Consider the following 120,425-nt stretch of genomic DNA (forward strand, 5'->3'; position numbering starts at 1 on the left):
TCAGGATTTATCAATTCAGCAAATAATAATTACGTTTCAAAATTCATCCTTCCAGGTTTGTCTTCATATGTACATTTTAACCATATGTCAATGGCATAATTAGCCTGTGATGATCTGTAGGACCGTGATCATTGTCCATTGTCATTGTAAATAAGACTGCGCAAGTGGCCATGAACTAAAGGGCGATTCCACCAACTCCATGGACCTTTTCTACACTAACAATCCAGAGAGAGGATCGGATGGTGTTTTACCAAAGATTTGTTATAACTAACCCAAGAAGACCACAGCCTGTCGTTTCCAATGGGAACAAATGAGTCGTAGTGGGCATAACAAGCAAGGAGGGGGCCAGAGCAAAGCACGAGCTAGCAAGATCCTATTGGTGTGTTCTAGCATGTATTTGCATATTTCCGTTAGGGAACTCCTACTCCGTGAAGTGGGCGTGTCGGCCAAAATCCTTTTCACTCAATCTTCTCCCACTGCCGGCCTCTGGGTTTCCTCTCATCACCATATGTGGTAGTAAGTGGAACCCCTAACCTGATTATTTACACTTACATATCCGGTGAAATATCTGGCTCATTGTTCTATCTGTGGTTTTGCTCACTTTTACACACTGTCAACACTACAAGCATGGTACAAGAGGGGAAAGTCCATATTTACATACGAAGGCTGTACTTCTTTCAAAAAGTAATTTATTTTAGAGCTGACCCAGACAGTAGAAAGGTTAAAAGCTGTATTCTGCCTTTGTTGAGATAAAAGTAAAGACGGAGAGTAGTCGAGTGTAGCCTCTTCCTCTCTGTTTTTATACATTTAACTAATCAGGGTGGCATCGGAAAGACTGCCTTAGTTCCTACCCTGTCACACATACTGTATGATCAGTAAATAAATACACATCAAATTCATTGCTTTGACAAGACTGWCATAGACTTCAGAGACGGAACTAAAATGTCCAATAAACATTAAACCTTTTATTATAAGCTACAGTTAACTTCTTCCTTGCAGTGGGCTGTATACCGATCGTAGATAAGATATCTATTGTTGACAGCCTTCCTTCGAAATTACGCTACACTATCCTACCTTTATCATCTTTACCTGCAGCTGAGTTWGTCGCCGGGCGCGGTGGCGTGTGCCTGTAATCCAAGTCACTGGGAGGCTGAGGTTGGTGGATCAAGTGAGCTGAGGAGCTCTGGGCTGCAGCATGCTATGTCAAACGGGTGTCCAGGCTAAGTTCGGTATCGACATGGTGATCCTGGGGGAGCCCGGTACCACCAGGTTGTCTAAGGAGGGGTGAACCGGCCCAGGTCGGAAACGAAGCAGGTCAAATCCCCCGTGCCGTCCAGTAGTGGGWTAGCGCCTGTGAGTAGATGCTGCAGTGCAGCCTTGGCAAGACAGCGAAACCTAATCTTTTTAATTAATTTAGTTGTATTTGTTAAAAAATAAGTAAATCGCGGTGGCAGCTGCTGCGATACAAATAATCGAGCATCCCACAAAAATAGTAAAAAAGAAAGCAGAAGAACAAATTTAACAGGCACTTTTCTCCTGAACATTTTGAATTACACTGACTCCTACTGGCTAAGGGAGTGATAGTACAGTATTTAGAACAGCTCGTCGAAAAGCAGGCTTTTTTTTAATTTTTTTTTAATTTATTTATTTTTTATTCAAAATACAGATCAACAATTTACATTCTTACATCATACAAAACAGAATGCAGGTATTAACAAGAAAATACTAAAACAAACTAAAAATATYAAAAATAAACAATTCTAGTGCAATTGGTAATCACTCTGAAAAAATCTTATTGTAATGATTTCGGGAAATGTTATTCTTGTTGTTACTCACTAGGGTTAATGTGTGTATGTGACAAATAAGATTTGATTTGATTTGTTTTAATAAAATAGTTAAATTCAATAAAAAAAAWGTGTAATTTTGGTATAGAATTTTGGAATTTTTGTTTCTGTATAAAGCATTTGGCAACAAGAATTTAAAAAATTCACAATCATTTCAATGGTCTTGTTATTATTGCAATAGTAACATATAATATCTTTCATGTCAAAAACATGGGTAGTGTTCATAATGGTAAATAAGTATTTTGCAAGGTTTTCCCAAAATTCGGACACAAATTTACATTCAAAGAACAAGTGAGACAGATTCTCATCTTCTTTTTCACAAAAAACGCAGATATCATCAATAGCCACTAAATTTGAATATCATGGATTTACATGGATATATCTTATGTAAAATTTTAAAGTGAACTTTCTTAACTTTGTTTGGTATATAATATTTGTAAGGCTTTTACCAGGAATAAGCATGTTCCAGAAAAATGTTCCTCTCGGTGTAAGTTGGTTTTGTGAATGAAGAATTTGTCTTATATATTAATTACAACAAGATTTCTCAAGTAAGCCCACACCTTCCAATCTGAGTTCTGGATAAACTTTGTGATCATTACCAAAGCTAAGATGAGTTTTCATTAGTGTAGTTAGACCACTGGGAACGGCTTTGATCACAGAAATAAACTCTCTGAAAGGTATTGGAAACTATTTCAATGTTATAGATTGTTCATATGTGAGAATGTTACCCTTGTTGTCAAAAACGTCAAGAACAAAGTCAATATTCCTCTCATGCCAGCTGGGGTAGAACAATGACTTATTCCTCACAGTTATGTCTGAATTATTCCACAAAAGAGCTTTATGTGGGGAAAAATTGTGCAGGAAACATATTTTCCAGGCCATTAAAGCTTGTTGGTGAAACCTAGCCATATATATAATTACATTTCAGTAAAAATTGAAGAGCTCCCAACTTATTAAACACATTATTTGGAATGAAATACCATATTGAATCAGTGTTAATCAAACATCTTTTCAACCAGTTGATCTTGAAAGTGTTATTTATGTCAACAAAATCCAACACTTCCAGACCGCCTTCTACTCTTTTGTTAGAAAGGACTGACTTTTTAAGTTTGTGAGACTTATTTTTCCAGATGAATTCAAGAAAGGTCTTATTGATCTCTTTACATGTAGCAGGATTTACACATAAAGATAATGAGGGGTACACAAAACYAGACAGTCCCTCTGCCTTGGACAGAAGTACTCTCCCAAGTATAGAAAGATCTCTTTGTAGCCAATTATTAAATATATTTTTGGTTTTCTTAATTTTAGGAGAGAAATTCAAATGTTGTCTGACTAAGTGTTTTTTTGACAGATGTATTCCTAAATATTTAACACAGTCCTTTACAGGATTATTTTCTATTTCTTTATCATCAGAGTCAAATAAACATAAGATTTCACATTTAGAAACATTCAGTTTTAATTCTGATGCAATAGAGAATGCAGTGATAGCATTAAGGCCATGGGCGACCTGGTCTTTGTCTCTTAAGAAAAGAGTAGTATCATCAGCCAGTTGGGAAATGTTGATTTCTTTGTTAAAAATGGTTAAGCCATACAAATMTGCATTATTCAGAATATCTAGAGATAGAAGTTCCACAACCAAAATGAATAAAATGGCGAAATTGGGCATCCCTGTCGTACACTTCTGTTGATACTGAATCTTTTGGAAGTATTAAGGTTTAGTAACACAGAACTATTTATGTCTTTGTAAAACATGCAAATTACTTTGATAAAACTTTCACCAAATCCAAAAAGTTTAAGAGACATAAAGAGAAATTCATGTTCGATTATGTCAAAGGCTTTACAGAAGTCCAAAAATAAGACAACCGCATCTGAGTCAATTCCATCTGAATAATCTATAAGGTCCAAGACTAAACAAATGTTAGAGTTTATGTGACGGCCCTTCATAAATCCTGTTTGAGTCTCATTTATAATGGTATCTTTTCCTTTCTTTAATCTTTTGGCATAAACAAGAGCAATCAATTTGTAATCAATATTTAATAAAGTAATTGGTCTCCAATTGTCAATGAGAGAAGGGTCTTTATCGGGCTTCGGAATCAATGCAATAAGGCCTTGTTTCATAGTGGAGACCATTTCCCCACTTTTAATGCAATCTTGAAACATATTAAAAATCGGGTCTTCTAGTAACTCCCAAAACTGTCTATAGAATTCAACTGACAGGCCATCAGGGCCAGGTGATTTCACTTTTTTCATTGAATTCAGAGCCTCTCTAATTTCTTCAATTGACACAGGTGAATCGCAAACTGAGTGGAAATCATCCTTAATTACAGGGACATAATTCTGAATGTGGCAAATGTAGCTTTCACAACCATCTTCCTGAAATTGTGAGTTGTAAAGGTTTTCATAAAAGGAATTGACAAATTATGATATTGTAATGGGATCTTTGCATAACACATCATACATTTTAAGTGCAGTTATAGATTTTATTTTGTAGTTTCTCTTTTCAAGTGCAAGAAAGTAACTAGTGTTTCTTTCCCCCTCTTCAATCCATTTTGCTCTTGACCTTACAAAGGTACCCTTTGCAAGATCCGTGTAAAGCTGTTCTACTCTTCAGACAGATTATCTTTCTTTAGAAAACTGTCACGCTTGCTCATCATCTCTTTTTCTCTAAGGTTCTTTAAGTGCATCAGCTCTTCGGCCCGTTTAATGGCTACCACTCTGACTTTTTATTTGAAAAATTKCCATCTACTTCCATGACCCAAGTCTTTTCTTGCAAAAATATCTTTAGCTAACGATTTGATGTGTTCAATGAGAGTAGTATATTTTAMWAGTGTGTTGTTTAATTTCCAATATCCTCGAGTACCTTTGGATTTTTTAGTAGCTTGTAAACTCAGGGAAATCAAGTGATGATCAGAAAAGGGAGCCAACTGATGATCTACATCTATAACAAATTGTAACAAAAAGGTGGAAATTAGGAATAAATATATTCTAGATTTACGTGGAAATTAGGAATAAATATATTCTAGATTTACGTGACATAGTTTTGTTGGTCCAGGTATAACCTTTCGCATCCTGATTGAAATAACGCCAGGCATCCTCAACACAGAGATCTTTGCATAAAGTAGTGATAATATTGCTATTTTGAGGGCTTTGACTTGTTCTAGGAGGAAAACGATCAGCAGATGCATCGGGTGTTTCATTAAAATCCCCTGAAATAATTAGAAAAGCCTCTGCTCGAAAAGCAGGCTTCTCTCAACAGGAAGGGGAGGCGTGACGACTAGATTTTGGAGGTTTAGCAACGCGAGACTACAGCTGACCACACAGCAACCAGCAGATATCAACTGCCGTTTCCAAAACTGAAATGCGGAAGTACCTGTTTTGTCTCTCAAGAAGTGCCGTAGAATTGGGTTGGCTGGTACATTTATTTTATGTACAAATAAGAAAACAAGGTAAAACGTTTAAATTAATCTTTAATAATGAATGTTTTGTCTTAGTGTTTTGATTATAGTGTAGATGTGCGACGTAGATTGACTGTTGAGAAGCTTTGTTTTGGCATAAGAAGCTAGCAAGATAGTAACTGCAATGTTAACAAACTCACCGGCTAACTAGTTAACGTTAAAATAGCCACAGTTTTCGATCCACTTTTTTTATTTATTTTTGTAGCTGCAATAGGAATTAAAAAATACCGTACAGTATGAAGATAGCCAGAAACTGCTTAGCCAATAGAAATCCCAGATCACGGTTGTAGGCGATGATTGCTAGCTGCTCATGCGCAGTTAAACGTCGTCGTGTCTAACGGTCGTCTCATGCCGAATTTCTAAGTGCAGGCTGTCAAATCGAAGGCACTCCTTCGATATAGTGTTTTTTTGATGAAAAGGAAAACTTGTCAGTTTGTCACATTCAGGAAGTTGGAGTAATGACATGTTCAAATACTTAAAACATTGTCTCGAATCTAGGTTGTTACTTTTAGATTTCGAGAAAATGACCAACTAAGGATTAAAAAAAAAAACTTCTCACATTGATTTCTCAACTCTCTAAACCCCGGCCTGGTCTGTTTGGTCTGTTTTGCAAGCGTTCCCGGAAGTCTCGCGATGTTGCGACTCTGTGTTTAGAAACTCTGTGGATTTGGTGTTGACCAGTAAGTAACACAACGGTAATCTATCATAACTGGTAACATAGCTATATTCTGTTTGGAGAAACAGTAGCTACTGTGCTGGTGGTGTTGGTAGCTTGCTATGCAGCCAACCAACATTATTGATGTTGCATTAGCTAAACATAGAGGCTGTGCTAGTTAGCCAGCTAACTAGTTAGCTTTCACAGATTATGCAAAGCTTGTTGTGATTCATAGTGAGTTTACGGACTGACAGCTCAGTTAAGTAATAGACATTGTATCCAGCACGCACTTTTGTTGAAATGTTGGTTGCTAGCTTCAACAAGTCATTCAACCAAAGAGGTGTATATAATCTATTTAGGTTTGACGACTTCATGAATGGAAAACACTGGAAACTGATGAAACCGAGATGATCATTCTCACCCCAACCCTAATAGGACATCTCACTTAAAAGCTCATTTTGGGGGTAAGTAATGGACAGTAAAGTACAATAAGTTTGTGTAAGGTTGAAAATTCCTCCTCAGTGTAATACATCGTTTGATTTATCCCAACAGATCTCTCAAGGCGTAATCCATGCTGTCAGATGAGCTTGACTCCAAACCTGAGGTAACAACACACTATTCACCTGCCAACATGAATGCATGGCTGTATTTATTTGGAGTKTTCCATTTGCACTTATAGATCCACCCTTAGCTACATAACAGTTTGATAGATTCTCTCTTCCTCACTTCCGCCTCTGCTTCTGCAGCTGCTGGTTCAGTTTGTCCAGAACGCATCCATACCTCTGGGGCAGGGTCTGGAGGACTCGGAGCCCAAACACATCTGCCTTCCCCTGCTCGCTCCCGCAGACAGCTCCCTGTGTACACAGCTGGGTCTGACAGGTCAGACAGATAGCATGAGATGGCTATTGAAGAGAATGACTGGAAATCATCATAGACAATCTACCATAAAAATACCTTGTGTTTTTCATATGATATATTCCCCCTTGGACTAAATCTCTCTATGAACCTGCTCTGTCATTGGTCCTCAGGCAACTAACCACTCCACTAATGTAATCTGTTACTTTATTCCTCAGAGGGTGGTCTCAGCCATGTGTCAGCAAGGTCTCCGTCCCGTTCAGAGTTTGGGGGRGCAGAGCGGAGCCCCATGGTGGTGCACCACCACCCCCGCAGCCCTCACATGCCCCCCAGCCCCCCTCCCATCCTCCATGACCTGCAACGGTCAGAGAGCACCTCCTATGTCCTACTGAACCTCGCCAAAGGTATGGAGACGCAGGCCCTAGGCATAGAAAAACCCCACTTCTATCACCATATTTCTATATAGACAGCCCCCCTTTCTTCCAGGGCATGCCTGCATGTGGTGCTGTAAGATGAACATGAGATGTTGATACTCTTTGAAGAGGTAGGGTTTCAGACATTTTTGGGTATGGGCATGGACTCTGCTGTCCTAGCATCATGGGGAAGCAGGTTCCACCATTAAGGTGTCAGGACAAAAAAGAGCTTTGACTGGGCTAAGTGGGAGCTGACCTAAGTACTTGGACAAATTTCACTTATAGTGTATTAAAGTAGACAAATGTAGTATTTGGTCCCATATTCATAATGCAATTATTAAATCAGGCTTGCYACTCTACACACTTGTTGGATGCATTTACAGCTTATTTTGGTTGTGTTTCAGATTATGTTTTGTTTTTTAGGAAGTGACTGGTGAATAATGTATAGTGTCATTTTGGAATCACTTTTATTATAGAACATGTTTGTGAACAATTCTACATAAATGTGGATGCTACTATGATTATGGGATAATCATGATGAATGATGTAGCCTAGAGGTTGAGAGTGTTGGGCCCGTAAGCAACAAGTCTCTGGTTTAAATCTGTAACTGGTTTAAATCTGTAAATATGTGACTTTCTCACTCATCATTATCTACTCACATAGAAAGAGAATCACTCCAGTCATCATTCACCATTCAGTTCCTATCGTTTCAAGTTTAAACGTTTATTCGCCATGTGCACAGGATACAACCGGTGTAAAACAGTACAGTGTGATTCTTCCCTCGATAGCCGTTTCCCAACAATGCAGTGATAGTAGTAATAATAWTATAGAAAATATAATCAAATGAAAAAACACCAGAAGTGCGATATAGGTTGAAGAAAKAAGAGAATACAAGTATTATACATAAAAAGTGACAGGTAGTAGGATATATACAGTTGAAGTCGGAAGTTTACAGACACCTTAGCCAAATACATTTAAACTCAGTTTTTCAACAATTCCTGACATTTAATCAGAGTAAAAATTCCCTGTCTTAGATCAGTTAGGATCACCACTTTATTTTAAGAATGAGAAATGTCAGAATAATAGTAGAGTGAATGATTTATTTCAGCTTTTCTTTCATCACATTCGCAGTTGGTCAGAAGTTTACATACACTCAATTAGTYTTTGGTAGCATTGCCTTTAAATTGGGTCAAACGTTTCGGGTAGCCTTCCACAAGCTTCCCACAATAAGCTGGGTGAATTTTGGCCCATTCCTCCTGACAGAGCTGGTGTACCTGAGTCAGGTTTGTAGGCCTCCTTGCTCGCACACGCTTTTTCAGTTCTGCCCACAAATTGTCTATGGGATTGAGGTCAGGGCTTTGTGATGGCCACTCCAATACCTTGACTTTGCTATCCTTAAGCTATAACTTTGGAAGTATGCTTGGGGTCATTGTCCATTTGGAAGACCCATTTGCGACCAAGCTTTAACTTCCTGACTGATGTTGCTTCAATATATCCACATAATTTTCCTACCTCATGACGCCATCGATTTTGTGAAATGCACCAGTCCCTCCTGCAGCAAAGCATCCCCACAACATGATGCTGCCACCCCCGTGCTTCACGGTTGGGATGGTGTTCTTTGGCTTGCAAGCTCCCCCTTTTTCCTCCAAACATAACAATGGTCATTATGACCAAACAGTTCTATTTTTGTTTCATCAGACCAGAGGACATTTCTCCAAAAAGTACGATGTTTGTCCCCATGTGCAGTTGCAAACCGTAGTCTGGCTTTTTATGGCGGTTTTGGAGCAGTGGCTTCTTCCTTGCTGAGCGGCCTTTCAGGTTATGTTGATATAGGACTCTTTTACTGTGGATATAGATACTTCTGTACCTGTTTCCTCCAGCATCTTCACAAGGTCCTTTGCTGTTGTTCTGGGATTGATTTGCACTTTTCACACCAAAGTACGTTCATCTCTAGGAGACAGAACGCATCTCCTTCCTGAGCAGTATGACGGCTGTGTGGTCCCATGGTGTTTATACTTGCYTACTATTGTTTGTACAGATGAACGTGGTACCTTCAGGGGTTTGGAAATTGCTCCCAAGGATGAACCAGACTTGTGGAGGTCTACAATAATTTTTCTGAGGTCTTGGCTGATTTCTTGAGATTTTTCCATGATGTTAAGCAAAGAGGCACTGAGTTTGAAGGTAGGCCTTGAAATACATCCACAGGTACACCTCCAATTGACTCAAATTATGTCAATTAGCCTATCAGAAGCTTCTAAAGCATTGACATAATTTTCTGGAATTTTACAAGCTGTTTAAAGGCACAGTCAACTTAGTGTATGTAAACTTCTGACCCACTGGAATTGTGATACAGTGAACTATAAGTGAAATAATCTGTCTGTAAACAATTGTTGTAAAAATAGCTTTTGTCATGCACGAAGTGGATGTCCTAACCGACTTGCCAAAACTATAGTTTGTTAACAAGACATTTGTGGAGTGGTTGAAAAACTAGTTTTAATGACTCCAACCTTAGTGTATGTAAACTTCTGACTTCAACTGTACATGTAAACASGGCTGAAAAGTGACTGGAAGCTGGAATATATAAACACTTATGGTAATATAGTAATGGTAATATATACATGTAAAYAAGAGTAATAGTGACCAGTAGCAGTATTTAGATAACCCAAAACGAACTGCAAATGCATCCAACGAATTTGTAGAGTCACAAGCTTGATGTAGTCATTGTGTGCTAGGAATATGGGACAAATGCTAAACTCATTCCAAAATCATGGCCATTAATATGGAGTTGGTCCCCCCCCTTTGCTTCCATAACATCCTCCATTCTTCTGGGAAGGCTTTCCGCTAGATGTTGGAACGTTGCTGCGGTTACCTGCTTCCATTTAGCCACAGGAGCATTAGTGAGGTCGGGCACTGATGTTGGGCGATTAGGCCTGGCTCGCAGTTGGAGTTCCAATTCATCCCTAATGTGGTTGAGGTCAGGGCTCTGTGCAGGSCAGTCAAGTTCTTCCAAACCGATCTCGACAAACCATTTCTGTATGGCCCTCGCTTTGACTGCATCAAATCTGAGAAAATAAACTTTCTAGCTAGARTGAGGCAGCATTTGCTGCGCTCCCTGAGCTTGTCTACAAAAACCAACGAGTCCATTCAGATTAAACAGCCTACCTGATGGTTGCTCATTGTAGCCTACTGCCTGCTTGTTCTCATTTAGCTAACTTTTAATTCCTTAATTTAAATTCCATTTTGCATTGCATCGCTCACTTTATTTACTGCACATGGATCCTCTTTGACTGTAGTGGCGCTTTGATAGGCTGACAAAAACAACTAGCTACACACATGAAGGCTACTGGTATGTGTTTTTTTTTAATTTATCGGGCACACGTCATAAAAACTACATTCAAAAGTTTGTTTTATTAAATTAAGAATTTCAAATGTCATGGTATATCCTTGTATGTAACAATGTCACATGGATATTTTAATTTAATWTAGARAATGCCTTTCATTGTTAAAATAGGCCTATACAACAAACAAAAAATAATTCACACAAGTAATCGAATACTAACGTCCGTTTGGGTATTAGAATAACCGTGGCCATCCCTAGTTTTGAAATGCTGTATTTAACAGTTATCTGTACTGTGGTGTGACAGCAGCTTTGAAATGTCATGCAAATGCACTGACAAGTGTTATTATCTCATCTCTGGATGCTCTGTCTTTGCCATGCTCTGTCTCTGTCTGGCAAATGATCACAATTATTCTCTTATGACCTTGTTTTGTTTACATTGTAGGACTTGAGATAACGGGACAAGGACACTTCATCATCCCCTGACAAACTCTCTCCCCCTCCACCTTCCCTCCCCTCATTTTTCTCTCCGCCCTCCCCTCCCTCCCTCTTCTCCCAGGTCTAGCAGCCTCCTCTGAGCCCTTAATCTTCTCAGCAGATGGTGCAGAGGAGGAGGAACAAGAGGTGATCTCGTCCGGGGACTGTGGCGTGGATGGCACTGCCCCSTGGTACCTGCGGGTACAGGAGCTGGCGCACGACAGCCTCATCGCAGCCACGCGGGCACAGCTGGCTAAAGATGCCAAGGCTAGCCAGGACGCTAGGGCTGGGAATGGCACCAACAGTAAGTCAGATCTGTGGAAGACATTTGACTTAGTTGTTGGAAACTACTCAAGATCCAGAAAAAGGAGGGTATAAGAGCAAGCATTGCGAGTGTGCCAAAAAGTTGCTGTAAGATTACAATGTAATTTTTTCCCTGACCATTTGGAACAGTGTACACAACATTCAGTAAATAAGTGGACCAGAGAGTCTGTTCTAACGAAAAACAAGATATTTAATGCCTTTACTACAGCAGACGAAAAACAGTTGCATGCCTTCGTGAATTGAAGTTTATTTTTTGTTTAGGCTAATTATTCAAAGCTCCCTTTGTTATTTAACTTTAAAACTAAAATGCTCGATTTGCTTTTCAAAGCATGAATGTCTCATATGCTGTGTGATGGCATGAATTAATAAATTATTGGTTGATACATTAGCCCATTAATTAAAATATACAGTAGGCCTAAGTAAGTTAGGGTATTAAGCCTAAATAGGACTTGTTCTTAGGCCTACAGCTCGAAGGTGGTTATACAAGGCTACTATACTAAGCCTACTAATGATAACGACATTACTTATTATAATGATGATCATAATAATAATTGTAAGAAGAAGAAGATCTAGAAAAAGGAGGGTATAGGAGCGAGATCTACTTGTATATCGTGTGTGACAAACAGGTGCTGTTAGATTACAATATTATTTTTCTGGTTTGGAACAGTGTAAACAACACTAAGTAGTAAGTAATATCCCAAAAAAATCTTAAACTTTTTTTTTCCTCCCCCAATTTCATGATATCCAATTGGTATTTTTTTAGTCTTGTCCRGTCGCTGCATCTCCCGTTGGACTCGGGAGAGGTGAAGGTCGAGAGCCATGCGTCCTCCGGGAACATGACCCCGCCAAGTCGCACTGCTTCTTGACACTGCCCGCTTAAACCGGAAGCCAGCCGCACCAATGTGTCGSAYGAAACGCCATATAGCTGGCGAACGAAGTCAGCGTGCATACGCCTGGCCGCCACAAGGAGTCACTAGAGCGCGATGGGACAAGGACATCCCAGCCGGCCAAACCCTCCCCTAACCCGGACGACGCTGGGCCAATTGTGCGCRGCCTCATGGGTCTCCCGGTCYCAGCCGGCTATGACACAGCCCAGGATCTAACCCTGATCTGTAGTGACGCCTCTAGCACTGCAATACAGTGCCTTAGACCGCTGTGCKACTCGGGAGGCCCCATACCAGTCTGTTCTAACAAAAKAAATGTGGCTTGGTGCTCAGTAGGTTATTAAAAAATCACTGAGGCAACTGAAGCCTGTYGWWKTATAMWWCRAATCAAAGGTTTGGACACACCTACTCATTCCAGGATTTTTCTTTATTTTTACTATTTTCTACATGGTAGAATAACACTGAAGACATCAACACTATGAAAGTAGTAACCAAAAAAGTGTTAAACAAATCAAAACATGTTTTATATATGAGATTCTTCAAAGTAGCCACCCTTTGATTTGATAACAGCTTTGCACACTCTTGGCATTGTTTTAACCAGCTTCATGAGGTAGTCACCTGGAATGCATTTCAATTAAGAGGTGTGCCTTGTTAATTTGTGGTATGTCTTTCCTTCTCAATGCATTTGAACCAATAGTTGTGTTGTGACTAGGTAGGGGTGGAATGCAGGCGATAGTGCTATTTCGTAAAAGACAAAGTCTATATTATGGCAAGAACGGCTCAAATAAGCAAAGGGAAATGACATGTCAGTCAATCCGGAAAATTTCAAGAACTTTCAAAGTTTCTTCAAGTGCAGTCGCAAAAAACATCAAGCGCTATGATGAAACWGSCTCTCATGAGGACCYCCACAGGAAAGGAAGACCCAGAGTTACCTCTGCTGCGGAGGATACGTTCGTTAGAGTTACCAGCCTCAGAAATTGCAGCCCAAATAAATGCTTCACATAGTTCAATTAACAGACATCTCAACGTCAACTGTTCAGAGGAGACTGCGTGAATCAGGCACTTCATGGTTGAATTTCTGCAAAGAAACCACCACTACTAAAGGACACCAATAAGAAGAAGATACTTGCTTGGGCAAAGAAATATAAGCAATGGATATTAGACCGGTTGAACAAATGAACAAATGATCTCCGCATGTGTGGTTCCCACCGTGAAGCATGGAGGTGTGATGGTGTGGGGGTGCTTTGCTGGTGATACTGTCAGTGATTTATTTAGAATTCAAGGCACACTTAACCAGCATGGCTACSACAGCATTCTGCAGCGATACGCAATCCCATCTGGTTGGCGCTTAGTGGGACTATCATGTGTTTTCAACAGGACAATGACCCAACACACCTCCAGGCTGTGTAAGGGCTATTTGACCAAGAAGGATGGAATGCTGCATCAGATGACTTGGCCTCCACAGTCACCTGACCTCAACCCAATTGAGACTGTTTGGGATGAGTTGGACCACAGAGTGAAGGAAAAGCAGCCAACAAGGGCTCAGCATATGTGGGAACTCCTTCAAAACTGTTGGAAAAGCATTCCAGGTGAAGTTGGTTGAGAGAATGCCAAGATTGTGCAAAGRTGTCATCCAGGCAAAGAGTGGCTGCTTTGAAGAATCTAAAATATAAAATGGAGTTGAAGTCGGAAGTTTACATACACCTTAGCCAAATACATTTAAACTCAGTTTTTCACAATTCCTGACATTTAATCCAAGTAAAAATTCCCTGTCTTATGTCAGTTAGGATCACTACTTTTTATTTTAAGAATGTGAAATGTCAGAATAATAGTAGAGAGAATGATTTATTTCAGCTTTTATTTCTTTCATCACATTCCTAGTGGGTCAGAAGTTTACATGCACTTAATTAGTATTTGGTAGCATTGCCTTTAAATTGTTTAACTTGGGTCAAACATTTCGGGTAGCCTTCCACAAGCTTCCCACAATAAGTTTTGGCCCATTCCTCCTGACAGAGCTGGTGTAACTTAGTCAGGTTTGTAAGCCTCCTTGCTCGCACACGCTTTTACAGATCTGCCAACAGATTTTCTATAGGATTGAGGTCAGGGCTTTGTGATGGCCACTCCAATACCCTGACTTTGTTGTCCTTAAGCCATTTTGCCACAACTTCGGAAGTATGCTTGGGGTCATTGTCCATTTGGAAGAGCCATTTGCGACCAAGCTTTAACTTCCTGACTGATGTCTTGATGTTGCTTCAATATATCCACATAATTTTTATATCCTCATGATGCRATCTATTTTGTGAAGTGCACCAGTCCCTCCTGCAGCAAAGCACCCCTACAACATGATGCTGCCATCTCCGTGCTTCACGGTTGGGATGGTGTTCTTCGGCTTGCAACCCTCCCCCTTTTTTCTCCAAACATAATGATGGTCATTATGGCCAAACAGTTCTATTTATGTTTCATCAGACCAGAGGACATTTCTCCAAAAAGTACGATATTTGTCCCCATGTGCAGTTGCAAACCGTAGTCTGGCTTTTTATGGCGGTTCTGGAGCATTGGCTTCTTCCTTGCTGAGCGGCCTTTCAGGTTATGTTGATATCGGACTCGTTTTACTGTGGATATAGATGCTGGAGGAAACAGGTATAAGGTCCTTTGCTGTTGCACTTTTTCCACCAAAGTAGGTTCATCTCTAGGAGACAGAACGCGTCTCCTTCCTGAGTGGTATGACTGCTGCGTGGTCCCATGGTGTTTATGCTTCAAATCAAATTTGATTTGTCACATACACATGGTTAGCAGATGTTAATGCGAGTGTAGCGAAATGCTTGTGTTTCTAGTTCCGACAATGCAGTAATAACCAACGAGTAATCTAACCTAATAATTCCACAACTACTACCTTATACACACAAGTGTAAAGGGATGAAGAATATGTACATAAAGATATATGGATGAGTGAGGGTACAGAACGGCATAGGCAAGATGCAGTAGATGGTATTGAGTACAGTATTTACATATGAGATGAGTAATGTAGGGTATGTAAACTTTAGTGGCTAGTGATACATGTATTATATAAAGATGGCAAGATGCAGTAGATATAGAGTACAGTATATACATATGCATAGTTTAAAGTGGCTAGTGATACATTTTTTATCAATTTCCATCAATTTCCATTATTAAAGTGAGCTGGAGTTGAGTCAGTATGTTGGCAGCAGCCACTCGATGTTAGTGGTGGCTGTTTAACAGTCTGATGGCCTTGAGATAGAAGCTGTTTTTCAGTCTCTCGGTCCCAGCTTTGATGCACCTGTACTGACCTCGCCTTCTGGATGATAGTGGGGTGAACAGGCAGTGGCTCGGGTGGTTGTTGTCCTTGATGATCTTTATGGCCTTCCTGTGACATCGGGGGGTGTAGGTGTCCTGGAGGGCAGATAGTTTGCCCCCAGTGATGCGTTGTGCAGACCTCACTACCCTCTGGAGAGCCTTACGGTTGTGGGCGGAGCAGTTGCCGTACCAGGCGGTGATACAGCCCGACAGGATGCTCTCGATTGTGCATCTGTAGAAGTTTGAGTGCTTTTGGTGACAAGCCGAATTTCTTCAGCCTCCTGAGGTTGAAGAGGCGCTGCTGCGCCTTCTTCACAACGCTTTCTGTGTGGGTGGACCAATTCAGTTTGTCCGTGATGTGTACGCCGAGGAACTTAACTTACTACCCTCTCCACTACGGTCCCGTCGATGTGGATAGGGGGGTGCTCCCTCTGCCGTTTTCTGAAGTCCACAATGCTTGCTTACTATTGTTTGTACAGATGAATGTGGTACCTTCAGGCATTTGGAAATTGCTCCCAAAGATCAGCCAGACTTATGGAGGTCTACAATCTTTTTCAAGGTCTACAATTCTTTTCAAGAAATTTGTGGAGTGGTTGAAAAACGAGTTTTAATGACTCCAACCTAAGTGTATGTAAACTTCCGACTTCAACTGTATATTTTGATTTGTTTAACGCTTTGTTTTGGTTACTACATGATTCCATGTGTTATTTCATAGTTTTGATGTCTTCACTATTATTCTACAATGTAGAAAATTAGTACAAAATAAAGAATTCTCACGGGACTAGTATTACTAGAGAAAGTTGGTTACGTAATTATTACCCCAGAATGTTCGTTATTCCAGAGGACGATTCGGACGGGATTATCTTTTATCGAAACTGCCCCCTGTTATTCTTTTTTACCAATAAGTTGACAGTTATGATTAAGCCTGGAGGTTTTTATCTTGGCGTGAAGATAGTGCAACACCTCCAGGTGATAATAGTGCTACACTGATTACTCAAACTTGGTTCCCAAGTTTCTAAACCATACCAAACCATCTTTGGTATAGTGTCTCCATAATATTTGAATTGAGAAAATGTGATCATAATCATTAGGATATTTTAGCGATCTGCAGTAGACGTCCTAAATGCCCCCCAGCCTTCATGTGAGCTAAACAGTGCACTTGCACTTGAGATGCGTTTTAAGGCTATGGATGTGAAAGTGAACTACAAACGTTTAGGTCAGTTTTTTATTTTATTTTATTTTACCGTTATTTTACCAGGTAAGTTGACTGAACACGTTCTCATTTGCAGCAACGACCTGGGGAATAGTTACAGGGGAGAGGAGGGGGATGAATGAGCCAATTATAAACTTATAAAGTTACATTAAATATCCGCAATATTTTTTACTGATGCATTTGGCAATATTCAATTCATACGCACAGAACATATGAGCAACAGCCTTCACTGTAAACATTGATACATGGAGGCCCTTCATATATAGGCTATGCGCAGCACTTTGTTCAATTTATCAAATCACTTATTGTTTTCTTCTCAAACCTTGTGCAACCCTTGTCAAACAGACATTTCTCTCAAAACACGCACGGGACTAGTATTATCGCCAAAGAACAGTAGGTTATTCTGGCTGGAATTGTTACTCTTGCCATGTACAAATTACTGACATGGCAGATTCGTACAGGACAAAAATGACAGATGTGGTGTTTTGCGCTGGTACACGAAATTACATTCCCCTCCCCAGTAAAACTAATCCAGTCTGAATAGGGCTTAAGGAAAGGGCCGTTCCTGCTCCACCGCATTGTTCTCAATCCCAATATGCTGGTTAATTTCACTATTATGCACATAGCAATATGGGGTAAGGCGCCAATTCTACAGTGCACTGAAGATTGTTTCAGGACCGCGGACAGCGACCGTATCCAACGAGGGAGAAGGCGCATTTGTTATACAATTATATTAGAGTGCACCATTATTTTTACATAATATAACCATATACAATTTCATCATCACATATTTTAGAGTGATGGACTGTGCCATCCCTGTGGCCTCCGCAATTGATTAGTCCACGAGACAGGCGTGAATCAGATAGTTGTCTTGTGCACCATGGGGGGGGGGGATTGTGACTGCTCGACTAAAGAAACCTCGGTCGACCAACAGCCTGTTAACCAAACAATTGACCTGTCGACTAAATGGGGTCAGCCCTAGTTTACTGTCACCAACTGGCCATTGAAGAGCAAGTGTTATCGCTGATACTGATACTTTAGCTGATACTGGGTATTTGGTATGTATTAGGATCCCCATTAGCCGCTGCAAAAGCAGCAGCTACTCTTCATGTGCACTATAATGCACAGGAAGACCTCAGTATATGGTATCACATCCCATTTCTGCTTTTGTTGTCTAGGTGACCACCTGCCCAGCTTCCTCTCGGAGGGGGCGAAGAGAGAACAGCCGGCGAGGCCCAATCGTACGCTGTCGTCTAAACAGATCCTCCGCTGCTCCTTTGAGGGGTGCTACAGAACCTTCACCTGGCCTGCTCACCTCAAATACCACCTCAAAACACACAGGTATACACACACACACACACACACACACACACACCATATTCTCCATATTCTCAAATATCACCTCAAATGTTCATGTGCGTGTGTGTGCTTGCGTGTGCGTGTGTGTGTGTCAGGAACGACCGCACGTTCCGGTGTGGGGCAGAGGGCTGTGGGAAGAGTTTCTACGTGCTGCAGCGTCTGCAGGTCCACATGAGAACTCACAACGGAGACAAGCCTTTTTTCTGCAAGGAGAAGAACTGTGGCAAGAAGTTCACCACTGCAGGAAACCTCAAGAACCACAAACGCACACACACAGGTGGGGACAGTCAGAAACACACACACACACACACACACACACACACACACACACACACACACACACACACACAGAGGTACACAGCGCTAGAGCTCAAGTGCACATACGCAGGAAGGACATCTCTTTTAGTCTGCTCTGTATCCAGTAGTAGGGCATAGAAGTAAACTAACTGTATATTATGTGTTTTCAGTGCTGTGGGAGGATATGTGATACGTTTGTTTGTGTGGGAGAGAGTGGTATAATGCTTGGTCTGAGAAAAAGTGTAATCATTGTATTTGTATTTATTATGGATCCCCACTCTTCTTGGGGTCCAGCCAAATTAAGGCAGTTTATACGATTTTAAAAACATTACAATACATTCACAGATTTCACAACACACTGTGTGCCCGCAGGCCCCTACTCCACCACTACCACATATGTACAATACTAAATCTATGTGTGTGTATAGTGTGTGTGTATGCATGTGTCTGTGCTTATGTTTGTGTTGCTTCACAGTCCCCGCTGTTCCATAAGGTGTTTTTTCTGTTTTTTTTTAATCTAATTTTACTGCTTTTGTAAGTTACTTGATGTGGAATAGAGTTCCATGTAGTCATGGCTCTATGTAGTACCTCCCATAGTCTGTTCTGGACTTGGGGACTGTGAAGAGACCTGTCTCTTATACACATCTAGATGTGTATAAGAGACAGGAGCTGTGTGCCAGTAGTTTAGACAGACAGCTCGGTGCATTCAACATGTCAATACCTCTCATAAATACAAGTAGTGATGAAGTCAATCTCTCCTCCACTTTGAGCCAGGAGAGATTGACATGCGTATTATTAATATTAGCTCTCTGTGTACATCCAAGGGCCAGCCGTGCTGCCCTGTTCTGAGCCAATTGCAATTTTCCTAAGTCCTTTTTTGTGGCACCTGACCACACGACTGAACAGTTGTCAAGGTGCGACAAAACTAGGGCCTGTAGGACATGCCTTGTTGATAGTTTTGTTAAGAAGGCAGAGCATCGCTTTATTATGGACAGACTTCTCCCCATCTTAGCTACTACTGTATCAATATGTTTTGACCATGACAGTTTACAAATCTAGGGTTACTCCAAGCAGTTTAGTCATCTCAACTTGCTCAATTTCCACATTATTTATTACAAGATTTAGTTGAGATTTAGGGTTTTGTGAATGTTTTTTCCCTAATACAATGCTTTTAGTTTTAGAAATATTTAGGGCTAACGTATTCCTTTGCACCCACTCTGAAACTAACTGCAGCTCTTAAGTGTTGCAGTCATTTCAGTTGCTGTAGTAGCTGACGTGTATAGTGTTGAGTGGCTATGTATGAGGATGACTCAAAGTCAGTGGCATGTCGTTAGTAAACATTTWAAAAAATGAAAACCAAGGGGCCTAAACAGCTACCCTGGGGAATTCCTGATTTTACCTGGATTATGTTTGAGAAGCTTCCATTAAAGAACACCCTCTGTGTTCTGTAAGACTAGTAACTCTTTATCCACATTATAGCAGGGGGTGTAAAGCCATAACACAAGTGTTTCCAGCAGCAGACTATGATTGATAATGTCAAAAGCTGCACTCATCTAACAAGACAGCCCCCACAATCATTTTATCATCAATTTCTCTCAGCCAATCATGAGTCATTTGTGTAAGTGCTGTGCTTGTTGAGTGTCCTTCCCTATACGTGTGCTGAAAGTCTGTTGTCAATTTGTTTACTGTGGGCCTCCCGGGTGGCGCAGTGGTCTAAGGCACTGCATCGCAGTGCTAGCTGTGCCACCAGAGACTCTGGGTTCGAGCCCAGGCTCTGTCGCAGCCGGCCGCGACCGGGAGGTCCATGGGGTGACGCACAATTGGCCTAGCGTCGTCCGGGTTAGGGAGGGTTTGGCCGGTAGGGATATCCTTGTCTCATCGCGCACTAGCGACTCCTGTGGCGGGCCGGGCGCAGTGCGCGCTGACCAGGTCACTAGGTGTACTGTGTTTCCTCCGAAACATTGGTGCGGCTGGCTTCCGGGTTGGATGCGCGCTGTGTTAAGACTATGTTAAGAAGCAGTGCGGCTTGGTTGGGTTGTGTTTCGGAGGACGCATGGCTCTCGACCTTCGTCTCTCCCGAGCCCGTACGGGAGTTGTAGCGATGAGACAAGATAGTAACTACTAACAATTGGATACCACGAAATTGGAGAGAAAAAGGGGGTAAAAAAATGAATTAACAAAAATATAAAAAATGTAAAATTGTTTGCTGTGAAATAGCATTGTATCTGGTCAAACACTATTTATTKCCAGAATATTTGAGCCAGTAAAGGGGGCTTTACTATTATTGGGTAGACTTTCGCTTCCCTCCAGGCCTGAGGGCACACACTTTCTAGTGCTATTATGCTCTTTTATCCCCTATTATTTTCCATCCAGATTGTCAGACCCCGGTGGCTTTTCTTTGTTGATAGACAAAAAAAAAAAATCACCTCTTCCACACGGACTTTACGGAGTTCAAAAGTACAATTCTTGTTTTTCATAATTTGGTCCGATATACTTGGATGTGTAGTGTCAGCATTTGTTGCTGGCATGTCATCCCTAAGTTTTCTTATCTTGCCAATGAAAAAAATAATTAAAGTAGTTGGCAATATCAGTGGGCTTTGTGATGAATGAGCCAGCTGATTCAATGAATGATGGAGCCGAGTTGGGTTTTTTCCCCAAAAATTTCATTTAAGGTTTTGCCTCATCCCTCTCAAAGCTTTTTACTATCATTCTTTATATAATTGATCTTTGTTTCACAGTATATTTTATTTTTATTTAGTTTAGTTACATGATTTCTTAATTTGCAGTACGTTTGCCAATCAGTTGGGCTGCCATACCTTTTGCCTCATCCCTCACAACCATACAATTTTTCAATTCCTCATCAATCCAAGGCGATTTTAACATTTTCGTAATAGGTGCGTGCTTATTAGTGATTGGAATAAGCAATTTCATGTGTCAAGTGCAGCGTCTGGTTGCTCCTCATTACACACCACAGACCAGCAAATATTCTTTACCTCATCAACATATGATTCACTACAAAACGTATTGTATGACCTCTTTATACACTATATTAGGCCCAGCCTTTGGAACTTTGGTTTTCCTAGATATGGATATTATATTGTGATCACTACATCCTATGGATTTGGATACTGTTTTAAAGCAAATTTCTGCAGCCTTAGTAAAGATGTGATCAATACATGTTGATGATTTAATTAATGTGCTGTTTGTAACAACCCTGGTAGGTTGACTGACAACCTGATCCTGGTTGCAGGCACTGGCTACAGTTAGAAGTTTTTTCTTGAGTCGGCAGCTTGATGAAAGACAGCCAATATTTAAATCACCCAGATATTATACTTCTCTGTTGATATCACATACATTATCAAGCATTTCACACATATTATCCAGATACTGACTGTTAGCACTTGGTGTTCTACAGCAGCTTCCCACAAGAATGGGCTTTAGGTGAGTCAGATGAACCTGTAGCCATATTACTTCAACATTATTTAACATTAGATCGTCTCTAAGCTTTACAGGAATGTGGTTCCTGTACTGCAAAACCGCCCCTTTTCGGTAGATGTTATTACCATGTATTGCTACCACTATCATCAACGGTATTATCTAAGTGAGTTTTAGAGATAGTCAGAATATGAATGTTATTAACTTCATGGACCTTGCTTCTTAGGCTACATATGTTAATATGGGCTATTTTTAGCACATTTCTGGGTTGCTTGATTGTCTTTAATTCTTTACTGGGAAGCTTATCAGAAGTAGACTTACTCATGTATAATAACATGAGTAAGTCTACTTCTGATAAGCTTCCCAGTAAAGAATTAAAGTCAATCAAGCAACCCAGAAATGTGCTAAAAATAGCCCATATTGACATTGGAGCTGATAGTGCAGGGTGAGCTGCACAAAGTGGTCTTCCTGCTAGGGCACACCGCCTCAGTGCGTGTTGTCTACAGGTGAGAAGCCTTAACTGTATGTGCCTTCAAGTGTGTGTGTGTGGGGGGGGGGGACATGTGATCATTAATTGGTGTGTGTTGTCTGCAGGGGAGAAGCCCTTCTTGTGTGAAGCAGATGGTTGTGGTCGGTCCTTCGCTGAGTACTCCAGTCTACGCAAACACATGCTCGTACACTCAGGTGAGAACAACACGCCAGTTTCAGCTTTTCATTCTATATATAGTGAAATTACAACAGTTAGCTTCGTTTATCTATGTCAACTGAATATGTGGAAATCCACTTCCTACTGTCTACAAACACATAACTTTAGCTTCAGTGTGTGTCACTGGTTGTCTCTCATGACACCCTATTCCCTATATAGTGCACTCATTTTGACCAGAGCCTTATGGCCTTATGTGCAAAGGTAGTGCACTGAATATTTAAGATGCAACCACTGATATGTGTTACTGTGTCTATCGTGTTCCAGGAGAAAAGCCCCACCAGTGTGGGATCTGTGGGAAGACGTTCTCTCAGAGCGGTAGCAGGAACGTTCACATGAGGAAGAGACATGGAGAGGAGGCTCTGGGGAACGAGGGCAGAGAAACGGGTAACACACACACAAACTAGGCTAGTGGTCGCCAAGCCTGGTTACGAGCGTTCTTCCAGTTCCAACCCAGCACAAACGCACCTAATTCAGCCGCAGCCTTGGAGTGTATGTGTGTGTGTGGAACCAGCCCTTTGTTTTCCATCTGGAATGTTCAATATGGCACACAAACATACCTGTAATGTACAGTATGTCCCCTGTGTGTTATTGACAGGTGAGGCTTTGACACACAGCAGTTTACTGGAGGCCGACGGGTCGCCTGGCGACACCATGGTCACCATGACTACAGGGGTTGATCCAATTAACGTCCACCATGCCATGCTGCGAGCCCAAGGTAGACAGTCACACACCCCGTCACAAATGCAAAACTCCAATCCTAATACTCTTTAACAGTTAGCGACGCTGTTATATTCTTGTCCAAAACCAGGGGAACAGCCTTTGACCATGTTAGTTATTTAATGCCTTCCCTCCTCCTCTTCCTTTCTTTCTAGGCTCGGCAGACTCGGTGGTTGTTCTCTCTCAACCCCATGACCTGGTCACCATGACAACAGCAAGCCACACATACCCAGAGGATGTGGTGGCCCTGTTGTAGTCAAGTCTGTTGGGCAAATCTCAGGCATTTGAGGCAAAGCTCTCTGTACATAGATGCATCCTTCACTTTTAGCCCTGTAGATATCTGTAATTAGCTACTAAGGGTTTTATTATGAGAAAGACAGTATGAAATGTTCTAGAACTTGTACAAAGACTTTCTGTAGTTTATAAATACAAATAACTATCAGGTGACTTTCCAAAGAAATAAGACAGATATACAAATCATGAGTTTTATTAAAAGAAAGTACATGTATAGCTACCTGGATTTGTCATTGTGAAACGTCCTTAATCAATTGTGTAAGCTCACCTGAGAGCAGATGAGGTTAACATGCAGTGATATTACTTTTGTAAAACAATATTAAGGCTGTTGCTTTTAGCTTAATTCACAAATTAATCAAGTCAATAGCTGACGTAAGACTATTTGAAAATGACATTAAATGTGCTCCGTCCTCCATCATTAATAGAAAGGAAACTTTGAAATCAGTTCCAAACTCCCAAGCTGCTATTGGAACAGTAAGATTTGATGCACAGAGGGCTGCATGTAGAACAATTGAACACGCTGTTTTTGCAAAGCACACTCATACCAGTTGAAAAAATAAAGATCACACCCAAGTGATATTAAACAGACAGTCAAAATATCCACCTTTATACAGTAACACAACTCAGTGGCGTTTGTCAGCGACAGCTCCCAGTGCTTTAATAGAGATGTAAATAATATAAGACCACTGTGCTATAGCAACCAGTCACATGAAAACAACAGACCTACTGAACTATAGTACCAGCCATTTAGGTGTTGGGTAACAAAATAGTTGTAACAATTGTAATGTTATCTCAGAAAGGTCAAATCTTGATAGTCAAAGATGCAAGGCATATTTTTAAGACATTACAAGGCAAGAACAAAGGCTGTTAAGTTTAAAACAACAAGAATTCCTCAGTCCATTTATTTTTGAGCACCATCTAATCCAGTGGTTTTCCCCTCCAGACCTGTGGCTCCTTGTCTATCTGTGGATCTTTAGGTTCTGGAAGTGGTTGAACGTGGCACCTAAAGCCCAGCTAGTCTCCACGTTGTTGACTTTCTTAGTCAGCTAGGGAAATGAGACAACACACACACACCAAATCACTCAACATGCCTTTTTGTATTTATTTAAATAAATAAAACATTTGAACTGATCCTGCCTTTAAAAAGTGTTGTTTTACTTTACTGACTTGCCAAAAATGACTATTGTGCATTACGGCTTTACTGTCTCACCTGCAGTACAGTGTTCTCCTTGAAGCCAAAGCCGTCTTTGAGCAGACAGGTGATGTAGGTCATGTCCATACACAGGAAGGGGCTGATCGGACGGTACTTTGACATCTTGTTACACACTGGAATAAGAAACAAAAATCAGTTTCCAGATCAGTGCAGTAAATGAAAGAGGAGAGGAAGACACTTTCAGCCAATGAGACTTCTCCAGTACACAGCGCAGTAAGTCTGATATGGGTATAATACATTGCCATGCACGGCATGTCTGAAGTGCACTGCGCAGAGAAAGAAGCAAGTCTCCCACTAAATAGTAACGATAAATCCATTGCTATGCATATCATGATTCAGGCTTATCTGGTTCTCACCCTCTTTAGCTCTCTTCTTGAAGTCCCTGACCTCCAGCATTCCTCCTTGGGTCCTGTCTGAAAGAGAGGAGCGATGGGGGTCGTTAACCTTTCCATCAGAAAGAAACACTTATCACACTATCATTCATAATGACAGCAGGGCTACACAGTACATCGCCATCATACTAACAATTGGGCCTGCAACCTTTCTCATCTCACTCACTGATGAGTCGACAACCAAGGACACCACTGTAATAACTTCACATCTACAACGCACCACTGAGTCCAGTGTTCCCCTACAGTTGAAGTCGGAAGTTTACATACACCTTAGCCAAATACATTTAAACTCAGTTTCACAATTCCTGACATTTAATCCTAGTAAAAATTCCCTGTTTTAGGTCAGTTAGGATCACCACTTTAAGAATGTGAAATGTCAGAATAATAGTAGAGTGATTTATTTCAGCTTTTATTTCTTTCATCACATTCCCAGTGGGTCAGAAGTTTACATACACTCAATTAGTATTTGGTAGCATTGCCTTTATATTGTTTAACTTGGGTCAAATGTTTCGGGAAGCTTCCACAAGCTTCCCACAATAAGTTCGGTAAATGTTGGCCCATTCCTCCAGACAGAGCTGGTGTAACTGAGTCAGGTTTGTAGGCCTCCTTGCTCACACACGCTTTTTCAGCTCTGCCTACAACTTTTCTATAGGATTGAGGTCAGGGCTTTGTGATGACCACTCCAATACCTTGACTTTGTTGTCCTTAAGCCATTTTGCTACAACTTTGGAAGTATGCTTGGGGTCATTGTCCATTTGGAAGACCCATTTGCAACCAAGCTTTAACTTCCTGACTGATGTCTTGAGATGTTGCTTCTATATATCCACATAATTTTATATCCTCATGATGCCATCTTTTGTGAATTGCACCAGTCCCTCCTGCAGCAAAGCACCCCCTCAACATGATGCTGCCACCCCAGTGCTTCACGGTTGGGATGGTGTTCTTCGGCTTGCAAGCTTCCCCTTTTTACTCCAAAGATAACAATGGTCATTATGGCCAAACATAACTGTTTTTCTTTCATCAGACCAGAGGACATTTCTCCAAAAAGTAGTACGATCTTTGTCCCCATGTGCAGTTGCAAACTGTAGTCTGGCTTTTTTTTTATGGCGGTTTTGAAGCAGTGGCTTCTTCCTTGCTGAGCGGCCTTTCAGGTTATGTCGATAGGACTAATTTTACTGTGGATATAGATACTTTTGTACCCGTTTCCTCCAGCAACTTCACAAGGTCCTTTGCTGTTGTTGTGGGATTGATTTGGACTTTTCGCACCAAAGTACAATAATCTCTAGGAGACAGAACGCGTCTCCTTCCTGAGCGGTATGACGGCTGTGTGGTCCCATGGTGTTTATACAGATGAATGTGGTACCTTCAGACGTTTGGAAATTGCTCCCAAGGATGAAAAAGACTTGTGGAGGTCTTGGCTGATTTATTTAGATTTTCCCATGATTTCAAGTAAAGAGGCACTGAGTTTGAAGGTAGGCCTTGAAATACATCCACAGGTACACCTCCAATTGACTCAAATGATGTCAATTAGCCTATCAGAAGCTTCTAAAGCATTGACATCATTTTCTGGAATTTTCCAAGCTGTTTAAAGGCACAGTCAACTTAGTGTTTTGTAAACTTCTGACCCACTGGAATTGTGATACAGTGAATTTTAAGTGAAATAATCTGTCTGTAAACAATTGTTGACTTGTGTCATGCACAAAGTAGATGTCCTAATTGACTTGCCAAAAATATAGTTTGTTAACAAGAAATMTGTGGAGTGGTTGAAAAACGAGTTTAAATTACTCCAACCTAAGTGTATGTAAACTTCCGACTTCAACTGTAAATGCATTTAGCAGCAGCACGCCGCTGCAAAATCGTTGCCACCAATGCAAAAAATATATATTTGGGGATGGTAAAATATTTTAAGTGTAAACTTAAACTACTAAAACCAGATATAAAGTATGTAGAAAATATAATGGCGCAATATATTTTCAAATATGATCACTTTTCAAACTGAAATTTGTCTCAGCCTCGGGACAAAACCTGTAGAATTGCAGGAAACTAGCTTTAAAACGTACTCTGCCCAATGGCAAAATGTGTAGAATTGCAGGAAATTTGCCCTAAAACCATGCATTGGCCCCGCCCACTACCGCTAACTTTGCCACCGCTGCTGAAAGAAATCCTAGGGGAAACACTGGAGTCAATCACCTCAGCAATGAGTAATTTTTCCCTGTCGAGAGAGAGGAAGTGAATAAATCTAATTCTAGCAGTGAGTAATTATACTAACTGTGTGTGTGTGTGAGTGTCCTCTCACTGAAAAGTCCACTGCTCGGTTGAAGTATTGTGTGTAAGTCATAGTGTGTGTGTTTCCTCTCACCAATAAGGCCTGCATCCACGGCTCGGTCAAAGTAATAGGAGAAAGCGTAGAACACACTGGTGTCTTTCAACTCATAGGGCTGGTGAACTATTCCCTTTACCACCTTCAGCACTTCCTGGTAACACAGCTTGTATCCCACATAACCTGGGACAGGGACAGGGACAGAAACAGGATACTATTATGACCTCAAGTTTTCAATCAATCAATGAAATGCATGTGTATAGCACTTTTCACACACATTTGTGACAAACTGCTCAACAGCAACCGAGACCTAATACCCCGATGAGCAAACTCAGGTAAACCTTACCACCCTGCATAGAGGACATATTGAGAGGTACCTCAGCATGCTATGTTTTGTGTTACCATCCAAAGAACTGTTCCAAGCTTGATCTACTATGGTACATATTTGACTGTACTTCTAGCAGATATAGTGAGTTGGCTGACTCTCACCATCAGGTATCCCACTGACTATGTAGGTGAGTCCTCCAAAGCTCCACTCCTCTCTGAACTTCTTAGGCAGGCAGGAGCTTTTGAACACTCTCCACTCTAACCCTGGAGGGTAAAGTAACATAATAATATATGGGGGGGTCTATGAATAACATGGGAAAGTAAACATTTGATACATGTTCTGAAACCTATATTGTCGAAATGGAGATAACATGCTGATGATGATATGTAACATATGTAATCCCTGTACCTTCTGCCCCCAGTGCTCCTAGGGCTGCCAGTCTAGCTGCCATCAGTCCATTACCCAGGTAGCTGTCAATTAAATCAATCAATCAATCTTACTTGGAAAACAGTTTTACAAATACCTACCTTATGGATTTGTTACGAATAAATATCACTTGCTGCATCAGTGGATATAGATTGTATACCTGTGAGTGTAGAGTTCATATGTCGAGTTGAACATGTCAATTCTGGCAATGTAGTCATCAGGAGAACTTCCAATGGTTTTCTGCACAGGAAAAAATAAATCAATAAATGTTATTACCATTCCAATAAAAACTGTATTAACACAACATAGAAACACAATATTGAAAATGAATCAACTTGTACAAATGGACACTAACCTTGGATTTAGGAAGAAAAGTGATTTGAGTCGATCCTCCCCCCAAATCCAGAATCCCCACTGTCTTCCTGGTCTCAGCATACAGATGACCTAAAATAACATGCTTCACATTTGAACCAACTTTATTGACAAGTTCCCTCTGAAGACGGTGGGAGTCAGCTGTCTGATTTATGTGTATATACAAGTAACTGCCAAAATAAATTAAACACCAACATAAAGCGTCTTAATAGTGCGTTGGGCCACCACGAGCCAGAACAGCTTCAATGCACCTTGTCATAGATTCTACAAGTGTCCGGAACTCTATTGGAGGGATGCGACACCACTCTTCCACGAGAAATTCCATTATTTATTTATTTTGTTGGTGATGGAAAATGTCTCAGGCGCCGCTCCAGAATCTCCCATAAGTGTTCAATTGGGTTGAGAACTGGTGGCTGATAATGCCATGGCATATTGTTTACTCGTGCCCTTTGGATGGGGGCATTGTCATCCTATGGTGGCATAACCATGGTAGCAAAAATAATGGCCTGCCCAGAATTTTTATACATGACCCTAAGCATGATGGGATGATAATTGCTTAATTAACTCAGGAACCACACCTGTGTGGAAGCACCTGTTTTCAATATACGTTGCATATTGTTTCCATTATTTTGGCAGTTACCTGTTTATATCTGACCTTACAACCTGATAATAGAATAGCCTAAACAAAATTGTTTGAAAAGTGACAATAATGCATTACAATATGTACTATGACAAAAAGTTACAAGCCTCACCTGTCAAAAAGTTCACAGTAACCCACGCCAAGATTCCTACAAGAACAAAAAAGTAGAATTCAAGTGAGGCTAATACTGATCTGACAGTGCAGTTAACTCATCACTTGTTTGACATGCATAAGCATTAGTTTGACATTAGTTTGTGTAAGAGGGCTATCATTTTCGACAAAATGCTGACAAATCAATTACACCACACAAGGTTTGGTAAACCACTAAATCCATTCACCACATAATTACACCTTTTTGAGGTGTAACCAAGACCAGACTAACAACAACAACCCTCTTTTTCTACAGCGTCATCATAACAGACCGGGGTAAGAAAGTGTACAGCAAGCTGTCGAAGGAGAACAGGGACTGATGCCACCAAGAGGCGAGCGCTGCTGAAGCCTGCCTCCGGAGTGCTGATGAATAGGTCTGACTGGAGGTTGACTACGGGTTATGGGTAGACGAGACTTTACCTTCATTTGTACCGTTCATTATGCTGACGCTATCGTCTGGCACGAAGAAGGGAGATTCATCAAAAACATCCTGCACCTGTGGGGTGGAGTGGGAACACGGAGAGATGACAGCAGAAAGGGTGAATGCAGTGTCAACACCTATGGCAGTGCCATACCTGATTTAATAGCCCTCCAGCCCCCTATCAGACATAGGAGTGCCCTAACTCCCACCCATACCTGTTCCAGCAGAGCCTGGGCTTTCTCTGAGGGCAGCAGCCTGAGTCCTGCTGTAGCTTTCAAGACCAGCGGGGTTCTCTTCCATTCCAGCCGAGGGACGGTTTTCTTAGCCACTTTCAGAAGCTGCCTCACTGTATACCCACCCTGGGGAGAGAATGTGGTGGTGGAGATGATGATTATGATGTGCATTTTAGGGACTCAAGCCATTTGAAGTGTTTTTGAAATATTTGAATATTTGAATACCACTTGCTGCATCGACAATTACAACCACTGCTGTCTCACCATTTCAGGCATGTCTGCATATGCTGACAGACCAGGCTTGATGGAATGGAACATCTCATTATCCAACACMGGTAACTCCTCTGTCAGACAAAAGATACACATGAACGATCCGTCAACAGAAAAAAAAACATACAATTAAGATGACAAAATCCACTTGGATCAATAAGCATTTAATTTACAATTTGCAAACATGAACAGTATTTTATGAAGATGTGCATAGTGTTATGTTTACTGATGAGCATTTAATAATATACTAATTCAATTTTGCTTGAAGTAAATGGGCAATTCAATACCACAACATTGCACAGAGTAACACATCAGGGAGCATCTAAACACCACCTCTCTCCAGTAGAGTTTTAGCATAACTCACCAGGGTCTTTCTGTATGAAGGTATAGACGTGGATGCGTGTGCCAGTGCTGCCAGCGTCAAACATTACCCCATAGAAGATCCGGCTGGAGTTGGCTGGTCGGCTGAGGCTGGGGAGGAGGTTACCCAGGCTGGCTGAGAAGTCCAGGACAGAAGCTTTGGGCTGGGCATGGGTCAGCCCTGTCAGAACCCACACAACCAGACCCAGTGACAGGACCACCGCAGGTAGGAGAGAAGCCTGGGGAGACATCTCTGGGGAAGGAGTAGGAGATGAGTGTCCCTCTGATGGGTACGAGGCCAGGAGGATTAGGCAGAAAATGAGGGACTGAAGGGTATCTTAGTCAATTCAACTAATAGGAGAGTGGACCACTGAGGCAGTCATGCAGAGGAAAGTTTATTTTAGCCAACAGCACGCTAGATATTTGACACTGCTCCTGAGTCCTGACCTAACTGGATAGACGACACAAGGTCCCAACTAGAAACAACAACCAACAGAAGAGCCCCAAAGCAATAGCATACAGTTATATGCACTTTGACCACACCCTAACTAGCCATTCACCAATCAGAAGGGAGCCTTCTGGAGGATGACGTTGACACTTCCACCAAGCAGGATTGTTAGACAAATGTACAGTACTCCCCTTACAACTGTTTCGCCCGAGTGGAGCAGCGGTCTAAGACACTGCATCTCAGTGCTAGAGACGTCAATACAGACCCTGGTTTGATTCCAGGCTGTATCACAACCCGCCGTGATTGGGAGTCCCATAGGGTGGTGCACAATTGGCCCAGCGTCGTCCGGGTTAGGGTTTGGCCGGGGTAGGCCGTCATCATAAATAAAAATTTGTTCTTAACTGACTTGCCTAGTTAAATAAATACAAATAAAATAAAAAGAACCAACTATCATATGTGTGACAAATACTATAGACTATTGTGAGAAATTCAGATGCTCTCTCTCCTGTCCACGCAGTCCACCTTGTTTGAACATCTTGAAAAACGATCTGGCCACGTATACTCTAAAACGGTCCCGATACAGCCAGAAGAGGACTGGCAAGCCCTCTGAGCCTGGTTCCTCTGTAGGTTTCTTCCTAGGTTCCTGCTTTCTGGGGATTTTTTCCTAGCCACTTTGCTTCTGTCTCTGCATTGATTCCTCTTTGGGGTTTTAGGCTGGGTATCTGTAAAGCACATTTTGACAACTGTGATGTAAAAAGGGCTTTATAAAATACATTTGATTGATTGACCTTGTTTAAATGTTTACAGGAATATGTTATTGGTTTTTAATAGTGAATAAACATGTTATAACCTCATGTTATATAAGCTAACCCCATGGAAAACCTAGTATTGCAAGAGAAACCACAACGCTGCAGCTGTCAAGAATATAACGTAAACTCACCCCATTCCGTACAAATGTGCGCAACCGCAACATTCAAACGAGGCTACAAAGAAAACGAATGGGACTGTAGCGACTGTGTTGACTTCAAAATCGGGGGTGTGAACTACGTTTCTATTCAAGCGTTGATCGACATGGTAATGGCTCTATAGTATTGGAGAAAAGTTGAAAAAACGGACCCTCCGTTACATCGTGACGTGTCATGTCGTAATGTACAGCACGCATAAAGCAACTATTTCTGTCTTACAATCTCTCTCCACCAGGTGTAGCACTTCTCTCATCGTTTAAAAACAAGAAATGGACAGTGACGGGGGTAAGGGGGGATACCTAGTCATTTTTTGCGTCATCATTGCATGCGATCATCATTCTCAAAGCCGCTGTTTACTTCTAAGATCACTTAGCACCTCCCTAAAAACCTGATTCAAATTCGACACAAACCTTCAAATATGTATGTAATGACACATTATATAAACTCTTTATAGTGTTTTATTTACATTTTAGAGGCGATAAGGTGATAAGTTGGACAGATCGAGTGAAAAAAAGCAATTTTCCCACACAACATCTCTCATCTCTCCTCCTCACTGTCACGCATTAGTTTCGCTTCCCCACCCACCATTTTTAAAAAGACCTGATGGGGCTCAATGCATGCTTGGATTATGCAGAAACGGGCAGCGTGGGGGTCATGTAATTGATTCTGTTGGAAAGGGGAGAAATTGTGCTATACAATGGTATTGACATTACAGTTGATCTGGAAGTATTACGTTTTTGGGGCGCTAAAATAAGGGCAATTGTACGGACCAAGGCGATGTACGAGTTTACGTTAAACAGTTCTGTATTGATCCTGTTAAAAAACAAGGCTGTTAAAAGGCTACTCTGTTCAAATTTCCAGTGCAGTGCCGTCAAATTCTCAAGACTATGATAGCTAGCTGCTAGCCACCGAGGGCTTCCTCTTTGGTTCTCAGTTGATGCATTGAAGACGGCATGGGATTGTGTACAATAGTCCCGAAGCTTTGTCTACACTTTAATAATGCTTGTTTCTAATGCGAGTTTGGAAACCTTTGGAAGTTTACTTTACTATAATCCAGAAAGATGTTTCATTAAACAAATTGTTGAATTACTACACACACCTGTATAGCGTTAGGGTTCCGACATGTCCATGTTACAGCGCTTGTTTACCCGAAGACAGAGGCAACCACCTGTTCTAATTAGCTATAGCGTCTCCAAACACTTGTGTGTAATGAAAGGACGCCAGAAGTGTTGTAACTGAACTAAAACAGAGTACAGTAGTGTATATTTTGCATTTTTAAAATGATTTTGATGTGTTATGAAAGTAGATCTTATGTTTCTAGAACCATATCGGAATTGAGAATCGATTCATGTTTAGAGGGAGTATTTGGCTGTTTTGGCTGCCAGAGCCCGTTTACCTCTGACAATGTCATGGTCCTGACCTGTCGATTCGCCTACATTTCTTTAATTAACACATTCTTGTGCTAGCTAGCTAACTTACACTGCATGCAAATAAAGAAACGATAGCTGCTACCTATATAGTGGCATGTTGTGTAAATAAATGATGGGAATAAAATAGGCACAAAAGTTTATATTTAGCTCATTTCGGACTGCAGTTGACCCATGCCGTTGCACGATTTACCAATTGACAGCTAACGTGCTAGCTATCTAACTGGCTAACCAGTGACTTCTTCCGAAGAGACCACAAGATGTACTGCAAATACAACAAACGATATATATTTCTTCTCGGGCAATGCAGGTAGTCACAGCCATAAAAAATACATATCTAGCTAGCTAATGATTTTACTATTCATGTCAACATCCACCTGCTATCAAACTAGCTAGCTTGTTTGGCAGCTAAACTGGAGGACATACCTACGTCATCAATGTTATGCTCATGAACGTCGCCTCATGGCTCTTCGCGCTATTGATGCTGCAAAACAACAATGTTGCCACACACATACCTACTTGTTAACAAAATTAAGGAAGTTTCCTTTAAAATTATTCATAAATATTATCCTGCCAACCACTATATGAAGAAGTTTAAGGAAAACATCAACTCTAATTGCTCCTTTTGTAATGATCACTCAGAAACAGTGTTGCATTGTATTCACGTAAGAAAACTGTGGAAAGACATCAGTAGATTTATAATTGAACACATTTATGAAGATCTTACACTATTGTGGAGAGATGTACTGCTTGGATTCTTTACCTACGATAGAAATAAGKTGAAACATTTTTATGTAATTAATTTCATTATTCTTTTGGCCAAATTTGTTAATCACAAATGTAAATTTACAAACAAAACAACACATTTTCTTACCTTACAAAAGGAAAATGAACAATATTTTAAGACACATACTCTACCAACAAAAAAGCTGTTAGAATAATAAGTGTATGTATGTCCCTTATTAAGGTTCTTGTGTAATGTGATATTGTACCCCCAAGCCCAATTGTCCTTTGTATATTATTTATATATACTCGTGTTCCCACATGTACTTCCTGTATTGATTTGTTGTTAATTAAAAAATATAAAAAAGATGCTGCAAAACAACTGGGAACTCAAAGGAAAAAAGCAGGTAAAATCATGACGTTGGTGATCTTCAGGTCGGAAAGTTAGAGCTCTAGAAAGATGCCAGAATTTCCCTCTTGGAATTCCGAGTTGGTTGACCGTTCAAAACGATTTTTCCCAGTCGGAGCTTCTCCCCCCCGAGTTCCCAGTTGGTTTGAACGCGGCATCTGTCAAACCACTGATCAAAGAAGACTGTATAATTCTCATGTAGATTGTTGTTTTCCATACATTAAGGTAATCTTGCTGACAATGTAAATAAAGACCATAAAGGTTAATCCCGAAAGAATGAACATGCTGAGGAAACGAAACAATCAACCCACAATACCAATTTTCAGCATGTTCAATGCAGTCAAGGGAAACTCACTGTAATTAGTTTTGTGCCAGCACAGCAGAAGCATATTTCTATTGTTGGGATTTTGCAACAAGTACCATGGTCTGTCTGTCAAAACATAGGATTTTCTTAGGCAGCAAAATACCAGTTTTACTGCTTAAAGTTTTTAACTCTGCCGCTTTACTGTTCACAATGTCTACGTGAAAGGGTTTTCACAACCAAAATAACCACCAGACAGCAGATTTAGGATTGCTAGGAAAATCTCTGGGCCCTGGTCAGGACTCCGCTATTGATGAATAGAAAAGCAAGCTCTGTAGCCAAAAACACATTGCAAACCCCATGGTAATCTGACTACCTAGTGTTGTCAAATGTTTATGATAAATATTTACATCCATGTCTAATTCTGTACTTTAACAGCAAAGCCTTGTCAAAGCTTGTTCACGAAGTTCCGTTTATGTAAGTTACAAAATGCAAACATCCATACAACCTACCGGTCGCGTGTGTTATTCTGTGGCCTAAAGAACATATAATCAGGAACTTCAGGGACCACAAAGCTTAACGACTCATCAAAGAGTGGCTCTAAAAGGTGTCTGACTCGCAAATACCAGCATTTACAACTTCTCAACAAAACATGTTTTCCCCAGATTCATGCTTGAGAGAGCAATATTTAGTTGTAGTTGCAATATATAGAGCTCATTGAAGAAGTGTCTTTAGCAGCAGTATTCAATGGAAATCTTTATGCCATGTAAAACAGGGTGCATCATTGCATCATTTATTTGTTTTGTTTTTTTATCTTTATTTAACTAGGCAGGTCAGTTATTTACAATGACGGCCTACCCCGGACAAACCCTACCGACGCTGGGCCAATTGTGCACCGCCCTATGGGACTCCCAATCACGGCCGGTTGTGATACAGTGCCTTAGACCGCTGCGCCACTCAGGAGCAGAGGTCTCGGCACTAACATCACAAATTGGATTATTCTAATGTATACTCACTGAAATACTAACAGAGACCGGTTAGCACAAAATACATTTGTAGAAACAATGATGTGCCCAGTGTCACTAACCAGGTTTCCATTAAACCTTTTTATGTGAATAATGCACATTTCAGATAAAAAAAACATTATGGAAACAGCAAAATGTCAGTAAACTTTCCAAATGTCGACAAAACAAAATACACTAGTTAAGGTGAGGTGGGATGTTTTTGTATCTGTACAATTAGTTATATTAGAAATGCCAGTGGAAACACCTTTATGCTCAAATATTAATATAATAACCATCATATCGCAGTAAACTTGGAATAACGTGATATGTTGTGTGGTCCTTCTACTACCACTCAAGAAAGCATGCTGTTTCCAGCAGAGGAGCAGCCAGGGATAGGCCTACCCCCCAAAAAATTTCCAGAAATGAGTCAATATAAATTGTATTTTATTTTATTTACATTTTTAAAATAAACGCAGGTGAGATGTATTTTCTATGGGTAATTGTATTATAATGTAACAAAGAAATAGTCAGCGACAATCAAATTGGCTTCCATTTAAAAGTGGTGGTTCCTTTTAACATGAGTCTTCAATATTCCCAGTTAAGAAGTTTTAGGTTGTAGTTACTATAGGACTATTTCTCTCTATACCATTTGTATTTCATAGACCTTTGACTATTGGATGTTCTTATAGGCACTATAGTATTGCCAGCCTAATCTCGGGAGTTGATAGATTTGAAGTCATAAACAGAGCTGTGCTTCAAGCATTGCGAAAAGCTGCTGGCAAACGAAGGAAAGTGCGGTTTGAATGAAAGCCTGCTGCTGCCTACCACCGCTCAGTCGGACTGCTCTATCGAATATCAAATCATAGACTTAATTTTAATATAATAAACACACAAATACGAGCCTTAGGTCATTAATATGGTCAAATCCGAAAACTATCATTTCGAAAACAAAACATTCGCTATATAATGCAACATTTGATGTGACAAAACCATCAGAGTTAAATGCGATGGAAACCAATTTACAGTGTATTTTTTGATTCGGTACATGGGAATTTAACTGCAATAGTTTATATGTGCACCTCGTCATAACACACAGCCTTTAAAATCGGCAACATCTCTGGTGAGAAAATTCACATTGTATGCAGATTTTAGAATATTTGCATGAATCTATCGCCAATTGGATGGAAACCTAGCTAGTGTCTCCGTTACACAGATTGGGAACACTAATGCCCACAAGGGACTGGGTGAAGCTGTTTATCTATGGTGTCCTGCTGTCCCCCTCCTAATAGTTAGAGTTAGGATGCAAGCTGAGAAAGATCTTAAAAATAAATAAAATATTCTTAAGATGTAACCTTTATAAGTAAGCAAGTCAGTTAAGAACAAATTCTTATTTACAATGACAGCCTACCGGGGAACAGTGGCCTGCTCAGGGGCAGCCAACAGATTTTTACTTTGTCAGCTCGGGGATTCGATCCAGCAACCTTTCGGTTACTGGCCCAATGCTCTAACCACTAGACTACCTGCCGCCGGACATCTCTCACCCATTGCATTCCACCAGCATATGACCAGTGTTTGAACAGAGGATTTGTTGCTACAGTAACAGTACATTTCAGATTAAAATCTGCCATCACCCTACAGGAAGCAATTTCAGTAACAGGGTCAAACTCAAATACAAAAACTTTTCTCATATAGTACACTCTGTATAAAACATATTCCATGACTGCAATAGACTTATCAGTTGTTCGTACCCCTTGGCTGCTAACCCCTTCTGAATGTTAACGCATGTCAGTCAGTATGTAGAACGTCGTGCCAGGTAGAGAACACCACATTAACAAGTGTACATTCCGTTTAGCGTCCCATGGTCGGCATGGTAACGGCTGGGCTCTTCGTGGTGGCGTCTTCGGCCTTCCACTGTGATGTAACAGTCTTGATCTGAGTGTAGAACTGGATGCCCTGTAGAGAGACAACACAGAGAAGAGGAGCAGACAGTCAACACTAGAAAATGTCCACCTCATACTGTATAGTTGACTGCAGAAACTATCAATTAGGACCAATATGGTCATATGATAAAAATCGATGGGTGAGAAACAGTTGTGGGCTTGTGCTGGTTGTTGCGAGCTAACCTGTTTGCCATAGAAGTTGGTGTCGCCCCTGAAAGAACCTCTGGAGCCAGTGAAGGAGAACATGGGAAGGGGGACAGGGATGGGCACGTTCACGCCAATCTATATGAGAAACGCACACACAGTAGGGTTTAATATTTCCCCCGAAAAAGATGTCAGACAGCTTTGTTGGGCCTTTTCTCTCCTCTTGCTCCTGGCTATCGGACGTTGTTTTTACTTTATGATCATCCGTTTGTGATGACTCAGATTATCCCCTGAATAAATCAGATAAACTAATAGTAGCCCTAGGCCAGCGGAGATTCAGCACCATAGATATCGCAGTTGATCGAAAATCTAACCAGTTGGCCCACAGTGCGTTTGCTTTTGTTAGCATAACATCATGAAACAATGTTGCAAATGTCTATTTCCTCAAGCGCTTTTGTGGACACAGTGCATCAGCCGTTTTGTGATTAGCAACAGTTTATATTCTCAGCCTCTACCAGTGTCACACGTTGGTTTGGAGATCTGAATGTGAGCTGGAGATTGAACGTTATCGACCATAACTGCGTCGAGAGGTTGTGTGTAGCCTGCACATATAGTGAGCAATTAAAATGTATAGAAGCTATGCTGTAGCCTAAGGGTCTAATATCTGCTAATTTGCCCTTCTTTCTCAGCATATCCTCTCACCAGTTGTGATTAGGGCTGTGACGGTCTTGAAATTGAAGTTACGGTAATTGGCCAGGGGGAGGGGATTTGCGCATATCAGACTCAAAAGAAAACGTGGCTTTTCTCTGAAACTTCACTATTACACTTCGTTATCATCAGTAGCATTATTATTTTTCATGTTCTCTAAATATAGTCTAGTACACAAATTAAGAAGTTTCAGATTGGCAAGGAATCCCCCCCCCCCCTAGAAAAAAACTAATTTGACGCACTGAACCAGTCACACCAAGTTCGATGAATTTTTTCCCCCTCCACTTTTCTGAACAATTTCACATAACGTCACAAATACTGCTGCGTTCATTCTCTGTGGCAATATGTTGTTCAAAGCCGCTAGAGGGTGCAGTTGGGGCGGCAGGTAGCCTAGGGGTTAGAGTGTTGGACTTGTAACCGAAAGGTTGCAAGATCGAATCCCTGAGCTGACAAGGTAAAAATCTGTTGCTCTGCCCCTGAACAAGGCAGTTAACCCTGTTCTTAACTGACTTGCCTAGTTAAAGGTAAAAAAAGAGGATGCAGCAATGAGGGGGGGGGGAAAAATATCATATACTAAATGGAAAAATACACAACTGAAAATATTAGTATGCTCTGGAGCAGGTTGACATCAATGATCTGTCTGTACTTTGCTCTGTTCATCTTTCCCTCAATCCTGACTAGTCTGGCAGTCCCTGCGCTGAAAAACAGCCCCACAGCATGATGTTGCCACCACCATGCTTCAACGTAGGGATGGTGCCAGGTTTCCTCCAGGCGTGGCGCTTGGCATTCAGGCCAAAGAACATTGTTTCTCATGGTCAGAGTCCTTTTGGCAAACTCCAAGTGTGTTGTCATGTGCCTTTTACTGAGGAGTCGCTTCCGTCTGGCCACTCTACCATAAAGGCCTGCTTGGTCGACTGCTGCAGAGGTGGTTGTCCTTCTGGAAGGTTCTCCCATTTCCACAGAGGAACTCTGGAGCTCTATCAGTGACCATCGGGTTCTTGGTAACCATCGGGTTCTTGGTAACCTCCCTTACCAAGGCCCTTCTCCCCCACGATTGCTCCGTTTGACCTGGCAGTAGGAAAAGTCTTGGTGGTTCCAAACTTCTTCCATTTAAGAATGATGAGGCCACTAAGTTCTTGAGGACCTTCAATGCTGCAGAAATGTTTTGGTACCATTCCCCAGTTCTGTGCCGACACAATCCTGTCTCGGAGCTCTACGGACAATTCCTTCGAGCTCATGGCTTGGTTTTTGCTCTGACATGCACTGTCAACTGTGGGACCTTATATAGACAGGTGTGCCTTTCCAAATCATGTCCAATCAATTGCATTTACCACAGGTGGACTCCAATAAGTAGAAACATCAAGGATGATCAATGGAAACAGGATGCACCGGAGCTCAATTGAGTCTCATAGCAAAGGGTCTGAATACTTACGTAAATAATGTATTTTTAATACATTTGCAAAAAATTCTAAACCTTTATTCGCTTTGTCATGAAGGCGGATTTTGTGTGTAGATTGAGGGGGGAAAATGTATTTAACACATTTTAGAATAAGGCATAACAAAATGTGGAAAAAGTAAAGGGGACTCAATACTTTCCCGAATGCACTGTATATGGAAGTAGTTTAGTGCCTAAAAAAGGGTTAAATGTGCCAACAACAAACTACAGATCTTTCTCTCTCAGATATAGGACAGACACTTCAAAAATAAACTTACGATATTTCCCATCTAGTACCGGGTCGGATCTACCTTTGCCTCCAGAACATCCTGAATTCTCAGTTGCATTGATTCTACAAGTCGGAAACGTTCCACAGGTATGTTGGTCCATGCTGACGCGATACACCGCCCCTACTAGACTGGGTCCATTGACTCATGCCAAATCCTAACTGCCATCAGCATGATGCGGCAGGAACTGGGATTCGTCGGACCAGGCCGTTTTTCCCACTCCTCAATTGTCCAGTGTTGGTGATCGCATGCCCACTGGAGCCGCTTCTTTTTTAGCTGATAGGAGTGGAACACGGTGTGGTCGTCTGCTGCAATTGACCATCTGTGACAAGGATCGATGAGTTGTGAGATGCCGGTCTGCTCCGTTATTTGTCTGTTTGTGGCCAGCCTGTTAGCTTGCACGATTCTTGCCATTCTCCTTCAACCTCTCATCAACAAGCTGTTTTTGCCCGCAGGACTGCCGCTGACTGACAAAATGTTTTGTTTTTCGCACCATTCTCAGGAAAACCCTAGACCCCGAAGATCATACCATGCTCAAAGTAAATGTATTTTTATTGAATATATTTTTTTTTAAATCAGTCATCTAACAGACTCCCAACCAGAGTGACACAGAAGCAACCAGGGTCAATGCCTTGCTCAAGGACACGTCGGCAGATCTCCCACCAGATCAAAAAACGGGGACCCGAACCAGCGACCCATCAGCCACCGGCCCAAACTCCCAACCGCCAGGCCACCAGCACTCCAAGATCCCCCCCCCCCCACAGTTCACCAAGAGCTGCCCCTCAACCATCCAAGAACCCCACCCATCCCTCGTCCAATACACCAACAACCAACGAAATGAACCAAAGATAGAAAAGGAAAACGATGCAAAAAAAAACATGATTTTTGTTGTCCTTTTTAAGTCTTAACAGCAAGGCCAACTGAATAGGTTTGAGTGCATGTATGGCACTATTTCCATGTGAGTGTGCATTTGAATGAGTGTGTGTGTGTGTGTATATGCAGGTGTACAAACACCTGCACGCCATCAGCCTCAGGCAAACAGGCATTAGCTGTAATGATACCGCCCCTCAGTGTCATTCAAACATACTTTTTGTTACGTTAAAAAAAATCTTTGACCGTCATTCTATCCCCCGCCAAGCAACTCCACTCCCATATACCAACCCTCAGCCCACACGTCTCTGCCGGCCACCCTCTTCAGATTTCGACGCACCATATCTATCTATATATCTCTTTCAACTACGCTGTGATGTTTTACATACAATTTGAATCTAATCGAATAGAATCCACAGACTGCGAGTTGAAGATACTTTTACTACGAGTATTAGTAATTGACTGACCAGGTCTCTCCAGATCTCCCAACAATGCTATTTCTAGGGTCAATTTTATGCATTTTTAGCCATTCTTGAACCCAAGACCAGAAACAGGCTACCTGAGGGCAATAACAAAACAAATTGTCTATTGACTCTGTATCCTCACAACAAAATCTGCAGAGTTGCGATGATTGCATGCCCCAAATATTCAACATTTTGTTGGTGGCAAGCATTCTGTACAATAATTTTAGCTGAAAAACACAGTCTTGAATCTCGCGGTGTTTTATATCTCAACTCATACACCCTATACCATGGAATTGGTACATCAAAAATGCTTAAAAGTTGCTTACGTCACTAATTTTGCCCATTCTAACGTTCAATCGAAACAGTAACTGAATGCCTTGATGCCGGTCTGCCTGCTTTATATTGCAAGCCACGGCCATGTGACTCAGTGTCTGTAGGAGTGATCCATTTTCATGAATGGGGTGGTGTACCTAATAAATAGAGAGAATCAGCGAACTCACCCCCCCCCCTCCCCATAAATGGACTTGTCAATCAAAGCCACCAGTGTATGTCAGACAAGAGCAAATACTTCACCTTTCCTTGAAACATATATATTTTTTAAATTAAAAACCTTAGGCTTTCTGAAAGTAGGCTATAAGATAATGAATTGATAAGTATGAAGGGGACAGCAATGCGATAGTATGAAGATGAAATGGACAATTATTAAAATAGAAACAAATACACACATGTCCATGGCCTATTTATCACTGTTGATTAGTCTATAAATTAAGAAAAGATTCCATATCAAATTATACCTTGCCAGGTAGGATAGGATTGGCGCATTGTCTATTTGACAACCCTAGCGCATTATAGCCCTCAGAGCCAGAACGACCTTGTCGACTGCTGTTGAACAATTTAATGAAGTCAGGCACATCCAACCTTAATTATAATCATTTGTACACTGCAAATTGACCACAACTTACCCCAAAAAGAGATTGTATTTGAAAATACCAACTGTCATAATTTGATACCTTGATTACATTGAGACACAATCATGTCTCTTTTTATTATTTGGAATACTGGGGAGAAGATTTCCTAAAAAAAGGTATTTATTTTTTAGCTGAATTCCTGGTGATTTTAGTATTTTTACCAAAAACTAAATTCCTAAACTTTGGGGAGGCCAAATATTTTCTTTAAAATGAAATAAAAAAACGACCCCTGGTATAAGCTATGGACATCATTTTTGACCGTTGATCTGATGTAGCCTAGCCTATAGGCCTACTTACTGTTTGCAATGGCATAGTACTGTAGGAGAACCAGTCACACACAGCGCATTGAATTTATGGCCATTTCTTTTTTGTAAGTAAATAGGCCTACGTTAGACTAAAACAGCACACACACAGATGAACCAGCAGAGAAGGCTGTAGAAAAGCCAGATTTAGACATTGCATATCATTTAATAGTAAGTTTTACGTTACACTGTTCATAAAAATTACTTATTATCATTTACTGGTTTCTCACCATAATTTATCTCAGTAACTCGGTTCCWGCTATTAAACCCTAACACACACAATTATACAGCCCAACGTTAACCTACAAATTACACCTTCAACGACCCATGACAAAGACTTGCATACACAACAAAAATAGTGCGGTAAACAATAGATGACCCCGTATGGCTCAGTTGGTAGAGCATGGCATTTGCAACGCCAGGGTTGTGGGTTCGATTCCCACGGGGGACCAGTACGAATTAAAAATTTATGCACTCACTACCGTAAGTCGCTCTGGATAAGAGCATCTGCTAAATAACTAAAATGTAATTAAAGTTGCATCAAATRATCCGCAGAGTTACCACAAGCTATGAATCACTGCATAGTCGCCCATCTATCTAGAAATGAAGTTAAATGGGAAATACTTGTACTGTTGGACGCCAATCACACAAGTCTTACTTCCCCACGCACCTACCGGAAGTCTCTGAACTATGGCTCACCTGTCCGACATCCACCTCGTGTGTGTACTTGCGGGCGGTGGCGCCGTTGGTGGTGAAGATGGCGGTTCCGTTGCCGTACTGGTTGTTGTTGACCAGGGAGATSGCTTCATCCAGAGTGTCAGCCTCCAGAACAACCAGCACCGGCCCAAAGATCTCCTCTGTATAGCACTTCATCGCTGGCTGTGGAGGGGAGAAAAAGCCTGAGTAGTGCATCATCAGTTTTCCTCATCATTACATACTTTAGAGAGCTATTGATAACTTGTCAGAAATGTCCAGATAATTTATTTTTATTTTTTTTATCTAGGTTTTGTAGCCCTAGATTGTCGTGTTGGGTTCTGAGAATATGAAATAGTTATTCAGGAGGAGAGGGGAATGTATAACGTTTACATTCTGTCCGGATATGTTATTGCCATCAGGGATCCTACGGGAGGAAAAAAGACAGTCTGGTACGAGTCAACATAACAGCCGTGAGTTGGAGAGGAGTGAGCACTTTGGGGCAGAGGTCAGATGAAGTGAGGAAGTACAGATATCACTACGGTTCTGTCACGCAACAGAGATGCATTGGCTGTTCAGATGTGTAGGAGACTCTCCATAGGAGAAAGGGTTAAATATCAGTGCTTGTGTGAATATGTCTTTTGTCTTATGCAGCTGTATGACCCAATGGGGGTATAAACTTGGTTTGAGCTTTATTAAGCYTCCATGAAATTTTACAAGGTTCCTTTAGAACCTAACACTGGTATGTCAAAAGTTTGTATATATTTGTTTTTACTTATGTCAAAGTGTAATTTCCACTGTACCAAGGTTCAACGTTGTTCTGAGATACTCCATTGATGCATGACCCTTCCAAGTGTAGTGGAGATGGTTCACCAAAATGTACATGATCTATGAAATACAGTAACCTGTATAGTTTGTAGATGTGGAAACCTAGGATTTAGCTAAGCGTGCTAACAGTCAATCAAAACTGAAATGACACAAATTTCTTGCAAACTGAATGTTATATAAACTCAGCAAAAAAGAAATGTCTCTTTCAAGACCCTGTCTTTCAAAGATAATTTGTAAAAATAAAAATAACTTCACAGATCTTCATTGTAAAGGGTTTAAACACCGTTTCCCATGCTTGCTCATTGAACCATAAACAATTAATGAACATGCACCCGTGGAACGGTCGTTAAGACACTAACAGCTTACAGACGGTAGGCAATTAAGGTCACAGTTATGAAAACTTAGGACACAAAAGAGGCCTTTCTACTGACTATGAAAAACAACAAAAGAAAGATGCCCAAGATCCCTGCTCATCTGCGTGAACGTGCCTTAGGCAGGCTGCAAGGAGGCATGAGGACTGCAGATGTGGCCAGGGCAATAAATTGCAATGTCAGTACTGTGAGACTCCTAGCAGCGTACAGGGAGCAGGTCGAGACAGTCTGATCGTCCTCGCTTGCGTAACACACCTGCACAGGATCATGTATGTGACTGCGGGACAGTACAGGATGGCTAACAAACTGCCCAAGTTAGACCGAGACGCACATCCTTGAATACATCCACAGTAACCTCCAATAGGCTAATTGAATCATTTGAGTCAATTGGAGGTGTACCTGTTTCAGGCACCTTCAAACTCAGTGCCTCTTTGCTTGACATCATGGGAAAATCAAAACAATTACGCAAGTATAAAACACCATGGGACCACGCAGCCATCATACCGCTCAGGAAGGAGACGTGTTCTGTCTCCTAGAGGATGAAACGTACTTTTGTGCGAAAAGTGCAAATCAATCCACAACAATAGCAAAGGACCTTGTATGCTGGAGGAAACTGGTACAAAAGTATCTATATCCACAGTAAAATGAGTCCGATAGACATAACCTGAGGCCTGCTAGACACTGCTCCAAAACCACCATAAAAAAAGCCAGACTACGGTTTGTATCTGCACTATGGGGAGAACATCCAACATTTTTGGAGAAATGTCCTCTTGTCTGATGAAACAATAGAAAACTGTTTGGCCATAATGACCATCAATATGTTTTAGGAAAAAGGGGAGGCTTGCCAACTGAGAACAATCCCAACCAGTGTGATGCTCAGGGGTGGCAGCATCATGTTGTGGGGGTGCTTTGCTGCAGGAGGGACTGGTGCACTTCACAAAATAGATGGCATCATGAGGATATAAAATTGATGTGGATATATTGGAAGCAACATCTCAAGAACATCAGTAGGAAGTTAAGCTTGGGTCTTCCAAATGGACAATGACCCCAAGCCATATCTTCCAAAGTTGTGACAAAATGGCTTAAGAACAACAAAGTCAAATTATTGTAGGCCATCACAAAGCCTGACCTCAATCCTATAGAAAATTTGTGGGCAGAACTGAAAAAGCGTGTGGCAGACAGGAGACCTACAAACCTGACTCAGTTACACCAGCTCTGTCAGGAGGAATGGGCCAAATTCACTTATTGTGGGAAGCTTGTGGAAGGCTACCGAAACATTTGACCCAAGTTAAACAATTTAAAGCCAATGCCAAATACTAATGAGTGTATGTAAACTTCTGACCCACTGCGAATGTGATGAAAGAAATAAAAGCTGAATAATAAATCTCTCCCATATTATTGCTGACATTCACTTCTGAAAATAAAGTGATGATCCTAACTGACCTAAGACAGGGAATTTTTACAAGGATTAAATGTCAGGAATTGTGAAACTGAGTTTAAATGTATTTGGCTCGTATGTAATCGTAGACTTCAACTGTGTGTGTGTGTGTGTGTGTGGTGTTTGCTCGTTGTGTATGTGTGTGATATACTAGTGATATTATATTATTATAGTATATTATATTATTATGTTGTGGTGTTTGTTATATATATATAGTATATTGTTATATATATCTACGTTCATACATCATTTCAGTGATGTGGAAATGATGCAGACAATTACATTGACGGAAGCTACAATCTATCCACAATATTAAAGCTGATCCATCCCGTTATATATTTTTTCAAAAAAAAGAAAACAGTAAATCACTCCGCTGACCTGGGTTCAAAGCCAGGTCGGTTATAGAGACCCCCCCCCCCCTACCGTAACGTTGCCGATGATGGTGGGCCCTACAAAGTTTCCATTCTCGTATCCTTTGACGTGGACATTGCGTCCATCCAGCAGCAGCGTAGCTCCCTCGTCCACGCCGCTCTGGATCAACATTTCAACACGGGCCCTGGCTTCAGGGGAGATCAGAGGACCAACGTCGGCACCCGGCTGGTCACCTAAACACACACAGAGAGGAAGAAAACACACAATTAGAACTCTATTCTATGACATACACTATGCGGACTGGCGCTGGTGGTCATATTGGATGTACCATTTGAATTAAATAAATGTTCTCACACATAGGGGGAAACCATTTTGATTTGTAAGAAGTTCTGCTGAGGAAAAAAATAATAATCATAAATCCACACAGGGTATTGAAAGTCCCTTTAGGTAAAAGAGTGAGAGGTACAGTGCCTGGTGAAAGTATTCACCCCCTTGGCATTTTTCCTATTTAGTTGCCTTACAACCTGGAATTGAAATAGATTTTTTGGGGGTTTGTATCATTTGATTTACGCAACATGCCTACCACTTTGAAGATGCAATATATTTTTTCTTGTGAAACAAACAAGAAATAAGACAAAAAAACGGAACTTGTGTGCATAACTATTCACCCCCGCAAAGTCAATACTTTGTAGAGCCACCTTTTGCAGAAATTACAGCTGCAAGTCTTATGGAATATGTCTCTATAAGCTTGGCACATCTAGCCACTGGCATTTTTTCCCATTCTTCAAGGCAAAACTGCTCCAGCTCCTTCAAGTAGGATGGGTTCCGCTGGTGTACAGCAATCTTTAAGTCATACCACAGATTCTCAATTGGATTGAGGTCTGGTCTTTGACTAAGCCATTCCAAGACATGTAAATGTTTCCCCTTAAACCACCCAAGTGTTGCTTTAGCAGTATGCTTAGGGTCATTGTCCTGCTGGAAGGTGAACCTCCGTCCCAGTCTCAAATCTCTGGAAGACTGAAACAAGTTTCCCTCAAGAATTTCCCTGTATTTAGCACCATCCATCATTTCTTAAATTCTGACCCGTTTCCCAGTCCCTGCCAATGAAAAACATCCCCACAGCATGATGCTGCCACCACCATGCTTCACTGTGGGGATGGTAATCTCGGGGTGATGAGAGGTGTTGGGTTTCTGCCAGACATAGCGTCTTCCTTGATGGCCAAAAAGCTAAATTTTAGTCTCATCTGACCAGTGTACCTTCTTCCATATGTTTGGGGAGTCTCCCACATGCCTTTTGGCGAACACCAAACGTGTTTGCTTATTCTTTTCTTTAAGCAATGGCTTTTTTCTGGCCACTCTGCCATAAACCCCAGCTCTGTGGAGTGTACGGCTTAAAGTAGTCCTATGGACAAATAGTCCAATCTCCGCTGTGGAGCATTGCAGCTCCTTCAGGGTTATCATTGGTCTCTCAGTTGCCTCTGATTAATGGCCTCCTTGCCTGGTCTGTGAGTTTTGGTGGGCAGCCCTCTCTTGGCAGGTTTGTTGTGGTGCCATATTCTTTCCATTTTTTAATAATGGATTTAATGGTGCTCCGTGGGATGTTCAAAGTTTCTGATATTTTTTATAACCCAACCCTGATCTGTACTTCTCCACAACTTTGTCCCTGACCTGTTTGGAGAGCTCCTTGGTCTTCATGGTGCCGCTTGCTTAGTGGTGTTGCAGACTCTGGGATCTTTCAAAACAGGTATGTATGTATGTATGTATGTATGTATGTATGTATGTATGTATGTATGTATGTATGTATATATATACACACATACTGGTGGACTTTGATGGACTTTAATTAATTATGTGACTTCTGAAGGTAATTGGTTGCACCAGATCTTATTTTAGGGGCTTCATAGCAAAGGGGGTGAATACATATGTGCGCACCACTTTTCCGTTTTTCATTTCACTTCACCAATTTGGACTATTTTGTGTATGTCCATTACATGAAATCCAAATAAAAATCCATTTAAATGACAGGTTGTAATGCAACAAAATAGGAAAAAACGCCAAGGGGGTGAATACTTTTGCAAGGCACTGTACCTGCATTGACGCGCAGGGCTTTGGAGCGCTCCACCAGCTCTGGGAGCCATTCACGAGCCTCGCCTACGAGAATGGCGGTTGAGAGAGCCATACAACGCTGTCCTGCAGCGCCGAAGGCCGCGCCCACCAGCTGGTTCAGAGTGTTCTCCTTGTTTGCGTCAGGCATCACCACACCGTGGTTCTTAGCTCCCTACGAGGCAGAATARAAGGGTTGGTAGGTTTACTGCCATGCGTTTTCGGAATGTGCAAAGACAGACCTAAGCAATAAGAAACTCAAGGAACTTTAGCCATCTACTGGTTCAGGATTGATAATGTGGTAGAACTATTCATCTTGCAGTATGGTTAAGGGCACTGTAGACAATTTAAGACAGACATATTTCCCTAAGCATCTAAGGGTTCCCTTCATTCGTTTAGTCCCCAATTGACCCTATTCACAGACCCTATTCGGTTATCATATTTACCATGTTGGACTGCACTCTCTTTCCATTCTTGGATCCTCTCTCGTAGATGTACTCTCCTGCCTGGTTGGAGCCCACGAAGCTGATGGCCTTGATGGCAGGGTGGTCACAGATGAAGTTCACAGCTACGGAAAGAGGTCAAAGGTCATATTATTTCACTCCTCAACATGGTACTAAGGGCACAAGATGGCGGTGTAATCACCTTGGAAATGAAACCTGCAACAAAACAAACAGTGTTTCCTATATGGACTGCTACCCCCTACGGCACTTAAACACATTTACCTACACACACATTAAGCTAAGCGTTCACTTAACATAAAGTGCTGGGTCGACAGGACATTCAAAGAGTACCAATGTACCTCAGGCACTAACTAACACACATGATCAGCATAGCCTGGTTTTTCCTTACATCCTGGGAAACAGGACACACTTCAATAGCAGGTTTTATAAAGACTCATCACACACACGCCCTCTGGTCTTACCAGCGTGCTGTCCATGGATGATGTTCAGGGTCCCGTCGGGCATCCCTGCGTCCTGCAGCAGCTTGGCCAGCAGCATGGTGCATCCTGGCACGCGCTCGGAAGGCTTCATCAGGTAGGTGTTGCCACACACCATACCCATGGGGAACATCCACAGAGGGATCATGGCAGGGAAGTTGAAGGGGGCAATACCAGCACACACCCCGATGGGCAGGCGGTAGGTGTAGGTATCCATGTCTTTGGCGATGGAGGGCAGGGTCTCCCCCAGCATCAGGGAGGTGATGCTGCAGGCGTGCTCTGCCACCTCTAGGGGGCAGAGAGACAGTGAGTAAAGCCAAGGTCAAACAGTATATGTGGAGGTAGAGATAAGAGTAGCAGTGAAAGACATACAAGTGGTGGGCAGAGGGTCAAATATTTGTGGTGCAAGGAGATAGCGATTGCAGAACAGAGACTTCAATACAGACTACAGAGACAAGTTGTTATCTCCCTGTTTCAATCAGTTCAAACATTTTCTCCCATTTCCCCATGCCTACTTAGCATGACTGGTCTACCTACGCAATCCTCTGAAGACGTCTCCCTCCGCGTCAGCCAGAGTCTTGCCCTGCTCCAGGGTGATCAGCCTGGCTAGCTCTTTCTGAAAACACAGATGAAAATAAATAAATTAACCAATCATCTTTGATGAACATTCATGTTTTAGGCCCCGGTTGTTGCAAAGAAACATGTTTGTAGCTTATTCTTTGGATCACGATTTTCAATACAGCTCAAAAGGCATTATATTGAACAAAGTATTGGGAACCATTCCTATGGAGGCCCGTTTTCAGACCAGGGCCTTTCCTTACAATGTTTTCCTTGATGAGCTGCTGGTATCGGAGGAAGATCTGCTGGCGGGTGAGGATGGAGGTCTCGGCCCAGGAGGCGTAGGCCCTGGAGCAGGACTCTACTGCAGCTAACATCTCTGTCTGGGTGGCTTTGGGCACGCGACCCACCACCTCGTTAGTGGCCTGAGGTAGGGAGAGAAGAAGGACAATAGATAAATAATCACGTCATTGTGAACAGAGACACACTACATAAGGGGCCTGTCCAGGAGGGTGTAACATAAAAATTGATTGTGTACAGGTACAACATTATATCATGACATGTAGAATAGGCAGTTGAGTCAGATAGCGCTTCATTATGGTCTTTTTAGTGAGACTGAATGCTTGAGGGGGACATTTCTGTCTTTTACCAAGGTTTTTAGCATTATAAATAATACATAAATACTTTTTAGGCTAACATTTAGATTAAATTATTTGTAGGGAAGAGATTTATGGTCTTCTGGGTGTGTAGCTGATTCCGCATTCAACAGCCGTATATAGTTGCCTTGCCAAAAGCAAGTCAACAGCAAGTTTCCCTGAAGTAGATGCAGAGTTATAGTGAATGTTAGAATAGGCTTCCATTTCTACACTTTGCAAATCATACAGATTAAATATGACACCCTCAAGACATATTCAACTTCCAACCCGACCGGCTTATACATTGTGTACACCTGTTGTGATGTGTGTGTGTGTGTGTGTGTGTGTGTGTGTGTGTGTGTGTGTGTGTGTGTGTGTGTGTGTGTGTGTGTGTGTGTGTGTAAGCATTGACACTTACAGGGTTGTGAATATCCAGCCATTCTGAGGTGTTGGACTCTACAAACTTGCCGTCAATGAACAGCTTGGTGGTGGGCTGCAAGAAGACAGGAAATGACAACCTCACAATGGACATGTCATCGACAATGTCAAACATGTCTGTGCAGGTGTAGATTGCATGAGCATATATTTTAATACAAGTCTTAGATAGCGAGCTACAGTATATATACGACCACTCATAAATATAGTTATTATACGATTGCAAGATGTTAACTCACCACTGATGATGATGAATAACACATGAGACCCATCCGAAGTGGTGCCTGAAGAGAGGACACACGAGGATACATTTTCAACGTTACGTTTCCATTGCCCAGCTAGCTAAGATCCAAAACCCTACCTTTCTGCTAGCTAACTAGTTAGCTAAGCTAACTAACTGTGACATTGAAGCTAGTTCGCTAACTAGTTGACTCGTTCAACCTGTTAATCATGCATTGACCGCATGCTACAGAATATAGCTAACGTTACATGTTGCAATGCCAAAAAGGAAATAATCGTACATAACTGCTTAGACTTTTTTTTCAAAAGTGTGGCGATACTTAGCTAACTTGCTACTGTGCCATGCTACTATGCTAGCAATTTATATAGCTAGCTAGCCAATCAAGTATAAAACAATGCATTTAGCTAGAAAAGCTGCACCGGGAATGTGGTTGACCTTTTTGCTCCATAACGATCTCGCTAGAATCCCTGCCATGGTAGAAGAGACTATGATTGCTTTCAGCCCAAAGTACGCACACCAGAGTCCCTAAACACAGACACCTCTGGCCACTGATAAGGTTAGCTATCTAGCAGTTATACGTTCATGAAGTCAAACAGACTGAGAACGTAGAAAACGCAAAAGCTGCACATTTTATTTGATCTTTCAATGAGACAGCAACTTTAGGCCACGTTGATGAATGCAGCAGATACTTTATTCATCTGTGAAATGGAAACGCTAGATTCCCGTGAAGAGGACGCAACATGTGAGGGACATACGCTTGGAAGAGAACCAATCAGTTGGCGAAAACAAAAACACGCCCCAAAATGTATGAAGCGGATTGGCCGGCCTTTCATGATAGGGACCAGTCGTCGTTGACATTGGGCAAATTCGTTTTACACGGTCCGGTATTCCGGTTCAGTGGATTTCAAGTAAGGACCAATGGAATGGTCTAAAATGTATAAACTCCAAACCCAGGACACCGAGTTATGCAAAATAATTTACCCTTGCAATTAGTGCCCGCCCCAGCTCTGTTACATGTCTTTCATTGGTGCAAAATCMAGTCCATCAATTACCTTATGCATTTTTTACTTATCCAACAGAGCTTAAAGTATCATGTGAGAACTGTTCTTTTTTCGGAACATACATTAAATTAAGTAAATGTAACTTTATAGAATAAGGTAGAATACATTATAATAGTATAGAATAGACCATAGTCAATAAGTCACTACATTACTTTATTTCTGATTCCACTTTTTATAATGTGACAGACACTTTTTACATTGGCCTTGGTCTGAGTTTTAATGCTATAATTAAGTTACATCAGGATGCATTTTAACATATTTCTATACCTAACATGTTATATTTAGGCGTGAGCAAAGTAATTTGACCCAATGGAAAACTGCGACTGAGCTACGTTGGCTTCTTTCCTTACAGCTAGGTTGAAAATGACATAAACACTTTCAACCTAGCTTGACATGTGACCGTTTCTATGATACCGCGCGCGCACACACACACAGGCAACATGGCGTTCCTTCACTGGAGTTGCCAGGCCTTGACAAAATAGATAGGATCCTTAGGATATCCACAGTATACAGTGAGTGAGCTATCACATTGTTTTATGAAGTTACTCATTTCTTTACAATGCCAAATAACTTTTCCATTTTCTTTTTGCTAGCCTAGCATTAGTGTACAGCAGTCCACTTTGCTGATGGCGACTAGTCAACGACTCTGTCTTTATCCACCCCAGGCCTGTTTCACTGAGAACCTCATCACAGGTAAAAAGCTGATTTATGTAAATTGCCACTATCTGTCATGATTAGGAATCACAGACTTTGAGGATATGAAGGTAAAGGGAAATTAAGCTGAGAAGCTTTCAGATTCTAAGCCTGCACTGGATACTTATAGCAATTTCAGTAGAGTGGTGTTGATTGAAAAGGTCTGAATGTAAAGTAGAAATAGGCTAGGCTACAGTAATCTCTGCATTAAGGCACTAAAATGTCCTGGAAGCGCCACCATGAATGTATGCAGGATTGTTCCAACCCAAATAAGAAAACATTGGGCAATCTTCCCATCTCAGTGGTAGGCTAATTATTCAAGATGGGTCGCACAACATGATATATCATACACAGCCAAATGCAGACAATCAGATTCAGCACTGAGAATAAATCATATTTCATAGGCCAACTAACGAGGGTTGCATCTAAACTGGACCCTGAGTTTATATTTCTAATGTGCATGGTCATATCATAATTTATAGCCTTTTATTAAGTTAGGGTTATCCCTACATTTCAAGCACACCTGAACATTCCTGTAAATAGAAGGATGCAACCTACTGAACATTGCAGATAGAAATATTATGAATAGAGTTGCGATTAAAAAAAACAACATTTTTTTCCTCCCTCTACATTTCAGAGGGACATGTCTATTCTAAAATACAATACATTTCTATCTGAAGATTCTACAACATACCCGACTGAATATGACCCTTAGATCTAGCCTACGGTTTGGCTCAGCTCCTCCCTGTATTCCCCCCTTCCCCCCCATCTCTGCCTATGTGCGTGAGCTGCTGGGGATTTCAGAGCCGATGTGGAGGCACAGCATCGCAGATCCCCCCCCAGAGACAGCATGGGCCTTTTCCTGGAGAAGAAGAGCAGGACAGGGGACTGGGCCGACTCCTTCACCTACAAACAGCTCCTCAACGACAGGAAACAGTGAATGGGATTTGGTGTCTGATAAAAGAAACCTGAATGGATTAAATGTCTGTCAGTGTGTTGTTGGTAAGAATCAGAATCACCTTTTTTCGCCAAGTATATTTAACATTTCTAGAATTTTACTTGGTGATGTGCTACGAGAAATAGACAACAGACAGAATACAGACAGAGGAATTTACACAAAGTTTATGTACATTATATACAAAATAGATAAAGTATGCATAGAACTGTACAGTAAGAGAATTTACAGAGAGGATTTACAAATGTACATTATAAATATATATGTGCAGAGGTTGCACTACATCACAGAGCATTCTAACAACAGGTGCCTATGTACAGTTTATATGCAGTGTTAATGTGCAGAGCTGAACAGAGTGCAATTATGGTAGTGCGGTTATTATATGTGCAGTTCGAAGATGGCTTGATGCAGTGCGCAGCAGAGAGTGCATAGTCCCTTAGTTTCTGTGGACCAGATGGCCAATTGGTGAGCAACACAGCATGGGGAAATAAACTGTTTAGCTGTCAGGTTGTTTTGGTCATGATTGCCCTGAACCGTTTACCAGAGGGGAGTGTTTGGAAGAGGGGGTGGGCGGGGTCGGCAATGATATTTCCTGCACGCCTCCTTACCCCGGGGGGGGGGGGCAGGTCCTCGATGGAGGGCAGGTGGCAGCCGATGACCCTCTCCGCAGACCGGACAATGCGTTGCAGTTTGCCCTTGGAGGGAGGAGTGGTTTAGTTGTGAATGACGCAGCAATAACGTTCCAATCAATTACAGATGTTGACGTCAGACAACATCAGATGTTGTAAGGCGCTTTGTGATTAAATTGGTGTTCTGGAGAGTGTGTTAATGTTTTTCTGATGATTTCATTTGTAATATCATAGTGATTGAGGACTAACACCTGGTTCAGTGCAGGATTTAGAACTATGACCCTGTAGTTATTATACTACCACATGTGCCAATAGGGTCCAGACCTCCTGGCATAGTATGCTAAACAGATACATATCCTTAGCCAAGGGTCCAAGGCTATGTTCCACATATTCTCGTTTTCTTTCTAAAAATGTTCTACTCCGCTAGCCAGCACTTCGCCTAACCAGGCTTGCGTTTCTTCCAKCTCCAGATTGACCACTTATTCATGGTCCAATAGAGTAGGAAGGTTTGATTGGTGAATATTAATACTCCATTGGTCCATGAACAAGTGGGACACAGTTGCCTTGTCACAATGTCCTTTATTGATTAACTAGGTAATGAAAGCTACGACAACAGGATGTCATTTTCTGCATTCTAAAGAATATATTAGACAGACGAAAACTGCAAAGGCTCCTGGAATCACCATAGATTCCTTCATTCCAACACCTTGGGCATACATTGTCTCTATTGATCTGAACCCTGCCTGTATACAGTGGCGGAATGAGGCTATATATTGATTCGCAGTAGAACTCCTCAGTGCAGTGCTGTAGTAGATGAAACACAACACCTTGTGAATTATGAGGAGCTGGGCTAAGAGGCAGGAAAGGCTTTGTTTTGAGGACAAAAACAACGAGTCTGATGGTATTTCCTGTTCAGAGAATGCATTTAGAGAACACACATGGGCTTTGTCAACGTGGAGAATAAGATCAGAAGATGACATACGATGTATCATCCCAGGTATCATCTTCTGCACGTCACAGTACCGTGTAAGCCTGCGGGGCTAAAACCTAGACATTAGCTCAGGTAGCTAACACAAGTATTTAGGTCTCAAGCAAGGTTGCGATTCACCGAATCATTTCCATTACATAACCACAGCAGCAGTAGCCTTTGGCTAGCCCTGTGCTTTAGCCTGAGGAGTGGGTGCCAGAGACAGGGCAGAGAGTGCAAAGATGTTTACAGCCAACCTGCCATTTTCTTGTGACCTTATTGAATGCAGAAGTAGTCATGTTGGTACCCAGCTACCTGGGCATCTCTTGAAAGCTTTTTAAATTAACATATGGTCATTTTTCAGTTTGCCAATAGATCATACACATTTTAAGGCTATTTCATCACGTGTTCAATAGCCTATACATTTTTGGTTATTTGTGTGCTTGCTCGTTTGCAGAGGTGCCTGCAGCAGATCAATTCTTAAATTGTGTTTGTATGTCACTGCATCAAATCATTGAGTTTAATGATTGCTCATAAATGTGTTAAGCTCACAATCATTGTGATGATAAATGAATAACAGCATGGTGATTAATACAGTATTTCCATATAGCCTACTATAGGGACAATGCATTGTCAGATGTGAAGCTGAGTTCATACAGCCTACTAATTTAAATAATCAGTATACAGGTGCAAGATTGTACTGGGAGGCATTGCAACTGTCTGTCTGTTTGTGGATGAATGCACAAATGGCCCTAGTGCTGGGGGGCGCCCTCGATTACCATTCCAAGCACAGCAGTGCACCTCTGGTCACCCGCGAAATTGAGCTGGCTCGCTGGCGGGGAAAGGTTGATAGTATAGTCCACGACTTGTGTGACGCRCGGACCGGAGGACAGAGGGGATCTAGCGGGGTGTCAGTCTGACTAGGTTGCTTTGAGCCCGCATGTCACCGGCGGACCTGCTGAGAAAAAGCGATGCGAACATCTGACTTCTACGCGTTCCGAATGCAGCACCAGCAGTCAGTAGACAGCGCCGTATCGCTACAAAGGCGTTTTCTCTGCTATTAAACGGTTCATGCCGTCCGAGTGCGCAGAGGCAATCCTCTGTGGTGTGGCTGGAAAGCTGTAGACTCAAAGCGATAGCGGGACCTCATCCTCCTGCAGTTTTCTTTTAGATAGCCAACATCAAGTGTGCATTTCCCACGTAGATACACCGGGGGAAGTAAGTAAGGCGTTGGAATGTTGCTTTCTATGGTCATGGATTTCTTGAAGGGCATCGCTGGTTTCGAAGGCCATTCTCACAGACTATATTAGGATCCAGCGCACATTTTTGGGACACCTGAGTCTGCTCAAGGAACCACCATTTACATTACACAGAATTCTGTCAAAATGTTTTGGCGCTCATAACAGCATTTGCGGAAGAATTTACGCGGTAGGCCTACTACCCCAGATTGAACAGGGCTGATGCTCCGTCTTCAAGGTAAACTTTAAGCAATATTTTTTTATAGCCTACCATACATTAAATGCATCGTATTGTTGTTGAACTCTTTTGGGTAATCGGCTTTGAAGAAATTGCATGAGGAGCAGCAGTACGGTTTTTACTGCAATTAGGCTCCCATCCTCATTGCCTCTCACGGCGGGGTGTCTGAAAAGGTGAGGGATCTCCTAAAGACAGCTGTCATGCGCCTAGATCTTTGAAAAGCTAGGCTATAACACCGCAAGGTCAAAAAATCCCTTCAGATGATGAGCAAAGCGGTCAGATTACAAATTGTATTTATAGAACCCCCTTGCTTGCGTGCGGAGTTTTTTTTGTCTAGTTGAAACTGAAAATCATGTAATGTACCAATTATCGTCTTGTCCACTTACAGATGCATGGTGGATCGCATCAGATTGAATTAAGATGTGAAATGACTGCGCTTGTGCTCGGACATTATATGAGTTCTTGTCAGTCCAACCAAAATAACTTGCAGAGTGGTAAGAGAGAATGAAATATGACCACAAAACAAAATATTTGCCATTAACAGCCCTTACTGGAATGCAAATGAGGCATCAGTCATTCACTTGTTATCTTGTTGTAGGCTATTGCCTGGATTGAGTAGCCCAATGAAAGACTGGACAAGGTACAGTTCAATACAGATGTATGTTGATACAGGTCTCTGCAATGTGAATATGTGGCCCTAATAACTTATAAACGTGTTTCATCTTTTTATGTCGGGTGTTGGTTATCATCTATTTGATTATTCATGGTAGCCTGAGGCACCATTGTAACTGCCACACCAAAGCACCCTGTAGGCCTGATTATAATGCTTCTGTTTGCTGACTGCTCGAAAGGCTACAACGCTCTCTGATCACAACATTCAATATCACGCCGAAACATTCATCATGGCGTAGCCTTTTCATTGAAGGCAATGCTTATGTCTTTCACTAACATGATTCATAGTCTAAAAAGAGAGGGATGTGTAGTATAGTTCCTTTCACCACCAACGCATCCAAGGAGCTGTGGCTTGGGCTACAGTAGACTGAGCACATCGACCTAATTTACATTGCTTACCTCACAATAGCTTTGCTGAATGCACAGCATATTCAGTAAGAAAGGGGGGAAGGCAAACAGTGGGCCTATTGATTATTCAGCTCATAGGATTGGATGTATTTGCCAGGAGAAACAATCTATTCCCTCTACAAGGTGAAAAACAACAGATGCATTTTTGGATCTTCACGCCAAAGGGAAAAGGAGGGTTCACACCAAAAAAGAAGACTAAAAGCACTGAAGACAATTCCATTGATAGAGAGGGGCCTGTTCACTCAGCCTGCTAAGACGTCCCTCTTCATTCTGAAACTGAACCTGTGCCACCTCAGACCCCACAGTTCTTTGGGATCTCCTCGACTGGAGAACGTAGCTGGCGGCTCATTACATCCACGGTTTAGGTCACCTCAGCCATGTTACCTACGGTACCTATCTAACATCAATGGGAAGTTAAAATGAAAGGATTGAAGCGTTATTTTATGCCTCTGTGTAGATCGATCTGACTGTGTGTGTGTGTGTGTGTGTGAGAGAGAGCTATAAGATCAGTTGGATCCAGCCACCCCGTTCATTAGGCCACGCTAAATGCATTTGACCTTTTCCTCCATAATTCAGACCTCATCAAAGTATGACCCCAATGGCAAACAAAACACCAGATGTTATTGATGGACCTACCGTAGTAGCATTGGAATCTAATAGGCCAATGAAATCTGTGGGACAATAGTACTGACTCAACGCAGTATTAGGTTGTCTGAGAATGAACCTTTAAAGACATGCCATCCCAAAGTGAGGTTTTGGTGTTGCCATGGTATCAAGGATGTCACCCTAGACCTAGCACATCGCATTGGCAGACACTGATGTAAATTGGTATTCCAACAAACACACACTCTCTGTCTCACACACCCACACATACTCTTACTCTGACTCGCTCTTGCATGTGCGCACGCACGCACGCACAGACACACAGGCTGATGGTGTGTTCAGGACATACTTAAACTGTTCAACACCAATTTATCCAGTTTAATTAAGGAATGTTTTTAATCAAACACTAACTAATTTCATGTGGTGAACAATTCTCTCCAGGTCAACAAATCAGAACGTGTTTATATCAGCATGAGGGTGTCTGTAATGCTACCAAGCCCCTAATGTGTTTCTCCTTATAAAATAGGAAATATCAGTTTCATACCACAACCTCAATACATGTACTGAAAGCATTTAGCTTCCGATGGAGAATGCAGTATCTAGCTTTGTCTCTGCAGTACCTAGGTGAGACAGGGCCACTACGCAGAAGTTCCATCTGTAAGCATGACAAGCATTAGTTTTCTCTCTCTCTTTCTCTTTCTTTCTCTTTCTCTCTCTCCCCCCTCCCGGTTCCAAGCCCAGGGCCCACAGCCCAGCAGCAATGTGATGATGCAGTAGAGGCTTTCTCTATATGAGGCCCAGCATACGTTAGACCATCTGAAAACAGATCCCTCATGACCCAACTGGCCCAGCTGCCTGCCTGCTGCAGAAGTGTGTTTATGTGTGTGTGTGTGTGTGTGTGTGTGTGTGTGTAGGATGCTGTATAAGGCTTTTCTGGATGATCGCTGCCCCAGGGAGAGCATAGATATCCTCCACTAAAACAGTAGTATGCCTCTGCTGCTGCCATTGCGCTTGAGTGTCACTGTAAATGTTGATGTCTACCAAGCTGCTTTCTATTAGGAATAATCCACCCGTGTGTGTGAGTGAGTGTGTGCATATGTGTGTGTGTCTGAAAGTGTTCTCTATATTATCTAAGGTTTGACATTCTAAGGTTGAGTAAAGCATTGATTAAATCATTGATTGATTATCTAGTTATTTGTTCATCTAGAGGATGAATGTGACCTGCTATGCAAATAGCTGTGTAGAAACCCCACCGTAATTAAATGCAAATTAGGGAGACCGGCGCCGACATGTATTTCCTGCTTCTCATCATGTCTTGGCGATGGGGTTGTACTTTTGTCCTCACAAAAKGAATTTCGCAGTGATAACCGTCTCAACCATTCTCTTCACGTTTGGCTGAGTTATCACCGGCGAAAAAAGCCCCATCTCTACGGAGTGAATCAATATCGCGTCTCCATTGCCATTTGAGTCGGGAAGGAGCAGGTCCTCTCTGCCTCATTGCACATCCAGAGGCTGTGCCATCCAGAGCAAAGCAGAAGGTTGGTTGGCACGCACGCATAAACACACACTCGCACGCATACTAACTCGCATACTAACTCGCTATCTCTCTTTCACACACAGAAAAGCACACACCCCTACACACATGCAAACCCACCTACACACGCTACCACTATCACAAAAACAGACAAACACCTAACCCCTCAACACACGCACACACACATTCTCCCATTACACACTCTCTCTCTCGCACCCACACACCACCAGCCGTATTTCCTCAGTTTGGGTCACGATCTGGCAGTCGTTTGCCATGCTTAAGGAGTGTCATAACTTGTCCATTTAACAATTACACCACAGTCCATTTGTCATCGACTTACTTAGGCCCTCACTGCTAAGCCTACTACTCCCCTCTCACCAGCACCAGCCACCCAAGCAGTCAACACAGGACAGAGAGTCAACACATTTCTATAACTGTTACTCAGTCGTGGTAAAACGTCCTATAAAACAAGGGCATAAACCTGTTCTCCAAGAAAAGTGGGATTTTTATGTAGCGTGGCGTTCATTGAAATGTCAGACCAGGGAGACAGTGTGTGCTCTGCTCTCTCTAAAATGATTTCACTGTGTTCTCGTTTTTATTGTCGGCCGCAGACTCCTAGGCGGCAACCTTTTTCCTTTAGTCGTCAGGCCGGGATGTGTTTTACAGATGACAGGTGTTGTCACTATGTTCCCACCAGGCCTCAGTCTCCGTTAATGTTGCAACAGAACGTTCCCCCATGGCAGTTTGTCACTCATGTTCCATCTGCAGAATTCTTCATTCCCTGACACATTCTGAGAATTCCGAGACATTCTTCAAATTCCTCAAACTATTTTGACAGTTAAGGTTATTGTTTTACAGATTCTATATCAAAAGCTGCAGGTGGAAAAAGCTTTTGAAGGTGTACAGAGAGCTTCCAGGCTTTTAGTCAGATAAAAACGCACATTATTCAAGACACAGAGATATAACCTCAGTTATTTAAAACATTTTTTATTCAACCAGGCAAGTCAGTTAAGAATCAATTCTTATTTACAATGACAGCTTACCAGGGYACAGTAGGTTAACTGCCTTGTTCAGGGGCAGAACAACAGATTTTTACCTTGTCAGCTCAGGGATTCAATCCAGCAACCTTACGGTTACTGGCCCAACGCTCTAACCACTAGGCTACCTGCCACCCGAGGACCAAAGAAAAACCAATGATGATATAACACTCTGTGTCTAAAGGTTCGGCTTTGAGTTATGCTGCTGTTGTGAGATCTTTAGGCGTTGGACATTGCACCTTCCTCCCGTAATCAAGAACCATGAGACACGCATGGTAGATTCATGTTTTCTGTACATGTAGCCAATAAGAATGAGTTATATAACWCATTATGAGCAGTATTTCACGTGTCGTTAGGCAAACTCTCTCTGCACTCCAGCTGCAGTATCCCCCGCTACTCACTAGACTACCTGCAGAGCTCTCAGGATTCAGAATAGAATACTTTGCGCTCTCTGGCATTGTTTTTGTCTGGGTGTATGATTGTTTTGTCTGAGCTCCAGGAAGAGTAGCTCTGGATAAAGTAACAGCTAATGGTAATCCAAATACAATTCTGTCTCTCTCGTCTCTACTTCGTTGCTTTTGTGTGGGTGTATATGATTGCTTTGTTTTGTGATTTGAGTGGACCCCAGGATCCAGGAAGAGTAGCTGTACCCAAATGAACAAATACAATCTTTTCTCTCCAGTCTCTACTTCAGCGTACGCAGCCATCCTATCAGGAGAAAAAAAAACGGACCTTYGATCAGTCTGGTGAAACTTCATCCAACTGCATGTAATTAAAATCCTTTCTATGTTGTCTCCTATTTAGGCGGAAATTACCTTAGATCAGTGTCTTGGGGTTATCTCTATCCAACTCCACGTAGGATATTACAGTTCTTTCTCTCTCTTATCTGGCCAGGTGTGTTAGCCTGACTGGAAAGCCTGATGGAGACCCTACTAGTTTACCTGATGGTCCTTGGCATGGCTGTAAAGGCCCACAAGGTCCAGCTGTGCCCAAAACGCTGTGTCTGCCAGATGCTCAACCCCAACCTGGCAACCCTCTGCGACAAGAAGGGCCTCCTCTTCGTCCCCCCAAACATCGACCGGCACACCGTCGAGATGCGTCTGGGCGATAACTTCGTCACGAGCATCAAACAGCGGGACTTTGCCAACATGACCAAGCTTCAGGACCTGACGTTGTCTCGGAACACCATCGGTTCCATCTCGCCTCACGCCTTTAAAGATCTGGAGAACCTCAGGGCCTTGCACTTGGACAGCAACCGTCTGACGAGGCTCACCAACGACACCTTCAGCGGGATGTCCAAACTTCACCATCTCATTCTTAACAACAACCAACTGATTCATATCCACACTGGGGCCTTCAATGATCTCACGGCTCTAGAGGAGTTAGATCTGTCCTACAACAACTTAGAAAGCACCCCCTGGGTGGCCATCCAGAGAATGACCAGCCTCCACACCCTGGGCTTGGACCATAACATGCTTAGCTACATCCCTATAGGAACCTTCTCCGGCCTGCAGAAGCTCAAACGGCTTGATGTCACTTCCAACAAGCTCCAGAAGCTTCCGCCAGACCCTGTGTTCCAGCGGGCTGGGGTTCTGGCCACGTCAGGAAGCATGGGTCCGTCGTCATTCGCGTTGAGTTTTGGGGGGAACCCACTGAGGTGTAACTGTGAGCTGCTGTGGCTGAGGAGGCTGAGGCGGGAGGATGATCTGGAGACATGTGCGGCTCCGCAGCACCTGGCTGGACGGTACTTCTGGACCGTGTCTGAAGAAGAGTTCCTCTGTGAGCCGCCTCTCATCACCAGACACTCCCAGGTAAGGCTGAGATGATAATAAGATCATTTGTCAATAGTATTGCAACAATCCAGTGATAACAGAAGCATTATAACTGTTTTTARCATGCTATTTGACACGGACAAAAAGTAACTATCATGTATATCACTGAACACACTTTTTTAACATGATAATTAATGAAATATTGATCATCATGTCATCCCTTTCCAGAATAAACACATTTATTGCAATAATTGTCAAACATCGATTATCATGCTATTGCTAACCACGATAACTGTTTTAATCACGATAATTCAATACCTATCACGGTAATATCGTTCACCCTACCCCACCGTCTAACTGCCTCCAGGAGCTGCGAGCGCTGGAGGGTCAGAGTGTAGCTCTGCGCTGTAAGGCCAGGGGCGACCCAGACCCCATCATCCACTGGATTGCGCCAGACGGCCGCCTCATGTCCAATTCCTCCCGGGCTGTGGTGCACAGTGACGGGACTCTGGACATCCTCATCACCACTGTGAAGGACTCAGGTGGGTGTCATTGAAACGTCTGTTGTGGTAGACTATGTTGAGTGTTTCTGTTTGTATGCTCTGGTTTTTCAGTAGGCCCTGAGGTCAGCTTTTCAGACCATTTGATCTGTATCAAAATGATCCTACGATGAACTCTGTTCTGCCATTACATTTAGTTCCACCTTTTTGTTTTAAAGGAAACAGAAAAGCTAATAAATGTTCATGGAGTTGTGAATGTTAATAAAGTTTCAACATTGAAAAACAATTATCCATACGCCCATCCGCCAATATTTCACACATTACCAGGCAAATCATTTATTTATATATTTACAGCAATGCTGGCCTATAGAGTCCATTGGGAAACCCAAATACTGAACCGTCCAATGATGGGATTTATAAATAATTGATCTGGACTCTCAAAGGAATGATCTCTATAATATATAAACAACTTTTTTAATCTGAACAACCGTTTAACTTGAGCAGAATATGGAAAAATATGACCTTGGCATCCTGTAACCCGAACCGTAAACATATACATTTTAAGTTTGTTTACAGACTGTATTTAACACCAACTGGTCATAGAGTCCCCTAAATCAGGTAGGCACATTCCTCCGTATGATGTGGGAGTGCCCTGCAGTTAAATGTTTCTGGGGCAAAGTCACAAAATTCATTTTGAATTGCATGAATGTAAATATTCAATGCTTTGCATCTGTTATGCTACTTAACGATGATATCTCCTTGAATCTCTCAATCAATCAAAGACATTTGCTGCAAAACAATGATGTTGGCTCTTAGATTGCAATCACCTCACTCTCTTCCAATTCATAAGTGAATACAGTTACTATTAGAAGCTGTAACATTAGAATTATTGACAGCGAGAATGAATGGTGCTAGTCAAGGAACAATTGAGGCCTGGACAAATATACTTCACTCTGTAAAGAATAATCTTGGCTAAAGCCCAACACATTCTCTCTCTGTCTGTATATATATATATATACATACACACACAGTACCAGTCAAAAGTTTGGACACACCGACTCATTCACGGGTTTTTCTTTATTTTTTACTATTTTCATTGTAGAATAATACTGAATACATCAAAACAATGAAATAACACATATGGAATCATGTAGTAACCAAAAAAGGGAMAAACATCAAAATATATTTTATATTTAAGATTATTCAAAGTAGCCACCCTTTGCCTTGATGACAGCGTTGCACACTCTTGGCATTCTCTTAAGTTGGCATTCTCTCGAGTTCCCACATATGCTGAGCACTTGTTGGCTGCTTTTCCTTCACATGGTTTATGGGAGTGGGAGTGGGGGTAGGGGGTGGGGCGGGTTGGATGGAGACATGTTGGCTGGGTGGGGTTGGGGGAATGGGATGGGAGGTTGGGCTGGAGGCCTACTTATTTTTTTGTTTTTCTTTTCCTGTTTATACTGAATTTATTATCACTTAAAAGCTGTAAATCAAATCAAATTGTGTTTGTCACATACACGTGTTTAGCAGATGTTATTGCGGCTGTAGCAAAATGCGTGTGTTTCTAGCTCCAATAGTGCAGTAATATATAACAAGTAATATCTAACAATACACACAATCTAAAGTCAAGGAATGGAATTAAGATTAAATAAATATTTGGATGAGTAATGTCAGAGCGGCATAGACTAAGATACAGTAGAATAGTTGAAGTTGGAAGTTTACATACACCTTAGCCAAATACATTTAAACTCAGTTTTTCACAATTCCTGACATTTAATCCTAGTAAAAAGTCCCTGTCTTAGGTCAGTTAGGATCACCACTTTTTATTTTAAGAATGTGAAATGTCAGAATAATAGTAGAGAGCTTTTATTTCTTTCATCACATTCCCAGTGGGTCAGAAGTTTACATACATTCAATTAGTATTTGGTAGCATTGCCTTTAAATTGTTTAACTTGGGTCAAACGTTTCGGGTAGCCTTCCACAAGCTTCCCACAATAAGTTGGGTGAATTTTTGCCCATTCCTCCTGACAGCTTGTGTAACTGAGTCAGGTTTGTAGGCCTCCTTGCTTGCACACACTTTTTCAGTTCTGCCCACAACTTTTCTATAGGATTGAGGTCAGGGCTTTGTGATGGCCACTCCAATACCTTGACTTTGTTGTCCTTAAGCCATTTTGCCACAACTTTGGAAGTATGCTTGGGGTCATTGTCCATTTGGAAGACCGATTTGCGACCAAGCTTTAACTTCCTGACTGATGTCTTGAGATGTTGCTTCAATATATCCACATAATTGTCCCCCCTCATGATACCATCTATTTTGTGAATTGCACCAGTCCCTCCTGCAGCAAAGCACCCCCACAACATGATGCTGCCACCCCCGTGCTTCACGGTTGTGATGGTGTTCTTCGACTTGCAAGCCTCCCCCTTTTTCCTTCAAACATATTGATGGTCATTATGGCCAAACAGTTCTATTTTTCTTTCATCAGACCAGAGGACATTTCTCCAAAAAGTACGATCTTTGTCCCCATGTGCAGTTGTAAACCGTAGTCTGGCTTTTTTTTAATGGCGGTTTTGGCTTCTTCCTTGCTGAGCGGCCTTTCAGGTTATGTCGATATAGGACTTGTTTTACTGTGGATATAGACACTTTTGTACCTGTTTTCTCCAGCATCTTCACAAGGTCCTTTTGCTGTTGTTGTGGGATTGATTTGCACTTTTCGCACCAAAGTACGTTCATCTCTAGGAGACAGAACGCGTCTCCTTCCTGAGCGGTATGACGGCTGCATGGTTCCATGGTGTTTAATCTTGCGGACTATTGTTTGTACAGATGAACGTGGTACCTTCAGGCGTTTGGAAATTGCTCCCAAGGATGAACCAGACTTGTGGAGGTCTACAATTTTGTTTTTGAGGTCTTGGCTTATTTCTTTTGATTTTCCCATGATGTCAAGCAAAGAGGCACTGAGTTTGAAGGTAGGCCTTGAAATACATCCACAGGTACACCTCCAATTGACTCAAATTATGTCAATTAGCCTATCAGAAGCTTCTAAAGCCATGACATCATTTTCTGGAATTTTCCAAGCTGTTTAAAGGCACAGTCAACTTAGTGTATGTAAACTTCTGACCCACTGGAATTGTGATACAGTGAAATAATCTATCTGTAAACAATTGTTGGAAAAATTACTTGTGTCATGCAAAGTAGATGTCCTAACCGACTTGCCAGAACTATAGTTTGTTAACAAGAAATGTGTGGAGTGGTTGAAAAACTAGTTTTAATGACTCCAACCTAAGTGTATGAAAACTTCCGACTTCAACTGTATATATGAGATGAGTATTGTGTAAAAATATGTAAACTTGTAAACATGTTTTTCTTACTGGGTTTATTTCTTCTTTTGAGTAGCAGCCTACAGGTACATGTTTTAATAAACATATCATTTAACATGGAAAATGTACCTTTAACCCCCACTAACAAAAGTTACAAATTTGGTTTAAAAAAAAAAGTAAGTTCTCAATTGCTCCATCAGGCTCCTTCACCTGTGTTGCCTCCAACCCGGCCGGGGAGGCTCAACAAACTGTGGACCTGGTGATCGTCAAACTCCCACACATCACCAACGGTACTGTGAAGAAGGAACCGAACCCAGGTTCTTCTGATATCGCCACGGTAATGAAGACGGGTGGGGAAGGCGGAAGCGTGGTGCCACTGGGAAACACGAAGACGAGCCAGGAGAAGAAGGTGGTGATCACTGAGGCAACGTCTACCTCCGTCTTGGTCAGGTTCAACTTCCAGAGGAGTATACCGGGCATCCGAATGTTCCAGATCCAATACAACGGAACCTACGATGACTCTCTGGTTTACAGGTGAGCCTTGGCTTATATAGGGACTGTTTTTTGATGATTGCTATTGATGCCTCATTTCGACTCTCAGAACCAAATGAGAACGAACAAGAACTAGGCACAATGTTCTGTTGTAGTATGCCTGATGGTGTTGAGGGGTGTTTAAGTTGTTGAAAAATGTATTTAAATGTCAAATGTTAAAATTTTCATTGTTTGACGGGCTGTTACTCTAACCGCATTAAGTAATTAATGTACTGACATTCTTGTTCAGTACAGGTTCATTCCAGCAATTAGGTGCCTTTTGAATAACTTGGAGAAACTGTTTACATTCTGTCATGTTCAACTTAATAAAAAAACATGTTTTCCCATCTCTTAAATAAAAGAAATGACTATGGTAAGTGCCTATTAAGTGCCAAATAAAGTAACAGGGTTGATGATTTAATCTTAAATCCTCCATAAATCCACAAATTACTGATGATTGGCTGAGAGAAATTTATGATAAAAAGATTGTGGGGGCTGCTTTGTTAGACTTGAGTGCAGCTTTTGACATTATCGATCATAGTCTGCTGCTGGAAAAACGTGTGTTATGGCTTTACACCCCCTGCTATAACGTGGATAAAGAGTTACCTGTCTAACAGAACAGAGGTTGTTCTTTAACGGAAACCTTTCGAACATAATCCAGGTAGAATCAGAAATTCCCCAGGGCAGCTGTCTAGGCCCCTTACTTTTTTCAATCTTTACAAACGACATGTCACTGGCTTTGAGTAAAGCTAGTGTGTCTATGTATGCSGATGACTCAACACTATACATCTACTACAGCAACTGAAATGACTGCAACACTTAAGAAAGAGCTGCAGTTAGTTTCAGGGTGGGTGGCAAGGAATAAGTTAGTCCTAAATATTTATAAAACTAAAAGCATTGCATTTGGGACAAATCATTCACTAAACCTTAAACCTCAACTAAATATTGTAATAAATAATGTGGAAATTGAGCAAGTTGAGGTGACTAAAATGCTTGGAGTAACCCTAGATTGTAAACTGTCATGGTCAAAACATATTGATACAACAGTACCTTTGATGGGGAGAAGTCTGTCCATAATAAAGCCCTTCTCTACCTTCTTAACAACACTTTCAACAAGGCAGGTCCTACAGGTCCTAGTTCTGTCGCACCTGGACTACTGTTCAGTCGTGTGGTCAGGTGCCATAAAAAGGGACTTGGTTGCAAAAAGGGACAATTGGCTCYGAACAGGGCAGCACGGCTGGCCCTTGGATGTACACAGAGAGCTAACATTAATAATATGCATGTCAATCTCTCCTGGCTCAAAGTGGAGGAGAAATTGACGTCATCACTACTTGTATTTAGGAGAGGTGTATGTTGAATGCACCGAGCTGTCTGTTTGAACTACTGTCACACAGCTCAGACACCCATGCATACCCCACAAGACATGCCACAAGAGGTCTCTTCACAGTCCCCAAGTCCAGAACAGACTATGGGAGGTACTACATAGAGCCATGACTACATGGAACTCTATTCCACATCAAGTAACTGATGCAAGCAGTAAAATTAGATTTAAAAAACTGATAAAAATACACCTTATGGAACAGCGGGTACTGTAAAGCAACACATACACATGCATACACACACACAATAACATACGCACTATACACACACGTACACATGGATTTTGTACTGTAAATATGTGGATGTGGTTGAGTAGGGGCCTGAGGGCACACAGTGTTGTGAAATCTGTGAATGTGTTGTAATGTTTTTAAAATGGTATAAACTGCCTTAATTTTCCTGGACCCCAGGCTAGAGTAGCTGCTGCCTTGGCAGGTCCATAATAAATACAAATACTTTTGTATATATAGTATACCTAATCAACAGAATCAAAATGAAATGTCAGCACTGAGCTGTAAAGAGAAGCCGAGATGAAAGAGAAAGCAGAATGRTACAAAAAGCTTCCGAAGATCTTTCAGGCCCCTTCTGAGAAATGAGTCTACACAATGTTCTTTCATCCGGCAACTCTTTCATTCCATATTTGAAGCTTATCTTCATGATACAATATGACGTGACCATTTAGAACACACTTTTATTCAAAGTGACTCACAGTCAACAAATACTGTACATACAGTATATTGATCGTATGAGATCCAGTTGGGAATAAGAAATCCACAGCTCTAGTCGTTCAAGCACACAGCACCATGATCCAACCACCGAGCCATTGGATCTAATGTGACTTTCTCTCCTGAGAGATGGGTGTGCGTACAATCTTTCATCTTTAATGCCTCCGACTTCTCAGTGGGTGTTTGTGTGTCTCAAGGGGGTTGGGTAAAAAATAACTCATTTGGACAATAAAGTATTCTTTTTCATCTTTCACCCCTTTCACTGCACATTAGCGATTCTACTTTCTTTTTTTAACCATTGGAATCCCGGCGTCTCTGTTACTCGTCCACTCACGACATTGCTGCTCATAGCATTCTCTCTTCTCTTACCATTTTCAAGCCATAGCCCTGTGCTCTTTTTTATTGCAATATAATGTACAGTATAATTGGTCTACAGTTGGTCTAGTATGCTCTCATCTCTTTCATTCCACACTAACTGTCTCTCTCTCTGTATTTTCAGAATGATCCCTTCAAGCAGTAAGAGTATCTTGGTGAACAACCTGGCGGCCGGTACACAGTACGACCTGTGTGTGCTGGCCATCTACGACGACCTGGTGACCTCCCTGACCGCCACGCGAGTGGTGGGGTGTGTCCGCTTCACCACCGAGCCACAGTACCTCCGCTGCCACTTCATGCAGTCCCAGTTCCTGGGAGGGACCATCGTGGTCATCATCGGAGGGATCATCGTGGCGTCCGTCTTAGCTTTCATCATCTTCCTCATCGTGAGGTACCGAGTGTGTAACCAAGGCGATGAGGATAAGGTAGGAGTATTGAGTAGTACTCTTTTTCTTTGAGGCTACTGTCTCTGGATTATTTGTGTTGTACAGATGTGATGATGAATATTGAGGTCATTTCTCCCTGGGGATTAATAAAATCTCTCTCAATCTCTTTCATAAGGCTTTGGAGATGGGTGAGATCCCATCTCTGAGCAGTGATGGTCAGCTCCAGGGCTGCGGCGTCCCCGAGACCATGTCCAAATCTCTGTCCAAGCAGATCCTCCAGCCAGAGAAACCAGAGATGGAGGACCAGGAGTCTCTGAGGGTGGCCCTTCCTCCTCGTAAACCGGTCAAGCAGCAGCAACCCCCAGCCCCAACCACCACCACATCTACCAAGACCTCCATCCCCGACTGCACTGTCTCTACTTCCGCAGCCAGCCACTCCTGGCACCCTGCCTCCCCGGTCACCCTGAGGCAAAAACGGGCCGATATCACTGCCACCGGGGGTCCGAAACCCGGAGAAGCTCGCCGAGCCGAAGGCCAGACAGATGTGGAGTTAGAGAACACAAACCGTAATAACTCGTCGGAAGCTAAAATTGCTGCCGCCTTGGCCGTACCTGTTCTTGCCCGTTCCACAAAATGGACGCCGGTTGCTAGGCGGCCGCGCCCCCCTGGAGCCTCCTCCCACCATTACATGACGGTACCTACAGGGGGTGTGAGGGTGAACCGGCGGCACTCGCTGAACGTGGACTCGTACAAGGAGCGCTGCTATGTCAGCCTGGTACAGCAGCAGCAGCCAAAGCCTGGCGGGAGTTTGTGCTCCAAACGCAGTCTGTCCATGAGCGGAGAATTGCCCACGTTGGAGAGTGCAATGGCAAACATACGCAGAGGCAGAGACAAGCTGTCCCGATCTGAGTGGCTTCTCGAAAGCACTCTATGATCTGGATTTCACTGGCTTATAGGTTCTTTGTTTTACTGGATTGGATTTGTGGCCCGTCGTGGAGCATACAGTAACTTTATGCCTTGTCTTTTATCTACAAGACCCATAGATTCCTCTTGTATTTCTGAAGACAAGGCAGCAAAACAGGGTTTTAAAAATGTTTCACATTTTGTTTTTCTACCTAAAAAGCAAATATCCTCTCAAAGTCATCTGTATAGCGACTTCGGATATAACTTTGACGAAAGGCACAAAAAACTGTATAAAGCAACTTCATGTACAAAAATGTTGAGTTGTGTAACATATAGGCTAACACGATACACCCGTAAGTGTTCATATGGTACTGAATGCAGTATTCTTGGAAGTCTAGCATCATTTAGAGAGAGGGTGAAAAAGGGATGGATGATCAAGCTTGTTATAACATTGCCTGTTACTTAAAGTGATTACAATAACTGTGTAGACAATGAATGGACATATTTCTTGTCATCAGTTTTTCAGACAGTTGGTGACATGTCTTAATTAACTTGGCGGCGTTTGGAGGAATTGTGAATGTGCAGAGATGTAGAACACAATGTATCCAGGCGGTGTCCCAAATGGCACCCTATTCTCTATAGTGCACTACTTTTTTGACCAGGGCTCTGGAAAGTAGTGCACTATATAACAAATAGGGTGCCATTTGGGCCACACACCTCAGTCTAGTGACAGAGCTGGATCTTTTCATCAAGCCGCACCAGACACACAGCACAATGCAACATTGATGGCAGCCCGGCGGTGTCGATTGAGCCTAATACTGCCCTCCGGGTTGAATCAATACATTTTTATCACGTAATTACACATACAGACTCACGCTCATAGGATTCCTGTCGCAACTGATATGACAGTCTAAACCAACACAGACAGGATTCCTGTCGCAACTGATATGACAGTCTAAACCAGTCTAAACCACAGACAGGATTCCTGTCGCAACTGATATGACAGTCTAAACCACAGACAGGATGACGGGCGCGATTCCAGTACGTCAGCAGGTGGATGGGGATCGATAAAGGATTGGTGGTCCATTTTCATGTTTTGTTTACTATTATTAAGACATAATTTGTCATGTCAGGCCAAGAACCGTTGTAAATTGACTTGTTGGTAAAGAGAAAACGAAAGCCTACTGTTTTTGTGGCTATCTAAGAAGTCGGCTCTTGATTTTGCTGTTGTTTCTGTTTGATGTTTACCAGTATAAATAAACCAATGAGAAATCTATCTAATGTAGAAAATACCTGTACAGTTATTGCTTGTGACATTCATTTGCCAGGTATCTACTGTAGCTTTCTTGAGTCCTACAACATGAAAGGCAACACTGAGGACACAGCAGAAGTCATTTCAGTTTTAGCTCCATTTTCCAGGTATCGTCTAACACGAACCCTTCTGAAGTCTGACAACATAACATGCAGAGGGTTACCTAGGACGTCATGTTCACAGTAGCCCACATTTTGGTAGATAGATTCCATCTCAAACTACCTTCAATCTCGAGTCATGACTGACAAAAGAAATGAGATCTTTTTCTCTGGCGAGCCAGCCGGGAGATTCATCTCATCTGTAATGATTTTTAAGGTTCATTATAATCTTAAAACATTTGAATCTCCCCTCCTTCTCACTGAGAGTAGAAAGAACGGCAGATCTCTGCTCTCAGCTCCTGTGTTTGTTCAAAGGCAATGAGAGGCAAATGATGAAAAGAGGCCATGCTAGTCACCTGGGACTCCCCCTTTCCCTCCCCCTACACACACAGAGATAGAAGGAGTAGGGCTCTTAGAGAGAGAGAGAGCCCTCTGCAGAGGTTAAAGACTCCAGCGTCGGTCAGTAGGAATCGTGGCACCATGGGCCTCGCAGTCACAGAAACGAATCTGCAATCGCAGTAATGTTTCAGATCGTGGAGAGTAGGGTCCATTTCACTTCAATCATATGATCAGTATTTATATCTGCTGTTAGACAGTATGCGCTCTGAATCCACGGTTTTGATGTTGGATAGATTTTTTTCATGTGGTCTGACTGACTCCATCGCCGAATTAGAGCTGCACCTTGAGAAAGAGATACGCCCCATTACCTTCGCTCTGAAACTCTCTGCTGAAATATAGTTGAGTATTAAACAGTAGGCTTGTTAAGATGTGCTGCACATATGTCAGACATAAATTAATTAATGTCATCCAAACAGACCGGGCCTTTTAATACTGATTTCTCTCTCATTATGCATAATTATAAATGTGTCGTGGAGGAGCCGGGGTCCGGACATCCACTCAGTCTCTTGAGGGTGCCAGAGGTGTGTGATAATAATACACGAGTTCCTGGGGAGAGAAAAGAGAAAGAGAGAGAGGGAAAGTGAGAGGAAGAGGGGAAGAAGAGGGATGTTTGAGAAAGAGGGAGAGTGGGGAGGTAAAGAAAGCAAAGGAGAGGCCAGAAAGAGAAAAACAGAAAGTGAGAAGGAGAGAAAAAAGCATCTGTGTAAGTCAGCCATGCAGCCTACAGCTTCTCAGCATTCACTGCACCTCTGCAGGAGTGAGGTAGGGGGTGAGGAGGGTTGGATGGGTGGGGGGGGATCACAGGAGGCTGCTGAGGGGAGAAAGGCTCATAATAACGGACGGAACGGCGCAAATGGAACGACATCAAACACCTAGAAACCATGTGTTTGATGTATTTGATACCATTCCACTAATTCCGCTCCAGTCATTACCACGAGCCTGTTCTCCCCAATTAAGTTCCCACCAACCTCCTGTGGTGGAAATGGACCAATGCCGAGTGAAGTGTGCCCCGCGGCCAAATACAGAACCACACGTTTCCCCTCACACACTGCGGGGTTCTGCCCGACTTCTAACCCCCCTTCTGCCCTGCTGCTGCCCCCTGCCAACTCCTGCATTCCCCTCTAGCACTTACTCCTCCACCATCCTTCTACTCCTGCATGTTTCTGGAACTACTCCCACTGCCTCCCTCGGGCCCTCCTCCCCTGTTAACCCGCACCTGCCCCTGCTCCCTCCTCCTGCACCCTCTCCTCCCCTCCATCCTTCCTTGATCCACTACAGGGCTCTTCTTCCGCACTGAGCACCGCCCTGTCATCAAATCCTGACCTGCAATGCCCCTTAGACCCAATCGCTGTCACCCGCCAATCATGTGTCACTGGCCCTGCCAGTCTGTCAGAGTCAGTCAAACAGCCAATCACCTCTCTGTGGGGGTTTGAACAGTCCATCATAGATCACTGGGCTTTAACAAACTGTCAGAGCAAGAGGCAAGCTGGCCAATTACTTCTCAGTGGGGGAACTGATCCGCCAATTATTTCTCACATGTTCATCATACCTGTTACATTAACTACCTGCTGGTACAGGTGATGGCATTGGCATAATCCTTTTTTTTCGCTGTACAAGTGTTTCTCAGAATTGGTTCACAACCGCTAACATTCCGAAAGAAATCTACTGGAACGATTACTGACGCTACAATTATCTTTTGCTAATTGTAATTGGGACAGGGAGAGTAGCTATCCCACCAGGCCACTGATGGCAACAATTTGTGTCCAATTGCATGGTTTAACGTGATCTTTGAGTCTGTTTTAGTGTGAAGGGGCTATTACGATCACAGTGAGAGAGAGAAGATGATAGAAGATGATAGAGATGTTTAACTGTTGATGACAGGGGTGCTAAAAATGTTGCATTACATTGTTTTGTAAACACTTGGCACCCCTTCATAGAGTAGGCTAAATCACCTGTCAGACATTTGTGAAACATTGAAGAGGAGGAAGAGTAGTTTATTGTTCATTTGTAGGGATGTAATTGTGTCTTTTCAGTTTCTTACAGCTGGAATCCTTAATGGTGAAACAGCACATCTGTTTGCAAAATTACAACAACAAAGAAGTTACTGCAAACAAGGAACACAGTTTTTCCACCTCTGACATCATTGCACACGCGATAAAAGAGCACAATATGTAGGTGACTTATTCAACTTAAAAAAAAAAAAACATTTATTTATTCAGGGGAACCAATTGAGACCAGGCTCCCAATTACATTGGTGCCCTGAGGACAACAATACAACAAATTCAAAATGATCAATAAAAATAAAAGAATCTACAAATGACAGAATCAACACTGCAGCTTCAACCACCACAAATTCAATCCAAACAGTTGCAATTCTCATTAAATTCATTCAACATTAAAGTCCTAAACTGCCATAGAGGCACCAGTCAAGATGTTGGGAGTTTTGTAGGCTATTCTAAAAATGGGGGGCATTAAAACTGAAGGCGGATTTACTGGTACATATTAGTTGAACCTCGAGAGGTAACCATCCCTGTGAACGGGTTTGGTGTCTCATATTTTTACATTTTAACAGTGAAGTTATGATCTCTTTCTATAAAAGAAGGCTAGCCTACTTTAAATCTGAGCTTCTTAAACTCATCCATATGTTTTTTTTAAACGTAAAATTATTGTAAATCCAAAAGGCCAGATATTTATTGGCGGGAACCTGATCGATGAAAGAATCATCCAATGCATAAATGTGTAAGCCATCTGAAATATATCTATGAGAATTAGAAAACGGCATACATTTAGTTTTTCCTGCATTAAGTACCAATTTTAAATCAACAAGGACTTTCTTCAAGGTGACAAAATCAGATTGCAGCTACAACATAGCCTACTGTAATTTTACCATGCTGCGCAACGCTCCTCAGCTTAGTAACAAAAACAATAAAAGGTGGTAGAGCGCTGTTTCCACTTACTGCGGATTCCATCTTTGAACAACCCCTGAGATACAAACATACACACGCCCGCATACAAACAGCGTTTTCCTGTTCGTATACTGCCATAAGCAAACAGGAGACCACTCATCCAGAGGCGGCACTCCTAGTGGCCGGGGACTTTAATGCAGGGAACCTTAAATCTGTTTTACCTAATTTCTACCAGCATGTTAAATGTGCAACCAGGGGAAAAAACTATAGATCACCTTTACTCCACACACAGAGACACATAAAAGCTCTCCCTCACCCTCCATTTGGCAAATCTGACCATAACTCTGTCCTCCTGCTTACAAGCAAAAATTAAAGCAGGACGCACCAGTGACTCGGTCAATAAAAAAGTGGTTAGATGAAGCAGATGCTAAGCTACAGAACTGTTTTGCTAGCACAGACTGGAATATGTTCCGGGATTCTTCCGATGGTATTGAGGAGTATACCACTTCAGTCACTGGCTTCATCAATAAGTGCATCGATGACATCGTCCCCACAGTGACTGTATGTACATACCCCAACAATTTACTTCTGTGCTCGCTTCGAGGCAAGTAACACTGAAACATGCATGAGAGCATCAGCTGTTCCGGAACACTGTGTGATCACGCTCTCCACAGCCAATGTGAGTAAGACCTTTAAACAGGTCAACATTCACAAGGCCGCAGGGCAAGACGGATTACCAGGACGTGTACTCCGAGCATGGGCTGACCTCTCCTTGTCTGAGTCTGTAATACCAACATGTTTTAAGCAGACCACCATAGTCCCTGTGCCCAAGAACACTAAGGTACCCTGCCTAAAATACTACCGACCCGTAGCACTCACGTCTGTAGCCATGAAGTGCTTTGAAAGGCTGGTCATGGCTCACATCAACACCATTATCCCAGAAACCCTAGACCCACTCCAATTTGCATACCACCCCAACAGATCCACAAATGTTGCAATCTCTATTGCACTCCACACTGCCCTTTTACACTTGGACAAAAGGAACACCTATGTGAGAATACTATTCATTGACTATAGCTCAGCGTTCAACACCATAGTACCCTCAAAGCTCATCACTAAGCTGAGGACCCTGGGACTACACACCTCCCTCTTCAACTGGATCCTGGACTTCCTGACGGGCCGCCCCCAGGTGGTAAGGGTAGGTAACAACACATCCGCCACGCTGATCCTCAACATGGGGGCCCCTCAGGGGTGCGTGCTCAGTCCCCTTCTGTACTCCCTGTTCACTCATGACTGCACGGCCAGACACGACTCCAACACCATCATTAAGTTTGCCGATGACACAACAGTTGTAGGCCTGATCACCGACAACGATGAGACAGCCTATAGGGAGGAGGTCAGAGACCTGACCGTGTGGTGCCAGGACAGCAACCTCTCCCTCAACGTGATCAAGACAAAGGAGATGATTGTGGACTACAGGAAAAGGAGGACCGAGCATGCCCCCATTCTCATCGACAGGGCTGTAGTGGAGCAGGTTGAGAGCTTCAAGTTCCTTGACGTCCACATCACCAACAAACATTGTCCAAGCACACCAAGACAGTCGTGAAGAGGGCACAACAAAACCTTTACCCCCTCAGGAGACTGAAAAGATTTGGCATGGGTCCTCAGATCCTCAAAAGGTTTTACAGCTGCACCATCGAAAGTATCCTGACGGGTTGCGTCACTGCCTGGTATGGCAACTGCTCGGCCTCCGACCGCAAGGCACTACACAGGGTAGTGCGTACGCCCCAGTACATCACTGGGTCCAAGCTTCCTGCCATCCTGGACCTCTATACCAGGCGGTGTCAGAGGAAGGCCCTAAAAATTGTCAAAGACTCCAGCCACCCTAGTCATAGACTGTTCTCTCTGCTACCGCACGGCAAGCGGTACCGGAGCGCCAAGTCTAGGTCCAAGAGGCTTCTAAACAGCTTCTACCCCCAAGCCATAAGACTCCTGAACATCTAGTCAAATGGCTACCCAGATTATTTGCAGTGCACCCCCACCTCTTTACACCACTGCTACTCTCTGTTGTCATCATTGGTCCCGTGTGGCTCAGTTGGTAGAGCATGGCGCTTGCAACGCCAGGGTTGTGGGTTCATTCCCCACGGGGGGACCAGGATGAATATGTATGAACTTTCCAATTTGTAAGTCGCTCTGGATAAGAGCGTCTGCTAAATGACTTAAATGTAAATGTAATCTATGCATAGTCACTTTAATAACTCTACCTACATGTACATACTACCTCAAATAACCGGTGCCCCCTCACATTGACTCTGTATCGGTACCCCCCTGTATATTGTCTCGCTATTGTTATTTCACTGCTGCTCTTTAATTACTTGTTACTTTTATCTCATTCTTATCTGTATTTTTTTTAAACTGCATTGTTGGTTAGGGGCTCGTAAGTAAGCATTTCACWGTAAGGTCTACACCTGTTCTATTCGGYGCATGTGACAAATAAAATTTGATTGGATGTCTGTCTCAAACACTTTCTCCCAGACTCTGTCTCTCCTCTCTCTTGTCTCTTCTTCTCTTTCTCACTTTTTCTCATTATGCTTTCTCCTGTCTTTCTATCATTCTACCCCTCCGTGTTCATTATGCCCTCTTCCTACCTCACTCTGTATCTATCACTCTTATCCTCTGTCTTTGCCTCGCTCTCCTTCTCTCCCAGTTCCTCATCTGCTCTGGGGGGGTGGGTAAAGAGGCTGGCAGCAGTTTACACCAGACAAGCCAGGCACCATTAGGAACCATTTTCTGCCCATTTGCCTGATAGCTGGTATCGCTTATGGAGGTTATTTTCTCTCTGTCTCCCTCCTAAGCACCTGTAGTGATGGATTCCTCATTGATTAGCCAGTGATAGAGATATGTGAATAGGAGCTGCCTAATGGGCTAGCAGACTGCCAGTCAGTCAGAGTCAGCTCTATAACTATCAGCTCCTGGCGAAGGAAGAGGGGAGACTAATCCTCTCTAAGAAGCCCTTTCATTCTCAGTGACTTTCTAAGACAAAGCTTATGCTAATCTTGTTATCACTGCAGATTTCCGGTAATGGAGGATATTGGAGGATAGAGACTGCTAGGGGAGTCCGGGACCATTTCTCTTTGTTCAAACACAACTCAGTCAGAGAGGCCCCTGGAGTCAGCGATGCAGAGTAAGATGAAGTTGACCCTAGCTGCTGATCTGAGGCCAGTGTTGCATTTTTGATTCACTAATGGTTACGGTTAGGTTTGAGGGAAGGTAAGCTGATCCTAGATCTGTGCCTATGGGCAATGTCAAAATAGGTCTATCCTCTGCAAACTGCTGATCGTATGTAGTATATGAAGACGGGTCATTTAACAACAAATCACTACATGGAGGTCATCCCTCTTGGTTTATCCCGCGATTACAAATACAGTAAAACTATTTATTAACACCATAGCTCCACCTGCTCAATTAGGGGTTGCTTATATTTGTCTCGTTTCACTGCTTGTTCAAGTTATTTTAACCTGCACAAGTGTGAGATGGAAATGTGTTTCTTGCATATCCCAACTTCCCCCTGAGACACATCAGCCATTATCGCCAGTGACCCTGGAGTATTTAGGGTAAAGTGCCTCGCTCATTTCGACGGATGTTAACACCTTGCCGGCTCAGGGATTCGAACAAGCAACCTTTGATATCTGATGCTTCCTCTACGACCGTGCATAGTAAATTGAGATGTCAAACCATTCTCAAACAATGTCCCATTGGGCAGAATGTCATATTACACGAACTTGTCTAAATAAACTGAAAATTGGAGACAAATGAACTGATCAGTCGAATAGTGATATAGTCATTTGTTTGATCAGTTGTCACTGGTTTAGGTTTATGGCACCGTGCCCCAGGTGGGAATTCATGTGTTTAGGGAGAAAATGTCAGCTAGCTCATCAGAAACAAGGCTTTAAGGGTATTTTGATCTAAACGTGACCATGTTTTCGGTGTAAAACCAGCTACAGTATACAGCCGTTCCTATTGCTATTCAGTGCTTTTCAGACCGCTGACTTGAAYTGTAGATGCAATAGCTATGCTCTTTTGAAGAGGAGCGCACGTGGCACATTTGGTAACTGGGTGGAATGAGGACGAGACTTAATAAGGATTATAAAATAGAAGTTATCAAATAAAAGGTTGACACGTTTGTGATGTGCATTGGATTTGAACGCTTTGCATTGAACGCTTTGCATTTACATCAAAAGACAGAGAGGGAGGTGATGAGAAAAACACTTTGATCCTTATGAGGAACATTTTGGCTAAAATGTCACAGACACCTAGGCTAAAATATGACTTTTCAATGTTTCAAAGCTACACAATTTTAGGCCTAATGTTMTTTTTTTTCTTCAGCTAACCTATCTGCCCTGTTCCTGATGCAGAGTAACGTATTTTGGGGCTCTGCTCGCCCCACGACTACTGCTGCAGTCCTGGAATTCAGATAATTTCCCAGCGCTCACTCAGCCTCTCACGTCTCTGTTACCTTGGCAACATATTTCTGCATGAAAATAGCATCTGAGAGAAGCGAGCTGTTCCCACCGCAAAGAACCACAACCACAACATTTATATGTGTCAGTGTCAAGAGCGGCAATGATCCTCAGAGAGAGACACCTCAACCGCTGTTATCACTGCAGCTATTGGACAGGCATAAGTGAACCGCTTCACGCATGTCATTTGTTATAGGCTATTTAGCTGGCCCCTAGTGAAAGGCCGGGTAAGTGACTACATGTGCAAAGGCCGGGTAAGTGACTACATTTCAAAGGAAAAGTGGTGCACTATGTGGGGAAAATGATGTAATTTGAGAATTAGCCTAATCTGTAACCAAATGTATGGAATGGAAATTGATATTTGCCACACTAGCACATGCATGCACTCATAAGGCAGAGTACAGAGCAGCGCGAGGATCAGGAACATCATTAATAAATGTAAAATAATAAATAATAAATCAGAAAAGGGCTCAGGGTCAAATCCTGGTGGATTTCCTACTTTAAATTTGCTGGAGAGGATTTAGTGCTGTATGTTTTGCTTATACTTCCTTCCCAGTTAGGATTGGTTTTGATAGGTAACCATTCCATATACACTACCGTTCAAAAGTTTGGGGTCACTTAGAAATGTCCTTGTTTCTGAAAGAAAAGTACATTTTTGTCCATTAAAATGACATAAAATTGATCAGAAATACAGTGTAGACATTGTTGATGTTGTAAATGACTATTGTAGCTGGAAACAGCTGATTTTCTTTTTAATGGAATATCTACATAGGAGTACAGAGGCCCATTACCAGCAACTTCTGTGTTCCAATGGCACGTTGTGTAGCTAATCCAAGTTTATCATTTTAAAAGGCTAATTGATCATTAGAAAACCATTTTGCAATTATGTTAGCACAGCTGAAAACTGTTGTTCTGATTAAAGTAGCAATAAAACTGGCCTTCTTTAAACTAGTTGAGTATCTGGAGCATCAGCATTGGTGGGTTCGATTACAGGCTCAAAATGGCCAGAAACAAATAACTTTTTTTCTGAAACTCATCAGTCTATTATTGTTCTGAGAAATGAAGGCTATTCCATGCGAGAAATTGCCAAGAAACTGAAGATCTCGTACAACGCTGTGTACTACTCCCTTCACAGAACAGCGCAAACTGGCTCTAACCAGAATAGAAAGAGTGGGAGGCCCCGGTTCACAACTGAGCAAGAGGACAAGTACATTAGAGTGTCTAGTTTGAGAAACAGAAGCCTCACAAGTCCTCAACTGGCAGCTTCATTAAATAGTACCCACAAAACACCAGTCTCAACGTCAACAGTGAAGAGGCGACTCCGAGATGCTGGCCTTCTAGGCAGAGTTGGAAAGAAACAGCCATATCTCAGACTGGCCAATAAATAGAAAAGATTAAGATGGGCAAAAGAACACAGACACTGGACAGATTAACTCTGCCTAAAAGGCCAACATCCCGGAGCCGCCTCTTTACTGTTGACGTTGAGACTGGTGTTTTAATGCTGTGGTAATATATTTGCAAAAGGGTTTTCTAATGATCAATTAGCCTTTTAAAATGATAAACTTGGATTAGCTAACACAACGTGCCATTGGAACACAGGAGTGATGGTTGCTGATAATGGGCCTCTGTGCACCTACTTAGATATTCCATTAAAAATCAGCCATTTCCAGCTACAATAGTCACTTACAACATTAACAATGTCTACACTGTATTTCTGATCAATTTGATGTTATTTTAATGGCTTTTCTTTCAAAAACAACAACATTTCTAAGTGACACCAAACTTTTGAACCAAAGTGTAAATTGTATTGTTATGTGCTCTAGGTGAACGTTTTTGGACAAACAGCAACACCAAATTACATTTGAATGTAATGTCCGACCGTTAGATGCGGTGAAGGCCAGAATATTTGGCATGGCAACAACAATCTAGAAGAGTTGTCTGAAGCAGAGAGCGACAGAATGGTATCCAGGCTAACCTTCCACCAATCCATCAGAAAAACAAGAAGTCTCTTCAACATGGGAGAGAAGCGCTTAATGAAATAAGCATCTGAGAGAGCAGGTGTTGGAGGCTTGACAGACTTTAGCTGCATAACAAGTAGCACGCTTTAACATCCCTGCCTTCGTCAATCAAACGGCCAATCCCCTGAATAAATGCTCCCTAAATAAGCAAAATGCTTGGGCGCCCATGTCGTCATGCCTGAGCAAGATTTACAATTATAGGCCTACTAGTACAAACAAACAAAACCACACACACACAGGTAGGAGTAACACAGTTGCTTTAAACACCAATCAGAAAGTTGCATCCCACGCGCCATCTTCAGATTCAACGGAATGGATAGACAGTTTGTGAATATTAACTAGGTGTCAGAGGTGCGCCTGTGAGTTCCCTGCGATGTTTAAGAAGCCGACAACACGTCAAGAATGCACTTGAATTGAAATGATGTATTTCTTTAGGAGGTATAATTAAATAAGTAGCCTACTTTCCCTTTTATATGTCAGTGATCTTTGAAATAGTTGTATTCTCGCTTCAGTTCAGTTAAAAAATCCACTGTAGACACAAGGTGAATTTGGGAGAGGGGGAGAGACAAAAGAAAATAAACCAATATACCCTCTGTTGTTGTTGAATGCAAATGCTGTTCTGTCTGTAAGCCATGATCCAGATTTATTAAAAAAGGGTATTTTCTTTTAAGCATTGACCAGATGCCAGCCTTTGTATCAGAGCAAACAGAGCTTATAGACTTGTGCTGCACAGATATAGCCCAGCCAGGCACCGTTTCTCAAATCCAGACCTCTAGGTCAGAACAGAAGAAGGCCTACTGCCCTCTTATCACGGACTGATTCAGCGCTCGGACACCAGGTGAGAGAAATCTTGCTAGTCAGTGATATGAATCAATTATATTAGGTTTCACACCTCAAGTATTGAATTCAAAATAAAATTAACCATAACATAAACATAAATGTTTCATAAATGTTTTTCATAAACATGAAAAATAAAGTTGAAAATGTAAAAATAATATTTGAGGAAAGGTTAAATTATAGATTGTTGAAATAAAAAATTCAATAAATTGAGAGCAAAATGAGTAGAATTGTAAACAAAAATGATATCAAAAGCAAAAAAAAAACTTGCAAGCAAATTATTTAAAAGGTAGAGCAAATTATTTGAAAACTAATGCAGAAATTGTTCAGTTAAACTTATCCAACAACCCTATTGAATCCATTTTGCAGTTACATGTACCTTTAGTTAGGTTACTCAGATATTTTCCTTCTCCGTCTGTTTCTTAGCTTTCAGTGCCATTTCTTTTGATTGCAAGATTTGGCACAGTTTTTCCATGAATGTGGGTTTTAAAGGGAAGCGTAGATAATGCGTCTCCATTGGTCCACTACGGAGTAAAGAAAACAAGCAGTAATGCCTACACTGGCTCGGATTTGGCGATCACTGTTGTGCAGGTTTGCCAGGTCTAGCAAAAATGTATAGTCCAATGACATCAGAAAAACGGACCACAAGGCCTGAAAACTAGGCTAAAAATGTTTTTCGCAGCAAGAGAGGGGTTGCTACATTTATCCAATAAACCCCTTTTCCATAGTGTTATTGAGCAAATTAAGAAGGAACATCAGTCATTTTTAATGATGTAGGCTAAGATGCAAAATACATTTTTCCATCAAAATAATAATTATTGCGAGTTTAACAATTTGTTGCAAGAGAAGAGAAATCACCCTTATTAAAATCTCCAGATCATTTTCCATCAAGCTAAGACCCAGATGCAGACACAGGGGGCAGATAGTACGAGTCTCTGAGTTTATTATAGTACGAGTCTCTGAGTTTATTATAGTACAAGTAGCAGGCAAAAGGTAAGCCAAGGCAGGCAAAGTGTCGTAATCCAAATCAGAGTCAGGGAGGTACAGGACAGCAGGCAGGGTCAGGACAGGCAGAAAGGTCAGAACTGGGAAAACTACTGGTAGGACTTGACGGGACAAGACGAATTGGCAACAGACAAACAGAAAAAGCAGGTATAAATACACAGGGGATAAGGACAGGAGATGGGAGACACCTGGTGGGGGGTGGAGACAAGCACAAAGACAGGTGAAACAGATCAGGGTGTGACAACAGCTAAGGGCTGTTCTTAGAACATGTTTAAGGGCTGTTCTTAGGACATAAGCCTTAGCCGTGGTATATTAGCCATATACCACAAAGAATAGCCATATACCACAAGCTCCTGAGGTGCCCTATTGCTATTATAAATGGGTTACCAATGTAATTAGAACAGTAAAAAGTATGTTTTCATTCCTGTGGTACACATCCGATATACCATGGCTTTCAACCAATCAGCATTCAGGGCTCAATTGTAATTATAAACTGGGTGGTTCGAGCCCTGAATTCTGATTGTCTGAAAGCTGTGGTATATCACGGGTAAGACAAAGCATTTAATTTTACTGCTCTAATTACGTTGATGACCAGTTAATAACAGCAATAAGGCACCTCGGTGGTTTGTGGTATATTGCCAATATAGCATGGCTAAGGGCTGTATCCAGGCACTCCAGGCCATATAGCACACTCCCTCTGGCCTTCTTGCGGAAATAAATCCAGTTTGCACTTGTGCATAACTACAGATAAATCTGACAGGTGAGTTTGAGTGATCAAAGTTGGACAGAGGATCTCGAAATCTCTGTGCAAGAAACACTTGGCCAAACTTTTAAAAAACAAACGTTTGGCTATTGTTTGGCAGAAACTGCAGGGGTTCAAACTGTAGAACCCAGTTCCTACATCTGAATATAAAAATGGATTTTATTAAACAAAACTATGCTACATTTGATCTCTGGGACCCTCAGGATGACAAATCAGAGCAAGATTACCGCATGTAAGTACATGATTTACCTTCAGAGGTGAATGTATCAAACCAGTTGCCGTGATAAAAGTTTTTTGTTGTTGTGCACTCTCCTCAAACAATAGCATGGTATTTTTTCACTGTAATAGCTACTGTAAATTGAACAGTGCAGTTAGATTAACAAGCATTTAAGCTTTCTACACATATAAGACATCTCTATATCCTGGAAAGTTGGCTGTTACTTACAACGTCATTCTAGTAACATTAGGGCACGTTAGCAACAACCTTCCCGGTATATGGACACCCATCCTGTAGAGGATTTACAGGCTATTTATTAAATCTGTTTGCCAGCTCCAGGTAAGTTACACAAGTGGCACAAATTGATTTGCAATGACTCCAGTGATTTGATTTCAATATATTTATTGTATGAAATGGTGGGCTACAGTACACTGCAATGGCACAGAAATAGCCTACTTGATGGCCAACAGATGCAAATGTCGCCTATCATTCTCCACATTTAATGTCATTTTCATTGTGGACTTTTCCCATAACACAAGTATGCAAGGGAGTTTCATAACTTCCATAACTTCCATTTCAAATGTCCACTCGTGCAGCGCTCCAGACCCTATAACTGAGCAGTGCCGATTTTAGCATGTAAATATTGATGGGGCAAAAAAAAAGAAAAAGTGAGATGCATGCCAGCAAAGCCACAACACTAACAAGACATGAATTGCACTATAATAGTGACAAACGGTGCCCACTAACTGTTAGGGCCTACACATAGCTGTCCCAACAGCAGTCCCAACATTTTACCACTGCTYCACCTGGCTATCAGCGGAGCCTTGTCTGGCAGTTCATTCAGCCTCATTTACTGCCTTTWAAAAAAACATAGCTGTTCTTATGTTCTTAACTGACTTGCCTACTTAAATAAAGGTTACATTTAAAAAAATTAAATCCCGACTTCCCAGTTGTCTTGAGCTCACTGAAGACAAGTTTTCGCAGTTCTGAGTTAACAGTTGTTTTGAGCACGGGACAAATCATGTTTCATTGACAGCATGGCCAATGTTGAAACTTGGAAAAGAGCCCCTTAATCCCAGATTTGGGACCACACAGCCATTCCACGGAATAGCAGGCTAGTGAATGCTTTGTAATGCTTGCAGTTAGCCACTGTCACTGATTTCTTCCAAACCACTCATTGTTGAATTTGCGATTTCCAACTTGTTGTGTAATGTTTATGTCCAATGGTCGGTGAGCACCGATGAGCACCGATACGTTTTATCTATAATTTCCCTTAATTATTTATCTTCATATGATAAGGATTAAAAACGATATGCCAGTAGATTGTCGACTTGATTCATGATGATGACTGCTGGCTAAGATTTTGAAAGTATGACGTTGACATGATCAGTCCAATCAAAGCTACTGTACATATCAAGTGATTTGACATCATCTTATCTGTGGCCATTGATCTTGAGCCTTCTTGGATGGGCACTTCTAATGTAACTCTATGGCAGCACCCAAGGGGCTAGAATTTTCTAGCTCTACCCTTAGACTTGGCGGTGACGTAGCGTCCCCATGAGTGACAGAACACTGAGCCAATCATGGCGCAACACTCCATATTTTCTGCTGGCTTGRCCCACCACCACAGAAAGCACTGAGCTAGGCTGAAACACCTGCATTTTGGAGCTGCCTTACTCAAGAAAACAAGAGACCATGTTTGTTTGAGGCTTCATTAACTCAATTATATATATTTTTTTACATTGTTGGCAAACTGATATGTGACACGTATTAATGCAAAAATAACATGCAAAACAGGCAAGGCCAAAAAAATGTATATATATATTTTTTGTTGCTAAAAATGTGAGGCTCAAATGAGTAAAACACTTCGCTTGATACTGTTATCTATAAGCAAAGTCAACATTAGAATGCAGTTTACTAAAACCACCTATGAGCGAATTTTTCTAAAGRGCTTTTGTACGCCTAAAGTTGTTTTCAAATGATCAGTTCTAGCGCGTTGATAGGTTTTATGGGAAAAGGGTGTCTCCATAATAACCAATCTAACGCCTTGATCACACCGACAGTGCCTTTGCATTTTGGTACAGCAGAAGTACATTAATTTCCAATGGAACGCTGCATTTGCCTTGCAGCATTGCATTGCAGAGGCAGTTGAAGTGTTTTCTGTGTGATGCATACGTTGGATTCATGGAACGTAGGGTACAGCCCCCTAGGGTAACCATCCCCCCCTCTAATTCACATTAAAACCACAAGATGTCACCAAATTATTTCCCCAACACTTTCCCTGGCTGCCACTGCTCTTGCTCAACAAAAAATGTCCTCTGTGTCATCATAACTTTTGGAGATATTTCAACAAACGATTTTGTGGTAAATTGATCACATMTTTTTAACATTTAAAAAAGTTGTAGATTTATTCCAATGACGTTAGATCTATAATAGTTTTGTAAATATACAAGTAGGAAAGCCTTAAGATAAATAATCCACTTGTTTAGAGAGAGAAATAGTAGTAATATGTTGGATGAGTTTGTAGCAACTTCACTAGCAGTAAACGCACGCAGGTCACAGTGAAATATACAGTAGCAGTCTAAAGTTTGGACACACCTACTCATTCAAAGGTTTTTCTTAATTTTTTATTGTCGAATAATAGTGAAGACATCAAAACTATGAAATGACATATGGAATCATGTAGTAACCAAAAAAGTGTTAAACTAATCAAAATATATTTTATAGCCACCCTTTGCCTTGATAGCTTTGCACACTCTTGGCATTCTCTCAACCAGCTTCATGAGGTAGTCACCTGGAATGCATTTCAATTAACAGGTGTGCCTTGTTAAAAGTTCATTTGTGGAATTTCTTTCCATCTTAATGCGTTTGAGCCAATCAGTTGTGTTGTGACAAGGTAGGGGTGGTATACAGAAAATAGCCCTATTTGGTAAACGACCAAGTCCATATCATGGCAAGAACAGCTCATATAAGCAAAGAGAAATGACAGTCCATCGTTACTTTAAGACATGAAGGTCAGTCAATCCAGAAAATGTCAAGAACTTTGAAAGTTTCTTCAAGTGCAGTTGCAAAAACCATCAAGCGCTATGATGAAACTGACTCTCGTGAGGACCACCACAGGAAAGGAAGCCCCAGAGTTACCTCTGGTACAGAGGATAAGTTCATTAGTTACCAGCCTCAGAAATTGCAGCACAAGTAAATGTTTCACAGAGTTCAAGTAACAGAAACATCTCAACATCAACTGTTCACAGGAGACTGTTTGAATCAGGCCTTCATGGTCGAATTGCTGCAAAGAAACCACTACTAAAGGACACCAATAAGAAGAAGAGACTTGCTTGGGCCAAGAAACATGAGCAATGGACATTAGACTGGTGGAAATCTGTCCTTTGGTCTGATGAGTCCAAATTTGAGAGACGCAGAGTAGGTGAACGGATGATCTCTGTATGTGTGGTTCCCACCGTGAAGCATGGAGGAGGAGGTGTGATGGTGTGGGTCTTTGCTGATGATACTGTCAGTGACTTATTTAGAATTCAAGGCACACTTAACCAGCATGGCTACAACAGCATTCTGCAGCGATACTCCATACCATCTGGTTGGCGCTTAGTGGGACTATCATTTGTTTTTCAACAGGACAATGACCCAACACATCTACAGGCTGTGTAAGGGCTATTTGAACAAGAAGGAGGGTGATGGAGTGCTGCATCAGATGACCTAGCCTCCACAGTCACCCGACCTCAACCCAATTAAGATGGTTTGGGATGATTTGGACTGCAGAGTGAAGGAAAAGCAGCCAACAAGTGCTCAGCATATGTAGGAACTCCTTCAAGACTGTTGGYAAAGCATTCCAGGTGAAGCTGGTTGAGAGAATGGCAAGAGTATGCAAAGCTGTCATCAAGGCAAAGGGTGGCTACTTTGAAGAATATAAAATATATTTTGATTTGTTTAACACTCGTTTTTGATTACTACATGATTTCATATGTGTTATTTCATAGTTTTGATATCTTCACTATTATTCTACAATGTAGAAAATAGTACAAATAAAGAAAAACCCTTGAATGAGTAGGTGTGTTCAAACTTTTGACTGGTACTGTATATTTTTTTWAAGAGAATTGTCACGGCAGCCACCGTAACATTTAGAAATAGCCCAAAAACCCGCCACCCGCAACCAATAGATTTTCACCAACGACATCTGGGAAAATGTGAACATACAGTAGAAACACTGCTGTCGCAGCAAGAGTTTCAGCCGTTCTTCATAACTCAGTGGTTTCAGCACCACTGATGTAATCCTTTAAGATGGATACGCGACTGCAGCTGAGACGCTTACCATATGGTGGAAATGTCATCTTCCGTGTCTCAAAAACAGATCTGGCTCCCAATTAGTTTTCTTTAGAGGCACAGAGTAGGGTAGATCATTTAGCAATTTAGTATTCAACCAAAAAACATTATGATTCTCTCTTAGATACATTATGGGCATAGGCGGAAATCCCAGGGGGGACGGGGGGGACACGACCCCCCCATCCTGGGAAAAATATGATTTGTCCCCCCCAATCTATCACTGTAAACATAACTAGTGTAATGTTCAATAATATTAATAATATACGCAATGAAAGCCGAAGTCTATGATGCTGAATTAATAGACACTTAATAGCGCCTTTTAAGTTTCAAAGATTGCGACCACCCGCCTTTGCCTCACAATGGTTTTGATCCACTGCCAGTTCTTTAGCTGGCAGGTAATAGAGGGTTCGTTATTACTGTCTGAAAGGCACATGTACGTAACTGACGTGGGTTAATCCAGTCAATCGCGCCATAGGCAATGTAAGCATTTTTATGTTGGCAGGGTCACACACTAAGCTGAATTTGCAGAGCTAGCGCGCAAACAAAGCAAACATTAACTAGCAAAGCTAGCTAGTACCTATTCCATTAAATGTGGCGTCGTCAAAGATGGAATCTTTGCTATCGTCAGTCTTAGTTTTCCAAGATTCAGCATGCAGCTGTAGTGCTTCATAGTCCCTGTGATAAGGTTAGCGATAAACTGAAGTCAAACTGAACAGAACTACACTCTCTTATACCATTGTCTTAAATATATTTAATGGTCTCGTTGCAAAGCTAAATTGTCGCTAGTGAATTTTTTTACATTTATTTTTATTTCACTTTTTTTTTTTTTTTTGATTATAGCAAACACCACAGAAACGGAGTTGGTGCTCGCTAGCTTTACAAATTCAGCTATTGTGGAAGCCAGCAATATGAAACAAACTATATTAAAATTAGAAAAGGTTGTAGCATATGTTGGAAATGTGTGTGTGTGCAGCTAGAGCCAGCCAGCCAGGCCAGCCAGCCAGCCAGGTAGAAAAATGGCAGAAAAAAGTAAAAGACGGACATCAGAGTATTTTCAGTACACCAAAACGCAAAGTAAGAAACTCTAGTAGCCTAATATCTCAAAGACGAGTTGATAAAATGTTCATAAGAGAAGTGAAATGCTAATGAATGTTTCACATGATGTCATTAGGCAGAGCAGCAACAGATGGACACAACAGCAGAGCAACTGGGGACAAAGGCAGGGACAGACTGGCAGAGACAGGGAGTCTCAGGTAAGTTTGTTGAGTCTTTGTTTGGCAACATTATGAAAGGTTCTCAATTTTTTTACTTGTAAAATAGGACATAATGGAAAATGCCATGGATACCCCGCGTCTCAACTTAAACTGATGACTAAACTAAGATTTGTTTATGGCAATGGTATTGCTGTTGTGATTAATTGTGTCGTTTTTGGGTACCAGTAGTTTAGGAGTACGGCAAACACCTTATTTCTTTTCTAGGAGACAGACTGAGTCTGTGAGGGTGGTGAAAGGGAAAGAGCCAGGGAAGAGACTCAGAAACAATGTCACAGCCACAGCAGGACCAGGTGTCACCTTGTTGCCAGCAGCACCAGTATAAGGGACAGTGGCACAGCGATTGTCAGTTACCTCAGTGATGGCACAAAACCATATCAGCCACACCACAAATTTTAGAACCGCAAACTCTTGCCAACAGAGTGTTGACGTTCAAGAGGCCCCAAAGCACAGAAATGAAATTCTGAACATCATGGCCAATACAATCATTCGAGGCATTGCACTGAGATTAGATCTCTTCCGATTGTACAATTTCATTAATTGTTGATGGTACTCAAGATGTCTCTGGTGCTGAACAGGGGAGTGTCTTTTTGCATTATGTTGACCATGACCTTGTCCCTCACGGAGGAGTTTATTGGGCATACAGGTGTCGGAGACAACAGGCGAGGGCATTGCGAAAGTGGCAACTGAAGTGTTGTTGAGGGCTCAATTTGCCCATGTCTGGCTACGTGGGCAGAGTTACGATGGTGCCTCAAACATGGCAGGAAAATACACAGGTGCACAGGCAATTGTGAGAAGGCAGCAGCCATTAGCCCTCTATGTCCATTGTGGAGCACACTGTGTAAATCTGATTACACAGGCTGGCTGCTCAGCCTCCCCACTGATCCGGGATTCCCTTTCTTGGGTCCATCAGTTAGGTGTCCTCTATGGCCAGTCAGGAAAGTTTAAGAGCATGTTTGAATCAATTGCCACGTCCAAAGAAACACATCTGCCCACCCGGAAACCCTATGTCCAACAAGGTGGACTGTGCGGAATACTGCTATTAGAGCTGTGCTAGGGCAGTATGAGCGGGTACTAAGCAGCCTAGAGGAGAGTAGTTTTTAGTACATGACAGTACACGACAGTATACTTACAAATTATTTATTTAATGTTATTTTATTTAAAATTGCATACTTTGTGCGACATACTTGTCCATAGCTGCTGTTTGAAGAGTTGAGACACTGACTGAAGGATATTTTGTTTGATTATTTTGGGTTTTTCATTGAAGTAGTTATTTTGCTTTAGAACTGTACTTATTTTAAGCTTTTTGTTCTTTGTAAAGATATTGTAGTAGACTCAGGCCAGTGGCACATTTAATGACTATATAAAATGTATCAGAAAAAGTCAAAATTAAAAGGTCAATTCAATATGGGCCTAACTTTGTGATGGTTCTCAATGGAGATTATTTTAGATGAGATCACACCATGTTCATTGTATTTATGAAAACTACACCCATACAGTGTACAGTACCATTGCTACCTACTGGCCTTTCTTGATATTGCTAYTTGTAAGTACGAATACCTGCATACATACTGGACTGGTAAGGAGCACTGCTATAACTATTATTAGTAGTAGTATTATAATGATTTAAACATTTGAACAAGTTGGTTAAACCCTTCAGTTAACTACTGTACCTATCAATTATTCAGTTGTAGGAATTATGGTTCCTCAATATACATTTAACATATTACAACGTAGGCTATGTGTTACAGCACTACTTTTGGTGTCCCCCTCAGGAATTGCTCTTGAGAAAATGTAATGTAATTGTCCCCTCCAAGGTTGATATCAGATTTTCGCCCCTGATTATGGGTGCGTTTGGAAATTCACTCTGGCTATCTACTCAGATTTCAGAGCACTCTCGTCTGAGTGTGCCAGAGCGCAGAATAACTGATGAATTAAAGAACGCACAACACCCGATGAATATGGCCAGTGTCAGTAAACTCTGCAAAAAAGCGTAATTAAATTGTTGCCAACAGCATAATTACAGTCCCCAGTGCTCTAGATTACATGAAAACAGCCTAACCAGCTATGCTAGGGCGAGTGAGGTTTTCTCTATTTTGTGTCTGGAAGTAGCTAGCAAGCTAGCCAGCTTTAACCAGTTAGCTTCGGTGCTCGACTGCACTTGTGAGGTCAGAACGCTTGGATCAACCCTACTCCTCGGCTAGAGCGTCCAGTGTAGAGTGCGCTCTGAACGCTCATTTATATATGCCCAGAGCGCACTCTGGCACTCCAGAGGGAATTTTCCAATGCACCCGTAATTATATTTTCCCATACTGTACCATATTCATTGATTATGCGTGTACAATAGCTTTGGTCCAGTTTTTCGCAAATACTCATTAAATTGTTGCTCGTGGTTGTAGTAAATGATCCTCTAATTACACAATTTGCATTTGTTTACATTGTGAACTAGCTAGAGTTTCTGCTAGATAGCTTATTGATTTCATTAAATCTTAGTACAATAACCAGTGGTGTATAGTCGAGGCCATATGCAACCAAAATCAACTTTTCTCTCATTATTTCAATTCACAAGATAGAATGAATGCGATTATTGAGCTTGGACGCTGCCATGGGACGTGACGCAACGCAAGCGCAACACAGGCAGCTTTCATTGATATCAAAGGAAGAATTTACCCTGGCAATGCCGGACGCCCGATGGTTATAGTGTAACAGGGCTGTAAAACTGCTAGACTGCACCCTGCGGGGAAGAGTAAAAACATTCCCTGAACTTGTGAATAGTCTGTTTTGATGCATTTTCTCAACTTCACCACAGAGTGTCAGTAAAACTGACTACGGTCAGACTTGATCATTGATGAGGCCAAGAGTTCCTGGAAGCAGGATCAGCAGAATGCTGAGGTATGTGGAAAAACCTGCAGCTCATGCAGAACAGCACAGAACTCCTGCCTTTGTATTAACAACCATGGCTCGGTTCCAAATCGGCCCCTAGCACCTACCTACCCGGCTAACCCTTCCCCCGGGCACTTCATGTATACTGAACAAAAATATAAACGCAACATGCAACATTTTTAAAGATTTGACTGAGTTACAGTTCATATATGGAAATCAGTCAATTGAAATGTATTCACTAATGAATGAATTTCACATAACTGGGAATACAGATACGGTATGCATCTGTTGGTCACATACCTTAAGAAAAAGGTAAGGGTGTGGATCAGAAAACCAGTCAGTATCTGGTGTGACCACCATTTGCCTCACGCAGCGCGACATATCTCCTTTGCATAGAGTTGATCAGGTTGTTAATTGTGGCCTGTGGAATGTTGTCCCACTCCTCTTCAATGGCTGTGCGAAGTTGCTAGATATTGGCGGGAACTGGAACACGCTGTTGTACACATCAATCCAGGGCATCCCAAAAATGCTCAATGGGTGACATGTCTGGTGAGTATGCAGGCCATGGAAGAACTGGGACATTTTCAGCTTCCAGGAATTGTGTACATCTCCTTGCGACATGGGGCCGTGCAACATCATGCGGCGATGGCGGCGGATGAATGGCATGACAGTGGGCCTCAGGATCTCGTCCCGGTATCTCTGTGCATTCAAATTGCCATCGACAAAATGCAATTGTGTTCGTTGTCCGTAGCTTATGCATGCCCATACCATAACCGCACCGCCACCACGGGGCATTGTGTTCACAATGTTGACACCAAATCCCTCGTCCACACAACGCTATACACGTGAGGCCGGTTGGACGTACTGCCAAATTCTCTAAAACGACATTGGAGGCGGCTTATGGTAGAGAAATTAACATTCAATTCTCTGGCAACAGCTCTGGTGGACATTCCTTCAGTCAGCATGCAAATTGCATGCTCCCGCAACACTTGAGACATCTGTAGCATTGTATTGTGTGACAAAACTGCACAGTCTAGAGTGGCCTTTTATGGTCCTCAGCACAAGGTGCACCTGTGTAATGATCATGCTGTTTAATCAGTTTCTTGATATGCCACACCTGTCAGGTGGATGGATTATCTTGACAAAGGAGAAATGCTCACTAACAGGGATGAAATACACATTTGTGCACCAAATTTGAGAGAAATAAGCTTTTTGTGCATATGGAACATTTCTGGGATCTTTTATTTCAGCTCATGAAACATGGGACCAACACTTTACATGTTGTGTTTATATTTTTGTTCAGTATCTAAAAGGATTGCTCAGGTAGCCTATAAGTGAGTAATCTTTCTCACCAGCATTGACAAGGAATAAACTATTGCCTAAACTCATATCGACCCTTAAAGGAATAATCCACTCAAAACCAATATTTTGGTATTTTTGGGGGACTGTTCATAGTCCCAAAATGTTTTAAATGTCAGCAATCAAGTGTTCAAGATATAGGACTTTTAAAACTTGCAACTTGCCTTGATACGTTTTGCATCATATATTATTTAATTTAGAAGAATCTCAAAGACACTTTAAAACAAAAACAAGAATTAAGTAATTTATCATTTATGGGCTGCATGGTAAGATATTAAACTCGGACTGTCTCAACTCCACTATCTGAGCACAGTCCTCCACCTCAGTCACTGGCTCGTCAGCATGCCCCAATGAAGCTGGTTTGAATGAGGGGGATGGTGGTCTCCTCCAGCAGGAGGGAAAGACCGGAGGACAGATCCGAAGCCATTGATCAAGGCACCCCATCCCCAGCCGCTCTCTGTAGAGTCTGTGGCACCAACCTGGGTGATGCCAGGTGCTGCTAGGGTGCCAGAAGCTCACTGCACATCAGTAACAGGAAAAGTTTAATAACCACTTGAGAGATCAGCGGCTCAATTTCAAAAAGCCTCCGCCACTTCTTATTTCAAATAAAAACAATACTGGGCACCGACGTCAGTTCAACGTCTAGTTTTGATTTACATTTGGTTGAGTTGTCAACTCATGTGAATTCACAGTAAATTTAGGTTGAAAGTTGGGTGAAAAAAATATCCAGGTTTCCACTGTGATTCAACGGCTTCACACAGATTTTTTTAGGGTTGAAATGACATGGAAACATTGATTCCACAAGTTTTTGCCCCGTGGGTAGTAATTATCCTTTCAGTTGTTTTAGCAAACCAACTGGTTTGTTGCTCTTCATGGATCAATATAACCAACACTTAATCAGATTACAAAATATAGAGTAGATACAAAAATACCACTAAATCACTATTTGCTTTTTGAAAGTCCTATATCTTGAAAACTTGATTGCTGACATGCAAAACATTTTGGGACTATTATCAGCAGTGGACCAATGAAAAAAAATTCCTAAATATAGTTGGAAGTGGAATGGGATTATTCCTTCAATCCCTATGCACTTGTGGAGATCTGAGGTGTTAGTATTATGCCAATAGCACCACCTTGCCCTTTGATAGGCTAGGTGGAAGTTTCACCATATTGCTTATACCAATAACTCAGATCTCTATTAGTGCTTAGGGGTCAATTTACGATTGAGCCCATGTCTCCAGTATTATGCAAGCAATGTTTTTCACCACACTTATGACAAACACTCCAGGCTCATGTCAGGGGATCTATTCACTAGGAAACAAACAGGGAGGGACCTACCTGAATGTAAAACAAACATTTTCAGTGCAAATGCAACATATTGGACTAATGATTACACCCCAGACCTAGAAAAGGAATGAAAAGTAAAAAATGGATTTGGGATGACCGTTTTATTGTGGGCCATTGAAATACATGGGTGTAAATATCAACAAAGAAAGGTCATGGTTGACGGACGCCTGTACATTACATTCTAACAAAGAAACTGATGGTCACGCTGGCGATTTTCATTTGATGTGTTTCAGTATTCCAACAGAGACAGGCTCGCAGTGAATCAACGGTAGGGACACGTTTCTCTGCAAAGGGACAATCCATAAAAAAAGAAAGCAACTCATGACTAAAAGTTAAATTGGTTAACACTTTAAATCACACCTCTATCAAGGTCTACATCATTTCAATACAGCCATACAATACAAGTATACAAGATTATTTAATGGTTAGAAGGAATACAACCAAAAGTAGGGATGGATATGCAAACCAGAACTTTTTACAGAAAATACTATTTGAAGCGATGTGATGGTACAGTAAGTCTTGTCTGAGGGACCATCATATGGTAAGCGGATCTTAATAATAATCACAAATTGTCTTACTGAACATATCCCAAAATAAGTGTACAATATGCACACTTGGAGAAATAGAAAATTAAAAGCTATGCAGTAGATATGAAGACCGGTCAGTGGAAATTCCTTTAGTGGAAAAACAAACAGATTGCTCCCTCTCTCGCTCTTGCAGCTCCATTGTAGAAAGCATAGTCTCTGATGTTTGTCCATGAGTTCCATATTTCTGGCAACAACATGATGCCACTATGAAGGGAGGAGAGAGAGGGGGATGGGAGGAGGATTTATTATTTTTCAAGAGTGCCGCTGTACTTTAGTCAGCCTATCCAACAGGAGAAGGGGGGAGAATTTCAGTACCTTTTGAATTTCTTTAGTCTTTATTCTTCTCCCCCCCCATTTATTTATTTCCTCAAAGGAAGTTGACGTGTGGTGTCATTGGGGGTGGGACTTGGGGCAGGTCGGAGGGCTCTCATTGGTTGTTTTTGGCTTTGGCGTGTGTGAGGATGTGAGACTTGAGGTTGGTTGACTGGGCAAACTTCTTATTGCAGCCGTCGAAGGGGCATACGTAGGGCCGGTCTCCGGTGTGGATACGAACGTGTGTGCGCAGGTTAAAGTCCAGCGAAAACCTCTTCCCACAGCCCTCAAAAGTACACTGCACACAGAAAGGAGACCATGGATGGACAACAAGAAACATTTATTAGGATATACAAATAAATAGTAAAAGTGTGAGCAATTAAATTCAGTGCTCAACATGCATTAGTCTTTTTGTGTCAATGTCCTAGCAAAATGTATGCAGACCCTCAATGCAAGTTAAGGGACTTATTTTAAATTTGTGAATAAACCCCACGGCAAAAATGTTACACTACAGTGTCAAACACAGAGTACTTGGGAGGGTTTCTCCTTTATGTGAGTGTGTGTCTGGGTATTGCACCTGGAAGGGTTTCTCCCCCGTGTGAACGAGTTGGTGGCGTTTGAGTTTAGAGCTCTCTACGAAGGCCTTGCCACACTCGGCACAGACGTGCACGCGAGGCCCGTGGGTGTGGAGATGCTTCCTCATCGCCGAGTTGTCCCTGAACATCTTAGTACAGCCCTGAGTGAGAGAGTTCCGTTATTGAGCCYTGTAGGACGCCTTACGGTTCAATGGGGACCAAGAAAACGGTCAAGTCGGGCATAGACTGAGAAAGAGACCGGGTAGGAAAGATACGGTTGGAAACTGACTACTTACTTTATGAGGGCAGGCTATCGTCCTGGGAGCGTCATCTTCTTTTATCTTCCTCGGCTTCATCCTGAGAAAACATCAGATGTGGAGGTAACTTTCATCCTATTGCATTCACAGAAAACAGAACTCAAATAATGTTGCCCATATACAAAATCCAAGTAACCATGTTCAATTGCTAACCAAATAATATAAACCAGCACCCATGGAAGAGTTTCAGTATGGCTGAAACAGCCGGTTCCCTCCTTTCACTGTGTCCGGGTGCTCTGTGTCAGTGCGTGGGTTGAACTCTAGAACTTACCGCACTGGGCTTTGACCATAGGGACCCGCAGAGTTACTGAAGGGGCTAAGAACACAACATCCAAACGGGAGTCAGAAAGAGCTCATCACTCCCTTTAGGAAGGAGATTAGGCTATATACCTCCAACATCTACGACAGGAAAGATGCCACATCAAGTGCTACCTTCCAAGACTTGAGTAGCCAGGCTACACGAAGAGAGTCAAAAATCCTGGCATCTTGCTAAACACCACTTTCCAAGGTGTGCCACAATTATTTGTGTGTCAGAGCTTAGGCTATGTAATAGTTGTGTGTGTTTATTGTACATATCCTTGACGGACAGGTGAGGTTAGACAGACACTGACCTGGCGAACTCTGCCAGCTGTTTGGGGTCTGACAGGTCGATGCCAGGTATTCCTCCAGGGGGCAGCTTCTTCCCAGTCATGTATTCAGAGTAGTCCGGAGGGGAATTATCCCCAATGATCTGTTCTTCAACAACCGACTCATGGTCGATGTCTTTTTTGTCATCTAGGATACAATGCAGGGACTTAACCGAAAATAGCCTTACAAGACCGGGGTACACCATTGCAGTTTGAAAACAGTCATGTTAACAACAATACTGCAGCAATATTTCTAGACAGTGTAGCTAGTCTGGCTGTGTTATTACCAAAAGTAAATACAATGTATACAATCATGCATCACCTTGATCCCCCTGCACCGTTTCCCAGCCAACATAATTCCTAACCCTGATGGTAGTCGCATATTTTTTTTATTGTAGCCACATTATAATGGGTTTACTAGCACGCGAACGGGGGACTATAATTCTAATGTATCAATCATGCATAATCCAAATACTATTAAACGTTGCTCATGCAATACTGGACAAGGCAAATTGTGTTGGTTCTTCGTTTTTAGGAACTTCTTACTGTGTTGGAAACTCGCTAGTTGTAACTTGTAGAACATTTGTTAACAGTAACAGAGCTAAAAATATATATATTTCTAAGCTAGCTAACGTTAGCTTTTTATGCAGACGAAATGTGTGTGCATCAATGCGTGGGCGTAGACTAGAAATATTACTTATTTTGMCAAACAAATATATTTGTCCAGCCATTTAAATCTAACATAACTCAACTGGTGCTAAATTACAGTGTTATTGACCTAGATAATCACGGCTGCAGCAAGCTAATTGTCCGCATAGCCAACGTTAGCCAGCTAGCTAGTTAACCTAGTGGAAAATAGCTAGCTAGCTACGCCATCGCGGCCTACTCTCTAGAGCCAACAGCGCGCTTGCTCCCCCAACCGCCGCCATCTTCGCCCCGCCGCTCTATCGCCATTTTTTCGGGCCGCCATACTGGTTCTCGGGGAACATGGCGGCGCCCATCAACATCTAAAAACATGGCCTCCCTTCAAAACAAAAACATTTCAATCTAACCGACAGGCAATTCTGCACCGAAAACAACTAAAAGTGATCCCGACCGTGGCCTGGTGAACTACCCGAGGAAATAGACTGGTGCAGAAGGACAACGCCCTGCAACAAGGCCCCTTGCACAGGCTAACAACCAAGCACGAACAATGCCGGGAGCGAGATACAATTTTCGAATTGATAGATTACATAGAACCGACCACTTACCCGACGCCCACATTGTAACAGAGAATTCCCCCTCCAGAGTCTTTATTTGCACCTGCTTCTGTTCCCATTTTCTACCGCTTGCTTCTGCAGCACCCAAATAGCTCTTTTTCCCCGCTTTCTTGCCACTGCCGCCTCCCCCTCTCTTCATCCGACCCACCGAGCTTTTCCCGGCCACAGTTACCAGAGTCTGTTCGATGTACTCGTCTTCGACGCCGGGTGCTGGGACGGGGATGAGGATTTGATCATCGTAACTCCCGTCCGCATGCATATCCGAATCATCCCCGCCAACAACCTCCTCTCTTGTCTGCACTAGGATCACTTCTTGATGGTGGTGGTGGTGGATCGAATTCGGGTCGTCTGATGCCAGCGGCTGAAGTGCTATCATCGGCTGGTCGTCGTCATCATCATCGTCTTCTTCCCCGACCACCGTAGTCTCTATAGTCTCCACTGGTATCGTTTCCACCTCTATCTCGTGCAACTCCACTATTTCGGCCGGCATTTCCGAGCCGTCCGCCTCAATATACAGCGTATCGCCGGATGCCATGTTGAATTCCGCCAGCTTGCTTCTCACGCACCCTGTGCTGTGTTCGTTTGCCCAACAAACACWCCCCCTGTTCCGGTTCTCTCTCTCTCTCTACGATAACACAAATAGCTATCTAACTCAATTCCGTCCCACACCACCAATTCCCGTCGCCACTATGCTCTAAAAAAATCACAAACATCGCGAGACTTCTGGAACAGGGTCTGGTGAGGGATATGTTTAGACCAAAAAATAAATTAATCACATATGAATTAATAAATGAATGGCTTGGTGAATATTTTTTAGGTTGCTAAAACATTAAGGGCCACAAAGACTTTGACCAACTCACTGCTATGCGTAATGCATCATAAGACTTAAATAGTTTTCTTAATGCAGAATATTACTATTTCATAGAGCGAGGTTTCCCAAACTCAGTCCTTGGGCGTGGAGTATGTTTTTTTTTTTTGCCCTAGCACTACACAGCTGATTAAAATAATCAAAGCTTTATGATGAGTTGGTTATTTGAATCAGCTGTGTTATGATAGGGCAAAAAAAGAAAATATGCACTCAGGGGGGGCCCCAGCACCGACTTTGGGAAACCCTGGTAGAGGAGCGGCAACCTCAAATACCCACTGGTATTTGGCCCATCTAATCTTATAGATTTATTTCATACCGTTGCATATACTTCTTGAATATTACCCTACACATCCAAAGGGAAATACTGCAGTTGACTTATGTTTGTTGGGTTTTCTACAAATACACCTTTACTGTAAATTAGGTCACTCTATATACAGTAGCTGGTCTTTTACCTCTTTCCTAATCTGACCTCTAGATGGCGGTATATACATGGGGACAAAATCCTACAAAATCCACATTCTAGACAGTATATTGTATTGCCTCTTGTGGCGCAGTCATGTATCTGCAATACCTACCCTGCCTACTGACTGCAAGAGTATATTCTTATCAGGACCTCCTTTATGTAGAGAATCATTCAACCCTATACATTGCACTGCTCTAAATTAATCCCCAATGAATTCGCCCCAGGATAGTATTATGTGTTGTTACATAGTAAAACTGAAAGGAACCGATTGACCAAAATATGTACATAGTCGCCCATAGTGTATGAATACATGGTCTGACTAGGTGAATACTTGAGAATGAACACTGAATCAAGCAGTTAATCAAGCACAACTAAAAATTCAAAAAAACAGACAAAACTCTCACAATCAGAGACCACTTCATTTATCCAAGACATTGTTCACAGTTTTATTTGAATTCATTTTTAATGTAGTGTGTGTCTTTAAAAAAATGTTAAACCAGGAAGCACTTGGTCATAAAAGTAAATAATAAAACGAACAATACTTATTCTTTCAGCCAATAGACATTTTTAACAACATCATCACAAATACTCTGGTGTATTGATGTTTTTCTATTCATAAGATTGCAATATCCAAAGAGCAACAGTTTATATACCACCCTCCCTTTCAGGTTAAAGACCTGTTTAAAAAAATCTTTCAGTCAGTGATTCCACACACACACACACACACACACACACACACACACACACACACACACACACACACACACACACACACACACACACACACACACACACACACACACACACACACACACACACACACACACACACAAAACTGTGTTGGCGAAAAGGATACAAAACTCTTCAAAAAAATCTCAAGGTCAGGTCATGAGAAAGAAATCCGTATGTGCTTATTATTGTATTTTAAAAACAAAACCAAAAGGGGAAAAAAATACAATATAAAACATAAAAGGCTGACATAAAATGATGTGTTATTATTATCATCATCCATATCATTATCATTATTATTTTGTCATTTTTACTATTGCATCACTAAAATTACTACTATTCATGTTCACACCATTACATCTACAATAATAAAAATAATAGTCATAATAATGACAATGGTAGTAATAATAACCCCAAACAACCTTTTTTTAAACAAAACAATAAACTCCTAACAAAAAAAACAAGAGGTTACTTCATTGAATTGAATAAATGTTGCCTTTAAGACTGGAAAAAGAACAGCAAACATGGGTTACCGATGGACAGATAGAAAGGAAAAAGAGAGAGAAAACCTAAACCAAAGAAACAGAGGAAAGCAGTGAGAGTGTCCATCCATCCTATTCCTCCAAACCAAACGTAACATTCCTGTGGTGTTACAGCAACATTGTTACGTTGCTACAACATCACAGCAATGTACAATAAATAAAATGTCGTAGTTCGGGCCTTGATCCTCTCCTTGCTTCCTAACAGTAGTTGGCGTGGGGACGATGGTTCCAAAAGCTGGAGTCGCATGAAAGATTATGTCGTACTGATTCTGCTCAGTTCTTGTCTAATGGCTGGAAGAGAGAAGTGACATACAAGAGGAGTGTTACAGGCCATGTCATAGACATAAAAGGTGCTGTCAAAGCCCAATAATAGTATATTAGCATTATTAGTTTCAGTTTCTCTGTTTCTGATGCTCTCTGGTGGATAATACGTCTCACTTCTCCCTCTCTAACAATAACAAGCACATTTGATCAGTTACAAACGTATGTGTAGTTAAAACCACAGTCAATTTCCCATGGAGACATTCTCTGATGAGGTGAGTGAGGACGACGCACCGTCAATGATCTCATCCTTCACCTTGTGCAATTCACGAACGACTTCTTCCAAGATTTCCTGTTTCAAGTACAAAAAAAGTGAATCATAACAGGTATAATACCTTTTCAGATTTACAAAGCGTATGTGCCACTGACTGATTCCAGGGCACCTTACCTGCTTCATTCTGTCAAAGTCTAAGGCGTCTGTGTCGCTGCTACTCCCCACAGGTCGTACCCTGCAGAAAAGTAAAACACTCTCACACTTACACACTTCATAACATCACTGGTATTTCAATGTTTTTATTTGACGAATGCACAGAGAGCGAACATGCAAGAGAAAATTAAGTGCAAATATAAGGCATTAAGTGTACAGAGGGAAACATGTACAGTCCTTTACACAGTTAAACAGGCAATCCCTTGATTCAAATCAAATTTTATTAGTCACATGCACCAAATATAACAGGTGTAGCCCTTATAGTGAAATGCTTACTTACGAGCCCCTAACCAACAATGCAGTTTTAAAAAATACGGATAAGAATAATAAATAAAAGTAACAAGTAATTAAAGAGCAGCAGTAAAATAACAATAGCGAGACTATATACATGGGGGTACAGAGTCAATGTGCGGGGGCACCGGTTAGTTGAGGTAATATGTAAATGTAGGTAGAGTTATTAAAGTGACTATGCATAGATGACAACAGAGAGTAGCAGCGGTGTAAAAGAAGGAAAAGGCGGGGGGGCAATGCAATAAGTCTTGGTAGCCATTTGATTAGATGTTCAGGAGTCTTATGGCTTGGGGGTAGAAGCTGTTCAGAAGCCTCTTGGACCTAGACTTGGCGCTCCGGTACCGCTTGCCATGCGGTAGCAGAGAGAACAGTCTATGACGAGGGTGGCTGGAGTCTTTGACAATTTTTAGGGCCTTCCTCTGACACTGACTGGTATAGAGGTCCTGGATGGCTGGAAGCTTGGCCCCAGTGATGTACTGGGCCGTTTGCACTACCCTCTGTAGTGCCTTTGCAGTCGTAMGCCGAGCAGTTGCCATACCAGGCAGTGATGCAACCAGTCAGGATGCTCTCGATGGTGCAGCTGTAGAACTTTTTGAGGATCTGAGGACCCATGCCAAATCTTTTCAGTCTCCTGAGGGGGAAAGGGTTTTGTCGTGCCCTCTTCACGACTGTCTTGGTGTGCTTGGACCATGTTAGTTTGTTGGTGATGTGGACACCAAGGTACTTGAAGCTCTCAACCTGCTCCACTGCAGCTCCGTCGATGAGAATGGGGGTGTGCTCGGTCCTCTTTTTCCTGTAGTCCACTATCATCTCTTTTGTTTTGATCACGTTGAGGGAGAGGTTGTTGTCCTGGCACCACACGGCCAGGTCTCTGACCTCCTCCCTATAGGCTGTCTTGTCGTTGTCGGAAATCAGGCCTACCACTGTTGTGTCATCGGCAAACTTAATGATGGTGTTGGAGTCGTGTCTGACCGTGCGGACATGAGTGAACAGGGAGTACAGGAGGGGACTGAGCACACACCACTGAGGGGCCCCTGTGTTAAGGTTCAGCATGGCGGATGTGTTATTACCTACCCTTTCCACCTGGGGGCGGCCCGTCAGGAAGTCCAGGATCCAGTTGCAGAGGGAGGTGTTTAGTCCCAGGGTCTTTAGCTTATTATTGAGCTTTGAGGGCAATATGGTGTTGAATGCTGAGCTGTGGTCAATGAATAGCATTCTCACATAGGTGTTCCTTTTGTCCTGGTGGGAAAGGGCAGTGTGGAGTGCAATGCAGATTGCATCATCTGTTGATCTGTTGGGGCGGTATGCAAATTGGAGTGGGTCTTGGGTTTCTGGGATAATGGTGTTGATGTGAACCATGACCAGCCTTTCAAAGCACTTCATGGCTACAGACGTGAGTGCTACGGGTCTGTAGTCATTTAGGCAGGTTACCTTAGTGTTCTTGGGCACAGGCACTATGGTGGTCTGCTTAAAACATGTTGGTATTACAGACTCGGACAGGGAGAGGTTGAAAATGTCAGTGAAGACACTTGCCAGTTGATCAGTGCATGCTCGCAGTACACGTCCTGGTAATCCCTCTGGCCCTGCGGCCTTGTGAATGTTGACCTGTTTAAAGGTCTTACTCACATCGACTGCGGAGAGTATTATCACACATTAGTCCGGAACAGCTGGTGCACTCATGCATGTTTCAGTGTTATTTGCCTCGACGCGAGCATAGAAGTAGTTTAGCTCGTCTGGTAGGCTCGTGTCACTGGGCAGCTCTCGGCTGTGCTTCCCTTTTTAGTCTGTAACGGTTAGCAAGCCCTGCCACATCCGACTAGTGTCAGAGCCGGTGTAGTACGATTCGATCTTAGTCCTGTATTGACGCTTTGCCTGTTTGATGGTTCGTCGGAGGGCATAGAGGGATTTCTTATAAGCTTCCGGGTTAGATGTTCCGTTCCTTGAAAGCGGCAGTTCTAGCCTTTAGCTCAGTGCGGATGTTGCCTGTAATCCATGGCTTCTGGTTGGGGTATGTACGTACGGTCACTGTGGGGACGACGTCATCGATGCACTTATTGATGAAGCCAGTGACTAATGTGGTGTACTCCTCAATGCCATCGGAGGAATCCCGGAACATATTCCAGTCTGTGCTAGCAAAACAGTCCTGTAGCTTAGCATCTGCTTCATCTGACCACTTTTTTTATTGATCTAGTCACTGGTGCTTCCTGCTTTAATTTTGCTTGTAATCAGGAATCAGGAGGGTAGAATTATTGTCAGATTTTCCAAATGGAGGGCGAGGGACAGCTTTGTATGCGTCTCTGTGTGTGGAGTAAAGGTGGTCCAGAGTTTTTTTCCCTCTGGTTGCACATTTAACATGCTGATAGGAATTTGGTAAAACGGATTTAAGTTTCCCTGCATTAAAGTCCCCGGCCACTAGGAGCGCCGCCTCTGGGTGAGCGTTTTCTCTTTTGCTTATGGCCGTATACAGCTCATTCAATGCTGTCTTAGTGCCAGCGTCGTTGATTAATTATTAGATGTATGTTGGCAGACTGACTGAGTCCCTCAGGTTCTCACCTTGATACCAGTGATGACCTCTCGGCAGAGTTGGCTCTGTCCCATGGCTTCTTCCCTCCATCTGAGAGGGCAGGAGAAGAGAAGACAGGGGTCAGGTGAAGAAAAACATTACCTAAACATGTCAATTGTATTATTTCTATATAGTTTATATTGTGTTGTTCTTGTGTAGTACAGCATATATTGTGTTGTATTTGTACTGTATATATTGTATATAGTGTGTATGACTGTAGTACCTGTGGCGTTTTGTCCACCCCTGGTGCTGGGTGAAGGGGATCCGTTCGGGTTATCCTGAAAGACAACAGGAGGAAAATGTTGAGGTCAACTAAGGAGAAGTGAGCCATACATTTAATGATGAAAAGAGTCATATGTCACTGTTGTATCATCAGTTAAGCATCACTCACGTTTTGGCTGTCTTCAGGCTTCTCTGACGCTGCTTTCCTTCTGGGGGCAAGAAGAAGCCTCAAGTCAGACCCTCATTCAGTTTGATATCAAAGTAGCACATTCAATATGGCTGCCGGCCCACTCCACATATGACAGGAAATGATGTTGAATAGAAATGCCTGTTGTGGTGGTTTTAACAATGCTCTGAATAGGAATGCCTGTTCTAGTGTTTCTAACTCTATGCTCTGACCTCCGCGCCAGCAGAGCGTTCATCTCCTCCATCAGTCCTCCGCTGCCGCCACTCGTCCTGTTGGCATCGTTTTTGGCCCCCGATCCTGAAGAGTTAGAATCCTCAGGCTGGAGAGAGAAGGAAGACACACACACACACCGTATGTTAGGTGAGGATAGAACGAAGTGTGTGTGACGTCACCTAGTTGTAAGAGGCGGAGCACAAGTTAATGGTCTGAAGGGGCTTCCTTTCCTAGTTCAGCTCCACTGATATGAAAGAGCTGGGCTTGGTGAACATTGTGCTTTCACCCATCCTCTGTTATGAGATCAGTGCAGATGAAGGACCGAAGAAGAGGAGGAGGAGAGGTCTTTAGACTTTTGAGATACAGGTATGTTTGCCTGGGCCTTGATGTCACTTCTATAAAGCTCATTACATCTTCATAAACCCTCATAGGATGCTCTTACATCCCCATGTCTATGAAGGTATTGATAGATTGTCTGAGAGGGTAAGTCCATGTACTATTTTATGTTTATGTAACGTGGTGATTAGTGTGATTGGCATCTCACTCTATTGACGCGGCGCAGTTTGGCTCCAGCGATCATGGCGGCGAGTCCCGTCGGGGCGGGAGCCTCCTCACCCTGTCCCCCTCCACCCATGGGCAGCGGAGGAGGCAGGGGGGGCAGGGGAGCCCCTGCCGAGGGGGGAGGGGGCCCGGGAGGGGGAGGAGGCATAGGGGCACCCAGGGAGGGGGGGCCTCCACCTAAAGAGGAGCCCATGGACATGGGGGGCGGCATGGGGGCTGGGGGGGCTACAGAAAGCACACCGGGATGGCCTGGGAAAGGAGAGCCTGGTGAAATTGAGAGAGGCAGAGAGAAAGAGAAGAGAGGAAATAAGACATTGTTTATAGTGTCACAGTGTCTGACTTTGAAAGGGAATATGCACTCACATCAGGCCCTTGAGCCTGTAAAGACGACCTTCACTTTAAAAACATTTCCATTTCACTGTTCGGTAGGTTGAGTTTAGCGTTTTCCTCACCTGGGTTCGAGGATCGTCGTTCCCTCTCCATGTGTGCCTGCTTCTGCTGCTGCTCCATAACCTGTCTAGAGAGACAAGACACACAGTCAGTCAGCCCACCTCCATTTTATGCCTGTCATAGCACAGTCAGTGAGATAGGCAGAAAGCCTTAGAGCCCTATTGCCCCATAGAGCAGGGACATTTGACAAACAGCCAGCAGTCCTTCAATTGTATTTATAAACTGGGTGGTTCGAGCCCTGAATGCAGACTGGCTGAAAGATATGGTATAGCAGACCGTATACCACGGGTAACCAGTTTATAATAGCAATAAGGTACCTTGGGGGTTTGGTATCCATAAGAACAGCCCTTAGGCGTGGTATATTGGCCATATACCACACCCCCTCGGGCCTTATTGCTTAAATGCACCACAGTCAGTTAGCCTACAGTCCTACTGCTCTACAGTTCTCCAGCTGTCCAAGGTCTGGTAAAATGACGGCATGTGGTGGTATACACTGAGAGTACAAAACATTAGGAACACCTTCCTAATATTGAGTTGCACCCCTTTTTGCCCTCAGAACAGCCTCAATTCGCCGGAGCATGGACTACAAGGTGTCGAAAGCATTCCATAGGGATGCTGGCCCATGAAGACTCCAAAACTTCCCACAGTTGTGTCAAGTTGGCTGGATGTCCTTCGGGTGGTGGACCATTCTTGATACATGTCTGAAAAACCCAGCAGTGTTGCCGTTCTTGACACACTCAAACTGGTGCGCCTGGCACCTACTCCCACACCCCGTTCAAAGGCACTTTTCTATCTCTTGTCTTGCCCATTCACRCTCTGAATGGCACACGTACACAATCCATGTCTACAATTGTCTCAAGGCTTAAAAATCCGTCTTTAAAGTGTCTCCTCCCCTTCATCTACACTGATTGAAGTGGATTTAACAAGTGACATCAATAAGGGATCATAGATTTCACCTGGATTCACCTGGTCAGTCTATGTCATGGAAAAAGCAGGTGTTCCTAATGTTTTGTACACACAGTGTACGTATCCTGTATGTCTGCTTGTGTGCAGTAATCAAATCAAATCCAATCTTATGTGCAGTACATGGACAAGTAGCGCTATTAACCTCCATGACAAGAGAGATACTCTCCCTGCTGTTCACTATGCTGCAGGCTTTATGAGATGATCCCCCATTTCTTCTTATCACGCCCACCTCTCTCTTCCCCCGTTCTCTCCTTCTTCACCCACTCTCTATCTCCCCTCCCTCTCTTCACCCTCTCCCCCTCTGATGTGAGACACATTTGATAGAGCTCTGGGCAGAGAGACACCGAAAGACATATTAGAGACARATATTTCCCCCAGATTACACAGACCCACAAATAATACAAAATAAAATACAATTTTGATAAACTCCCATATCTGTTAGGTGAAATACCATCACAGCAGCATGATTTGTGACCTGTTGCCACAAGAAAAGGACAACCAGTGAAGCACAAACACCCTTGTAAATACAACCCATTATTTAGTTGTATTTATTTTCCCTTTTGTACTTCAACTATTTGCACATTGTTACAACTCTGTACATCGCCATAATATAACATTTTAAATGTCTCTATTCTCTTGAAACTTTTGTGAGTGTAATGTTTACTGTTCATTTCTGATTCTTTATTTCACTTTTGTTTAGTATCTATTTCACTTGCTTTGGCAATGTAAACACATGTTTCCCATGCCAATAAAGCCCTTTGAAGTGAATTGAGATTGAATTGACAACAGACAGAGAAAGAGAGCGAAAGAGCACACAGAGAGGAAGTGGAATTTTCCAGCTGTGTGTAATGTTGGAGAGGAGATGTGCTGACCCAGCAGCCACAGGCCTGGGAGATACACACTGACTGTTACCACTGGAGGGGGCTCCACACACACACACACACACACACACACACACACACACACACACACACACACACACACACACACATCTGATATTTTGATCTCCACACGACACAGAGCTGCAGTGCAATCCTGACTTTTACCACTAGTGAGCGCCTCAGGGGTGTCCTCTCCACTGAGAGGTCATCACATATCCATAATGCAATCGTATTTGTTTTGTTTCTGCTTTGGCATTTGGAATTGAGATGAAATGATAAGCGGAGCAGAAATAGCTCAGGCAACAAAGGGCTTGTGTAATTCCCTGGGGGCGTAGAGACAGAGATAGATAGCAGAAACAGCTCGAGTTACTGTACCTCTCTGAATAGGTGCTATGGTGCAATCGAATAGTCCTGGAGCATAATCTCAAGCACAAATCTGCTATTAACATCTATTCTCCACAATCTGCCGCGACCATGATTTAGCACAAATAAGCGCTTCCTGTGTTTAGCTGTCATTATAACTCCATCATTCTCTTTCCCTCTTTTACTCGCTCTCTCTGTCAGACTCTCTGAAACTCTCTCTCCTTCCTGTATGTTAATCCCGTGAGGAGACAGAGGGAGAGAGAGAACAGAGGGAGGAGAGGAATAAAAGGTTGATGAGGACAGATGTCTGGCTGGGGGTCATGTGGACAGGGCTGCTGCCTGTTCGCAGACTGAGTCCTGCGTGACAGACCGTTCTCTATTGTGCAGTCTTTGCTGACAGACTCGCAGACAACACAGTGTGTTTACCGCTCTAATCCTGTCGTCGGGAAACATCTCTGGGAAGTTCGGTGAATGTTGTGTGAACGTTGTTTCAGTGTTTTGTGACCGTTGTGTGGCTGTTATGTCAACGCTGTGTCTTGTTGCGTGGTTGTTGCGGAGTACCTCGATGCCTCACCTTGCTCTCTGCACCTCCATCTCGTCTGTAGTGGGCCCATTCTGGACTMGGCGCGGGACCACCGGGCCTGGAAGGAGAGGAGGGAAGGAAGGGAGAGCGAGAAGGGGAGAAAAGACAAGAGATATTTATTACCTATTGTTTGTATGGTTGACTTTATTGTTGGTGTTTTCGGCGAGAGAGAGAGAGAGAGAGAGAGAGACAGAGAGACAGAGAGAGAGAGAGACACACAGAGAGAGAGAGAGACACAGAGAGAGAGAGAGAGAGAGACACAGAGAGAGAGAGACACAGAGAGAGACACAGAGAGACACAGAGAGACTCTGCAAATGCACATTTCTGCAAAAATATCCTCCGTGTACAACGTAGAACACCAAATAATGCATGCAGAGCAGAATTAGGCCGATACCCACTAATTATCAAAATCCAGAAAAGAGCCGTTAAATTCTACAACCACCTAAAAGGAAGCGATTCCCAAACCTTCCATAACAAAAGCCATCACCTACAGAGAGATGAAACTGGAGAAGAGTCCCCTAAGCAAGCTGGTCCTGGGCTCTGTTCACAAACACAAACACACCCACACGAGCCCCAGGACAACAGCACAATTAGACCCAACCAAATCATGAGAAAACAAAAAGATAATTACTTGACACATTGGAAAGAATAAACAAAAAAGAGCAAACTAGAATGCTATTTGGCCCTAAACAGAGAGTACACAAGTGGCAGAATACCTGACCACTGTGACTGCCCAAACTTAAGGAAAGCTTTGACTATGTACAGACTCAGTGAGCATAGCCTTGCTATTGAGAAAGGCCGCGGTAGCAGACATGGTCTCTCAGAGAAGACAGGCTATGTGCTCACTGCCACACAAAATGAGGTGGAAACTGAGCTGCACTTCCTAACCTCCTGCCCAATGTATGACCATATTAGAGAGACATATTTCCCTCAGATTACACAGATCCACAAAGAATTTGAAAACAAATCCAATTTTGATAAACTCCCATATCTACTGGTGAAATTCCACAGTGTGCCATCACAGCAGCAAGATTTGTGACCTGTTGCCACAAGAAAAGGGCAACCAGTGAAGAACAAACACCATTGTAATACAACCCATATTTATGCTTTTATTTTAACTTGTGTGCTTTAACCATTTGTACATTGTTACAACACTGTATATATATAATATGACTTTTGTAATGTCTTTTTTGTTTTGAAACTTCTGTATGTGTAATGTTTACTGTTAATTTGTATTGTTTATTTCACTTTTGTATATTATCTACCTCACTTGCTTTGGCAATGTTAACACACGTTTCCCATGCCAATAAAGCCCCTTGAATTTAGAATTGAGATTGACACAGAGAGAGAGAGAGGGAGAGAGAGAGGGAGAGAGAGGGAGAATCCCAGTGTGTGTTATCTCCCTGAAAGGTGAGAGGCGTAGACCACTCCCACCTGCATCACAGCTGTCACTCACTCTCTCTTACATCACAAACACATACTCCTGTTACATAGTAGTCTCGTAAATATGACCCTAGGCAACAGCAGTGACTTTCTTCTTACCTTCGATAATATAAAATAACAAAAATCTTGCGTTTATGAAGGTAGTTGATACAAACTACCCAGCAGACTTGGACATTCCCAGAACATTAAACAAATGTTCTGGGAACGTTCACATGACCACTTTTGGTTTGCTGGGTATCCATTTGCAAAATGCACTCATTAAAAATAACCTCGGTGATCTCCATCTTGCTAATTAGATAAGATTCCATGAAGTTCTAGTTAGTGTTTTTATAATAATATATTACGACATATCCTTGGAATGTTCTCCAACATTCACTAAAATGTTGTGCACCACATCTGTAACAACCACCACAGAACATTCCCCAAACGTTGTCATTAGGTTTCCAGGTAAGGTAATAACACAATGTACCAGTCATGTTTTCCCGCCAAACCAAAATTGGTTCTGCGAAAGTTCCCATAACATTCCTTAGGTTGCGGCAAATGTTCTCATCACACAAAAATTGTCCAGTTATGTTAATGATTATACTGTTACCACAACCAAATGAAACATTCTGGGAACCTTTAAAGAACAGACAAAACGTGTTCTGGAACGTTCTTGTACATCAGGTGAATGTTTTTTTTGCACCCTAAAAGAAACATTGCAGAATCTCCTGCACAACTGGACATGTTATGTGTTTTGGAAAAATATATTTTGTGATGTCCCCACAATGTTCCACCAGACTGTTTCCATAACCTAATGAAACATTCCGGGGAACCTTCACAGAACAAATGAAATGTGTTCTAGGAACATTCTTGCAACATCAGGAGAATGTTTTATACAAACGTTCTATAATCTCTGCATGACCGGACAGTCTTATGAGGACATTCGACGCGACCTAAACAAATGTTTCTGGGAACGTTCACATGACCACTTTTGGTTTGCTGGGTATCCATTTGCAAAATGCACTCATTAAAAATAACCTCGGTGATCTCCATCTTGCTAGCTACTACGATACAGCGGTGACGTAGTTCCTCTATGCAAACTGACGTTTTGGTTCATACAGACGTGTTGAGCCGGAAACATTGAAACATTGTGGGAGGCAGCCTGTACGTCTAGAGAGACTAGTTACATAGCCAAACCTTTGCCTGTGTGACTTTACAAAAACAGAGAGGGCCTCACAGTGGTACCAGTTTGACTGGCAATGTGGGGGCCCTGAACCAAAGGTATTCCTCAAGGCTTGGAGTTTGACACATTACTTATGACCTACGATCTCATATGTCGTTCACTACTGCCGGAAGTGTCTCCATAGCAACCGGTGATTGGTTAGAGAGGATGTTGATGGCTGTGGTTGGTCGAGTTACAGCCGGTGTTCAAAATAACACACAACAACAAAGCAACCGGACTCACGATCTCACACAATCGCTCACGATCTCCGGACAGTCACTCTCCATACCGCTCCATACTGCTACCTCATCTCTTTTAATTAGTTATTAAATTAGTTATACACATACACGCACGCACGCACGCACCACACAACACACACTTTGACAACAAAAAGCAAGTACTCAACAGTTTACATCCTAACACAACCATCCACATACTGAAAATCCACTACAGGGAACACACCATAACATACCAACAATATTCACAACACAACACACATAATCCCAGTGTCCACAACAACCCAACAGCTATCTAATATCATTCAGCACCCACATAACACAACACACACACACACACACACACACACACACACACACACACACACATACACACACACACACACAACACAGCACAACACACACAACACACACACCAACACTACTAGTAAGTTCACAGCACCAAACAGATCTTGTGCCGCACAAAACGCACCTCAAACCCAATCAAAATGAAATMAATGTCCACAAACTACTAATATATCACAAACTACTAATATAACGCTCAGTCACCTGAAAACACCTCTCGCTCTCTTTCTCTCTCACACACACACCATGCCACAATCTTAACACATTTACACACATTCTATGTCACGATTATAACACAGACATACATACACACAATCCAGTAAGAGTGTGAGAGACAGCCAGCAGCAGTACCTACAGGACATATTGAAGAGGACGAATCGGCTGTGGCAGACACAGAGGCACTGACAGACCCACTCTCTGCTCACCATAGCTCGCCCTGAGCCCTCCTCTTCCTCCATCTCTCTCCTCCTCCTCTGTCTCGCTCACCTGTCCAGGTATCTCTCCTGCCTCGCCCACACCCATCCCCCTCCTACCCCTCTCGTCTCCAGTGTCATCTCTAGTAATCCACACCTCTATGCAGCAGCAGGAGAGCGTGTGCCGGGTAGTTCACCTTTAACGAGGCCCTCCGTCTTCCAGAAGCCTGGTCACTGAGAGACTGGCCAGGTGGCTCCATAGACATACATACAGTAGACACACGCAGGCCATTGAGATCAGTGAGGCCCGTCTGCACCAGGCCTCCGGAACACCAGGGGGCAGACGTGAGGTGCTGTGAGGAGTGGTAAGGGGCCTGAGGTGCTGTGAGGCTCAGGCCTAATCCCAAATCAACCCGTACACCATAGCCACTACACCGACGCCTAATCCCGACACCATGGCCTACTCCATAGGCACTTGTTTAGACCCGAGAGGATTGAATAGGTGTATCCAATAAGGCCTAACCCTGTTTGCTGCGCATGAGTGTTCAGTGTGTGTGTGTGTGTTGGTTTGTATAAGTCTCTCCAAGAACTGCAGAAGAGAGGGTGTCTAACCCTTGACATTATGGCGTCTGCTGAAGCACCACAGAGAGAGAGAGAGACACACACACACACACAACACAACACACCACACACACACATACACACCATAGGCTTACGTTGTCTGTGTGTGTGTTGTGTGTGTGTGGGGGGGGGGGGGGGTCTGTGAACTCGGAGACAGAGCAGAGAGCAGAGGGGTGGTGGTGTATCTTCTGTCACTGGACCCTCTTTGTTCCAGTCTGCGTGTGTCACGCCCCCTGACTTAGAGAGCCGTTTTATTTCTCTAGTTGGTTGGTCAGGGTGTGATGTGGGGTGGGCATTCTATGTTTTCTTTATTTTTCTTGTTTTTTGTGCCAGGTATGGTTCTCAATCAGGGACAGCTGTTCATCGTTGTCTCTGATTGGGAATCATACTTAGGTAGCCCTTTTTCACTCCTTTCAGTGTGGGTGTTATCTTCTGTTAGTGGCCTTAGCCCTGTTAGCTTCACGAGGTTGTTTTTCTTCGTTTTGTTGTTTTGTTGGCGTCATTTTTCTAAAATAAAAGGAATATGTACGCTCCACCACGCTGCACTTTGGTCACTTCTTTTGACGGCCGTGACAGTGTGTTTGTGTTTGTGTGTGTATTCCGCAAAGAGAAAGCGGAGCACTTGAAGACTGGGCCACGGGACAACTCCTCAATGACTCATTTAATTAACAGAGAGGAGGAGAGCAGAGAACACACAGTTACTGTGAGGACGGGGGAGGAGGACTCCACTGCTCATTCTTATATTCATATATCTCTCTCTCTCTCTCTCTCTCTCTCACTCTCTCTGTATAGCTGTGTCTCTCCATCTCCATCTCTCTCTTGCTCTTTTTCTTCTCTTCTCCCCTCTATCATTCCTCTTCTATCGCTCTCTCTCCCTCTCTGTCATTATTTCTCTATCACTCTTCTCTGTATAGCTGTCTCTCCATCTCTCTCCTCCCTCGCTCTCTTTCTCTCTCTCTCTCTCTGTCATTCTCTCTCTCTCTAATCATCTCTCTCCCCTCTATCATTCTCTCTTCTATCACTCTTCTCCCCTCTATCATTCTCTCTCTATCACTACTCTCTCGCTCTGTCATCTCTCTCCCCTCTATCATTCTCTCTCTATCGCTCTCATCTCTCTCCTCTCTCTGTATTATCTCTCTATCACTGTCTTTCTCGCCCTCTATCATTCTCTCTCTTATCACTCTTTCTCCCTCTCTCCGTCATTATCTTCTCTATCGCTCATTCTCATCCCCTCCTCTCCGTCATTCTCTCTCTATCGCTTTCTCCCCCTCTCTCGTCTATGTCTCTCTTATTGCTCTCTCTCGCCTCTCTTGTCCATTATCTCTATCACTCTTTCTTCCCTCTTCATTCTCTCTTATTACTCTTTTTCCTCCCCTCTTCTGTCATTATCTCTCTATCGCTCTCTCTCCCCCTCTCTCCGTCATTCTCTCTCTATCGCTCTTTCTCCCCTCTCTCTGTCATTACTCCTCTCTATCTCTTTCTCCCCCTCTTCATTGTCTCTCTATCTGCTCTCTCTCCCCTCTATATTCTCTCTCTATTGCTCTCCTCTCCCCTCTATCATTCTCTTCTCTATGCTCTCTCTCCCCCTCTCTCTGTCATTATCTCTCTATCGCTCTCTCTCCCTCTCTCCATCATTCTCTCTCTATCACTCTTTCTCCCCTCTATCATTCTCTCTCTATCGCTCTCTCTCTCCCTCTCTCTGTCATTATCTCTCTATCGCTCTCTCCCCCTCTCTCTCATTCTCTCTCTATCGCTCTCTCTCCCCCTCTCTCTGTCATTCTCTCTATATCGCTCTTCTCTTCCCTCTCTCTGTCATTCTCTCTCTATCACTCTCTCTCCAGCATTCTCTCTCTATCACTCTCTCTCCCTCTCTCCGTCATTCTCTCTATATCGCTTCTCTCTCCCTCTCTCTGTCATTCTCTCTCTATCATCTCTTCTCCCCCTCTATCATTCTCTCTCTATCGCTCTCTCTCCCCCTCTATCATTCTCTCTCTATCGCTCTCTCTCCCCTCTCTCCGTCATTCTCTCTCTATCGCTCTCTCTCTCCCTCTCTCCAGCATTCTCTCTCTATCTTCTCTCTCCCTTTCTCTGTCATTATCTCTCTATTGCTCTCTCTCCCCCTCTCTCCATCATTCTCTCTCTATCACTCTTTCTCCCCCTCTATCATTCTCTCTCTATCGCTCTCTCTCCCCTCTCTCTGTCATTATCTCTCTATCGCTCTCTCTTCCCCTCTCTCCGTCATTCTCTCTCTATCACTCTTTTCTCCCCTCTATCATTCTCTCTATCGCTCTCTCTCCCCTCTATCATTCTCTCTCTATCGTCTCTCCCCCTCTCTCCAGCATTCTCTCTCTATCGCTCTCTCTCCCCTCTCTCTGTCATTATCTCTCTATCACTCTCTCTCCGTCATTCTCTCTCTATCGCTCTCTCTCCCCCTCTCTCCGTCATTCTCTCTCTATCGCTCTCTCTCCCCCTCTCTCTGTCCCAGGAGATTATGACACTGCAGTGTGTATGACTGTGCCCGCAGTGTGTGTGTGTGTGTGTGTGTGTGTTTGTTAGTTAATGTGTACAGTGCCCTGAATGTGTGTGTGTGTTTATGAGGGTGTGTGCGTAAATAGGTTAATCTGAGTCCAAAGGGGGAAATTAAGGTCATCATCTTTAAAGCAAATGAACTCTTTCACCACCGGGGTGAGTTTTGGGGTTCAGCGTGAGGTGATAATCTTAGCCTGACGCCTCTTGATACATTACAACAGGAGCAAAGCATGTGGATATAAAACAAGTTAGAATGGCTATGTTGCCATGTTATGTATCCTGTACTGGGTTCCAGTTACACATTGCCTCTTGGCGCCGTTGCACTGTCAATGGCTCCGTCTATGCCTTGCAATGTATGTGCTCATTTGGCTCTATGCCACGGTTTCAACGTCCACGTGTGAAGTTGTGGAGCGCGAGAAATGCAAAGCCAATTCCTGTAAAAGGCCATAGAGAGAGTGAACTGAGTGACCCTGCTGTGGGTGACCATGGAGAGAACCTGGGGCGCAACTAATATTTTCTCGGATAAACACTCCAAACAGCCTACCCGACCGCTCAGAGGCGTCCGCATGGTCCTAAAGCACACCGCTTCCTCGTTTTGTATCACATTCCAATGATAAAACTGGGGGGGACAAAAATGCAATTTCAGAATGTAGGGGGGCATGTCCCCCCCCATCCCCAGTGATAGTTGTGCCCCTGGAAGGAACTATGAGGTTGTGGAGGAACTCTAACAGAATGACAGTAAATATGGACTGACAGACAGACAGCCCCAGCACTCTGACTCACCTGCATTATTCAAACTGCAGTAGAAAAACTAACCTGTCTACATCCTTTTTCTGCCTCTCAGCCCCTTCATCATTTTAGGGTTAAGTCCATTTTCAAATCAGTCCATTCAGTCGAAGTGGATTGAAATTCCAATCGGAAAATTGGGTCATTGAAAGTAAGTGCCACCCGCTCATACCTCAGATTGACTGAATTGAAATGGCATTGACTTCACCTTCATGACAGACTCCCTTTCCCCCCTTGCCATAATTAATGAGATTTACAGTATATAGGGTATAGATGTAGAATCTTAAATTGAGCCAGTTTGCTACGGCAGGAAAATAATCCTGCAGCAAGAGGACATGTGAATTATTATGTGGATTARAATTAATGGAACATTTTTGTAGAGGTTGATACATTTTTCGTCAGGGTAAATCAAACCTGACACTTTAAAGTGGGAATTACAAACTTTAGAAGCCTTTTTAAAATCTTGAATACACTGCCGTGCAGGAAAATTCTCAGCAACAACAGAGTGATCAAATTAAGATCCTACATCTGTAGGGCTTTCCCAATTCATGTTGTCTATTCACGCCCCCCCAATCTGCCTGTTGTTGCCCACTGTCACCCCGATTGGGGTTAAAGACCTATTAACACCCTGAGCCTCACAGACACACACTGGGCTTGACTCACAGCGGCCGGCACACCACACCACACACACACACCACACACACACACCCCACACCACACAACACACACACACACACACACACACACACACACACACACACACACACACACACACACACACACACACACACACACACACACACACACACACACACACACACACCACACACATTACCACCAACACCACACACCACCCAGCCACCCCAACCGAGCTGTCTGTGTTGTGACGCCATAAGTGTTTACCTGTGTGTGTTGTGTGTGTGTGTGGATGTTTGCATGTCGGTACTGGCGTGCATCCTGTTGTGGCTTTGTGGCTGTGTTGTGTGTGTGTGGTTTGTGTGTGTTGGTGGTGATGGTGTTGTGTGTGTGTGTGTGTGTGTGTGTGTCGTGTGGTGGTTCGTGGTGTTCGGGGTGTGTCGTGTGAGCCAAACTGCTTCTTTAGTATTGTTATCCGGTCTTAGTGACACTTAGATACCTATGTCCATCGTGTCAGTGTCAAACGCACCTAGGCTGTATCTCGTTAGCACTACAGTTTAAAACAGAACACATCATGATCAGCCAACGCAATTAACTAATAGTTAGACGCGAGCACACACACCCACCCATCCCCTTACACACTCTCTCATCTCTCACCTCGTCCTGAGTGCTGAGACATTGAAGCGAACAGCATGGCATGCGAGAAGTGGTTACGCCTCCTTCTGCAGAAGTTGAGTCCGTAGACTGCACGGGGGCAGCACGCCACTGGTGGAAGGTATGGCGATGGCCTGTTATACTTCAGACCCTTCACTATGGAGTAGATTATTACCACCTGAGAGAGAAGAGGGAGAGTGGGGAGGATGGAGCAGTATGAGAGGTGGAGATGTCGTGAGATGGCAGAGATGCGTGAGTGCAGTGGTATATAGGGGTGAGATAGGAGCAGAGGGAGAATGTGGGAGGAGGGTGAGGTGGGAGATACTGGTAGATGGAAGATGCGTGAGTG

General features: G+C 42.6%; 6 protein-coding genes across 21 annotated transcripts in view; 2 read left to right on the top strand and 4 right to left on the bottom strand.

Moving 5' to 3' along the window:
* The first annotated feature begins 5,161 nt into the window (after nt 1-5,161).
* znf410 (zinc finger protein 410) lies at nt 5,162-24,711 on the top strand. Of its 4 annotated transcripts, XM_024139431.2 has the most exons (13): nt 5,163-5,290; nt 5,914-5,979; nt 6,314-6,418; nt 6,507-6,558; nt 6,701-6,833; nt 7,028-7,213; nt 11,119-11,340; nt 17,951-18,113; nt 18,227-18,408; nt 22,458-22,547; nt 22,834-22,953; nt 23,165-23,284; nt 23,442-24,711. In XM_024139431.2, the coding sequence occupies exons 4-13, from the start codon at nt 6,526-6,528 to the stop codon at nt 23,540-23,542; spliced, it is 1,350 nt and encodes a 449-aa protein (XP_023995199.1). In that variant the 5' UTR covers nt 5,163-5,290; nt 5,914-5,979; nt 6,314-6,418; nt 6,507-6,525; the 3' UTR covers nt 23,543-24,711. The 4 variants fall into 4 exon arrangements, with proteins under 4 accessions (XP_023995200.1, XP_023995199.1, XP_023995198.1 ...); XM_024139430.2 differs by lacking the exon at nt 5,914-5,979; XM_070439614.1 differs by lacking the exon at nt 5,163-5,290 and having other exon boundaries at nt 5,299-5,979.
* LOC112072024 (ectonucleoside triphosphate diphosphohydrolase 5) lies at nt 23,758-34,050 on the bottom strand. Of its 3 annotated transcripts, none has more exons than XM_024139434.2 (14): nt 33,972-34,050; nt 30,710-30,958; nt 30,340-30,419; nt 30,058-30,201; nt 29,842-29,917; nt 29,384-29,419; nt 28,615-28,703; nt 28,420-28,499; nt 28,242-28,303; nt 27,995-28,096; nt 27,545-27,688; nt 25,150-25,206; nt 24,791-24,906; nt 23,758-24,626 (listed from the first exon to the last, which is right to left on the bottom strand). In XM_024139434.2, exons 2-14 carry the CDS (start codon nt 30,954-30,956, stop codon nt 24,540-24,542), a joined length of 1,320 nt encoding a protein of 439 aa, XP_023995202.1. In that variant the 5' UTR covers nt 30,957-30,958; nt 33,972-34,050; the 3' UTR covers nt 23,758-24,539. The 3 variants fall into 3 exon arrangements, with proteins under 3 accessions (XP_023995202.1, XP_023995203.1, XP_023995201.1); XM_024139435.2 differs by lacking the exon at nt 33,972-34,050 and adding an exon at nt 33,515-33,597; XM_024139433.2 differs by lacking the exon at nt 33,972-34,050 and adding an exon at nt 33,218-33,291.
* Nucleotides 34,051-37,445: 3,395 nt separating this feature from the next.
* LOC112072025 (methylmalonate-semialdehyde/malonate-semialdehyde dehydrogenase [acylating], mitochondrial) lies at nt 37,446-52,316 on the bottom strand. The gene is made up of 12 exons (XM_024139436.2): nt 52,150-52,316; nt 51,713-51,757; nt 51,457-51,531; nt 50,667-50,828; nt 50,383-50,461; nt 49,831-50,133; nt 49,352-49,473; nt 48,891-49,080; nt 46,854-47,035; nt 43,800-43,979; nt 38,106-38,204; nt 37,446-37,935 (listed from the first exon to the last, which is right to left on the bottom strand). The coding sequence occupies exons 1-12, from the start codon at nt 52,186-52,188 to the stop codon at nt 37,831-37,833; spliced, it is 1,581 nt and encodes a 526-aa protein (XP_023995204.1). The 5' UTR covers nt 52,189-52,316; the 3' UTR covers nt 37,446-37,830.
* Nucleotides 52,317-52,824: 508 nt separating this feature from the next.
* LOC112072026 (leucine-rich repeat and fibronectin type-III domain-containing protein 5) lies at nt 52,825-72,931 on the top strand. Of its 6 annotated transcripts, XM_070439616.1 has the most exons (9): nt 52,827-53,287; nt 53,374-53,468; nt 54,106-57,495; nt 62,432-62,517; nt 62,644-63,560; nt 63,889-64,063; nt 67,537-67,870; nt 70,469-70,769; nt 70,906-72,931. In XM_070439616.1, exons 5-9 carry the CDS (start codon nt 62,670-62,672, stop codon nt 71,662-71,664), a joined length of 2,460 nt encoding a protein of 819 aa, XP_070295717.1. In that variant the 5' UTR covers nt 52,827-53,287; nt 53,374-53,468; nt 54,106-57,495; nt 62,432-62,517; nt 62,644-62,669; the 3' UTR covers nt 71,665-72,931. The 6 variants fall into 6 exon arrangements, 5 of the variants coding, with proteins under 5 accessions (XP_023995208.1, XP_070295718.1, XP_070295717.1 ...); XM_024139440.2 differs by lacking the exon at nt 62,432-62,517 and having other exon boundaries at nt 52,825-53,287; nt 54,184-57,495; XM_070439617.1 differs by lacking the exon at nt 62,432-62,517 and having other exon boundaries at nt 52,826-53,287; nt 53,369-53,468.
* A 24,371-nt stretch (nt 72,932-97,302) lies between these two features.
* LOC112072027 (transcriptional repressor protein YY1) lies at nt 97,303-101,244 on the bottom strand. Of its 6 annotated transcripts, XR_002894226.2 has the most exons (7): nt 100,571-101,244; nt 99,306-99,468; nt 98,966-99,010; nt 98,674-98,734; nt 98,380-98,538; nt 97,806-98,100; nt 97,303-97,694 (listed from the first exon to the last, which is right to left on the bottom strand). XR_002894226.2 is itself a non-coding variant. In XM_024139443.2 (6 exons), exons 1-6 carry the CDS (start codon nt 101,112-101,114, stop codon nt 97,918-97,920), a joined length of 1,143 nt encoding a protein of 380 aa, XP_023995211.1. In that variant the 5' UTR covers nt 101,115-101,244; the 3' UTR covers nt 97,303-97,917. The 6 variants fall into 6 exon arrangements, 4 of the variants coding, with proteins under 4 accessions (XP_023995211.1, XP_023995210.1, XP_070295719.1 ...); XR_011476036.1 differs by lacking the exon at nt 98,966-99,010; XM_024139443.2 differs by having other exon boundaries at nt 97,303-98,100; nt 99,306-99,456.
* A 1,098-nt stretch (nt 101,245-102,342) lies between these two features.
* The window catches only part of LOC112072028 (protein enabled homolog), a 34,401-nt gene continuing 16,318 nt past the window's right edge, over nt 102,343-120,425 (bottom strand). Inside the window, exons 4-14 of the mRNA XM_070439612.1 lie at nt 120,080-120,254; nt 111,201-111,267; nt 108,419-108,483; nt 107,950-108,230; nt 107,405-107,511; nt 107,175-107,214; nt 107,007-107,061; nt 106,774-106,834; nt 103,891-103,951; nt 103,737-103,794; nt 102,343-103,472 (exon numbers count right to left, since the gene is read on the bottom strand). Of these exons, the coding sequence (XP_070295713.1) occupies nt 103,435-103,472; nt 103,737-103,794; nt 103,891-103,951; nt 106,774-106,834; nt 107,007-107,061; nt 107,175-107,214; nt 107,405-107,511; nt 107,950-108,230; nt 108,419-108,483; nt 111,201-111,267; nt 120,080-120,254 (1,008 nt within the window). The 3' untranslated portion in view covers nt 102,343-103,434. The remainder of the gene's footprint in view (nt 103,473-103,736; nt 103,795-103,890; nt 103,952-106,773; nt 106,835-107,006; nt 107,062-107,174; nt 107,215-107,404; nt 107,512-107,949; nt 108,231-108,418; nt 108,484-111,200; nt 111,268-120,079; nt 120,255-120,425) is intronic.

This window comes from Salvelinus sp. IW2-2015, unplaced genomic scaffold (genome assembly GCF_002910315.2).
Source record: "Salvelinus sp. IW2-2015 unplaced genomic scaffold, ASM291031v2 Un_scaffold1804, whole genome shotgun sequence".
Lineage (NCBI taxonomy): Eukaryota > Metazoa > Chordata > Actinopteri > Salmoniformes > Salmonidae > Salvelinus > Salvelinus sp. IW2-2015.

Coding starts and splice junctions, on each gene's coding strand:
- LOC112072026 (XM_024139440.2), top strand. CDS start 62,670: ATGGAGACCCTACTAGTTTACCTGATGGTCCTTGGCATGGCTGTAAAG. Junction 63,561..63,888: donor TCATCACCAGACACTCCCAG/GTAAGGCTGAGA, acceptor AACTGCCTCCAG/GAGCTGCGAGCGCTGGAGGG. Junction 67,871..70,468: donor GATGACTCTCTGGTTTACAG/GTGAGCCTTGGC, acceptor CTGTATTTTCAG/AATGATCCCTTCAAGCAGTA.
- LOC112072027 (XM_024139442.2), bottom strand. CDS start 101,114: ATGGCATCCGGCGATACGCTGTATATTGAGGCGGACGGCTCGGAAATG. Junction 98,735..98,965: donor TATGGTCAAAGCCCAGTGCG/GTAAGTTCTAGA, acceptor ATGTTTTCTCAG/GATGAAGCCGAGGAAGATAA. Junction 98,539..98,673: donor CGATAGCCTGCCCTCATAAA/GTAAGTAGTCAG, acceptor TCTCTCACTCAG/GGCTGTACTAAGATGTTCAG.